At 41.3% G+C, this 139163-nt stretch overlaps 3 protein-coding genes across 3 annotated transcripts; 2 read left to right on the top strand and 1 right to left on the bottom strand.

Moving 5' to 3' along the window:
- Positions 1–38075: 38075 nt before the first annotated feature.
- Positions 38076–67123, bottom strand: SRP68 (signal recognition particle 68). The gene is made up of 16 exons (XM_020813226.3): positions 66895–67123; positions 65379–65445; positions 63816–63929; positions 61647–61842; positions 59633–59715; positions 59233–59342; positions 57986–58068; positions 56168–56308; positions 48257–48355; positions 48038–48102; positions 47674–47836; positions 46639–46733; positions 45837–45966; positions 44090–44165; positions 41122–41174; positions 38076–40126 (listed from the first exon to the last, which is right to left on the bottom strand). The coding sequence occupies exons 1-16, from the start codon at positions 67082–67084 to the stop codon at positions 39899–39901; spliced, it is 1893 nt and encodes a 630-aa protein (XP_020668885.3). The 5' UTR covers positions 67085–67123; the 3' UTR covers positions 38076–39898.
- A 3937-nt stretch (positions 67124–71060) lies between these two features.
- GALR2 (galanin receptor 2) lies at positions 71061–95558 on the top strand. The gene is made up of 2 exons (XM_020813235.3): positions 71061–87340; positions 91770–95558. Exons 1-2 carry the CDS (start codon positions 86961–86963, stop codon positions 92548–92550), a joined length of 1161 nt encoding a protein of 386 aa, XP_020668894.1. The 5' UTR covers positions 71061–86960; the 3' UTR covers positions 92551–95558.
- Positions 95559–125926: 30368 nt separating this feature from the next.
- ZACN (zinc activated ion channel) lies at positions 125927–132388 on the top strand. Its single transcript, XM_020813228.3, has 7 exons — positions 125927–125953; positions 126758–126864; positions 127870–128039; positions 128779–128903; positions 130126–130330; positions 130584–130769; positions 132065–132388. The coding sequence occupies exons 1-7, from the start codon at positions 125927–125929 to the stop codon at positions 132244–132246; spliced, it is 1002 nt and encodes a 333-aa protein (XP_020668887.3). The 3' UTR covers positions 132247–132388.
- Positions 132389–139163: the final 6775 nt, after the last annotated feature.

The raw sequence follows: 139163 nt of genomic DNA, 5'->3' as shown, positions 1-139163 counted from the left end.
TTTCTTGGCTGAAGACTCCCTTTGGATTGATGATTCTGTCAAAGAATATTACATCTTTCACCATTTCAGTTTCTTCATTGTCAAGCTTAAAGTTGTGCAGCTTTTCTGTAGTCATGATTTTTGTCTTCTTAATGTTCAACTGCAGCAGTCCTGCTTTGGCATTGTCTTCTTTCACTTTCACAATAAGTCATTTCAAATTATTGCTGTATTCTCCCAGTAAAATTGAGTCATCCGGTATGTTCAATAAATAAATAAATGAATGAATGAATGAATGAATGAATGAATAAACAAACAAACAAACAAACAAACAAACAAACAAACAAACAAATAAATAAATAATCTTGAACTATTGATTATTCTTCCCCCAATTTTTATTTCTTCATCTGAATCTAGCCTGGCTTTTCGTATATGTTCTGCATACATACTGAATAAATAAGGGGATAAAATGCACCCTCATCTGACACCTTTGCCTGTAGGAAACCATTCTGTCCCTCCATATTATGTCCTAACAGTATCTTCTTGCCCACAATACAGGTTACTCATTAGGACAATCAAGTGTTGAGGCAAACCCATTTATTTCAGAACAACCTATAGTTTCTAATGATCCACACAGTCAAAAGCATTGCTACAGTCTATAAAGCATTGATTAATCTTCTGAAATTATTTGGTGCACTCCAGTAGCCGGCAGATAATTGCGATATGATCTCGAGTGCCTCTTCCTTTTCAGAATCCAGCTTGAACATTAGCATATAGGATAAAAGCCTGTGCTGCAAACCTTGATTGTCACTTTACTTGCAAGGAAATTAAAGCAATGATCCTATAGTTACTACACTCCTTCTTTCTTAGGGATTGGGATGTGTATTGAACAGTGCCCATCTGTGGCCCTTTGTTTTGTTTTCCATATTTGTAGGCATATTCTTGTTAGGATTTTGACAGGTTCAGTCTCCATGGCTTGAAAGAGTTCTGTTGGCACTCCATTTATCTCTGGTGATTTACTTCTTCCTAGTACTTTCAGAGCAGCCTCACTTTCTAGAACTGCAGGTTCATCATAAGATTCCTCTTCAAAGGAGTCTGTCAATCATTTTTCTCTGTAGAGGTCTTCAGTATGCAGTTTCTACCTTCTCCTTAATTTTCTCCTGCTCAGACACTGTACTTCCCTGTTAGTCATTCGGCATTCCTAATCAAAGCTTAAATTTTCCTTTGATTTCTTGGATCTTCTAGAAGAGATCTCTTGCTGGGGATGATCTCTTGTTGGCCATGATGGGGATGTATACTCTCCGGGCTTAAAAGAATGGTATCTCCAAATGCCAGATGCAGTGGAGGGGTATCAGGAGACAGGGCTCTAGTTGTCTCATGTGCTCCCAGAGGCATCTGGTGGAGCCTCTGTGAGATACAGGAAGCTGGAATAGGTGGACACTTGGCCTGATCCAGCTGGGCTCTTCTTATGTTCTTTCCCCCCCTTTTTTGTTCTCCCCTATTCTTTGCACTGGCTGTTATAGTACTGTAGTTCTCTTTGTCTCTATGTAATTGACCCTGTTTTTGTCACCTTTTACGTTTGCTTCTCATCTGTCCTTGATAACTTTAAATGTTTCTTCCATCATCCATTTAGGATCTTCTTCTTTCTACAGGAATTGTATTTTTGCATTCTTCCCTATTAATATATCTGGTATCCACAGTTCTTGTTCCTGGTCAAGTGAGTTTAGTAATGCAAATCTGTTACTTATGTAGACTTTAAATTAATCAGGAATGTTGTTTAAATTGTGTTTTGGCACTACAATTATTTTAGTGTTCTTTTTCAGCTATACTCTTAATGATGGATATTAAGAGTTCATGATTACTACTAGAGATGGGGGTATTTGTATATGAATACTCCCGCATAGGTGGACATAACGGGGGTCCATCCCCCTGGGGTCCACTCACCTTCTGCTGTTGCTGCAAGCTCTGCACTCCCTTCCTATCACTACAGAGCGCTCGCAGTTTAGGATGAGCCTCGCTGCCAGGTTGAAGAGTGGCTTGCAGATTGCGAGCTCCGGAGCGATAGGAAAGGATTGCGGAGCTTGCGGCAGTAGAAGAAGGTGAGTGGACAGTCCAGCCCCAGGGATATGGACCCTCATTAAGTCCACCTGTGTGGGTATTCGTGTTCATATACGAATACCCCCATCTCTAATCAGTACCACAATCCGCTCCATCTGTGGCGTCCTCGGGGCTCATTTCTATCCCTCATGTTATTCAAATTTTATCGTAAATTTATATTACATTTTATATCATTTTGTTTTATTGTAAAACTGTATATTTTAAATTGTTTTTATCTTCTAAATTGTGAGCTGCCCAGAGTAGACTATGTCTAGATGGGCGGCATATAAATGCAATAAATAAATAAATAAATAAATAAATAAATAAATAAATAAATAAATAAATAAATAAATAAATAAATAAATAAATATTGGGAGAGGTTGTCTGGAATTTTGGAGTTCAGTGCCATTTGGTGCCAACTCTCTTTCCTTCCCATCTGATTCCAAGGAAGTTGTTCTGTCTTTACACCAGTATCTGTTGTCAGTGATGGCCTGGATGAGGTCTAATAAACCGAAACTTAATCTAGACAAGACAGAGGTGCTCCTGGTCAGTCACAAAGTAAATCAAGGCATAGGGATTAATCTTGTACTGGGTGAGGTTATATTCCCCCTGAAAAGTCAGGTCCACAGCTTGGATGTGCTCCTTGATGTATCTCTGAGCTTGAATGCACTGGTTTCAATGGTGGCCAGACGTGCATTTGCACAGTTAAAGCTGATGCGCCAGCTGCGTCCATTCCTGGGATGTCCAATCTGGCCACAGTGACACATGCCTTAGTTATAAGTGTTTAGAAACTTCAGCTGGCTCAAAATGCTGCAACCAGAGTGCTGAATGGTACTGGTTATAGGGAACATGTGACTCCCTTATTACAACAGCTTTACTGACTGCCAGTCTGTTCCTGGGCCCAGTTCAAAGTGCTGGCTATTACCTAGTAGGCATCCTGCAGTCTCAAGAGACTATGGTAACGTCCTCTGAACAGAGGTCTTGGAACAGCGTCTAGTGTGGCTGAGAAGGCCAATTCGAGAGTGACAATCCCTTCCACACTGAAGACAACTGCAATCTGTCCCCTGTCCAGCTCCCTGGTTTTGCTGGCTTAGGGACTGACTTTTTTCCTCAGCCTGCTGAACAAGTGTCTCTTCAAATAGGGAGAGGCTATGCTGCACCGCCTGCCTCCAGGCTGAACGATGAGATGTCAAGGTTTCCCATCTGTTGAGGTCCATTCCTAAGGCCTTCAGATCCCATTTGCAGATGTCCTTGTATCACAGCTGTGGTCTCCCTCTGGGGCGATTTCCCTGCACTAATTCTCCATACAGGAGCTCTTTTGGAATCCGACTGTCAGACATTCTCACATGCCCAAGCCAACGTAGACACCACTGTTTCAGTAATGTATACATGTTGACAATTCCAGCTAGTTCCAGGACTACACTATTTGGAACTTTGTCCTGCCAGGTGACGCCAAAAATGGATCAGAGACAACACATGTGGAACACATTCAACTTGGCTATTACCTATAAATCCCTATATGGCTTGGGTAAAGGCTTTATCACCCTGTATGATATTTCTTGGCTTTTTAGATCTTCTGGGGAGGCCCTTCTCTGGGTTCCACTACCTTCCCAAGAGGGTCTTCCCAGTGGCTGCTCCTAGGCTTTGAAATGCACTACCCTGAGAAGCCAGGTTGGGCCCCTTCCTCTCATCCTTCTGTCGTCAGAGACCTTCCACTTCAGGTAGGCTTTTAAGCAGTAATTTATCTCAGAAATGCTGCTTTTTAACTTAAAGATTTTTAAATGTTTTTGAATTGTTTCTAAATTTGTTTTTTAAATCTTACTATATTTTTAATTGTTTTTTTTAAAAATATATATATATATAATATTTATAGTGTTTTTAGATTTGTTGTTTTATCTGTTGTGGCCACTTTGGGTCCTCTATGGGGAGAAAGGCAGCAAACAAATAAACAAAAGCATGAGAGGGGAAAATTCCTCTTTCTATTATTCTTCAACTAGTACACATTGGTGCACTGGTCATACCATATGCCATTACAGTACTAAATTGCTCAGTGATTAATGTTTCATAGTTGAATGTGTGAACTTCTTTTCCGTTCATTGCACAAGCCATCCAGCAGTGCTGGATCAGCCGACAGTTTCTGTCAGCCGACAGTTTCTGTCTTTGCACAGGGGGTATCCAAATGTGTGTTCACAATCCTCACATTCTTTGGGAAGGCTTCTTCCATGTCCCCCACTGTGTGAACTGAACTATGGTGTCAGAGGAGAAGGTAGATAGAAGGAAAGGCCTTTCTATGGCACTAGATTTCTCATGGTTGTCCGTTCCAATCATCACTGGCTTCTCACATTGCAGAGTAATAAAGAAGCATTTGTAAAATGACCCTCAAATTATGAAGCATCCCATGCTGAGATGGAAGAAAAGGCATGTGTGTGACATCGTATTAGGTCAAACTACAAGTTACATTAGTATTTTCTTTTTTAAAAAAGTCAAGTGACGGCCAGTTTGGATTGGGATTGTCGTACTTTTCCTCCCATGCTGTGGCCCCAACCTCAGTTGCCCTCACAGAGGCTTCTGATCACATCTACCTTTACTCTATTAGACGGGAGAAGGGAACAGACATATGAGCAAAGAAATTGTGTATATAAGCTTCTTTTCCAAAATATGGTAAGTGCAGCTTTGGAGAGGCAATTTAAGTCTGGAAACTGCTATGAGGGTAAATAGCTAATTCTTGAATCTGAATCTACTTTTAAAAGAAAAAAATAGATGAGAACGTCCAGTGAGAGAACCTCAATGTAATCGGTCATTTGGCCTTAACAATTCTTTCAGTTCAAGAGGCTTTCTGTGCACGATCGGGGTTAAGAGCGGGTTCTGCCCATAGTGTACAAGCAGCATTACAGCTATGAATAGACCCCCCCCCCACCTCTTTCCTTTTCCGTGCATTGTGCGATTAGGAGGTATTTACCACAAAACACGCCTCAGAGATTATCACCAAAGGCAAGACAAGTAATCTAAAGATGGAGTTTGGGCAACTAGTTGAACTGGCTCAACTGCAATGTCAGGAGCTTTCTATGCACACTAGGCAGAAACACCATATATACTGGTTTAACAGGCCCTCAGCTAAAATGATTTAGGGTGTTGCAAAGAAACCTTAGAAGCACCCACTGAACACGTTAGGAAGAATGTTGCGCAGAAACAGAAGCCTGAAATAATTCCAAAGCTATGGTCCCTTGTTGCTTCTTTTCATTCCCCCCCCCAACAATGGCTCAGTGCTTGTCACTGAGATGCCTGGGGCAGTGGAGGACATAGAACTGGCTGTTGGTAAAACAGTTCAAGCAGGACTCCTAGTGAAGATTGAACTTGATGGCCAAGAGGATGAAAGTCAACAAGGATGCTATGGATATCACAAATAACTCAGTGGTAAGCTAGCAGCAAAGAATGCAAGTGAAGCCATCACACATATTTGGAAAACTGGCTCAAATATTCTTTCACACTGGTTGTAACACAGTGACTTAGCACCAGGAATTCTTGTGCCCATACCTGCTGTCTTCCAAGATGCGTTGTGCATTCTGACGGGACATCATAGAAAACTGTGGATTTATTTGAAGTCACTGAAAGGATCTGAAACAGAAGATTGAGATGTTCATGCCTCAACATCATAAATGACCTCTTGCTCTCACAGAGTAAAGGGAAATATGGTGTTTACATGTACTGTATAGCCTGCCTGCATATTATTCTTCCCTGAACTTAAAAAAAATATTTAGTGACAATCCTTGGAAGTAACAAAAACAATAATAGAGATTATAACACCAATTACCCATACAGCTACATACACCATAATAAATTTATCTCTATGAATGATACAATCCATTCCTATAGTCCATTAACACATGCATTCAATCAAGCCTAGAAGACAGCAGACGAGTATTCCAGCCAACTTCTCAAAATGTCGTCCTTTCCATTTGATTCCAGACCAAAATTCAAGAAAGGGTGCCAAATTTTAATGAATGGGAAGTTCATGGATGGGGAGTTCACATATGCAGAATCAAGTCCAATGAATCGATTCCACATTTGCCCCAAAAGAAATGGACCTCTGACAGAGGAGTAGAAAAACTTACTCCCCTGGCACATATCTTGTGTGGATGCTAAAATGTAAAACTTTTTCCCCCCTAAAAAGCAGAACCCAGTACAACAGCGGGCTTCATTTGTCAGTAAGATTGAGCCCTAACACAAGTAGTCAGCTTTTCCATCAGTGCTATTGCCCACATGCTGTGCAAATCTATTTGGAAGAAAAGTTCTTGAGCATTTTTCCAAGTTTGTGCACCTTCAGTTCTCGCAGCCCCAACAAGGATCGCCCACAACTCTTTATCAGACAAATTCTCATACTCTCCAGTAAATAATGAGAACAATAGTAAAGTTTCATTAGGGACTATTTCTTGCTGTGTTATCTTGCACAACCAATCTCTTAAATTATGCCAAGACGATTGGACCTTCAGACGGGAGATCCAAATGTGTTCCAATGGTCCTTTTAAACCATAATTTCTCCAACACATGTCTGGTATCTCCTTATTAATTTTGTGAAGGTTTATGGGACACAATACCATTTAATACCATTTCCCTAGTTGTGGGCAATACACTGTACCTATTTTAAGGTTCTGTAATCCCCATTTTTGCCCAAGATTATTTTAATATATTAATATCTAGATTTGTTTCCCAAACTGTCTTTAAAAGATAAAGGTTCCCCTTGACATTTTTAGTCCAGTCATGTCCGACTCTAGGGGGCGGTACTCATCCCGTTTTCAAGTCGTAGAGCCAGCGCTTGTCCGAAGATAGTTCCTGTTGCCACGTGGCCAGCGTGACTAGGGAACGCCGTTTTACCTTCCCACCGAGGTGGGACCTATTTATCTGCTCGCATTTACATGCTTTCGAACTGCTAGGTTGGCGAGGAGCTGGGACAAAGCGATGGGAGCTCACTCTGTCGCATGGATTCAATCTTACGACTGTTGGTTTTGTGGTTTAGCCCACAAAACCACCACGTCCCCTCACAGCACCACCACACATTTACTCCCATATAATTACCATTAACAAGATTTGTATAAATTATTTAGATTATTTTTTATTAAAATCATCTTCTATACAATTGCTTTCTGATATTGTAAGTGCTCTAGTAGGATTTGACAAATCATATGCTTGAGTTGCATTTTTTTTTTATTTGAATTAATTGGAGCCAGTTAGTTTTTGAGTTTTTTAATTGTCCCATTGAAATCGGTTTTCCTCTTAAAAATAAATCTCTAATCCTATAACTCCAATTCACTTCAAGTGTTTAAATTGTGCTTCTTTGTCCTGAAATTTAAAATTAGGATACTGCAAATGGGCATAATGAATATATGGAACAAGCAAAGATGTTCATATGAATAAATATATTTACACTGTATACTAGTTAACTCACTAGTTAAAGGGTTCTATATTTTAACCCTATCTCTAGGAATTTTTATATGTATACAATAAGTAGGAGTTAACAACACAGTATCCCCAGTTCCTTCCATTTGAGACCAGTCAGAGGCCTTATTCACTTGTACAAATTTAACAGCCTGAGCTATTTGAAAGGCTTCAAAATATTTATTAAATGTGTTGTACCTAATCCCCCTTTTGTGGCTACCTCATATTTTACACTGTTTATAAATCTTAAAATTCTTAAAAATATGAGATATGAGCTTTTATTTTGTAAGTCCACAAAATAAATTTAATTTAGCACCTTTCTCAATTTTCTCCTTTATGAAATAAATAGATTCTTATAATTTCTATATGGTAATTGATGTATACTTTTCATTAACTAGATTACTAAAACTAGAATAACAAAGATCTAGGCTAGACATTCTGTTCAAGAAAATTGGAGATATTAAAGGAATATTTTGTGCAAAGATGGACATGATAAAGGACAAAAATGGTAGGGACCTAACAAGCAGAAGACATCAAGAAGAGGTGGCAAGAATACACAGAGGAATTATACCAGAAAGATCTGGATGTCCCAGACAACCCAGATAATGTGGTTGTTGACCTTGAGCCAGATATCCTGGAGAGTGAAGTCAAGTGGGCCTTAGAAAGCTTGGCTAACAACAAGGTCAGTGGAGGTGATGGCATTCCGGTTGAACCATTTAAAATCTTAAAAGACGACGCTGTTAAGGTGCTGCACTCAATATGCCAGCAAGTTTGGAAAATTCAGCAGTGGCCAGAGGATTGGAAAAAATCAGTCTATGTCCCAAGCCCAAAGAAAGGCAGTGCCAAAGAATGTTCCAACTACCATACAATTGCACTCATTTCACACACTAGCAAGGTTATGCTCAAATCCTCCAAGGTAGCCTTCAGCAGTATGTGGACCGAGAACTCTCAGAAGTACAAGCTGGATTTCGAAGGGGCAGAGGAACTAGGGACCAAATTGCTAATATGCGCTGGATTATGGAGAAAGCCAGAGAGTTCCAGAAAAACATCTACTTCTGCTTCATTGACTATGCAAAAGCCTTTGACTTTGTGGACCACAACAAACTATGGCAAGTTCTTAAAGAAATGGGAGTGGCTGACTACCTTATCTATCTCCTGAGAAATCTGTATGCGGGACAGGAAGCAACAGTTAGAACTGGACATGGAACAAATGATTGGTTCAAAATTGGGAAAGGAGTACGACAAGGCTGTATATTGTCTCCCTGCTTATGTATATGCAGAATACATCATGCGGAAGGCTGGACTGGAGGAATCCCAAGCCGGAATTAAGATTCCCAGAAGAAATATCAACAACCTCCGATATGCAGATGATACCAGTCTGAGGGCAGAAAGTGAGGAGGAATTAAAGAACCTGGGAGGCAGTGGAAGACAGGAGGGCCTGGCGTGCTCTGGTCCATGGGGTCACGAAGAGTCAGACACGACTAAACGACGACGATTACTGTATTTGTTTTTATAAAAACAATTTTTTAGTAGCCTTGCTTTTTACTATATAGGACAGCAAACTAGTTATTTCCATATTTATAATAATTCTTTAAATAGGTTATTACTGCTGGGATTTTACTTATATATAAGGCCTCTAGTTTTGCTTTGGTTCTTGTCAATTCAGTGAATATTTTACTAGAGCCTAATATCTTATGTTTATTTTATTTATTTTATTTATACCCCGCCTATCTGTTCAAAAATGACCACTCTAGGCAGCTGTTCTTCTGATAGCCTTTTTATTTTAGCTTTTAATTGTTCCTGCAACCTGTTTCTCTCCTTTTTAAAATTATTGACCCTTCCATTATATGTTTTCTGCTTAAATATGCTTCAAGAGTATCTCATACAAGGGTTCACTTCACCTCACTTTTACCCTCTGTTTCATTAAAAAAAATCTTGATACTGTTTTAAATTTATTTTCAATAATTTGTGGGTTTGTGGGTATGGTAGAATGTAGCTTCCAAATCTTAGGCTTATTCATTGTAGTGTTATCAGCTCACTGGTCTTTTAACCCAGCATGGTCAGATGTTAAGATGGAAACAAAATCTATCTTAGTGCAATTGATTCTGAAATAAATATATGGTCTATCCTTGAAGAAGTTAAATATTCCTTTGAAAACTGAATTTATTACAGGATAGTGCTTTCTGGAAAAGAGAAGAGCTGTGATGATGAGATCATTTTGTGTAGAACAGTCCTAAGAAAGCAAAGTCAAAGTGACCAGTGAGTCATTTTGACCTTAAGCTTGGTATGTGATGAGATTAATGGAGTGATTGTAATTCATGTTCTTATCAATAAGAACATAAAAGAAAGCAACAAATATTGGCACAAGAGAGTGCTGAGCAAGATGTAGGTTCTTGTTTCTGAGACTCTGATAACCATTTTTTTTAAAAAAAAGAACCTGATGTTACTAATGCCTGCCAAACGATGGAACTTCAGAAGTACTTCTTCTAGATTTAGAAGAGGTAGCCGTGTTAGTCTGTGCAAGTCTGTTAGGCAGAAACAAAAGAAAAATAAAAGATTTTAAAATGTTTTGTTATCTTAAAGGCTAACTATTATAGCAGAAAAAGACTTCCCGGTCCACAACACTTTTGTCTCATTTTAAAATTTTTATTTTACTCCAGTGATGGAAGTAGATGCATCTTATTGCAGAATGAGTTGGAGGTGAGTCCAGCTGGATGGAGGGGGGATTCCTTCTAGGTAAGGTGCATGTGCCTGCACTATTCGGGCTTCAAAGAGATCTGCCACCTAAGGAAAAGATGTCTCTAGGTGCTTCAGGTGCAGAGCAACAAGTGCTACCAATGAAGACATCCTGCAATGTCTCATCTTTTCCTCTTTGAGAATTTTTTGGGGGAGAAAAAAGATGCAAGAAAGGACAAGAAAACATGAGTAAGTTAAAAGGAGAAGACATTATTTGTGCCCTCCAGTAAAATTCCCAGAAAGAGGGACGGCAATTGCACAATAAAAGCCTCCTCCGGAAGCGTTTTTGTGACACTCACTGATATGAATGCTGCTTTTTATTCTTCCTTTGGGATAGAATTTATTTATTCTCATCAGAAAGCTTTTTTGGTAGCCACCTGAAAAATAAATATGTTTGATCAGAGGCTCAGCTGTTCCACTGAAATGCTCAGTACCCACATGACTCTGGTTATACAAAGTTGTTTGCTAAAATCTTTCAAGATTGCACATAATGGGTTGTGTGGGAATGGAAAAGTGGCATCGGAAGTGAGTTTTTGTGCTTTGTGCTGTCTGACATAAAAGAAGAATAAAGCAGATTAAGACTGTCAATATTTATTGAAATATTCACATTAGTGAAAAGCAGGGGGCCGGGCAAAGATGGATAAACTTTTTACATGGTGATGTACTGCATATGGCAAGAATAACATTCCACTTCTGAGGCCTAACTCCTCTTTGGAAGAGGGTGTTCCTTACATCAAAGTTTTCTTTGTTTGGTGATCGTTTTTCAAAATAGTAGCTCAGCTTTTTGATTTCTCAGATAAGAAACACTGCCTGAATCACATTTCTTGAACAGGAAAGTAATTTTAGCTCTAATAATAGCAGGTTGGCTGGTCCTGCAGGGTGTTGGGATTCATTTCAGATGGACCACTCCCTGTGCTACCAGTCCATTTTGTAGCTGTTCCATCTTTTGCTTCTTATGTGGTGGTTGGTTTTTTTTTTTGAGAGGGAAGGAGACCAAAACCAAAAACACACATTTTCCTGCTCAGTTTTGGTCCTTCCTGTGTCTCTAATGTTTCCTTCTGCTTTGTTTCAGTTACCTGTGCCTCTTTATCCCTCTCTCAGTCTCAGTCGGACTAGGAAAACAGGTAGATTTAACAATTTGGTGATGGATGAATTCTGTGCCCACCAGATAAAACACACAGCACTTGATTGATTTCTTAGGGTGTGGAGGATATGTCACTGCTAGCAAGTGGCTTAGACTAGAACTATCAGCATTCACATTCCTAGGAAACTGTGGCTTTTGAATTAAAAAACAGCTGGCATTAATGTCTTGTACGGTCAGCAGTACTGCACTTCCTTTTTTTTTTTGCTATGGTTGAAAGAGACTGAAAGAGAAAGGGAGATCTACTCTCAAAATGTATGCCAACATTAAGCTAAGGAAGGAGTATGATTTCTAGTGCACACACAGTAAAGCAAATTCATGCAAAAGTAAATTCATCGCTTGTGAGAAACTATATTCATATCATAAGACTCTAGGCCAACCCAATACTGCACCTTCCCTACAAAATGTTGGGTGTGTGGCAAATTAAGATGACTAATGCTAAAACCATCAGTGTCTAGTATTCGGATGACCGTAAACCAAATAGAAAAAGAATAAAAAAGACTTTAATTTCCACTTTGGGTCAAGGTTGTCATAGTTACTGGAGCAGCTGCAGGAGACCATCAGACTACGAAAAGTGGTTTGGGCCAGTTTAGAAACTCTGAATCCAAAGCATGATAAAAGTTACAATGAGGAGGAATCTTCTCACCTTTCTCACCCTGAATTTACAGCTGTGAGTTAAAAGGTGAGTGATCAAGAAGCACACCAACAAAAATGGCATAGCTGTTGGGATAGCTGCTCACGAAATGTGTGCTGGCATTTAAATTACTCATTGAAGCTGCTTGGTCATAACGGTGCATCTACCCATTTCATTTACAATTGATATTTTCAAACTCTGAGCCTAGGAAATATGCTAGAGAATATATTATGAAGTGTTTAAAACATTCTCATCGGGCTATTTGTGGGTAAGGAAGTTTTGACAATGTATGACATTTTGGAAACAGGAACAGGCAGAGGGTTCGTCACCTCCTGACAGAGTGAAGATCACTGTGGTTCTCAGTGTGCCACACCAGGATAACTGAAATATTTGCTTTCCTGTCAAAACCATTATAATATGGAAAACTAAATCTTCCTTCCATTTGTGTAAATTGTTTTGAACACTCTTTGATTAGAGATGCCATGAAAGTACTAAGAGATTCCTACATTCTTGGTTTACCTCATTAGCACATGTAGGAAATATATCAAAAGGTTCTAATCAAAAGTATGCCAGTCTGTTCAGATATTAAAGCACAAGGTTCTTGTAATTTTGACAAGAATACCAATTTATCTACTAGGAGAAAGGCAAGATCGTTTACTGCCCGAGGCAGAGCAGCAAATGATCCCACCCCAGTGTCAATTTCCATACCACCCAAAGGCAACCAGGTTATTCTGGCATCTCAGGTGAAAATTCTCTGGCAGGAAATACACTTCAATAAGACATTAGCTGAAATTCTGTTACCATAAGTTATGCCATGTCAGGCTGCTGATGTCATTAGTCCTGGCATGTTTTTTTTAAAGAAATAAAACATTTATGACTTCTCCCCTGAAGGTCCCAAGGCTGCCATAGATTCCTTTTCATTGATACTTTTGGGGGGCCATGCAGCACTTGTCCCTAGCAGGAAATGTGGGTCTCAAAGATCCCATGGAATCCTTTTTATTGTTAGGAAGCTTTGGGGGGGGGGCATAAGATGGGAAGAAAAAATATTTAATTACCAAAACCACAATGACTTTACCCACAGTTGTGATTTTCAGTAATTAAATTCTCCTATTTCCATCAATCGTATGAGCTGTAACGTATTCAACAGGATTTCAGTCATTAGATGATTATCCATTTTATTTCCTTTCACAGTATCTAAAACCAGCTTCCTGAGGTGGACATCTCATTCTCCCTAATGGGGGAGCCAACTCTGCGCTCATTCAATGCACATACCTGTTTCCTTACTGCCACCTCAGCTAACAGTAGTGATTTTGTCAAGTCACAGTAAACCCTTGCCCTGTAAATCAGAGAACTATTATTAATTACCTATGTAATTGCTGTTTTTATATATAGTTATAGTTATTGGCATTTACTGCTTTTATTTAAGAGTTATACAATCCTTTTATTACTAAAAGTAACAAAGCTGAAAGAAACATGCAGCTGTCTTCTCTGCAGAGGCGGACAAAAAAAATACGAGAACCATTTTATACACACAATTTGTTAAGACAGATCTGCTGGCAAGAAGATATTCATTGTGAGTGTTACATCACGAGTATTTTATGAAATAATTCCTCCAGCCTTGTGGTCACAATATTAGCAGTGGCTGGCCAGCTAGATAACAAAGAACTACCTCAAGATCATATTTGACCTCCTTTGTATTTACCTGTCAACTGTGGATATTACATTATCTTATTTGTATATTTACAAATATCCCGGGACCAAAGAAAAACTCCAAAAAGCAACCACATCATTTTCAAAGCCACCTGCAGTGAGGTGGAGTGGAGCAGAAGAGTGATTTTGACTGTCACAAAATATGGTAGCATTATATCCCAGGACCAAAGAAAAACTCCAAAAAGCAACCACATCATTTTCAAAGCCACCTGCAGTGAGGTGGAGTGGAGCAGAAGAGTGATTTTGACTGTCACAAAATATGCTAGCATTTAAGCAGAATGTTGTTGTCAGTGAAAGTGATATAATTTGTGTAAGTGGTCGGCTTATGTGAAATTGGCAAGGATATGCTTGATGAATATTGATAAACAGGACTATATAGGAGGGGCAACATTCCCTGTGGTTTGGGGCAGAAGGCATTATGTTGTAGGAGAGTCATCTTTTAATCAAGGAAGACAGGATTACCGGTGTTTATAGAGACCCTTCTTTTAGTTCTCATATGCAGGAACTGCTCTGCTACTGTGCCTTTCAATCTCCTGCTGTTGCATAATGGAACTCTCTCTCCCCCCAACCCTTGGTGACCTTCCTCTCCTCCAGCCCAGTGTTCTGTCATTTTTTCCTCTATTTTTTCTTCTTCTTCGCTTTTCTCCTACCCTATGTCTTTCTGACCCTTTCTCTCTCTGCACCCCAATGCTCATCTATCATTTCATTTTACCGAGCTCCCGTTACAACTCAGCAGGCTCTCTCTTTCCATTTTAAAAATTTTGTTTGTTTGTTTGTATCTTCAATTTTTAAAATACCATCCAATTAGTGTGAAGCACTACTCTGGACCGTTAACAGAAGGGTAAGGCAAACATAATACATAAAAACAGATATAAAAGCAAAGCAAATTAAATAAACAACATGAAAAAACACTAAGAGCATCGAGCAATAATCAGACAAGCAGCACAAATTTTGGCAAATTATTGGAGAATGACATTGAAAGCCTCTTTTAAAAGCCTCTTTTAAAGCAACCTCTTAAAAGTTGGGGGAGGGGGCAAGCACAGCTCAACTGAAAGCCCAGTTGCAGGGCATCAGCATATTGATGGCAATGCACTCCGAATCCCCAGATGATCTCTCCCAGCAGCTGTACCCATGTTAAAAAGCATTGGGAATATTGATGACTCCCGGGGCACCCCACAATTGGGAGTGCAAGAGGCTGACAAATCCTCCCCTCCCACTTTCTCTGGACACAACCATCAAGGAAAGATCAGAGCCAGCTGAGCACCAGCCCCCTGACTCTCGCACCCAGCAGTCTATCCAAGAGGATACCATGGTTAGTGGTATCAAAAGCTGCTAAGAGATCCAAGAGTACCTACAGGGTTGTTCCTCCCGTCAGCCTCTCTTAAAAGGTGATTATGCAGTGTGACTAATGCTGTCTCGTTACCCAGACTGGAATGGATCAAGCAATTCTTCTCCTCCAGGTATGTCTGGAGCTGCTCCGTCCTCCCCCTTGCCCAATTATTTTGCCTGTAAAGGGGATATTGGCAACAGGTCTATTTCAGCTGTCCATTGCCAAACTCAACCACTTCTAGATGGGTCATATCATAGTTTCCTTCACACAGGGGGTGGAGAGAAAAATACTGTAACAGTAACCCCATTGGCTGCAAGCAGGTTACAGGCTGAAACTGAACCAGCTTGGGGGCACTAAAGAAGAAAATGGTACTTGGCACGTGCCATGCTTTTCTACTACCTAAAAGCCCTTTGGAAAACTAAATTAGGCAGACTTCATTGGAGCTAACTCTTTACTCATCAATAAAATCCTCCATCTAGTGACTAAAGATGGTACTGCAGGCTACTGTCATAATCGGGTTACTGAAATTAGTCAACTGATTGAGGAAAACAAGGAACCTGTAAGACACCCCTAGTGTCTCCTCAGCATTCATACTAAGTTTGAGAAGTTTTACGTTTCCCAGTACTGGAGATACAGCAGAAAAATACAAATATATAATCTTCTTTATTCATATAAATAAAACCCGGTAATGTAATTTAAAATTATTTTTATATGCATGTGACTATGTCTCTATCATACCCCATTTTGATAAAATTCAATTTGTTATGGTTATATACATTTTTAAATGAAACAACTATAAAATGAAATGTTTCATCTGCCCTCTAAAGCCCAGCAGGGAGGACGCTGGGCCAAATGATTTTGGAAAATGTCCACAGTATTCAAGGTGTGAAAGGTCAAGAACCTGCAGTGTCAAGCAGGTGAATTTTTTTTTAAATTACCCATCCATGCCTGTTAAGAGGACCTGGGAAATCTTTGAGATGGAATACTGTATCCAGTGTCCAAAGATGTGGGAGGAGGAGCAATAAAACTATGGTTATTTATTTGGCTTAAGACCATGAACTCCATCCTTTGTGCCTCTTTGGGTGTACGGGTTGCTTGACCTGCAGCTACAGTAAGGCTCCTGGCCCAAGGCTCCTGCATGACTTACTGTAGGCAAGTCTAGCAACAGCTTTTTCAGTCTAGGCTGAGGAGGGGTTAGAAGAACCGATCAGAAGCCAGGACTGATTGCACATGATCTTGCCTTCAGTAACAACCAACAACCACTGTCCTTGAACAATACCTCGCTTACTAGCACCCGAGATATCCTCCTGTGAGACGTGGCTAATTGACCTGAGTGTGGACTGCGTTTGTACCCGATTGTGGAGCTTATCTTGTTACAAATCTGCTTTTCACTCATAGCAACTGGTTCCAGCAAATTAATTTGCTTACATGTTTTAAATCTTGAAAGTTTTGTGGGAAGAGTAATATGTTGAAGCCCTAATGGTACCATAAAGAAAACAGGGCCTTCTCTGTGGCTGCTCCCAGGCTGTGGAATGTCTTCCCTGGGGAAACAAGGTCGGTCTGCTGTCCTTCCAGCAACAGGTGGTGATGATACTTTCTAGCGATGCTTTTAGCAACTATTTGGGCAACAATTTTTAATTTTGGGTGCTGCATATTATTTTATGTATGATTCTAAAGTGTTTTAACAGAATGTTTTAATACTAACATATGTATAACCTTTTTATGTTATAATTTTTCCTGTTTTAAACAGGTTTGTTGGTTGGTTGGTTTGTCACCTTTCTCCCATGGTTTGTCTCTTACTAATTTGTCAGCTGCCTTGGGTCCTGTAATTGGGAGAAAAGTGATATACTGTAGAAATAAAATAAAATAAATCAAATGCACCATTAATGAGACTGAAACCTACTCCATTTTTTTTACAAAGCGTGCAAATAAATGATCAGCACTGTCAAAGCACCTGCTAGGACCCATGACCTACCACAGCCCCTGCTGCTGCTTCTCCTCCTCCCTTGCCACCTGCTTACCTGCTAGGGTTTTCTTGTGAGCCCACCTGAGCAGGAAGCCCACTTAGACAAGGATCAGATATAGCTACTGTTGCTGTCTGCCAGATTGCTTTGTCATATTTCCCCTCCTTCTTAAAAAGGATAGGTAAGCAAACGATAAGTGGCTATGGACCTGGACATACTGAGGGCCTCAAGACCTGGCCCTTCAAACACTTGAGACCTGAATTATTTTTTCCATACACATACAGCACAGTGGTTCCAACCTTAGATAAGCCAGGTGTTCTTGGAAGGCAACTCCCAGAAGCCCCAGCCAACACAGCTGGCAGTGAAGGCTTCTGGGAATGGCAGTCCAAGAACACCCCTGGGCTACCCAAGGCTGGGAACCACTGGTCTAACACAAGCAAGCTCTCCCAGCCCTATTTTAGAAATGTTAGTCAGAAGCAAACCTTAATAGATCCAGTGTGCTTTACTCTCAAGGAAAGCTTTATAGCAACAAAGCTTAGGAGGCAGGTAAAAGGGAGGGAAAGTCTCTCTCTACTTCGGATAATAGCCTCCAGGGTTTTGTTGACCTTACTAGTTGCCTAGAGTGCTTTAATGCCTTTTACTGAGCCTAGGCAGACCCTCCGTTGTCACACTTTGCCTGAAACAATCAAGCACAGTTGTTTGTGGAAATAGGAAGCATGATGCTAAGGGATGTCTAATCTGAGGTTCACCTCAGTATCTGTGGCTCCGATCCCAAAGGCCCCTGGCCTCGGAGTGCAGACCCACCTGTACAATCTATGTATAGAATAGAACCAAACCGTACGGAACTTTCCTCTGGAAGCAAAGCATCAACCCATCATCCATACAGAAAGCCAGTCTGGAATTGGTTAGAAAAATGGATGGGGAACCAGGAATACGTCCAGTTACCGTGACACCAAGATGGAGGTTTCCATTTCTGACTCTTATTTATTGTTTATTTCTTGAATTTATATACCACCCCATTGGTGCAATGCACTATTCAAGGTGGTTTGCGATCACTCTACCCAAAAGTGATTTAAATATATATGTATAATGTCGAAGCAGCAGGACCTGCCTATACCTACTTATAGGCTCTTGGTCCTCACTTGAAGAATTCAGGCTTCACAGAGCCCTCTTGTAACTTAACCAGTTAATCAGCAGTGTTTTATATACAGGGGACTAACCAAGATCTTAGAATAAACCTGAGGCAGGTAAAGGGAGGAGAAAATCTCTTTGAGTTAACCTACCCTGTTTGAACATTATCAGTTAGAGTCTGACTTGTTAGAGGTTGACTAATGTATACGTTTTCCCCTCTCTTTCTTGTGACAGGCTTTCAGAAGCTCCAAATATACACTGCACTGTGATGGACATCTGTCAAAAGCCAATATACTTGTAAGGGGAAGAGAGTTCTTTAATAAGATTATATACTGTGTGATAGATATAATTCGTACTAACACATTATGGGCAAAATCACAAGTCCCATAACTCTGTAGTACACTGTACACTTAAAAATAGTGGGAGAGCTCATTACAGTATTTCTTCCCAGATTGGGAAGCATCTCTAGGCTGACTATCATGTGGAAAGAATGTACCATGCATAGCTAGCTGTTACGTCAAACAAAGTGTTAAGAGTGCATTTCATCAATTCTGTCTCATAGGCTTTTATCCTGAGTTGCCATAAGAAATATCAGGGAAGAATGAAGAACACAGTATGGCATTTTTATAGTCTAAAAAGCTACAATGGGTGGCTGAGTCTACTCTCCAATGCAGAAAAAGGATTACAGTTAGAATGTGCTCTGACTGATGCTGTATTAAAAATGTATTTATTCTGCAAGTACCTTTTAACATCTCCACTTGGTATATTAATGGTGCCTAAGGATTTATCTCTTTATGATATTTGTATATTATCTGTCATATAAATATGTCCTAGAGTTCTTAATAATATAAACATACAATACAGTTATGTAGTTTATATGCTATACTATTAAAGCACAAGTACCTGCACATTTGTATTGAGAAAGCACATTCCAGATTGGTTAGGATATGTTTTACCAACCGCAGATGTTCTGAATGCCAAAGAACTTGTAAAATAACCTCGATGTGTCATGGGGAGAAATATGGTGGTGGCAATGGATTTTTCCTCCCAACAGTCAAGGCTGCAAAAAGTAGGACTGCCAGGTCTCAGAGAACTGCTGTGCTGCTCTGATTCTTCACACAAATCTCAGCGAGAACAGCGCTGGAGGAAGAGAAATCTGTTCTATATCTGTGTGGGAGAGAAAGAAAGAGGGGGCTTTCAAGCAGGAGTGGCCAGTTTAGCAAGACCGAGGATCATTTTTCAGACTGGCAAACTGCTGAGGGTGTGTGAGCAGTTTCAAGGGGACGTGGCCGAATGGAAATGAGCATGGCCAAAATGACTAATGAGCTAATTGCTTTCAATTTTTTTAAAAGAAATAGATTATGTTATTTCAGTACTTCTGAGGAACCTAAAAACATGTAAAGGATGCTGTGTGTGCACAGTGTGACTTATGGCAACCCTATCAGTGTTTTCACAGTATTTGACATATAGTATTTAAGAGCGAGTTTCAACAGTGCCATCCTCCAGTGAGTTTCCTACGGCTAAGGAGGGATTTGAGCCCATGCTCCTGAATCCGAGCCCAATGCTCTGTCTGTTGCACTATAAACATTATATAATATGTAAAATTGCTAACAAACAATATATAATATGTAAAAGAAGTGGATTTCCAAATATATATAGTTCTATGTCTTTATATATAATTTGATATATAATTTGGTATATTTATGTCTTAAATATTATTTCTTAGATAAAATTATTTTTGTTTTTGTACAGTACTGGGAAAGTCTGAATTCAAAACATAACTACACCTACTAACTCGTATTTATCTTTATCCATTTGTTTCGTGTATAGTTTAGTGGCAACAAATTTTTATTCATGACAATGGCCCCAACAGCAACTCCAGAACTGCTCTGTGATAATAAAAATCTTTCAGATTTAAGCCTCTTAAATTGTAAAATAACAAAAAAACCAAGTCTCATGAATAAACAATAAAGATTTAAGAAAGAGAAATGCTGGGAAAACACTTATTAGGGTAGAATATACTTTTCTGCTTACTTTTTTAATTTTGCCCTCTAGCAAATAATGCAGCAAAGAAAAAAAATCAGTTCTCCAACCTAGATACATGTGCTGAGAAAATTCACATCATGGCTATCAGTTCTGCATCCATTGTTCTGAAATGTTTATTATTTTTGTACAGGTTAATGGGAGAAATCCTGTTGCACAACTTCATGTCATGTAAGGCTGATGACATCAGCAGTCATGGCTTTTTGGGGGGAATTAAACATTTCTGTTCCCCGCACCCCACCCCCAGGTTCCAAGGCTCCCTTGGGACCCTGTTTGTCTTGGGGAACCCTTTGGGGGCTGCAGAATGGGGAGGGAGAGAGTTTAATGTCTGAAAATTTTTGCCAGTGAGATGATTCTACTGGTGGCAGTGATTTTTGAAAATTAAAGACTCCATCCCCATCCTGACGCCCCCCCCCCCACGTCTTCCCCTGGACAAATGGGATCCCAAGGGATTATAATTCCAGAAAAACTGTTATGACTGATGGCATCACCCATTTTTCACAGAGTACAGCTGCACAGCAGGATTTCAGTCATTGTGATTTTGCTAACGACTGGGAATGGAAAAGAGCCAGATGGGAACCACTGAAGATGCAAAACTTACTGAGCCACTTCACAGCAGGCACTGTGAACTCCACTTCAAGCATATCCCACTAAAGACTGGAAGATTGCTTTTGTTTGTTTGTTTGTTTGTTTGTTTGTTTGTTTGTTAATTCATCCCATTTTTACCCTGCCCATCTAGATTCGGGAATCTACTCTGGGCTGCTTACAAAATATAAAGATAAAAACAGCATTAAAATAACTTTGATGATAAAAGCAATAAAGATCAATAAAGAAAACAGTATCCAAGATGGGATAAGGAAGCTATGTAATGGGAGGGGGGGGAAGGCCTGCCGGAAGAACCAAGTCTTCAACTTGTTCTTAAAAATTCCCAGCGAGGGTGCCAGTCGAATCTCCAGTGGTAAGGTATACCAAAGATGAGGGGCCACTGGCGAGAAGGCCTTTTTTCTTGTTCTCTCCTTCCGGGCCTCTCTCAGGGTTAAACCCCTCAACCTTCTGGTCTGGCTTGATTGATTGACACGAGTAGAGCCAGGTGGGGACAGGCGCTCTGCCAGGTATTAAGGCCCCAAACCATTTAGGGCTTTATATGTAAGCATTAGTACAGTCGTGCCCCGCTTTACAATTGCCCCGCATTACGACGAAACTGCATTACAATGACATTTTTGCGATCGTTTTTGTGATCGCAAAACAATGGTCTGAATAGGCTTTTTTTCGTTTTGCGATGATCAGTTCCCTGCTTCGGGAACCGATTCTTCGCAAAACGATGATTTTCCTCCAGCTGATTGGCAGTTTCAAAATGGCCACCAGGTAAATAAAATGGCTACCCGCTGTTTTCTGGGACGGATTCCTCACAAGACAGCCACCAAAAATGGCTGCCATATGGAGGATCTTCACTGGACGGTGAGTTTTTAGCCCATTGGAATGCATTAAACGGGTTTTAATGCATTTCAATGGGTTTTTTATTTTTGCATTACGACGTTTTCATTCTACAGCAATTTCGCTGGAACGAATTAACGTCGTAATGCGAGGCACCATGGTACCTTAAAATCAATGTGGAAGTGATTGGGTAACTAGTTTAAAGCCACCAGAGTGGGGAAAATATGTTTGTGTCTTTTCACCCCAGTTAATAAACTGGCAGCCATTTTCTGGACCAGTGGTTCTTAACCTTGGGTTACTCAGGTGGTTTTGAACTGCAACTCCCAGAAATCCCAGCCAGCACAGCTGGTGGTGAAGGCTTCTGGGACTTGCAGTCCAAAAACACCTGAGTAACCCAAGGTTAAGAACCACTGTTCTGGACCATTTGTAGCTTCCACATCAGTCTCAAAGGCAGCCCCACATAGAGAACATCGCAGTAGTCTAACCTCGAGACTATGAGCACATGGACCAGAGTGGTGAGCAACCCAACATCAAGATAGGAGCACAGCTGGGCAATCCGCCAAAGATGTAAGTGTTCAGGATGGATTCTTTGCAAGACAGGCACCGGGAAATGGCCGCCCTATGGAGGATCTTCGCTGGACGGTGAGGTATTTCACCCATTGGAACACATTAACTGGTTTTTAATGCATTTCAATGGGTTTTTTTACTTTCGCATAACGACAATTTCACTCTACGGTGATTTTGCTGGAATGGATTATTGTCGTCAAGCAGGGCACCACTGTATTAAACAGCATTGGAGAGATGATCAATCCCTGCGGCACCCCACAATTGAGGAGCCACAGGGCTGATACATTCTCTCCAAGCTGGACTCTCTGGGAATGGTCCTCCAAAAAATGGTTGGAGCCAAGCAAGCGGTAGGCCACTAATTCCCAATTTGGAGAGCCACTCCAGGAGCCTGAAGCCTGACTGGAACAGATACAGGGCATTGGTCTCATCCAAGAGAGCCTGAAGCTGATCAGCGACCACCCTCTCTACTGCCTTGCTAAGGAAAGAAACATTGGCGACGGGCCTATAATTGCCAATGTCATCCGCTGCCAAGCTCGGTTTCTTCCTAATGGGTCTAATGAGTGTCTCCTTGAGGGCAAGGGGAACCCTGCCCTCCTGGAGAGACCCATTTATTATAGCAGTGGCCCATTCAGTTGTTACGGGCCTGGCCGCTTTGATTAGCCAGGCCGGGCAAGGGTCAAGGGAGAAGGTGGTGGCACGACAGCAGTCAAGCACCTTGTCAACCTCAAGTGATGTCACCGGCTGAAAGTGAGTGGTCATCATCAGACAGGACAGAGCGCTGGATGTCTCTGCTCGATCTAGTGGCTTCAAATAGAGGGATAGGTCCTGGTGGATGGCCTCCACTTTAGATTTTTAAAAGGCTGCAAATTGGTCAGGTGAAATACTATACAGAATAAGTCTGCCTGCTGGTTGGAAGCTTCGCTTATCCAGACAGCTAAGTAAGCTCTCTCTGCAGGCTTTATCTTAGAAAGATAAAGGTTGGACGCAATTTTGACAGCTTTTAAATTATTTCCTGTCAGGTCCTGCCTCCAATTGCTCTCTGGTCTTCTCCTATTTTGCATTTTCTCAAAAGAAACAAACAAGAGTGACCTTCAGAAAACAACACCAAGGAAAGCTGAGTCTGCAATATATATCCCATTCATTGCTTTTTAAAATCCAGTGAATTAGATGTGGGGAACATTCCACCCTCTCTAAAATACGTAGCAGAGAAGGAAAACAAAAAGATATAACTCCCTCAAAAAAGTAGGAACATCCCTACTGCCACTATAACATGGTTCCTTCATAGGCTTGATTAGTGTCTGTGGGAGAAACCGCTGGCCCATAAAGAGTTAGGATATCTTTTAAAACAAGAGGCTAAGGTAATTCTCAGACTTTCCATCTGGTGCATTGTTTGGGAGAGCTTGAAAAGACAAGGGAGGGCCTGGGAAAAGGAGGCTCAAGCCAGTTCCACAGTACCTCACCCCTTCCTTTTGTTTAACCTTGCAAAGGACAGAACGATGTTGGTCTACAAACTTAGGCGGGAATAGGAACAAGGCTCTTTGGAAGTCCACGACACCTCCCGTGAATACTCAGACCAAAGCAAACTTACATGAGGAGAATGTGGACGGTCCCAGGTGCCTCACTCTGTAACGTGGCCAGCCTTCCTTTCAGTCTGGCAAGCAGCTGGACTTGTGCAGAAAGAACAAAAAGGCTTGCAAGGCAGGCATGCTAGTAAGAAAGAAAAACGGAAGGCGTTATCTTCATACTTACCAACACCTCAACCTTTGTACACATGAACCCACTGCTTTGATTACCAGCAGCACTTCCTCAAAGGACAGAAGTGGGAGGGACAGGGCCCTGGCCTTTCAAGTGGTGTGCAAATACTTTTATGGAACTTCTTTTCTCTAGCCTGAATGGCACATGAAGACAGCTGAGCACCTCAGAATACACAAAGAAGGATTGTGCCTCTGTAATATAGTACTGCTTTGCACATCTTCATTTATTTCTTTATTTATTCTTGCATTTAATCTCACTTATACTTACTAAGTATTGTCTACTTTCCTCCTGTTCTAGAAGTTTAGGTTCTTCTCATTTATTACTTTTCACAAGGTGCCTGAGCACACTCACCCTAGACCGGTGGTACCCCAACTGTGGGTAACCCAGGTGTTGTTGGTCTACAACTCCCAGAAAGCGCAGCTGGCGGTGAAGGCTTCTGGGAATTACAGTCCGACAACACCTGAGTTACCCAAGGTTGGGGTACCACTGGTCTAGACCATGGTCTCTTCTGCTGTTTTACTGTGAGATTGGTTGGGTACCCTTGCAATGTGCTTAGCTGAAGCATCTAAGTCCTTCTTCTGAATGCTTAACTCAATTCCCTTTGTTTTTACTCCATCCATTGGAGGAATTAATGGCTAGATGAGGCTCACTATGTCACTGGCAAGTGTTCAGCTATCTGATTTATGTATGTATGTATGTATGTATGTATGTATGTACGTATGTATGTATGTATGTATGTATGTATGTATGTATGTATGTATGTATGTATGTATTTATTTATTTATTTATTTATTTATTTATTTATTTATTTATTTATTTATTTAATATCCCGCCTATCTAGTTCATAGACCACTCTAGGCGGCTCACAACAGGGGTACAACAATAACTAAAAACGAATTTACAAAGAAGAAAACTTTCAACCATGAAATTATACACTAAGAAAAAGATGCTGAACTATAAAGGACACAGGTGCTAAACAGGACTCTGGATCCCTGAAAATGCATGATGTAGATTATTAGATTCAAGGTAGAAATGATCAAGGAAGTATCTGTATGGTAGTGCTTGGGATAAGCCCTCGTTGCAAACCTCTTGGGTTAAGTGATCCAGCAGGAATCTCCACACAGAAATCTCCATGTAAAAGGAGACAGTACAGTAGACAAACTGTCTGTGCAGTAGACAGATTGCAAATTTATAACGTTATAGTACCAAAGACGGCAAGGTTTGACTGCAGATGGCTTCTCTCCACCACCAATTTACTGTAATTTAATAATCACTCTCTGTCCCCAGACAACTGTAACATTGTGGGGGAGAGCAGTGCATACCAGAGCCAGGGCTTGCCTGGCTGAAGCCTTGACACTTTCTGAAAAGCAGGGACAATTACATAATTTCCCATCCCCTCAGGCCTCCTTGCTGCTTTTGAGCTTTGCTGCAGTCTTCCCAGAAACAGGATATTATCCCTATTGTTGCAAATTATCCCTATTGTAATAAGTGTCTGAGGGCCATATGGTCTTCAGCATAGCATAGGCATCCTTCAGTCTCGAGAGATTATGGTATCGTGCTCTGCATGGAGGACTTGGAACAGTGTCTAGTGTGGCTGAGAAGGCCAATTCGAGAGTGACAATCTCTTCCACACTGAGGACAAATACAATCTGTACCCCGTCTAGCTCCCTGATTTTGCTGCTTTCATGACTGCCTCTTTGCCTCGGCCTACTGGGCAAGGGTCTCTTCAAATTGGGAGAGGCCGTGCTGCACTGCCTGCCTCCAGGCTGAGCGCTCAGATGTCAGGGTTTCCAATCTGCTGAGATCCATTTCCAAGGCCTTCAGATCCCACTTGCAGATATCTTTGTGTCGCAGCTGTGGTCTCCCTCTGGGGCGATTTCCCTGCACTAATTCTCCATACAGGAGATCCTTTGGAATCTGACCATCAGCCATTCTTACAATATGCCCGAGCCAACGTAGACATTGCTGTTTCAGTAATGTATACATGCTAAAAATTCCAGCTTGATCTAGGACTACTCTATTTGGAACTTTGTCCTGCCAGGTGATACCAAAAATGCGTTGGAGGCAGCGCATATGGAACATGTTCAGCTTTCTCTCCTGCTGTGCATGAAAGGTCCAGGACTCACTGCAGTACAGGAGTGTGCTCAGGACACAGGCTCTATAGACCTGGATCTTGGTGTATGCCGTCAGCTTCTTATTGAGCCATACTCTTTTTGAGAACATGGTAGGGAGAGAGTGTCAGAGATCATTGAGCCAAGGTACATGAATTCATGGACAACCTACAGTTCTTGTGTGGAGATGGTAATAGAGGAAGGTAAGTCCACGTCCTGGCCCATGACTTGTGTTTTCTTCAGGCTGATTGTTAGTCCAAAGTCTTGGCAGGCCTTGCTGAAACGATTCATGAGTTGTTGGAGGTCTTCAGCAGAGTGGGCAACAATGGCTGCATTGTCGGTGAAGAGGAAATCCCCCATGCATTTCAGCTGAACTTTGGTCTTTGCTCTCAATCTAGAGAGATTAAAGAGCTTTCCGTCTGATCTAGTCCGGAGATAGACACCTTCAGTTGCAGTTCCAAAGGAATGCTTCAGCATGACAGCAAAAAAGATCCCAAAAAGGGTCGGTGTGAGGACACAGCCCTGTTTCACTCTGCTTCGGATGTCAAAGGGATCTGACATTGAGCCATCAAAAACTACAGTGCCTTTCATTCCCTCATGAAAGGACCTGATGATGCTAAGGAGTCGAGGAGGACATCCAATCTTAGGAAGTATTTTAAAAAGGCCATCCCTGCTAACCAAGTCAAAGGCCTTTGTGAGGTCTATGAAGGCCACTAAGAGTGGCTGTTGTTGTTCCCTGCATTTCTCCTGCAACTGTCTGAGGGAGAATACCATTTCAGTGGTGGATCTATTTGCTCGAAATCCGCACTGTGATTCTGGATAGACTCTGTCTGCAAGCACCTGGAGCCTCTTCAGCACAACACAGGCAAGCAGCTTCCCTACAACGCTAAGAGAGATACCATGGTAGTTATTGCAGTTGCCCGTCTCCTTTGTTCTTATACAATGTGATGATGTTTGCGTCCTTCATGTCCTGTGGTACTCCACCTTTGCTCCAGTAAAGATGAAGATTTCATACAGTTCGGTGGTGATGATCTCTTTACAGCACTTCAGCACGTCAACAGGGATGTTGTCCCTTCCAGGTGCCTTGCCAGAGGCAAGGGAATCCAAGGTCGCTTTTATTTCTGCTAAGGTTGGTTCACTGTCCAACTCTTCCAGGACAGGGAGGCACTCAATGTTATTTAATGCTTCTTCAGTTACTACATTCTCTCTGGAATACAGCTCAGAGTAGTGCTGCACCCAGCGGTCCATCTGCTGTGCTCGGTCCTGGATGATCACGCCTGTAGCAGACATTAAGTGAGCAGATTTCTTCTGTATTGGACCTAAAGCCTGCTTGATCCCATCATACATTCCCTTGATGTTACCTGTGTCTGCTGCTAACTGTATCTGAGAGCAGAGCTGAAGCCAATAATCGTTGGAACATCTCCTGGCAGTCTGTTGGGCTTGGCTTGAATGGGCAATTAAAAACCATTAATATTACAAAAGACCTGCTCCTCAATGGTTGATATGCACCAGTTGGCTGTCATATTTGGACCCAGCTCACAAGTCAGGGATGCTATGGGGAATGTCATGGCGAGTGCCGGCACTTCCAGATTTGCTACTACACCACTGGTGAAAAGCTATGGCTCTCTAATATGAGTTTTTATTGACCTGAAGCCAATACAAAAAGGCCTGTTTCCAGGATTCTATTTGGTCAGCCACAATAGCAGCTTTGAGTCAGTCCTTCCTCCTTAGGTGAGCGGTTCTCAAACTTGGAGCTCAAAATGGTCATGGACGATACCTGCAAAAAATTCCGACCACTGGCTAAGACTTCTGGATGCTGCTATCCAAGAACATCAGGAAATTAATTTTAGGAGCCACTGCATTAGCTACAGGTGTGGCAAAAGAAAGATCTCTGCTAGAGATCCTGGCCAATCACATCCAGCCAAAGTACTGGGCTGTAACAAATAGTCTGGTTCTTTGCATAAGGCTCCTGTTCTTGTGAGCTCAGAGTCCTAATGCCTGCTTTTACAAGTTAGTGTCAGAAAACAGGCAGATTGCAAGCAGATGAACCTCCCAAAATCAACACCTCAGGTTGAACAGGAAGGTAGGCTGGAAGCAGTTAATTCAATTAACCCTCCTGTTTGTTAAGTTGCATGGGGTGTTGACTGGATATGATTCTGCTCATTCTGTTCCAAAAAAGGACACAGAAGAAGCCCTGATGGGAAAGCAGAACGCAGCAGACTGGGTAACCGAAATACCATTGATCTAAAAGGTGAATATGAGTACAGCTCTTCTTTTTAGACATAGCTGAGGAAGAAATAATTGAAGTGAGCATTCTGATGAACTTCTATAGGCTACAAAAAAATAGGAAAGTGCCACAGATGCTGAAATGTCATCATTCCACTTATTATTAAAATAAGGAATATGACATTATTTTTATTCCCCATCCAAAGCTTGTTCTTACCAAAAATCTACCAGGGCTCTGTCTTCAGCCAAAAGGAAAACAATGCCTGACCCAGTTCAAGAAGAATAAAGGAAGCAAGCAAGGGAGCTGCTAACCAATATAGACGAAGAGGCGGTACAAAAATACCGAACTACTTCAAATGAATTCAAGTTTGTCGCTGCATCCAAGGCTACCAAAGGAACTTGCAACCATGTCTAAGGTCTCTTGAAAATTCTTGTAGAACAGGTGAGATCCCTGAAGATTAGAGCAAGTAAATTTTCTCCCTGTCTTAAGAAAAGGGGTGGGTGAGAAGAGCATCTGGACAGCTATTTTCAAATCAGTTTTTGTTATTGGATTCCAGTTATTCTGTGAGCATTTAAGAGAACACCATGACTGCTAAGACCTAGATTTCTGAAAAATACTTCATACTAGGCTAATCATATTTTTGACAGATGTTTGATAGATGAGAGGAATTCTGTAGTACCATGATTTCTGAAAGGCTTTTAATAAGGGCCTTCATGATAATCCTGTGGGTGAGCTGATTAAAAAGTGGGTGAAAAGATGGTACAGCTAAGTGAGTTTGCAGGTGGCTGATGGGCCATAACCAAAGAGGAAATAAGACAATTAAAGAAAATACAGTTACTCCTGCAGTTATCTAAAGAGTTGTTCTTATCATGTGCCATTGTCACCTCCGAGTTAAAGCAACCCTATGAATGAGGAATCTCCAAAAAGTTGTGCCCTCAACAGTCCTCAGCTCTTGCAAACTCAAGCGTGTGGATTCCTTTAGGGGGTCGATCCATCTTGTATTTGGCCTTCCTCTTTCCTGCCACCTTTTCCAGAGAATCTTGCCTTCTCATAGAGAATTACCTAATTAATCAAATGACAAGACAAAAAGAGTTTTTGCCTTGGCATCAGAGAGCAACAGGGGGATAGTAGCCCACAAAAAATCCAGAGTAAGAAGGGACAGATGAGATAGATGTGCAATTTTTTCTGAGCAGTCATCACCAGGAGCCCTCTGCCTGGAAGCACCCAATTCCACCCCTCCTGTCTTTCCCCCCATTCCAGTATGCTCAGGCAGTTCAGAAAGTGGATGAACATACTCTTGAGAAAGTATTGTCTGGTTGAATTATAGCACATCTCATTGATCTGTCCATTGAACACCTATAAAGAGATGCTTTGTTGTTTAAGAATTAAGTCCACTGTTTGCCTATAGCATGTGTCAATAAAGAGAAACACAAAATAATTCCAATACAGATTTTATTTTGTAAAAGAATTATTTCCACCCATTCCCAGTGTTCTCTCTAGTTCTTAGTGAAGCAGCAGCAGCCCACCTGGTTTAAGCAAGGAATGGGGAAGAGTAGTTTATAGGGCTCTTAGGGAATTGTCTGGTGTCAGACTTTCTGATCTGACACATCGCATCTCCCCTTTCCTTTCCTCTTGGCCTCGCTTTGTTTCTTAGCTGCCTCAAGTAAGACCAATCCAGATAATATACTGTACTTTCCAGAAGGAAGTTGGTTTGGTTCCCTGTAGCCACCTCAAGACCATGCAGTGTACTTATCCTGATGCTTGCTACTGTCAACACCATTATTTCTCTTTTAGGTGGCACCTCTTGCAAGGTAGGCATGTATGGATGTTGATATGCCTCTTGGTTAAAGGAGGCAAACGTCCCATTCCTGAAGAAATCACTGGGGGAATCTTTCTAAAGAAATCTATACCAGCCTCCAAAGCTTGTAACAAACCTTGCTGAGTATTCCTTCAGCAGGAAGATTCTTGTGGAAGAGTGTGCTTTGCAGCTTCAGATGCCATTAGAAAGGATTACTTCTCTAGAGCTATTTTGTCTGGTTTGAGGCTTTTAAAATCTTTTTTTAAACAAGTATTTGGCACCCGATCTAGCCTCGGAAGCAGGAGGAATGCCACTTTGACATTTCTCCTAGAACTTTCAACAGTTTTTTTAAAAAATACCTTTGGCTGCAATTGTGGGAATCTGTTTGCTATACTTGCTGCTAAACTTTGCATTTGCTGCTGTCTTTAGTAAAACTGTGTATCAGTTATGTAGCACACACACACATGCTTTTTGCTTCCTTATCTGGAAAGGTATATCACGCATGCGCCTCACAGATGGTATGTTAACGAGCATAGTTAATTGCTTTAGAACTGCTGTAGTATCTAAAAGAATAAAGTGAGGCACTGGAAGGGTTTGGCAGACTGTAGCAGACTCTGGAGAAGAGAAGAGTCCACTGAGCTGTTTTCCGTTACCTGCATTGCCTCTTAAAACACATGCATTAGTCCTGGTGTTCTTACTCTTTCATCGACCTATATGGCAGCTGGACTGCTATATGCAATATCCTTCTGGATATGTTGAGTGAGTTAGAGGCATTGAGATGGCTCCATTGCTAGCTAAAAGACTATGCCAAACAGATGCCCTGTTGACCTCTGTGGTCCTAGAAAATGTTGAACAGCCACATTTATTCTCTTTTGAATGGAACTTGAAGTGTCCCTAAAAAGATAAAGCTCACCACTTGGAGATGCTGATTGACCCCGCCTTGTCACTGAAGGCCATGTGACCTCCATGAGAAGCAGCACCTTCTAGAAGCTAAGTCTGGTGTGCCAGTTGCCACTGCTCCTGGACAGAAATAGTTTAACCAGATATCCTTCCATAGACTGTAAGTAGATCTGAGAATTCAAAGGCTTTATGTCAAGCTGCATTTGAGGATCACATCGAAATGGCTGTCAAGCTGTGGAAATCTGAATGTATAGAGTGGTAAAATAATTAAGGGAGGTGTAGAAATGCAGCCCTGGAAATGTACGCTGTATTTTTAAAATGACTTTACTAAAAGTCACTGCAAAACAATAAATCTCAACTAAGTCTGAAAGCAAGGCCACTGTACCATAACACTCCTGACAGCTGAAAGTCTTTACAAATGATAGCTGTAAGCAATGGAGAGAATGGAATGCGAACTGAAATAAGCAGAACTTTGCAACATGTTTATGCAACTAGCAAGTTGCATTTTCAGATGCATTTCAAAGTTGCTTTACTTTATCTTACTAGATTTGTCTTTTATCCCCATTGTAATCTGCAGCCTCTGTAACTGTTAGTCAGAATAATAATACTTATTGTCATGGTAGCATCTCGCCAGATTCTGATTGATAGGAATTGTGTTTACAGGAGTAGTAAAAGCAACGGAAATTTACATTATAATTTTTCTGACTGTGCATTCAGGACCCTATAATGTACAGGTCCTGCAAAAGATAGTTGTTTATAGATTGAAGGGAAATATAAACATCAGAAAGAAATATAAATATAGGGACTCAAGAGACACACACAAAAAAACAATGTAACACCAGGCCATACACACCCTGATACCAACAACACTGATACAGTCAGGCAATTAGCGGCAGCAACAGCAGATGAGTATAAGACAGATTTTCCTCCATAGAGTCAAACTTAAGAGTAATCTGTGTGTTTTATAATTTATTTAGATGCCACCTTTCTTCAAAAGGATCCAAGGCTAATATGCTTAGACTAAGAAATGAATTTTAGTTTACTATATTCTTACTTTCAAGAACATTGATATTTTAAGACACGTATCCTCTTTTTGATTGCATGTTTTAAGATTATTACATTTTTGGAATGTAATAAAAACATTATTTTTAGTATTTTATTGTATGTTTTATGCTCCTATATTTTGGATTAATTCTGACTTAAGTATTTGCCTGCAACTTAAGTTTAGTTCTCATACATATTTAAGCATTTGTGCCTGCAGTTTTAAATAGTTGTAAGACTTTTGGATGTTTTCAATATTTGGGAAGTTATTTTTGTGTATATGGAACATAAAAGTAAGGCAGGTGAATAAACCTTGTAGAAACAGAGAAGCCGACATTGTCTGGAATTATTGCAACCATGAAAAAAACCTTGATACGCAGATGAATTTTTATATGATTGGAAATGATTGTCTGATTTCATTCTGGAATTAACCCTTTCTTGGAATAAATACCTCTCTTTTGGAATAAATACAAACACACTCTTCTGTTTTCCCTCCTAGAGGTCTATAAATCTAAAAGGCTGTTAGGGAGATGTTGAAGCATCAGGCTAACCTGACCCTGATACCCATCATTCCCACCTGTCAGAGGTTAGATATAATCTTGAGTGTGCTGCTTTAGGTGCACAAGCTCTCAAAAGTTAGACTGAGGTTAGATGAGAAAGATTGATTGAAATCTTGTTGCTTATCATAGTAAGTCACAATAGAGGAGGCACATTTAAATCAATGGAATTGAATGGAGTTGACTCACCAAAGCACCACTGATTCAATGGGCCTACTCTAGCATATCTTGCTATGAACTAGGATTTCAGCCAAGCTTTCTTATTTAATTGCAGTCTTTGCTAAAGTTTTTTGATATCAGTAGAAATTGCCAATTATATGGCCATATCCTGAATCAAGAGCTTTTTTTACCAACAACTTCATTCACGTGTAAAGCTATGTAAGTCAGTAAGAGGTATGATAAAAAAAAGTTCATATGACTTATCTAGATTACAAGTGGACAATAGATTTTAGGGAGCAGATCTCAAACAACTACACAGTGATTGTTTGTCTGTCTGGAACAACATGGTTTCTTAATTTTGACAAGGCCGGGTCACCTCAAACGGCACTCTTCACATATGTACCCATCCATTCATATGATCATCATTAGAAGCTGTTCCCCAGAGATTCATGCCAGCAGACTTCAGATGGGCAAGAATCAAACAAAATACTTTTTGAGTTGAGGCACACCATTCATAGAATATCAGTCCCAAGACAGTCAACAGTAGATGTACACTGTAGACATTTTTCTTCAGCAAGATCATTTTCCTAACATGGCAAACTTTACCTGCTGTGAAGTTTTATTTTACTTTATCTGCTTCTGAGTTTTTACTTTACTCAGATATAGATATAGAATGAGGTGTAAATCTTTTAGGAATATGAAATGTTTTCAAACAAGATTTTTTTTGGGGGGGGGAATTTCAGCCTCCTTACATAAACTCAGAGTGAATGGACCTGTTTATCAGTGACTTTTTCATAAGTTTAAAAACAAATATTTCTGTTTGGAATGATAGAAAATTCTTTCTGTGTTGATTCTGTATCAATTAAAAACATTTTTGTCATAATAAGTAGGGAATTCTATTCATGACTGGACCTTTCTTTTGACTGACATATCATTCATTCAGACCTTTTTATTTTTTAAACTTTTGCTTGGCGTAAAACTAGATTGGTTTGTGTTCTGTTTGTGACTAAGCATACACATTGATTTTGGCTTCAATGACTCCCATGCTGAAATAAGTAAGGTAATCAAGTGTGTAGCTGAAAAATATTTTTTGTTCCCAGCACTGCAGGAAGTATTCACCAGCACATAATTTAACTGTTTATTTTATTTTGCTATTACTTTTAAAAAAAATTACAAAGCAAGATTTCAATATTTCGTGGGAAGGTCAAGAGTCCCAGTAGAACATGAACAGAACATAAAACACCAACCATTGTAAAACAAATGTTTCTATATCTGACAGTTTTAGCCATTTGCAACTTCTTATTCTACCTAACTGCAGATACAAAATTAGGACTACACCATATAGAATGCAAACTATTTATTCATTTCTTGATTGCAGTCTTCACTCAAAGATGTCAGTTCTTACGGAAGAGTAAATATTGGGCAAAATCTTTTTTGGGGAAAAACTATGTGGTGGAAGTTGATGATGGCATCAACTCCTAACAGCCAAACTCAATGCCGATGTTCCTGTTTCTTTTGCCCATGGAAACCTTTGAGAGCCTTGGGAATGGGAAGGGTTGACTTTAATAAGAAAAAACAATCACCGGATTGCCCGCTGCCATGTTCACGTCTGCTGGAGGTGATCTGGCAGGGATTTTTGGTGATTAAAGTCTCCCCCTCTTCCAATTCCAAGGCTTCCCCCTTGGCAAAAGGGAGCCCTAGGGAGCCTCAAAGGGAACAGGGAAATAGCAAGCATTTAATTAATTCAAACTTAGTTTTACTGGTCGAAGCTGATGGTGTAATCAGTTTCTGCTGTATAAAGTTGTGTGAACAGGGTATTGGCCATTGTGTTTTATTCTGTAAAATGCCTCAGCATGTTTGGATTCAGGGGTGGGTGGGATGGGGAAGTTAAAAAGAACAAACCATCACTTACAGGAATGACAACTTGGTTGGTAATTTATCTCATAAAGAAATCTATTTTCAAAAGTTGCAGTGCTCCACGTGTTAATGTAGTGCATCTCCATGTTTTGCATGTGTTGTTCTCAGCATGGCTAAGGACCCAAATAAGCACATCTGAGGCTCATCACCTGAGGTTCTGACCACAAGATCATCCAGCCCTTCAGAGCTCTCAGTCACCCACCTAGACACAGGGCTGACTCCAAAGAGCTGGCTGAAATAAAGCAAGAGGTCACCTTCTATCCTTGGGTTGTAGGATCCCCAGTCTTGCACCAGCTTGCCCAGACTTGACTATACAGCTCTGTCACCTCTGGCAAGTTAGTTTGCGCAACAGATTACCAGCTTTTAGAGTGTTTTCTGCAGAACAAGCTTCTCATTTAACTATCTGCCATTAAACTGTACTGTTTGGTCTCTATTCCTTTCACACCTTATTTTTGTTTTCGCAGGATATTCTTTAAATCCCTCATTCTTTCCACAATTAATCTGTTCTTCCTTTTTCTGTCACTCCTTTAACTTACGTGTTCATCTTGCAGAATGTTCGAACCTTACATATAGGGAACAGACATATATTAAGAGCCCAATATTTTTAGCCTTAATAATATATATATCTTGTTTACCCACTTGGCCACTATAAAACAGACAGGTGTCTTAACTTTATCCTGATACAATGAAAAAGAATTTTGCAGAAGACAGAATACATTTCTAGCCCCAATAACAGGTTTTAGGCAACAATAAATTACAGAAAGACTCATTTATGGATTCTGATTTAATTTCCAGCTCAAAGGAATGGCAAAACTAAGAAATACTTAGTGTATTGGGAGTTGCTGTTCAAGTATTTATACCAAATATTACACACCTTTATGTGCAGCTTGGGTTTAGGAGTAGTATATTTGAATAATAACAATAACTATATGCTATCTTAGTGCTTTAGGTATCTGCCTACGGAGTCCAAGATGGGGAGTTTGATTCTCCACTGTGACTCCTCAGAGAAGAGCCAGCCTGTGTGGCCTTGGGCGAGCTGCACAGTCCAAGGGTGCTTTCAGAAGTAGGGAAGGGTAAACCACTTCTGAGTATTGTTTACTTGGAAAACCCTGAAAAGTCAGAATCATAAGTCAGAATGGACCTGACAGCACATTATTATTATATTCCTGCTCAGCAATGGAAACTCATTGAAAGTGTGGAATAGATAAAATCACTCCTTAAATATTTTACTTACCTTGAAAACCGTACTATGGTCACTAGAAGTCAGTTCCAACTTGATGGCAGATAACAAGAACAAATATTTTAATAGTAACAATACAGTGGTGCCCCGTTCGACGACGATAATGCGTTCCAGCAAAATCGCTGTAGACCGAAATCGTCGTCAAACAAGAAAAAAGGGGAAAAAAGGAATGCATTGAAAACCGGTCAATGGGTTCCAATGGGGGAAATACCTGATCGTCCTGCGGAGATCCTCCATAGGGCAGCCATTTTCCGATGCATGTAAAACGAAAATAGGTCAGCAAAACAGCGGGGAGCCATTTTGCGAACCACCAATCAGCTGTTTTTAGATCGTCGTTAAGCGAAAAATCGGTTCCTGAAACAGGGAACTGACTGTCGTGAAGTCAAAAAACCCCATTGAATCATTGTTTTGCAATTGTTAAGCGATTTCCTCATCAAGCAGGGTAATCGTCAAGCGGGGCACCACTGTAATTACATGCCATCAAGTTGATTGTAACTTACAGTGGCCTCTTTTGGAGTTTCCTAGGTATACAGTACTCAGAAGTTGTTTACCGTATACATTTACCTTATCATGCAAACATTCTTTCAAACATTTTTTATCAGATATTGAAATTCAGATTTCTATTATCAGATATGAATATTATGCCTAAATGATCTAGTGAACTTGCTCATTTACCATATTCTACTAGCCCATTTTCAGGATCTATCACTTCACTGCCATCAAACTATTCATGACAGGATTTAAAAGCCACATCAGACAGTTCAACAAATTCCAGTAAATTCTAAACAAAAAACAATGCTACCTAACTTTATCATTTGGGGCAGCCATCAACGGAAAAGAATAAATATATTTACTTGCTTTATATGAGTCTGTTGCACTTTAGCATATTTTTAAAATTATGCATGAATTTGGAATAAAATACCTTACCACAGACCATTAAGGCACAGTCTCAAAGCACTTGTGAAATCAGCAGGCAAAACTGGATGAAAACTGAGGTGTAGTAGAACCACCCTAAAAATGATCCATCAAAAGTGTGCTAGACTGAGCACAGCAGTGATTATGAGTGCTATTGTAGTTGTGTCCTTCTTGAAGTAAGGGGGCGGATAGTAAGAAATAACATGGCTGCAGTCAGTTGTGTCCACTCTCTCCAGGGAATGAACACTACTGGAAACAATGGGAAGGGATTTACTTCTGGACAGACATTTTGCTTGGATAATTCTTCATAATCAAGCACTGCATTGACCATGTGTGTCTAAATATCGTATTCCCTCTAAATATATGTTCCTCAGTTTCATGCAGCTTTTGGCTGCAACTTTAAGTTTCTGCATTGCCATACAACGTGTTCACTGAAACATAACACATGGGTTTAACTTAACACAACCTCTCTTCCCCAACACTGTCAAATCCTAAGCCAAAGTTTCATACTAACCTTGTACTATTATGTGCATACTAATTTTGCACTATTACTTGCTAATGTTTAGCTCTCCAACCATGATTTAAAACTTGAGTTAACTCAAGGTAGCTTGAGCTAGAGGGGAAGGGGGCATTAGTGGATATAAAATACCGTCCATATCCAAATAAACAAAATTCATGACTTGCCTGCCAGTCTGAGACCCACCCTTGCAATGATAAAACAGTTCTGAAAGCCCTGTTTATTAACCATTAAAAATAATCTACCATTTCTGATGAATGATTTGTCCTGAAACAGTGCTGCAGGGCAGGTTCCCACTGCTCAACAGCAGACTCTTGACTGCATGCAGCTGTTTTTGGCCCCAATGCTGACGGCTTCATGGATAACAACTGCTTTGCTGACCACAACTGAAGTGGGCCCGGGGCCCAACAGGGTGTTGTGGAACCACTAGCAAGATGACATTCAGCACAAGTGTTGAGGAAGAGAAGAAGCAACCCAGATGTTCCACAAACACCTGGCCTATAACTGTCAAGTGCATAGCCTAGTCTTCCAAAGTATTTCTGATCCACTTAGTTTTACCATAAAATAAGGGGGTTGAGAACTCATTAATATTTTGTATGTGGCAGAACAGTTTCTGCTACAATATGTCCACGTTAATTTTACTCTCCCTGTAGAAGTCTACCTCCAGCCACTGCAAAGGTGACTTTCAACTTTCCATAAAAGCAGCATCAAAATGGAAGATCAAGAGTTTACGACCATAAACTCAGAAGGCAGGAGTAAGTCTTTATTGTTTTCATATTTCTTTTCTGTCTGACTAATACGATTTGTGCCACAGCATGTTCAACAAAGAAAGTTTTAACAATTTGTGATAGTAAGCAAAGACAAAAGCAATGGGAATGGAATGTGCCCAGCTGCTTACAGGCCTGGGGAGAAAGGAAGCTTGAGTTGCACCTTGAGGAGGAAAACAGTTTTCAGATTCAATGCAGGAAGAGGAGTGGAGAGACTGAAGGAAAGAATAATCAACAAAACACTAATGGGCATATGCCAGAAAGAAAACTGGGCCACAGTTATTGACACCGATCTCTTTTTTCCATTCAGCCTTCAATATTTGTTAACCATACTTCACATCCATTTGAAATGTTATCACGTGATAAATTTAAAAATATTCTGTTCCTCCATTTTTCTTTCACAATAATTTTCTTTTAAAAAAATTGCCTCCCAAAGAGATCAGAAAGGCCTTTTCATATATCTATCTATCTTTTAAAACATACCTGGCACCATTTATTTTACTCAAAGAAGATTGATATAATCAATTGATATAATTAAACCAGATTTTTCTGAATCCCAGAACAGCAATTATCTGCACCCTGCTACACCAATGTTATGAAATAATCCAGTTTTAACACTGTTTCCAACAATACCAAGAAGAAACAGAACAGAACTGGAGTATAGTGTGATAAAATATGAATAGTAAAATATAGCTAAGCACTGCCTGATCCAACTAATATTTCAATTAACTAGATTAAACCTTTATTAATATAGCTCAAGAAAAAGTCCCATGTACAATTTAGGTTCACAAATATTTAGAACAATTGTACCTATACATTTTTTTAAAAAATGATATTGACATGAAGATACTTGGATTTCCACAACATAGTTAAATGCCTTCTCACATAAAACGTGCTCTTGAATGCATGGCTAAGATCTTTATTGCTTAAGATTCCAGTGGCTCTGTCTGATTCTTTGCGGCTTCACCAAACTAACCTAATGTAATATGCTGGAAAGGATGAAAGACATAAATAAGCAACAGAACACCCCCTTAAATTTACCAGTTTCAGATGCGTCAAAGAGGGGAAATGTGAAACTTTTAAAGTGTAAACTGCAAGCAGCTTATTCTCTGTGAATCCAAAGGCTTTTTAGGTTCTCAGGGACACCCTCTGGGGACTATTCCTGTGTTAAGAAAAGTAGTGTCTCAAGGAGAAAAGAATATACTATAGACTGTAAAGCAGCCTTACACATTTCAATCACCATCTATCAACCTTGACCTTTAATCCAAGTATTTCTGAGCTCTAAAGTTTTTGAAAGTAAAACACAACAGAAAAAGAAAGACTTTACAAAATTGTTAAGAAGCCAAACATGGCAGGCAGTACAAAGATCTGATCAAATCTGGGTTTTCCCACAGTCTGCTTAGGCAATCAAAGCCTGGCTAAATAACTATTTGTGCCTTTGGTTTCCTTCTGCTCTGTACTGTCCAGAGGACTGAGCTAGCTTTTCAAAAATTAAGTTTACAATGTCAGCCATCAAATGAAATAAAGAATATATCTAGCCCATACAAAGTGGATAGTATTCCTGCCTGAGCCACTGAAGAGAAGTAGTCTGAGACTCCAGGTCTTTCCTTCAGTTTAAGATGTTGTTGGAGACTGACCACATTCTGCAGAGTGAAACATTTCAAATAAATGAGGTGTAGAGAGAGAGAAAGACAGAATACTGGGAAACTATTAAAACCTTCCATGTAGATTTTAAACAAAAGTAGTCGATGCCTGAACCTGCTGGAGCTTTCCTCGAGTACAGGAAGAGAAGGCCCTGTTAACTCCGAAATCCAAAGATGCCCTTGATGTATCCTGTGAGACCACTCTTGGTTTTCTGCTCCACTTTGTCTTCCAGTGGCGGCAGAGTGACATGGTTGAGAGCCAGATCAAAGAACAAAGGCTTGCACGGTATTGGCTGGAATTCTGGAGGGAAATGCACCAGACGGGCTTGCTTGCTCACAAGAGAAGGATCCAGACAGAAAATCTCAAAGTGTTCCGAAAGTGGCTGGATAGAAAAAGGAAACAAAATCCAAGATTCAACTAAATAACACAAAATTGGCTAGCTGGTAAAGTCTAGCATGATGTGAGACATCATTATGTATAGTAAGCAAACATCTTGTGTGCCTATACATCACCCTTCCACACCAGCTCTGCTTTCAGATGAACTGCTATGAAACCCTTAAAAAAACTCTACCAACAAGGTTCCCTCTAAGCTGTGTGGGTGCCCGAGCACGCATGACTCTGCCACCCTCCACGCAGCGTTCCTCTTCCGTGCACCCACAGCGAATGTTTCCAGCTGCTTTGGTTCCAAGAGTCACACACACATAGGGCAGAGCCCCGTCCAGCTGGGCTGAAAATCAGACAGAACATTGCCTACCAACCAACCAATGCTGGAGAGAACATTGTCTCCTTGTGCACAATAAAATAAACCAAACTATAAAAATCCTCTAGCATCTATGCATATTAAGAGAAAGTTGACACCTTCTCACAAATGAACAGTTGTCGATGAAATTTTACAAAACTGGTTTGAGTTCAGATTTCTTGGTAAGGAAGGTATTTTGTCTCCAAACAGCACCTGAGCAGCTAAGACGTCTTCCCTAAAATTACCTTTCATACCAAATGCCTAACAGAAAGTCTTCATGATCATACTCCTATGAACTGAGATCTCTAATTCCTAGAGAAAACTTGGAATCTTTTCCTAAACATCCTTCTATTCGTTGTTGTTGGGAAAGCCAATATGAAAAGTAAAGCAGTGCAACAGAAGTAGGAGGTTCTGGAGATATATGTGACAACATGCCCTCCTTCTGTATCTCCACTGCTCCAGAGTTCGATTTCTTTTGCTTTCCCACCCTGATTCATTCATGTCCTAATCTGCAAAGATCTTTCATACAATGAAACTAAGAAACTAAGCATTTGTCTGATCGCATAAAGTAAAAACATGCATTTTGCAGATCATCCTGAAATTGTTTTCCATTTCACAATGTATCAAAACTGACTCACTTTGCCATCTTTGACCTGGGATGGAGACTCAGTTTCATGGCTGTCACCTGCGTCTGGAAGAGTAAGAGCAAAATTTTAAGGATATGCAGTTGCTAACAATACAACTACCTCACTAGAACCAGAGGAATGTAAAAGCTGATGCTGCAGAATTCAGTGAGTTTATGAATGAATTCCAAAATATTAAAATATGTTATGAAGTGGTCTATGTTCCAGCCTTTCCCTTTAAAAGGAAGAATAATAAGACAGCAATGTTGATTTTTAATTCTCTCTCTCTCTCTCTCTCTCTCTCTCTCTCTCTTCTTCTGAGTTACACACATGGATGCCTTTTATTGCTGTTGTTATTGCTATATGGCATGGAAACTTACTGATGGGTAGTAATCATAAACCACTCCTTGAACATCTGACATACCTTAAAAACCTGACGAGATTTGCCGTAAGTTGAAAGCAACCGGATAGCACATAATAATAGGAGTGAATACAATTTACTGTCCATCACAGTTTAAGTTTCTGTTGCTGTTTTTTAAAACCATCAAAATACTGTAAGACACTAGGCCAGTAGTACCAAAATGCACTGTAACTAGTGAGGCCACATACATCCTATAACTAGAAAACCAATTAAAAACAGATGGTCACACCACAAAAGGCAGTTACCCCTTATTACTTTACAATTGTAATGTTGCTCACTTAAGCCTTACTTGCTGCACAAAAGTGATGATAACAAGGAACGCATTATTTGTAACCTGTTACTTCCAAGCTCTGATCATTGAGCATCATGTTACATTGAATTGGAAGATGAATACCTTCCCAGAGCTTACAATTTAAAATTTGATGCAAGGGAGGAAGCAGCAAGAATGTGCACTCACTTCTCTTACACCTACTCACTAAGAGATGAGGAATATAAGGTTCTGTCAAAGACTCCTATAACAGTACATATTGAACGAAGAGGATGGGAGCAGCAAGGGGAAAAGGAGAGTCATCTGAGCTAGTGGGAGACTGGAGTAACTGTGGAATGGTGACGCTGGAAGAGTAAAGACTGCAGGCAGTGATACATTGAAAGATGACAAATATGGCTTGGCAAAGCTCTGGATGCCTTTCCAAGTAAGGAGTGGACACAAAACCAGTGTGGATACTGAAGAAAAGGTATCTTATCAGAGATATAGATGATTTTGGTGGCAGACCTCTGGACAGGGTGAAGGGAACTGCACTGCAACAGCAAAAGAGTGAAGAAGGCTGTAGCCCTCAAGGCAACAACCAAGCCCTGCATCAGCATTCCGGCTGAGTGAACAGAAGGGAGAGGCTTTATTTTCACAAGACCTACGCTTCGTCTCACATTCGGTCTACTAGTCACGTTGCTTTGCCCTTTACTTTAAAGGGAAACACAACTTAAGTTGGTGAGGGGCAGCATATGGAGAACAAAGGAGTAAAAATGCAACGCAGAACTCAACAGATGTCAGACGTGCGCTGTCTCTTTCAAGAAAACAAAAGACTGCCTAGATTTGTCGTTACTATACTACAGTTTACTGGCTAAAGGCTTATCTACATTACTGATTAACCCCACGACATACACAGGGTTGTTTTTTTTGCTCTGTTTCAGTCATGCAACTTCATGTGTTATATGAATTGCTGTCTGTGTTTCTTTGCGTTCCAACCTGGTAGGCAGCTGACAAGAGCAGTCCCTGTGTGAGGTTGTGTCTCTTTCTGGGTCTCTTCCCCCCACAAAAGAGCATGAGAGAGACAGGTCAGTAAAAAAAAAATCCTTGCCTCTCATGTCAGCTTTTACAGTAGGAATGGGGTGAGTCCTCAGTTGTATTTTGGTTGGGATGTGCTTCTCCTCCCCCTATTTTCTCTCTCTCTAGTCCTTTCCCTTTATTACCCCTTCAGTCTCTCTCTCTCTCTCTCTCTCTCTCTCTCTCACACACACACACACACACATACAGACAAACACAAACTCCTCCTGCCTGGGGACCTTGGGGAAAGCACTTCACATCCCTTTCCCTCCCCCTCCTTTGCTTCCAGGGGTGGAGGATTCTTGGCAGCTGGAGTTGCAAAGGGGATGAGGTTCCACCCCTTCTCTCCGCCTCCCTAAGAGTAGCAAAAGCATTCTTAAAGGGACAGAAGCAACCAAGCTTTCTACAAACAGCTTTGCAAGCAGAAATTGCCCCATCCATCCTTCTTGCCACCTCTCTCACGGCCTCTGCTGGTTCCCAAAAGGCACAATTTGCAGCAACAAGAGGGGTATACATGTGCAGAAATGAATTAAATAAACCGAGTTCTACATGCATGCTATTTTAAGCAACCCTCTAGCAGAACAGTAGTTTAGGTAACTTTCCAATGATAAAACATGCTTCCCTAGCAAAGTGATCAGGGCTTGCGTTTATGTCATGTAGACAACTTTTAAAAAAAGGCTTTTTAAAAAGCAGAAGGCAAATAGCATTAACATTCAGTTGTTCCTGGAAAGCAAATAACAAGTTGCCACTGGCTTTCTTGGGGGTATGCCTGCCTGCTGGCTTGGCACATGCTTAAAAATCCCACCAGGGATTCGTTAATTGCCAGCTACCTGTGCCTGAATATCACACTATTTGCCTTCCCCATACATAAGAAAGCAACAGGATTTCAGCTACCATGAACTAGTCATCAATTAGAGATACTTATGCTGTGAAAATGGGACAGGGGCCAAAAGATGGCTGTTTTCACAGAAATCATAGAAAAGTTAAGTTGGAAGGGGCCTACAATTCCAACCCCCTGCTTCAAGTGATGGATGCTGGTGGTGAGGGACCCCACAAAGTCATTGTCTCCTTTCAGTTTCATTTGATGCAGATGTTGTCTCTAGCGTTTTTTGGCAACACCCTGGCTCCCTATTACTATGAACACCAAGAGCACTGTACAAAACCTCGAAAGTGTCACAGGATGTGTCATGTGCGGTGCCATCCTAGTCCTGAAACACAGACTAAATGAGGCCTTCACTCACCTAATATGGCAGCTGCTTGCAAGGAGTATTTCTCTGCATTGACCTGGGTGATCAGTTCTTGAACATCAGGCAGTTCCTATTATAATATGAAACCAATCCTATTAGAAATATCTTCCACATCTCAAAGCTCTTAGCAATTTTAATCAATGTTCTGATCTCTGGCAGGATCAATCAGAACACACTTGCCATAGCCAAAAACCAAGTTATGGATAACTGAGCATGTAACAAATACACTTTTTGGTTGTCACTGTAACTCGCCCCGCTGCATCTGACTCCAACTAAATTCAGTATTTTCATGAGGAAGCATGAGGAAATTCTCTCAAATCCACAACTTAAAACTTGTGTTCCATTGAATGGACTAATCTTTTGAAGTACTGGATAGATCTCCTCGTTAAAACAATTTGTATACAGAGTCAAATTCCTTTAAAAGCTAAAGGGGATATGGGGAAATCAGCACCTATTCCCACCTTTGGTCATCTTGTCCAGCTGTTACCAGATTTTGTTATGAGTGCATAGAGAAACTGGAACAATAACAAACCAGAACTCTAATGTTAGTTTCTCTTAGTACTAGTCAAGCTGTATTACATAAAGATCTAATTTGTCTTTTTGTTAACTGCAGCAAGATTGGGAATTGCTACAGGTGGATATATTGGAGATAATGAAAAGGTAGAGATATCACACCATTCATATGTCAATAGCTGTGTAGTATAAAAGTGTTTGGGATGTGACACTTGCAGAGAAACCAATTTACCAACTCAAGTTAACCGAGGATTAGTCAAACACAAATGCTTTTGGTATGGTTCATACAGAACAAACATCCTTCACTACTATTGCATAAGACTACAGTGGACCCTCTACTTAAGGAATTAATTCGTATTGGAATGGTGGCTGCAAGTCGAAAAGTCTGCAAGTCGAATCTCCATTGACCTACAATGCACTGAAAACCGATTAATCCCATAACCAGTGGTTTTTATTCTATTTTTATTCCATTTTGTTTTTTTTCTGGTCTATAAGTCGATTCTCTGGCTGCAAGTCGAATCTAAATTTTGCAGTCAGAGAAGTCTGTAACTCGAAAAGTCTGTAAGTCGAGCCGTCTGTAAGTCGAGGGTCCACTGTATGTGGAATATTCTACTCTGAACAGTGTGTTCTTAAGTTCTTGAATAGTTTTTGATTTATTGTGAATGGAACATCACTCATCTCTTTCTTTGCATCTACCAGATTTCTGAAATTTCCTATGCTTTTTCTGTTGCAACCTACTGGCCAGAACATCCTATTGGATTTGTGTAATATAAATCCAAAACTGCAAAACTTGTGTGCATGATCATTCTAGCTGTCTGTCATGCACCTGGACAGATATAGGTCACACACTTGATTATGTACCCAGGCCCACAACAGATTACTAGAAACCTGTAAAAAAACAGATGCACAATTCCCCTTATATATAGAATTGCACAGTAAGATTCTTGCAATTGGTTTTATTATTTTCATTTTCATGCTGCTGTTCTTTTACTAAGTTTGAGAAGACAAACAGAACAAAACAAAATGATGCCAGAAGTCTTTCCTGTTCTTGTTGCACTAGCAGGACCACCCCTCTGAAAAAGGTCTACAAAGCAACCCTCTGGATACAGAATTATCCCACTGTTAGACTAAAATGTATATACTTAAGCCTTAGCTTACATACCTTCTGCCTTCCCAGAGTTCTCCCTAAGACAAAGTTCCACCACATCAAATGTGAATTTTTTCATACCTTTAAGTTGTTTTTATAAGTTCCAATCTGGGCCTGGACCTCACTGGCATATTTCAGAACTCGATCATATAAAACAAGGGCTTCACTCCACTTTTTCACCAGAACATATGACTGTGCAATGAAAAAACACCTAGTGGAATGAGAAGACAACACAGAAGGGTAGGTTCACAGAGGAGTTCAATCAGCCAACAGCAGAATAAACAGCGCCTAACACAAATGCAAGTTCCTTGGAACCCCTCCTTTTCCTCTACTAAGGAATGAAGTGGTCACGTTGCCCTAAAATGACTGAGCGGATGGTAGAATTATAATAAGGGAAGCCACTGGAATCTTTCCTGCAACAGCGGGATCACTAACCAATTCCTTTTCTGATTCTTCTAAACTGTCCTGCAATTCACTGTCCCGCTGGCATAAATCCAGAGGTGCCCCTTTGCCACTCTTGGAAAAACTGCTTTTGTCTTAGCAGCACAACAGGGCATGAGAAAAGGGATTCCAAATCTAGAGTTCTTCCATCTGCATACATTTATAGACAGGAATTTTTATGGCCCTCTAGAGTCTTATACACTAGTGCTCGTCTCCTGTATTTAGCTTTCACATACAGTACTGCTAATGAAATCTCCAACATGCTGAAGTGCCACTGGAAGAAGCCTCTCCCTAGCACATATACAAAGGTTAGTGGAGCAGCACTAATACACTTTTTCTTTCCACCGACAGCTTCTTGGAGCCAAACAACTATTTTGAAATGTTGGCTATGAGAGGAAAATCCTTCAGCTTAATCCCCATCTAATTAAGTAAATTTAGTTACCTGTATGCTTTATATACCAGTGTCTTTATTCCTATCTCCTTCAGGTAGTTTTTATCTTCTTCTAGGCCAGGAAGTTGAGACAACTCTGCCAGATTCTTCAGTGATGAAACCAACAATTAACAGGAAAAAAAGAGGGGGGATTTGCATGTAAATTGACTTCTCAATTAGGAATAAACTAAAGTAGATTTGACTAGAATTAATTTCATGTACAGTATTATGACAGTTGAACGGACAGTTCAATGGATTTAAAAGGGGAAAACAAAAAATCACCAAAAATTAACAAAGACTCAGAACAAAACCAAATTAAGTTTGCACATGTTTCACAAGGTGCACTACCGAATCCAAGCATTTAAAACAGGTTTCAAACATTTTAAGACACTTAAAAATGAGCGAAAATAGACATTGGAAAGCCATTCAAAAGCATTGAAGCCGGCTTCAGTGTTTTTGAATGGCTTTCCCTTGGGGGAAACATTGTTTCACTTAGTGATGTTTGTTATGGGGATTTTCGCTTAAGGATGGCAATCCGTTCCCACTGGAACGGATTAACCGGTTTTCAATGCATTCCTATGGGAAATGGTGTTTCGCTTAACGATGTTTTCCCATAGCGATGGTTTTTTTGGAACCAATTAAAATCGTTAAGCGAGGCACCACTGTATATTACTAGAACTGGACACTAGAGGAAGCAGGAGACTATCCACTATCCTCTCTCTCGGGTTTACTATACCCACTTTTCAGCATCTGCTGGTGGGGTAGGGGGAGCATGAAACTGCTCCCCTGTGGGTACTGCAGTCCGACTGTATCGCTTATTCACAGGATGCCCTGCTGGGACAGATGGGAGATATCCTCCTCTACAGTCAGAACCATGAACATACCAAGACTGCACTTTATATCATGATGAAACAGACTGGAAGACGGTTCAATTTTAAACCAGACATCTGAACTCATCATGATTCCACATTGTTACACAGAAGATCTCAGCAGATTGTGAACTCAGAGAATTGGAGACATCTGTGTCTCCCCTGTCATGGCTATTACCTGTAGGATGATGTCATAAAGGCGTATCAAGTCCTGAGGCCGAGGTGTGCGCTTGCCATCATCCTCTGGTGGCTGCTGCTGCTGCAGCAGTGCCTTTTGCAAAGCCTTTGCCATGCTCTCATTGCGCTTGATTGCCGTAGACAGCTTGATGTAAGTCAGGTAACTGGGAAACATGATTGAAAGAGTTCAATTTGTCAACGTTCATTTCAAAAGCACCTGAATCCACCATAAACAGCTAGTGGACTAGGAAAGTGAGAGAATTAGGTGGTCAGGTTTTCCTGGAATATGTGTATAAGAACATGACTATTAAGTGCCTTGTGTCTAAATCACATCAAGACATTTCTGGTCTCTGAAGGACTCTTACCTGTGCAAATATTGAATATTAGTGACTTTCCCAGAATCCACTTCCAAAGAATGATCGCGCTGCTTCTGTAAGGAAAAGAACAAAGCTGCACTGTGTTCACTTAAGGAAGGAAAACACAAATAGATCAAAATTGCAAAGGAGCTGAGAAGAAACAACACAGCGTAAGGTATTTTCTTTATGCACTCAGTTACGTGGTGATCCACAATACTCTGGGCTCACCTGATCTGGTTTCAACTCCTCACGAACAGCTTGTATGGCATCTCGACACTCGCTCAGTAAGGACTCAAACAAACGTTCCTTTGTTTCTTCTTCTTCAGCCTAAATATAAAAGCAGCAGAGAAATATTTACAATCCCTTGAGCTACAGTTACTTTTTCCTAAAATCAAAAAGAGATTTTAAAAAAATACATTAACAACTGTCAACCAGGAAAAAGCAGGCTGACTGTACTTGCAAAGCACTACAAAGAGAAGAAGAATGCAACAATTCCTACTGATTCATTTGTAAACAACTATTACTATCACTTAAATGGATCACTGAAAAGCTGTCTACTTGCTAGTTGGGAAAATGGATAATTTTGAAAGTAAGATTGTTTTTTTAAAAAAAACATTTTATTAGCTTTTCACTCTATCTACATTTGATTTGTGCTTATCAAACATCGTGTTACATGATTTGCTTACAATTATTTGATTTTTACACTTCAGTGTCTTCCCAGTTGTCCCCCCAAATTCCAGACATCTTTCAAACATTCAAATCATTCATGTACGTATTTTAGTATATAATATGGCTACTATCATAATATTACTTTCATAGTGTACACTATTCTCAAGATCTTCTAATAACATTCTTAATAAAAGTAGTTCCAGATCCATTCCCCAACCTTACATCTAGTTTCATTTACCTAAAATGAAAACCCACAATATTACATCTTTACCCTGGTTAGAGCTCCCTTATTTCAATTTAATTCTCCTTTTTAATATAAAGGATATGCTCTTTTACAATTCCCGAAGTTAAATACATACATGTTTTTCAACATAAAGGGCCCTCTTCCTATTTTTCCTTTTTCATCTTTCTACGTAATTCCCTCTCTTATTTCTCTTTCTTCACTTTTTATTTCTGTCTCCCTAAGCATTCTGCCATCTTTCATGCCCTCTGAAACCATTTTGTGCATCTGATTCATCTCCACTAGATCTTTATGCATTTGGTCTATCTTCAATAGATCTTCCAGGCTTTTAAAAATTATTTTTGCTGATTTTCTCCCCTTGTCTTCCCTTGATACTCTTCTCAGATCCAAGATTGAAGTTGTTTCTCTTAGGTTTTCCCCATTAATTTCCTCCAGCTCCTCTTTTAATTGGCATACATCATCCGGCACACTCTCATTTCCTTCTTCGTTATTCCCTGTCTCTTGTTGACTATAATTCTTCAGATGTTCATTGAATACAGTGGTGCCTCACTTAACGATTGCTTCGTTTAACGAAAAATTCGCTTAGCGATGGCTTTTGTCGGAGCGATCTTGCGCTCCGTTTAACGATTTTCCCTATGGACCATTTTTGCTTAGTGATTTTGGGAACCATGTTTCGCTTAACGTTTTTGGTTTTATGTCCCCCGTTTTGCTTAACGTTTTTTCTGACAGCCCCGTTTTTTGCTATTTTTAAAATATTCTAAAATGTTTAAAAATGTTTAAAATGCTTGGAATCGTTAATGTACCTAATAAAACCTTCATTAAATTAATTTGGCTTTGTTGTGAGCCTTTTTAAATTTTTTGCGAATTTTTTTTTCACCACTGAAATGCATTGAATAGGTTTCAATGCATTTCAATTGGGGAACCGCGTTTCGCTTAAAGATGTTTCCTATGGCGATTTTCGCTTAAGGACGGCAATCCGTTTCTATTGGAACAGATTATCCGGTTTTCAATGCATTTCTATGGGAAAACGCGTTTCGCTTAACGATGTTTTCCCATAGCGATTTTTTTTGAACCAATTAAAATCGATAAGCGAGGCACCACTGTAATTTTGCCTCTTGGTAGTGGGATCTCACTATTTCTAGTATTGTTTGAAGGGTAGATTTTGTTTCATCCCAAAATGGTCCTTTTTGTGCCATTCTGTTCCAGCTGCCCAAGAGCTTAAACTAAGATTCAAAGCCCCCAAGTCTCACAGTCCAGTTCGATGATTGTATCTGTGTCCTAATTGACCCCTGGCAAATTGATGCCACCTAAACAGATATTCCAAGTTTCCAGAGTAAGTTACTGCATTTCTGCATTGGCCAAAACTGAAATTCCAAGTCCCTGGAGTTGATTCCAAAAAGTTCACTTTGGCCGAAAATACTAATTCCCAAAGTACAGTTTTAAAAGATCCACTTTAGGGTTAATTTGTCTGTGTTCCAGCCAGGCATGAAAAAATAAAAAATAAAGCTTTAAACAGCAGTAGAGTACTCAAGGTCACTGTTCTGGGCATTAGGCCAAAAGTCTTCAAGGAGTCAAAACATAAGATAAGTCCAGACTTAACTAGTACAGTGGTGCCTCGCTTAACGATTACCTCGTTGAACGATGAAACCGCCTGACAAAATTGCGATCGCAAAACGATGTTTAGATAGGGAAATTTCGCTTGATGATGATCGGTTCCCTGCTTCGGGAACCAATTTTTCACTAGATGACAATTTTTAAACAGCTGATCGGCGGCTCTAAAATGGCTCCCCGCTGTGTTTTAGGGTGGATTCCTCGCTTTATAAGCACCGAAAATGGCCACCCTACGGAGGATCTTCACCGGTCACTGAGGCATTTAGCCCATTGGAACGCACTGAACCGGTTTCAATGCATTTCAATGGGCTTTTTCGTTTCGCTTGACGAGGATTTCGCTTAACAGCGATTTCAACGGAACGAATTATCCTCGTCAAGCGAGGCACCACTGTAATAACTTACGAGAAAATTTCTTTATAATGCCAAATTATAATATTCTTAGAATATATTTTAAATGTATTTAAATGAGTAATTAATGTCCCATAAATCTTTAAATTATTTTCTTTGCATGAACTATCCCTCTCTCAAGATTTTCTGCCGCTCTATGATTGATGAGATTGATAGAAGGTTCTTTTTTTTTTGTACATAGGAATTGTCTTCTCTAGGGGTAATCATAAGCAATTAGTTGTAAAAATATATATCACCCGATAATAACACTGATGTTGAATAGCTGATTTTTGCTTCTCTTATTGCTGGCTGCCGACGACTTGCCAGCAAAAAACTGCTTGTTTCTGCCTGTTGGCTGATTAGGGAGTTTCCTGGATCAAACAGGGATTACCGCCGTCCCCCCGTGATCAACAGGCTTTCCCCCAGTTCCCCACCTCCTCGGGGTGGTTTTAACACCCTGGGTGTCCCAAACAGGTCAGAATTCAGCCCAGGGGACAGAGCTCTGTCCTCCTCCTGCTGTCTCGTCTTGGCGTCAAGCCGGTCTCTCTTGACAGTAAGATTCTTTTTCTTCAAAAAAAATTTTTTTTTCAAGACACAGGTGTGATTGGGTTCGGGTTTCACCTCTAGCGATTCCCTCTTTTCCCTTATTACAAAGGAGGATTCAGTTGGTGCTGTCAAAATATTTTTATTTAACTAGAACTAGGGTTCCTCAACAATAACTTCTGTGGGTTCATCTTCACCCAAATACCGGGGGGGGGGGGGGAGGACTTTAACCAACTCTCCTGTTACTTTTATTTCAGTAACTTCTAGAACCAGGCTATTCCATCAAATTTCTCCCAATCTGTAGCTTGGTGCAGGGGTGTAACAGCAGCTCACATGGAGGGTCTCTCCTCTGCTGGAATGGCCTCTCCCATTTCCTCCTTCTTCCAAGGACCTCTTTTCTTGGGGTAAACAGATACCATCCACTCTATCCCTTCAGGCTCAGCTAACTGAACAGTAACCCCCTTCCTTCCTCTCTTTTTTAGCTTCAACGGGGGGCATACTCCTTTGTCTTTTCTCTATCTCTTCTATAGGGAGTTTAATATGAAACATTTTGTGAGTCCATGGATCTTCTACTTCGATCCATACTCAACCTGGTGGTAATGTCTCTACCTCTGCCCTCTCCTCCTCCTCCTCTTTTTCCTCTTCGTTCACCATCCCCTGCTCACTCTCCTTTTATTTCCTCCTCCTATACTGTAGTTCTGCCCCTCCTTCCTTTTCTACTGCTATAAAATTGTCTTCTGCTACTGGTGGTTCTCTTCCTGGCTTCTCATTTCTGCCGGAATCGCCCCCCTCCATAGGTGTTCCCATCCCTGGGTCTTTTCTCTGTACAGGAGAGTCTTCAAATTTACTTCTCCATCCTTCACCACTTAATCTCCTCAGTAAAAGTTTTTGAGGGAAGTATTTTGAGATTACTAGCATCTAATATGCTATCAACCAGTGGTCCCCAACCTTTTCCAACCCACGGACAGTTTGGGGGTACAGGGTCCATGTAGACATGCACTCATGTGCATGTGTGGATGGAGCATGGTGCGCTTGTGGGACACACAGGCATGGTACGCTCACGGGGTGTGGCACCCGTGTATGCATGTGGGTAGGCCGTGCGTGTGTGTGCATGTGGGGGGCTGCATGCAGAGGTGGGTGGGAGATCTGTCTCTGCGGCCCAGTCTTGCCAAGATCATGGACCAGCACCAGGCCACAGACCGTGGGTTGGGGACCCCTGCTATAAATCATTTCATATCCATCTGCAAAGGACAAGGAAGAAGATGGCTTCCCTGTCCACCTCCTTACAGTGACATTGTGCACATATATGACTGGATAAGCATAAAGAACTCTATCATCTCCTTTCCACTTAATGGCCAGAATTCTACTAGCATAACCTGTCACAGTTGATTGACAAGGTGCCAGAGCACATGTTGGCTGTACAACTGGGTGCACGACAAAGCATGTGACCAAGAAATGGCTTGGGACATTTGGTGGTACACAAGACCTTGGCACAGATTCAGCAAAGGTTCTTCTGGCCATGCATGAGCAAGGATGTTGAAGACTATTGCCGCTCATGCCCAGAGTGCCAAGTGACCCAGCCAAAACCTCGGCCTGGGGGAGAGCTGATGCCTATGCCCCTGGTGGACCATCCCTTTGACTTGATTGCCCTGGACATTGTAGGACCGCTGGTTAAATTGGCGGGGGGCACTTATATGTACTAGTGATAATTGATTACACAACCAGGTACCTTTATGCACAACTACAGCTAAGGTATTGGCCAAATAATTAATTGGGGTGTTCTCCAGGGTGGGGTTTCCTTGGGAGGTACTGACCGACCAAGGATCGAACTTTATGAGTTTAACCTTTAAGCAGATGTGGGAACTGTTGGGGATCAGGCCTATGAAGACGTCAGTTTACCACCCACAGGCAAATGGCCTGGTGGAACAATTCAACCATACCTTGAAAGGGATGCTCAGGAAACTAGTCCAAGAGAAACCAAAGCAATGGCATACGTTCCTGGCCCCTTTGATGTTTGCGGTGAGAGAGGTTCCCCAGGCATCGGGACGAGGCAGTAAGATTTTGCATAGATTACCGTAAGGTCAATACTCTGTTCAAGTTTGATGCGTACCCAATGCCGAAAGTGGGGGATTTATTAGACCAGCTAGGGGGCGCCAGATACCTTTCAGCAATAGATCTAACAAAGGGGTACTGGCAGATACCCTTAAGGGAACATGATAAGGAAAAATTGCCTTTTCCACCCGATTGGCCTTTTCCAATTCTCAAAAATGCATGGGGCAGCTGCAATCTTCCAGTGGCTTATGGACCAGGTGTTAACCCCAGTGCACGATTGCACCACGGCGTATACTGATAACATTATCATATACAGTTCCTCATGAGAAGATCATGTAACTCACATGTAGAGTGTTAAGGGAATTGAGGAGAGCAGGATTAACTGCCAACCTCAAGAAATGTAAAATAGCTCTTCCTAAGGTGGAATATTTGGGGTTCACCGTGGGAGGGGTGAAATTCAACCTCAAGAAGGGAAGATCACCAAAATAAACCAATGGTATCGCCCCTGTACCAAAAAGGAGGTGCAGCAATTTCTTGGGCTGGTTGGGTACTGTGACGTGTGCCATGACGTCACCTGCCTGTCTTGGCTAAGGCTGGAGTTTCCTGGCCTATGGCAGGGCAGGAGGTGGGTCTTAAAGGGGTGGAGTTTGTGTATATAAGGGGGGTGTGCAAAGAGGGAAGAGGTTCTTGGGGGAATTAGAGAGTGGGAGAGTGAGAGAGGGCTTGAAGGAAGATCTGTAGACAGGGTTAGATATAGGTTAGGTAACTGAGTAATTGAGTGTTAAGTAACAAAGAACTGTGCAGGGTTAAGGTCTGAGAAATATAGTGTGACAAGTGATTCTTTTACTCAGTGATTTCCTTTTTATTGCTGTAATCAATAAATCATCTTTTTTTTATTTTGAAATCCATACTAAGTCTGAAGTGTCAGGTTTATGTGTGGTTGGTGGCAGCGAAGTTGTGTGTGTGTGTGTGTATGAAGGATCGTGACCTGTCATCTCTTGTGGTGACGTAGGAGGAGGTGGCAGTCGCGACAGGTACTATCGACAATTTATGTCGTAGTTCTCCACTTTGGCAGCCCCCTTGACAGACCTTACTCGGAAAAAGTTTGAGAGATGGGTATGATGGGGAGAATCACAAAAGAAAGCATTCCAAACCCTCACGTCTATGTTGTGTCAGCTCCCCACAAGGTTTGCACCGGATTTCAATCTACCCTTCACCCTTTTCATTGGTGCTTCAGATTTGGGTCTGGCGGCTGTACCTGCCAGGTGCATGAAGGTGTGGAATACTCTGTTTTATATCTGAGTCAAAAACTGACCCCAAGAGAAAGAAAATATGCAGTCACTGAAAAGGAGGCTCTAGCAATTTGGTGGGCAACCCATTCCCTGTTGGGGGCTCTGTTTACCTTGATCACAGACCATGCACCATTACAGTGGTTGATGCAGATGAGGGATACCAACCTGAGGTTAACTCGGTACCTGGCCCTTCAACCATTCTCCTTCACAGTGCAATATAGGAAGGGAAGGGACCATGCTAACGTGGATTATTTCTCTCGGCAGGGTCCCTGGCCGAAAAGCGAGGCAGAATGGACAGCCCTCTTGGATGGGGGGGTATGTAAGACTAACGGTGAGAGCAAGATTCCTCTCACAGGAGTGCTGTCCCTCCCACCCTCTGCCGACAAGGAAGTGCAAACGCCACCTATTCTCCCTCCCAGGAAGATAAGCCCACTCGGAACAGACCAGGGGACTGTAGAAAAAAAGTTGAAAGGAATGACTGTTAAAGAAAGTGGGAATGTTTGGCGGGAGTGGAATAACAGCCCCGGATAGAGGCAGGGCTTGTAGATATAAAAAGGGGGGATGGGAACCTGCCTCGTGGTTGGGAGTGGATCTGGTTGGAAGATCCATGGACAGGGAAGGTAGAAAAACTAAGAGTCCCAAAGGAGGAGGCGGAGGCAAGGAGGAGAAGCGAGAGTACCTCTAAACCCTCTTATTGGGGAGAGCAAGAGACAAAGGAGTGGAGGAGAAAGTTAAGGGAAGAGAAGGAGAGGGAAAGGAGAGAAAGATTAGAATGGCGGATGATGGAGCTACAGCGGAGGGGTCCCTCGGAAGACTATGGCCACAGTATTCCCCCTCATGAGTCCAGGTCTGGACAGATGACCGGGATGAAGACACAGTCCCCTTACTGGAAGGGGAGACAGGATAATTATTGAACTTGGAGTTTACACTGGACTGATTGGGACCCTGGAACACTCAGGAGTGCAACCCCTTTAAAGTTCCCATCTAACCAGTTGTTAGAGGGAGGAAATGATTGGAATACCTTTGTTGACACAGGCTATTTGTTAAACAATCCAATAAACGTTACACCAATTTCTAAACCGAAGTCTGTCAATTTATTTGAAGAAAAACTGGAGCCTGAACCCGAACCCTCACACTTGTTCATGATAATTTGCCAGAAAACCTGCACTTTTTATGTGGATATGAATTATTTTTGACCCAAGGTTGACCCTATGCTTAAACCTCTTTTGCATCATCAGTTCACTCCTTAAAAAGAATAAATAAATAAACACTACTTACCTATAGAAATAATTCAGGATCTTGATTACAGTAAAAGTGACAATGTGACAGATTTTCTTTACTTACTTGAGCAATAGCTGCTTCAGTGTCTGCCAGTCCAAGCAGGAAGATCCTCACTTTATCTATCTTCACTGGCACAGTCCTTCCTCTCCATTCCACTTCACTCATAGTAGCTGCCTGCTTTGCTCGAGTTTGAGTGATTAATGTCTGTGAAGTGCCAAAGGTAATTACATACTGGAACAGAAGTTTTTATTTTCCACAATGTTTCAGTTGTTCTAATAACCACAATACAGTGGTTATTAGTATTGGGGTAGTGAATAGTAATGGGGTAGTGAAAACTTTAATATTATCATGATAATGATTTTTAAGAAACATAACAGGTCCTATGTCTAAAGATGAGAAACAGGCTACAATACCATCTTCAGTCACCGGACTGAATGAGTCCCTAACCAACAGGGGCATCACTATGGGAAGACCTGACGTATTTAATTTCTCCAGAGGTCTCTACACAGCTTCAGGTTCTGTTCTTTTGCAGGGCCCCACTTGAAATACTTAAAATTAAAATAGTTAAAATCCTATGTGGCTGATAACTGGAGTAGGAGGGCACCTTGTAACTTTCTGTGGTGAGATGCTGCCCTGCTCAATCCATGAGCTGTATATTTGGAGAAAAGAGAGTTGGTTCTGCTATCCAATAATGTGGTAAAGAAGAATGAGAGGAAGAAAAGGCTGAATAAACACTGGCGTGAAGGAAGAAAACTACTAGTGAGAAAGATGGAGGTTAGAGATGGGGGTATTCATATACAAATACCCCCGCACAAGTGGAGATAATGAGGGTCCAGCCCCATAGGGCCGGATGATCCACTCACCGATGCGTTAATGCCGAGGGTTCTGTGCTATCGTCCTATTGCTCCGGAGATCGTAATCACCAAACCACTCCTGGAAGGAGGTGGGATGACAAGCCTCTCTGCCAGGCTCTGCGATCACAATCCCTGAAGCGATAGGGCAGCAGAGCGGACCCTGCAGCATTAGCGCATCGGTGAGTGGACCATCTGGCCCCATGGGGCCAGACCCTCATTATCTCCACCTGTGCTGGGGTAGGCACCCTTCAGTCGCAAGAGACTATGGTAATGTGCTCTTGAAACGTCTGGTGTGGCTGAGAAGGCCAATTTGAGAGTGACAATCCGTCCCACACTGAAGACAAATACAGTCTGTCCCTGTCCAGCTCCCTGATTATGCTGGTTTTGATACTGCCTCTTTGCCTCAGCCTGCTGACAAAGGGTCTCTTCAAATTTCTCCAGAAGTACGTATACGAATACCCCCATCTCTAGTCCTGTTCATGCAGGCATAACATAAAGTTATGCCTGTGCAAAGGGGCTGGGCAGTACTCCCAGTGACAGGTAACCAAGCAATTCAATTGTAGTATCAGTCACATGATTTCCATTCCCACTATTGTGCCCTGCGCTGGCAGTAACAGTGCTTCATGGATCTTTCTTCTGCCTTGGCATTTTTGCACCTATCCCAGTCATAACACTGAGTAATGCCCACATAGCTAAACAAGAGAGTTGTGGGAGAGAAGTAAGAGAAAAAGCAGACATTAAAGAGAGAAAATGGTGGGCAGTAAGGAGTTTCTAGCCCAGGGAAGCTGATTACATCTGGCAATAAATTAAACAAGTATTATTCATTTTAAAAAAATGTATTAATAAACCCACAACATAGGCGTTAATACTCTATTCCTATATTTGGATTTCTGAGATTTAAACACTGAATTCTCCCCACTCCCATATTCTGCTTTAGATTCTTCTAAAGAAATGTAGAATCAAAGTAAACAAATAGAATACAGCCAGCAATACTTCTTTCAATTAATAAAAGCAAACAATTAATCACCTCCAGTTTCTCTGCAAGAAGCCCTTCAGTGCCCCCAGATCTCAGCCTCATTTGCATTAGCTCATTAATAGCAGACTGGTCACCTAAGAAACAAATGGCAAAATTGAGCTAGCGTCTGATCTACTTTCAGAGCTCATCACATAATGATAATCCAATCTTAGCTTTGAAATAGCACCTCTTGATTCCGAAAGAAATGTAACACTATTAAGAGCACGATAATTTGTATTCTGAATATTTATGCACCTCAGGAAATACTTGCCTTAATGATGCCTAAAGAACACAAGCCAATTTGCAGGTGGAATAAAGGGCTAAGAAAAATGGGTCTGTGGTTCCAATTTGCAACCCACAACAAAATCAAAGGGGTGCACTGAGGGAACGGATAGCCAAACAATGTATTCAAAAGACATGTACAGTCTTGGAGTAAAGTTGCACATTGTACTTTCAGTTAAAAGATAATCAGTGCTATCTATGAAAGGACAGGTCCTCCTGCCCTTTCTCACTGAAAGCTGTTTCAGCTTCCCTCTGTATGGGAAAATATATTGCTATTTCTACAAAAAGATACCTAAAGGAAAAGGTTTAAGAATTTGCCCTATGTGAAAACATTAAGTCATTTTCTTTTTAAAAAATAATAATCTAGGAAAAACTACAGGTGACAATGTGCTACTGAACTTTACTGAAATGATTGGGTTTTGTCCAAATGTATTTTCCCCCACAATCATAAAAGTGAAGGAGAAAGGGCAGGGGTTTGCTGGTAATACTGTAGTATAACCAGGGAATAGTAGTGGACAGTAAACACTGACATAAAACATTGACTACTTCATGATTAAAGGCATACGTACACTCTCATTTTCTCAGGTTAAATTTAGAATTCTCTTCCGTATTTCTAAGTTATTTTTGGCAAGGACAGACTAAGCCCAACAATGAAAGGAAGAATTTCTTCCTTTTCTTATTGTCCTTTTCTAGCAAGGCTTCTAGTCCCTAAAACTTTATTTGGGGGCACTCTAGAGACAGATCATTTCTCTGTTCTGTTGGAGTCTGCTGTTCAATCACATGAAGTCTATTACTGGATCCTGTCCTCCAACAGCAAGAGCTGCTTTAAATCAAAATACCAAGTTGAGGAAGGTTCTAGATAATGAAACATGCAGAGCCACTATGTATATCCATTACTCTACTAGTTTTTTATATAGATCTAACTAGCATGTATTTCCAGAGTTCTTTAAAGATTATCCCCCTCTTGATTTACTTACCAATATTGTAAGCACAATAACGAATATTTGGAGAGATCTCTTCCACTCGTTGATTATACAATATTGCCTGCTCGTCTGTAAAAGCACTAGCTAGCTTTTCATATATGGTTCTGGAACAAAAAGATTAAGGCTTGATATTTAGTATTTTACAGCCCAGTCTGCTGTGCCGATTTCTTTGTTTCAGAATTACTGTTGCAGTGCAGAGCAACTTTTATAAAATCATTTTTAATTTTAATCATATTGCTTAACAGCAGAACAATTTGTTTGGACTTAAAATTTATCAGGAGCGTAAATCTGTACCCAAACACATACAAGAACTACGCATTATAGGTATAACTAGCACTGTACCACAGAAGATTTGATGGAATATTAAAAGAGATAAAATAAAAACCAAACTCACTTGCACTTGTTAAAAGCCTCCATTGCTGCTTTCCATTCTTGGTGCTCAAAGCGGAGCATACCTGTGAGGTAAGCTGTGTATGCCTACAAAAGGGGTGGCCTGTATATTAGTCAGTGCAACAGCACAGTTTCTACAACTATGAACATCAAAAACGTAACTAGGAGAAAACGGGAGACTCCTCAAACTTCATTCTTTTTCATCATCTGCCCATTCAACTACAAGTTCCTTAACATGCACAAATGCCATCAAATACAATAATACATATATACAACCGGATACACTGCACAGATTTTAAATTCATGTTTCAAGTGCTAAGAAAGCATTCAGAAGCCCATAGAAAAGACATTCAGAGTGCCCAGTGTGTGCATGTGTATGTATGAGTGAAGATACACCACCAGAGTTTGTGATGCTGGACAAGTGTTTTGTGCTAGACCACAATACCACCAAGAATAACATTCAAGAAAGTGGAGGAACTTGTGAAACAGAAATATTCTAACTGGCTAACAGAAAAATCAGCCGATCAGCTCTGCCTGATTCTTATGGTTCACAAATCAGTATAAAAAGATTCTAGTTTAGATGTTTTTCTAAACTGGACAAATGTATAAAGAATATTTTCATCAATTATAGTAAGCTGAGATTGATAAAAGCAAACTGAAAGTAGTCTGATGAACTGAGGCTAGGGAAAAAGTGGGATAATTATCCATACCATATCCTGCATGTAAACTCATTTGATTTTCTGGGAAGATAGACAATAAAAGTTGCCACCTAATGTTGTGGGCTTCCTAGAGACCTCACACTGGACTAGTGAGGTTTTAATCTAACCAAAATCCAGATAATAAACCCACAATCTTTTCCGATTCAGGAAAACTATTATTTTATTCTTCTTGTGTTTTTCTTCTGTACTCCACAAAACATACTTTGTCTCAAATGGGAGCTCAGAATTTCTAAAAACTGAAGATCCATCTTCCATAAAATATAAGCTGCCTATTCTCAATTACACTAGTTCATTTCTCTTAGTAGGATTCTTTGGTATACATGGATCCTTCAATAAAGGCCAGTATTCTGTTGCACAGCTCCACCTGCACAATGTGTCACCATTAACAGTAGATTACTGCTAATGAAAATACATCTTTTGGGGGTGGGTTGCAAATGATTCAGGTGCAATGAGACAATACTGCACATACCCCTAAACTAAAAAAGGAGATCTAGCCAGCAGCAATCTCTTGTTGATGATGACATCATTCCTGGTATATGCAAAACTGCACAACTATTCTCTTTAGGATACTAAGTGAAACCATGTTGGACAAGATGTTGAATTCACCATAAGCTTCCCATAGACTGAAAGATTCCCTCCATCAGGCGGCTTCTGATTCAGCACAGCTCTTCTGCTGAGTGAACATGGAAGGAAGCAACTTCTGTGCACCCCTAGTCCTCTACATGTCCTGAAAATTTGCTCCAGAAGGCTGAAGCACCTTCATAACACAGACACACTCTCATCATTAAAATAAAACCCTTGATCAAGCTTAGTATGTGCTAGTTGCCTGGTCTGCTATATGGTAAGGCCTGACATTTCTAAACCATCCTCCATCATTGTATAAATCAATGTACATAAAAATAAGAATAGGTGTATGCATTATATGCCTATATACATATTATCTTTACCTTCATGCCCAGAGGAGTACAAGAGACAACAGCGACTTAAGAACAAACATATAGGCTACCCTGAAATTTTCTCTAGGTCAAACTCAATCAGATCTTACTAAACCAGAGTCTACTGTTACCTATTCTGTGTTCTAATTTCTTTACCAGACCTTGATTAATTTTCTGGCTCAAACTGCACGCCTCTGATTTTTAAAAAGTCTGTTCTGTAACTACAGATCAACCACATATATATTGCACACCCCTGAACTAGTATCTACAAGAGGTTTAATATTATTTATAGTTCAGACTCAAACATTCAATAAGAAAAATGAAGTAAAGCTGCTGGCATATAAGAGTTCTGAAAGCTAATAACCTGAGCTTCTAGCTTGGTCTTGGCATCCACTCGATTGCTTTCACACAGGCGCTCCAACTCCTCTGCATGTTTTACTGCTTTGCGCAGTCGAGACAACAAGTGAAATCGTTTGCGAGGTTCAGTGTTTGCTTCCTGCTTAAGCTGCATAGCATAGCTCCAGGCTCTCTCAGCGTCCATGAGAATCAAGAGCAAGTATCTACAGTGCAAGATAGATAAGGAGCAAAACTATTAATATAAAGATGGTTTGCAAACTAACTTTCTTCTTTTACTTCACCACAGAACAATTCCCATGAAACTAGAGGAAATGTATTTGTTTCTAGACTTTTAAAGCCCTAATCAAGCATCTTGTCTATATACTTTGTTGGAACTATTCAAACTCTACATCAAAACCTGATTTTGTAAATAACAATTGTACCTGTATTTAACAAACTACCTTCTCTGCTGATATGACAGAATTCTGGTAATGTAATTGTGCATCAATAAAATTTTAGTCATCTATCCCACAGCTTCACTGTGGGTAAGACAGGTATAAACTGCTAAACCTGGAGGTGATTCGAGCCTCTTAACGAAGTGGCTACACTTGCTATTTTCAGCTTCCTACACTCTACATATTTCAAGGATCAGCACAAGTCCTTGCACAATTTCACTGCGGCTTCTGTATCACCTCAAGACACACAGAATCAATTCATTTGGTCCCTATATTCCCTGTAATGTGAAAGCCCACTGTTAACCCAGATTTTCTACATAGCAGGTGGCTGTTCTTTACTTTTACATACAAATTAAAATAAGTCACATACAAAGAGGCCCAACAGGGATATGTTATGGTGCTTTTACAGAGCAAAACCAAATGTATAGCAAGGTATTTTTATACTTTCGTGCTCAACTGACCAGAACCATTTTATTGACTAAGCAAAAAATTTTATTTGATCTCTTTCTCTTCATGATGCACACAATTCTCCTAAATGCATCACATTTTTTAAAAAAAATCAATTTATTGATATGCTATTTTCAAAGTGGTTGTACAGGCTTTCAAGAACGGTTTTTCTATGAAATGTGTCTTCCTTCATTACTGCCAGTTTTTCAGTGAAAAATTTAAACAAGGATTGATAAACTGGTGTTTTACTATTTTATTAATATATCACATATTTTAGCACTATTCAAGGCTTTTAACTCTTTTGTTTTCTTGTGTTCTGTCCCTACATCTAATGAATAGCCTGATTTCCTATCAGATACAGAGGAAAACTCATGCACTTCCACCTCCTTCTACAAGGTGGAACAAATAAGCAGAGCACATTGGTCTCCTCTACCTCTGCCTTCAATGTAGTCTGAGCTTAATGTTCCTGCCAAGTGCAGAAGCCAAACCCCATGCCTCCACTCACATCTTGCCTCTACCTTTCAAGATGGGAAACAAAGTGAATTCAGCTGAATTTGGGTTTTGAAGAGGGGCCAGATTCAGCCCTAATTCCTTTGTAGCTCCATGATTTGGTGGTGACTTCAGGCTCACTCATGTTTCTGTCCAACATGGCTAGATCGTTGAACTTTGCATTTAGCCAGGCATGTTTGATCTAATCTGCAGTGTGTCCCACATTCAACATAGCTACTGAACCTCCTGACAGCCACCATGGTATAGTGCAACCATTCTCAACTTTCTTTGGCCATGGCTATAAACACAACATGAAAGAAATACAGGCTGAATCAGGATTGTCTAAATCAGTGGTTCTTAACCTTGGGTTACTCAGGTGTTTTTGGACTGCAACTCCCAGAAGCCTTCACCACCAGCTGTGTTGGCTGGGGTTTCTGGGAGTTGCAGTACAAAAACACCTGAGTAACCCAAGGTTAAGAACCACTGGTCTAAATCACATAATGAACCTTACAAGGTGGTGTGTAAAAAAACTGTTTCCAGTCTGTGGCTCCCTTCAAATAAGCCAGGGCCCACCAGAGGACATATGGCCCCTGTTGAGAATGGCTGGTATAGTGGATACAATGATGGATTAAAACTCAGAAGAACTGGGCTCAAATCACAGCATGGCAATGGATACTAAGAGGCTGGCAGTGGTGGCAATGGTAAATCACTCCTTGAACACCTCACATAGCTTGAAAATCCTCTTAGGATCACCATATGTCAGAAATGACTTAACAGCATATGAAACAAATAGCACCTCCTAATACCTGTTGTCAGATAACAGCTCTTCTGTTACTTTCTTCCCAGTGAACTTATGCCTATTTCCCATCTTGAAGTTGAGGGTTTTTCTGAGCCTTCTTAAGCGGCGGGAGCAGTACCCCCTGGAGTGAAGGAGAATCATAAAAACTGTTAATTCTGATCCACAACAAAACTTTCCTTCTGTTTTACTTCTCTGTATTGTTAATGACATCAAACGGACCAACAGTATCATACCTGTGCTATATAAAAAAGATACAACAAAGAATATTTGAGAAATCTGAAAAAAGCACTAAATTTAAGACATGGCCAAAGAGAAAGACAAGAAAAAAATTGGCAATGTAATACTAATTATATGTTTGATCAAAAAGTTGATTTGTCATCTGTTCTTAAGAGTGGAAGATAGTAGTGAAATAAGAAACATTGAAAATCTGGAAAAATAAGCCACCAATGAAATTGAGATTGTACCACTGAATGAAACCATATTAGAATTATATGAATGAATACCCTGTTTCCCTGAAAATAAGACCTAACCTGAAAATAAGCCCTAGTATGATTTTTAGGATGCTCGTAATATAAGCCCTAACCCAAAAATAAGCCCCAGTTAAGTGAAACCCCACCCTCCACCATTGTGTAGCAATCAGAAGATGACATGACTGTATTTGAATAAATGTAGATTGGTATATATGAAAAAAACAAAACATCCCATGAAAACAAGCCCCAATGCGTTTTTAGAGTAAAAATTAATATAAGACCCTGTCTTATTTTTGGGGAAACACGGTAGGTGTATCTGCTGAATTCTGAGGGTCATATAAGCCAGTTCATACTATGGATTATGTAGGTTGCAGCCCTTTTCTGGCCAATGGAAATAATTCTGGGACCTGGGATGCCCAAGCCACAAGACTATCTTCTTATAAGGAGAAGAGTGTTCCTAGGTTTTGGACTGAGTGCTTTACAGTGCTGAACCTAGAGTATGCCAGTTGTCAAATCTCATGATACCTACAATAATACCTGCAATTATTCTCTTTTGTTACTTTCTTCCATGGTATCCCAATTAGCCAAACAAATAACGCCATTAGTACCAGATTTACATACTTGCCCTAATGCGCGTTCCTAAACAATTGGTTTTCATTAAATTATTCTGTGTAGCCCTCAACATCAAAATATATCGTGCATCAAAACTTGCATTTGTGTATAATTAACATATTATATTAGTGTTAGTATATTCTTAAAATACAGGAAACAAACCAAAAGACAGTTAAACAAAAGAAATAAATTTGATGCAAAGAGGTAAATCCAACTGGTAGCCTTATTTAGAGTAGACCCACTGAATATGACATACTGAAGTGCTAACATACCAAAATACCAATTATCAAATTGGTCTATCCGAACTGGAATTAACTGTATTAGGCAAAAAATCTAGTTAGGCAGAATGTCTTTGCAGATTTTCTCTAAAGCTGATCTTTTCTGACAGCTGAAACAAACAACATGTATACAGATTTAGTGACACTAGCAAAAGCCAAGGAAATTATGGTCTACCAATAACTTCCATGGATTGCTCTTTGCATACTAACCTGTATCTCTGAAAATCACCGTGCCGTAATCCATGCTGCTGCTGTGATTCCTTAACAATCTGAAGAACTAAAGAACTTGTTATGGAAATTTTGGAAAGTTTCTTAGAAATATGCTATTATAGTTATAATGCATTTGTTACTTCAACAGAAAACATGAAAGTGGTTATAGCAAAACTTGATTGAGTGGCAGACATTTTCACCCCACACATGTAAAAGTTCATATTCCTAAAACCAGACAAAATTGTGTCCAAGAACATTCACATTAAAATATAGCAACTAGTCTTTAAGGAGTCACAACATTTTGTCTTTATTTTTCAATTTTGTTTTGTTTCTGCCTGACATACAGCTGTAGATGTCCTTATTGTTTCCTTCACTCACTATATCAGGAAAAACTTCCTGTTAGAATAGTACAACAGTGGAACCAGTTACCTTGGGAGTTGGTGAGTGCTCCAACACTGGAGGCATTCAGGTAAAACTTAGATAAGCACCTGGCAGATATGCTTTGATTTTATTTCTGCATTGAGCAGGGAGTTGGACTTGATGGCCTTGTAGGCGCCTTCCAATTTCACTTTTCTATGATGAACTGCCACCAGCACAGGACATGGAGTTCCTAAGACATCTTTGTCTCTGTGTTGTTGTGGCTGGGATACACTTTCATGTCCAGATACAGTGCTATGTAAATTGATAACACCAAGTGTAATATTTTATTTTATCAAGAAACTCAGAAGTCATAGCCAAACACTACAAATACATGTCACTGCATCTTTTTATTGTAATGATGTAATTACTATCCAGCACATGCAATAGGATGACTGCTATGTCATGCCTGAAAGTGTAAATCAGTATTTCATTAGCTCTTTATCAGTTTCAATGATCTTATTATAATAGAAGTGTGTATACACTCAACATGGAAAAACTGCTATAAAAATACATCTGATAACATAAAAGACTCAGGGCCCCACTCCTTGCCATGCAATCTTTAAGCAGAAATCTTGTTTCCAGCTTAAAACGTGTGTCTATAAATTGCACAAAGGGTTTGCATTTTGACATTCTTTTTTCATGTACAGACATGACTACATTTTCTTGCCAGAGCAGTCTAATGCAAATCCAGGTGGAGTTAAGACAACTCATGTTATCTAAATCGCAAAACCCAGAATTAGGTTTCTATTCCATCTCACATCGACAAAAACGGTCCCACCCCGATGTTTGTTAACCTCCACTTCTAAGAGTAGGGCTTGATCCTTCACGCTCACCCAACCCTTCTTAAAACCACGAGCACCGCCTTTGTGATCTTGTTTCCTTCTGCCTGGATTTCAGCCAAAGGCCAGCAACCACAACCCAAGTCCCGGAGAGGGGGGGGGGGCAGTTTGGGAAAGGGATGGGAAGGCAGTCGGGAGAGGGGGGGTCGGCTTTCCTCAGGCGAGGAGGCCGGGGCAACATGGAGCACTCGCTCCTTAGCTGAAGTGACACGTCCCCATTACCAGTCCCAGCCCCCGTTACTTGGCCAGCAGGATACTCTCCAGGCCCAGGCTATCCCCAAGGTCGCCCGACTTCGGCTTTTCATTCTCCTTATTCTCCTCGAGGCCCGCTGCGGAACCGCCACTGCCGCCAGAGCCCCCACCTCCTCCGCGGCCGCCGCTTGTGCTACCCCCTCCTCCTCCTCCTCCTACGCCGCCGCCACCGGCCACCTGCCGCTCCGCCGCCATCTTGCTCCAGTTCCGCTTGCGGCGCGGAGCCTCACGGGATGGGAAAGGGGCGTGGCCCAAATGGCCATGCGCAGAAGCCATGGCCGCTGAGTCAGCCGGAAGGAAAGGCGGCGGCGAGCTCGGCTTTTGAAAGGGAGGCGCTCAAGGAAGGTGGGCGCCTTCGTCTCGTTGGTCTCTGCACTCGCCAGCTGGTTGACGGAGCGGTCCGCCCCTGCCTCTCAATACCCTTCCCTGCGTATTTGGGCAAAGGAAATGGTGATTGCCAGAGTTCTAGTTAGGTTTTTTTTTTCCGTGTGCATACCAATAGGGCATTTCTGAGGAAGCAGTCTTAATAATAAAGTGCTGGATCGCTCTCTCTGGCCGGGTAGCCAGAGGCTGTGCCTCCCTGCCAAGGGGCTGGACTCGATGATCCCGAGGGCCCCTCCCGGCTCTGCTCATAATATTCCTGTGCCCTCAAATCAATTCTGACTTTTGATGACCCTCTTCAGGTTTTCTAAACAGGTATGGGGTGCCTGTTCAGGTGCGGCATTACGGAGCTAAGAGAGAGCCTTCATCTTCCGTGGAAATGTGCTGCAGAAAGTATGCCAGGTTTGGCAAAGCCACCTCTGGTGTATTTATTTAACGGTATTGTTCTCTCTCAGTGCATTTCTGTGTTAGAAAACTCTGCTCCTGTTGGATTTCTGCCTGTTGCGTTCAGCTGAAGGCACGCGAACTGGAAACAGAAAATACGCCATTCGTTGTTCTGGGGGACTGTTGTGGAACATGGGATTTAGTAATTCTGCCCCTGGCACCATCCTCTGTAGCAAAATAAAAATGGATATATTTAACCACTTGTACCTCAGAGGATCCCTACGAATCCAGCGAGGATTCTACTTTATTAAATGGCTTGTGCTGTTTGGCGGATGTTTCTCCGTGGTGCAATGATAAATTTGCAAGGGTAAGTGCTATCAGTCCCCATTGACAGTTCCCCACATAAGGAGAGTTAAAAATGCAGGCAGCTGGACGAATGTGTGTCAGTAAATGGGAAGCCGTTCGTTACTTTTTCCTAGTGTGGGGTAATGGATTAAGTGATGGGCTAGGACTCGGGGGAATCTGGATTCAAATGTTTATTTGTATTTATTTAATATATTTTTACCCCACCTTTCTCCTTAAAAAGGATCCAACACAGCTTATATCATTGAAATACAATAAAGTTAAAAACAGTGAGTACTGTATACAAATACTGAAGGATGAAACAAATGCCACACTAAAATACAGTAAACAAAACACATTCAAAACAGTAACGCACAACCATCCATTTAATAACTCCACAAGAGTTATTCTCTTGCCTCAAGAGAAGGGACTTTGCCTGCTTGGGGAAGGACTGCAAAGATGGGGCCTGCCTGGCCTCCAGTGGGAGGGAGTTCTGAATACCCCTCTAGCCATGGAAACTCATGGTGGGCTGGTGGAACTGGGTAGTAGTAGCAGCAGTAGTATCTGTTGTTAGGTTTTCCAGGTATAAACTACTCAGAAGTGGTTTATCCTTCTCTTCTTTTGTGAGCTCCCTGGGACTGTGTAGTTTGCCCAAGGCCACACAGGCTGGCTGTTTTCCCAGAAGCCACAGCGGGGAATACAAGCTCCCAACCTCTGGCTCTGCAGCCAGATACTGTACCTAATTCTCTGAGCCATTCAGCCAGTATGTATAGATACCGAGGAAGTTGTGCACACCGAAATACAACAGTCTTTAAAGCACTACAGTGTGTTTGGTGTTGTGTCATACACTTCCATGAAGGAACACAACTGTTTCTTTGTACAAAGCAAGACACAAGATAACAAACTGTTACATTTCAGTGTGAGCTTTTATGGAAGAGCCAGCCTATGTGGCCTTGGGCAACCTGCACAATCCCAGGATGCTCTCAGAAGAAAGGAATGGTGAATCACTTCTGAGTACTTCCTACCTAGAAAATCCTGAAAAGGGTCACCTTAAGTCATAATTGATTTGATGACAAATATTTATTAATTATAATTTACACATAGCCTCATGACCAAGTGAGGATACAGAAAATAGACTATTAACTGCACTGTTAATTTGAATTGCTAATTCAGAATGAAAAGAATAAAGGATGTACAAAGGAAAAGGGAAGTGAGCAGGCAAGGGTGTAACTTCTGGATAGCTGAACAAACTGAGGATCAGGTAACCTGCCCCCATTTGTATTGAGCTAGTTGTGAGTCTGTCCATCAACGTCCTACTGCTGAACCTGAACCACTCATTTCTTCTCTTTTTTCCTTAAACGGTGAATCTGAGGAGATAGTTGTCTTCAAAAGCTATTACTGCATTGTTAGTCTTTCAGATACAAGGGCTGCATTCGGACATCATGATGAACTATATTTTAGTAAGACATCAAGACTAACCCACTCCTAAGCTGACTTGCTTTTCTGCAGTAGTTAATAACTGAATAAAGCAGTTTTCAAAGCCATGATGGTTTGAAGAGGGATTATTTCAAACTAGCTGCATTGATGTTTAATCATAGTTTGTTGGTCTGGACATCACTGCAGCTTACAAAAGGTGGAACCAAAACCTTCCAAAATTATGCTATGCAAAAGCTGGACAGTGGAAGGTGAAGCACGCTAATCTCAGAGGAAAATAGATTGGTTCTTATCTTGCTAAACTGTAGTTCAATGTGATAGCCAAACATAACTAATGACTTACTTCTAATATCATATGATCAGACTTCCTTGTCCTTTCCTTCTTACAGTTGTCTCTTGAACGAACCTCCCTCATGTCTAGCCTGGAGGGTTCCCCAATCCTCTGAAACAAATTTGGGGTAGCCGTGGGAGGCCTACAAGAAGCTGGGAAGATCTATATTTTTCCTGTTTTGCTGAGAGAATGGCTCGGTTGAATTCAAGCAATGATGCTTAACATTTGTTTTAAGTCAGTGATACAATCTCAGCTAGGAAAAATAAACCAGTAAGAATTCCTGCAAGGATAGATGAGGTCTCAATATAGTTTGTGGGATGTATATTGCTTATTACTTAATATACAGTTGCCATAAGTGATGTTTGTATATATTTTACCAGAAACTGTGTATTTTATTCTAAGGGTTAGAAAGAATAACCTACAGGCTAATTCAGCCCTCAAAGTAGGGTCCTGGGCCCTAACCTTCGGCCCATATGCAGATCTGGATGATATGTTTATTTAATTTTGCATTTCATGTTCCAGTTTTATGCAAAAAAGAGAGTCCTTTAAAAAAAGCCTGGAAGTGATTGGATGGTCACGTCTTGTACTGGAAAAAAAGGAGCATGTTCTGATCTCAAGGAGGCCAAGGTGCCCTGAAATAAATGAAATTTAATAATTGAAATAGATCTCTAAGAGGTTTCTGAGTGTATGTGAGGGTTCAGCTTGTGGGGCTGTCGGTACTTCAAATAAAGGACGAGTCGGTTGAAGTAAATCCAATGGTTCTGTATTTATTGCAACATCAACTCCAACAGGGTTCACCCCCAGAAAAGGGTTCAAAGTCTCTTGTAAAACATTGCTCGGTTTTAACGGGGTCCATAAACCATTTATAAAAGGGTTTGTCATCTCTGGGTTCCAAGGTCCTGTTAACGACAGCACAGGTCCCTGCCCAGGGTCCATTTCTTCTTCCAACAATATTAACAGTAAAGTCTCTTCATCCCCACTCCACTCACCCCAGGACGACCCGTCTCCTCCTTCAATTCCCCAGGGGCCGGGTAACCCCCCAACTTCCTCAATTCTGCTATATGCCATTGCTTTTTCCTTTCCAGCTCTCGGGCTACGGCCTCCCTTTCTTCCCGGAGCTTCCTTCTCCACTCCTTGGCCTCTGTCTCGCCCCATAAGAAGGACGAGGTTTCAGCCCAAGCTGATGGCGCTTCTCCGCCTCTTCGTGTGGGACACGGACCTGCTTCCACGTGGGTCCAAGGATCCTCCATCCAGATCCACTCCCAACCACCACCACCCCATATCTCCGCCTGCTTTCCTCTTATATCTCCCGCTGCCGCCTCAATCTCCTCCCTCCGTCTTCCCGCCAAAGATTCCCCGGGTTCCGGGGGTAAGGGTTAACCCTTTCAGAGTCGCCTCCAAATCTCCTGTATCTACCCCCTTGTTTAAGGTAAGGGGTTCGGCAATCTCTTGTTCCCAATCTGGGGTCTCCACGCCTTTCTCTTCCCGACGCGCTGGGGACGGAGGTGGGGATGTTTGGGTGTGAAGGGTTGTCTTCGTGAGCGATGGCACTCCCACTAAGGCCTCCATTTTGGGGGCCTCACAGTGTACAACTTGCTGTTTTTCTGGACAGTTTTTGGGAGAGACAGTCCTCCAGGTACTAAGAAAGGGTAAAAATGACCCCTAGGATTTTCATATATACCAAGATTTCTGTGAAGTAATTCTGTTAGTGTACATTTTAACACCAGTTTGTGTCTAAACACGTGCATCTGTTGCTCTCCACTCCCCAGCCTCATTGTTCCTGACAAACATATGTGATCTATTCACATACTGTAAAGTAGAGAGCTACCTTGTGAAACTCCTCAAGGCCACTGATTGGATTCCTCTCTCTGCTGTTGCAGAACAATCACCATACTGGTCAATCAGCCACCCAAGCTGCCCTGGCGGGATAGCACATCATAGGCATGCTTCCTTCATACCATGAGAGGTCACCCCTGGCAGCAGAGGATGGTGTGTCTCCTTGGGCAAAACAAGATGGTTCCCAACAAGATAATTGTCCTTGAAGGCCTTCACCACATTTTAGTCATCCTCGGGCTCCTACTGTGGCCTTCCCAGTGCCCCTCTCAAAAGGCAGTTTCTTGCAAAAGGATCCTTTTGAACATGAGGAGGCCTGCCTTCCTGTTTCCAGTTGCATTTCAAGGGTCCAGGGAGGGAGAACCGGCCCCTGAGGCCGTGTGCTCTGTGATGGGGGCCACTGCATCCCCATGCTGCGCTTAAAAGGATGTTTTGGCACTGCCATCCTCAGCCACGGACTAAAACATGTCTAAGGGAAGGGGACCTTGAGCTCCCCTATTGGCCATGATAGGACCCTGTTTGTTCGTTTTTTTCTTCAGCTGCTCTGCTTCTGAGTGTTCTAGCTATAAATTAAATTTCTTCCCCAGACATATTTGTCACTCCGAAATTCATTTTTAGTTCAGGGGAGGGATTTAGCCGTCTACTCAGTAAAACACATCTCATACGTAATTGCTATTTTGATTAATATATTTCTCATTTGGAGAACTGTGTGCATTTCTCTTTTTTTAATTTTATTTCTAAAGAAAAGACAATCCATCATGTTACAAGTAATAAATACAAAGCTTAATATAGTAAACTGTCATCTTGCTATATAATTTAACTGTTGACCAATTGCTATTCCCCACATTTCTCAAAATCACTTTATACCGTTACCTGTCTCATCTTAAAGAAACATTGACCAACAATCTAAATGCACCAAATTGTTTTCCAAACCACGTGTCTCGAGATTTATTTTATTGGCATATTTTAATAAAGGCTTCCAGTTTTCAGTGAATTGACTGTGCCTTATTTCTCCTCTATATAGTCTAACTTTATTAGTAATTTTTTCCATCAACATTGTATGCCATATCTTATTCGTAAATGCTTGTAATGAGAGATCTTGATCGTTTTTCCAATTTCTAGCGATCTCAGATCTTGCGGTGCCTATAAGATTTGCAACTAATTTCCAAGTTTCTCATTTCCCTCTGTAAATAATGAAAATAACAATAATATTTCATTCATATCTATTTTTTGATTGGTCAGTGTCTCTATCCATCTAATTACCTCATAGCAGAATGCTTCTATTTGGGGGCAAGAAATCCACATATGTTCCAAATTTCCTTTTTGTCCACAGTTCCTCCAACATTTATCTGATATATCTTTATTAATTCTGTGTAACTTAGTAGGATATAAATGCCACAGATGCACTACCTTCAGAACCATTTCTTTCACATTTGCTGATAAAGATTTATATGGGTATTTATTCCATATTTCTGCCCAGATTTCCTCAGGTATATTATTATTTAAATTTGTTTCCCACACTGTTTTAGGTCCTCTGCCTTTTCCATATTCTTTCTCAATAATACTTTTATATATTAGTGAGGTTAGGCCTTTCTTTTTCTTTTTATCTTTTTGGATACAATATTGTTCAAATTCAGTTAATGTTCTTAGAGCCAGGTTTTTGTTGTAAGTGAATAGCGAAACTTTTTATTTGTTTTATTTGTAGCCAATTGATTTTTATTTGCTTTGTTTTCTTTTCTATTTGTCCCCTGAACTGAATAAATCAGTAATTCTATATATTCCCATTTATTTCCACTCCTTAAATTCTGCATATTTCTCTTGAGGCTTAAAATCTGGGTGATCCAAAAGGGGGCATAAAGGGGATATTGGCAGGGCCAAAGTTCTACTATGTTTTCTCCATATCCTTAATGTTTTGGAAATGAATGGGTTCTGTATTTGTTCTCCTTTTGCAATTATTTTAGTGGTATAAATATGCTTATTTACTATGTCCATTTTCGTTTCACCTTCCATTTCCACCCAATCAGGATTCTTGCAAGTCTCGTCGATCTGTATAAATTTAATCATTTGGTTTATTTGTAGAGCTTCATAATATTTTTGGAGCTGTGGTATCCCTAATTCCCCTTTTTGACCCTGTCTATATTTAACACTATTTATGAATCTTATCTTCTTTTCCTTTCCTGCAATGAATTTTTCTAGCTCTCCTTGCCATAGTTTTACTTTTTTTGTATCTGGCTGTAGTAGAATATTTTGGAATAGAAATTGAAATTTTAGTAATATATATGATTTAATTAGAGCAATTCTCCCCAACATCGATAGGTTCAAATTGACCCACTTTGTCATTTTTTTCTTTTGCTAATTTAAATAGATGTTTATAGTTTTTGTAAATTAATTGATTAAGGTTTTTTGTTACCCATATTTCTAAATATTTAAAACTTGAATAGCATAACTCTAAATGAGATGCTTTTAAAATTTCATTTGTTCTATAATAGGGATATTTAGATATAATAACTTAGATTTTTGAAAATTAATTTTTAAACCTGTATACTGGCTATATTCTTGCAATATTTCTTTTAAGTGTTCTATTCTTTATAATTGGGTCCTCCAAAAGTGTGCATTTCATTTTAAAATGAAAGTGGCATACACATTCATTCCTTTATTTTGCCTGAGGAAAATGCATTTCAGTGTTAATAAAGAATTATTAATTTTCCGATTAAGTTCATTTCTCTTGTATCATCTCTATTATTTCCATGCATCAGTCTTCAGTCCACATTTTCTGGAAATAGTCTGTGTTTTATAAATTCTAAATTTTAAAACAATGGAGGCTAGTTTACTCACAACACTGTAATTTCTCCATATCTTCTTACCAGGTGATGGTAGTAAAAGGTGGGCTCATGTTTTGTATCTCATCTCATGCACCAGGATCTTGGTGCATGGAGGCTGAGATGTACTTCTGTACTAGAATAATGAATTGGAAAGAAATCTTAACCTTTATAATAAAAGTATAAAAAATTTTGTGAGTATGGAGTGTTGATTGGGGTGCGGGGAGAAGTGTGTAGAAAAAACAGACCTGAAAATGAAGCGCTTTTAAAATTGAGGCTTGAAAAATCGTTTACCATTGTTAATTCAAAACTGTTAACCAACACTAGAACCGAGCAAGGTCACTGAACAATAAGTCTGATGGCTGAACACATTCATGTTCTAATGAATGTGTTTATGTTGCAGACATGGAGGAGGTGTATGCAGGACTTATAATATGCACTTTGTAGTTTCAAGAATGTGGAGCTATAATTTTATGTTGTAGAAGTATTCCAGTCCAGGTTTCTGGGGGCCTAAATCTTTTGTGCGTCTGGTTTTTGTTCATATCTTTCAAAAGTTTAGTCAAAACAATGATGTACTGGCAGCTTGCCAGATACTGAATCCCAAACCTCTATGCGGAGAGGCTAATAAAAAGTCGTTTTCTTTAATATATTTTTATTAAGAACTTTGATTTTTTTTTTTTTTTAATCCAGGAAGGGAGAACTAGGCTTTTTAATCTCAGCCTTTCAATATGCCATTTTAGGCTATGAATTTGTGAGTGAGGAGTAGATGTTGAGAGTGGGCCGACTCCTCAAATAAAGGAATTTATAATAGAAATACCAAAAGAGGGAACAGAAGGAGTGATTGAAAAAGTGAAGGAGGAAAGAGAAATGAAGCCAGGTTTGTTTGGTTGAGGAAGGAAAGGGAAAGGGAGGAGTTAATATAGCCGGTATGGGAGGAGGATAAAAAAGAGGAAGGGGGGATGAGAGTCTTCAGAATTCCAGAAGGGAAGATGCAAGAAGGAGGAGAGAGAGAGAGTACAAAAAGGCACATATCTCCTAGAGCAGTGGTCCTCAACCTTGGGTCTCCAGATGTTCTTGGACTACAACTCCCAGAAGCCTTCACCATCACCTCTGCTGGCCAGGATTTCTGGGAGTTGAAGTCCAAGAACATCTGGAGGCCCAAGGTTGGGGACCACTGTCCCAGAGGATTTTCCTAATTTGAAAGTGGGAGGACTATTGCCAGACCTGACTTCAAAGAAAGAAGGAGTGACCATGACTGAGACCACAGAATGGACAGTGGTGGTGTTCCCGAGGGGCCAGGGTCACTTGAGGAGGATGATTCATCCAGACATGTTGTTCAACAAACCACCACTCGAGGGGGACTGGGCACGCCACCCGTGTTGTGGCACGATCTGTGCGGTGAGGAGCACTCCTTTAAGGAAACCCTCGGACAAGGGGCGTTTTGGTCTGGCTCCTCAGTAAAAAAAGGACAGTTCTTTTCTGAACACTTTTCCGGAATCTTATGGACATCTTCCAGAGTTAAGTTGTTTTGAGCCTGTTACCTAGGCGCAATGAAACTAAATTTTAACTTTGTTTGAATGTACAAGAATTATAGACTACCATAGCTTAAATGTAAAATGATTATACTGTAGAATAATTATGCCTTATTATTACTTGAATGTAAAAGGATTATGCTTTGAATGTAAAATGATAGTGCTTTGTACTAGTGAAGCTGAGTTGGCACTCCTAACACCTCTACCACTCCTGTTTGAGGATTCTAGGATTCTAACATAGCCTCCTTTGTTATACAGCCTGCTTTGTTACATAGCCTTTGTTACACAGCCTGCTTTGTTACACAGCATATCTCTTCTTCAATGTCAAAGCTCCGAATAATAACAAAGCGAATCCATCATTAAAAGATAGGCAGTTGTTTCCAAATACACAAATAGGTCAACACTAATACACACATTATTAACTCTTCTAACCCACGCCTCTGAAGGGGGATCTTTGAGATACAATTTATATATATTTTTACATCTAGTAGAATACATTTAGAGGAATGACCCAACACGAACAATTATTAGCCAATGACCTTTAAGATTAGAGTTTGAGGGACCAATAGGAGATGCTGTACTCATTTTACTGTATGTAAGAAACCTATGAAGTGCTTTACCACATGCATAATGGGGCCTGATCCGCCTTTAGTTCAGTTCTATGTTTAATAAATTGGCTAACATAGACTGATTGGTGCACTGTCTTTATCTGTTATTTCCCTGCCGGAGTTGAAACCGGGTGCTAACAAGCCTACTGAAGTTGTTATTGATTCACTTAGTACCAAGTTTAATAAAGCTGTTAATATTCAAAATGAAGCCTCCTGGTTAATTCCTGCCCAAAAACATGAGCTGTTCCAAACGTATTGCGAACCCAATCACAGAACTTTTTGTATTTTCAGACCATACGCTCCTTTATTTTTGGATTTAAATATGATTGAAGTTCTTCCTGCAATTTAAGTTTTGTTTTTGAATGAAGTTTTGTTTGCAACTTTTCATAACTGTAAGGCTTTTGCATGGCAATTTATTTGCATCTATTTGCGCCTACCGTTTTCCATATCTGTAGGACTTGTATTTTGACAGCTTTGAAATGTTGTTGTTCTTATGGAACATAGAAGCAATGTAGAGAAATAAAGCTTGTAGAATTAGACAAGCTGATGTTGCAACAGTGATAAGACTTGCACCTTGATACTAGGATGAAATTTGATATGATAGATGGGAGTCCAAATCTTAGAACTCTAGAGCTGGAAGCGATCGCAAGGATCACTGAGTCCAACCCTCTTCTAAAGCACAACATCCATAGGGAAAGCATCCCTCACAGATAACTAACCTATTTTTGCTTACAAATCTCAAATGAATGAGAATACTACCACTAAGGTAGTCTGTGTTCCAGGTTACCACCATATATAGGGAGTTTTGGTTTAACCACTGAGCCATGCTACCCTGTGGATCTTGCAAGGGGTGAGTCAGTTAAATATGGTGATGGCTAGGGCATCAACCTGTCCTGGTAACTGCCAGATGCTTTAGTCTGCCTCAACTAAGCAGTGTTCCCAGAGAGTTCAAAAAAAATGCATAGGTTAAGTACTTAGACTCTCACGCCAACCCTGCAAAGTAGAACTGCCAGCAGGCCCACAAAACATACATACTCCCAGCAGTTTTATTTATTATTTATTTATTTAAAATATTTTTCTCCTGCCTTTCTCCTTAGAAAAGGACCCAAGGCAGCTTATAACATTAAAATACAATATTTAAGCACAAAACAATGAGTATACAAAGGTGGCATATATCATTAAAAGGCAATGTTTAAAGCTAAAAATACTAAGTATAGAAATATTTTAAAAGGAACAAAAGGATACCAGTCTGAGAAATGCGAAACAAACAAAGTACTAAGGACACAATCAAAGCAGTGATATATAACAATCCATCTAAAAAAAAAAATCACACTTAGGCAGCTAGTCACTGAGAGAAAGCTTGCCAGAAGAGAAAGGTCTTTGCCTGCTTGTGGAAGGACAGCAAAGATGGGGCCAGTCTGGCCTCCTGTGGGAGGGAGTTCCAAAGTTTTGAAACAGTGACAGAAAAGACCCTTTCTTGTGTCCCCATCAAATGCACCTGTGAAGATGGTGCGACCAAGAGAAAGTTTGTCAAGTCCTGGTTTTAAATACCACAAAGACTTTATCCAAAAATGCAAGCAATGGAATGGAGAAAAATTTATATTTTATTAAGAACACTGAGAAAAGCAAAAAAGGAAAAGTTTCAAAAGGCTTCAGAAAGTTCCAACAAAGTATCAAAAGAATTTTGGAGCAAACACTAATTAAGAATTCAAGGCAGGATCAATACAAAGTAAACAGAGTTAAATTGGAAAGCTAACTAAACTGCCTATTGTTTGCACACTAGTGTCTCAGAACATGTACAGTGAGCAGTATGGCCTAACAGGACAGTGACTGAGCATAGCATCACCTGAGAGATAATTCAGTCAACTATAGTAACTTCTGAACTTTTAAAAGTAGCTTACAGTATTCATCACCTTCTAGAGCTTTTGAGATAGTAAACCAATCAGGCTTCATGTTACCTCAAATATGTTGGAGTTCTGTTTGCAACCTTACATACTGCCTGTGGTTTGGGTGACTGGGAGGGACTTTTCTGTGCTAGGATGATTGACTGTCCAGCACTAACCAATCATTCCTTCCAGGCTTTGATTTCAAAGAGAGACCCATTCATTTTTTTCCTGAGTGTTCTTTCTCTCTCTTTTGTCTGTTGGTGTCAGTGTTGTTTGTTCACTGTTGATCTGTTCAGTTGGCTGCTAAGTATGTGTACAGTAAAGAAAGCAGCTTAGGAAAGTTTGTAATTTTAAGCAACTGTGAGTAAAGAAACATTTTTTTATTCTTTCTTCTACAGGTGTCTGAGAATAAGTTATTGAGACTTTAACTGCCAATTAATGAGAAAGGGGTGGACTCTGGAGAATTTGTAGCTGCTCTTCTGTGGATCTCTGCACTTCTACTGTGTAGCAAAAAAGAATTTTACCAGAAATTCAAAAACTCTGCTACAGAATGTTCATGAAGATGAGAGCACTTTCTGCCTAATTCCCTTTATTACGGCTGAAGTTATTTCCTAATTAGCACAGTATCAGAGAACAACCTAACGTAGCCTTGAAATCTCGTAGCACAAAAGATAAATCACAGGTGTGGTTCTATTCCTCGTGGGCAAAAGCTACCTCCCTCTTTTCTCTCAGTCAACTGTTCCCAGGCAATGAGAAAAGCCTGGATTTTCCAGAAAGGTTCCCCATTCCATGTGACTCCAGTTTCTTCATGAACTGCTCCATTATTGAACAGCTCTTCCTATCAGAAAGTTCTTTTCAGTGTTTAGTTGAAATCTCCTTTATTGTAATGTGAATCCATAATTCAGATCCTACTCTCTGAAGGAGCAGAAAATAATGTTGGAAGATGGGTATCCTAACACTTCTTACTCTTCTCTTCTCTGGTAACACTGGCCACCTCTTTATGGAATGCTGTACCTCTGGAAGTGTGCCAAACCCCTTCCCTCCTAATATTCAGGGAATATATAAAAATGTTGCTTTTCAGGGAGGTGTTCCAGGATATCCCCCCCTCATAATTGTCGGTTACTTATTTTGACCATTATATTTTGTAATAATTTTTTGTCCACCGCCACCATCTTGATTTTTAGATTCCTTTTTAAAATTTTTTTGTTATATTTTGGGGATTGGGTAGAATATGATTTTCTTTGTTTATTTTACAGTATTGTTGGATACTGTTCACAGTAGTGGCAGGGCCACTAGATGGTGCAGTATATATAGTTCTATCTGTGTATCTTTATCTATAGATCTCTACCTACCTATCTATCTACCTATCTGTCTATAGGCTAAACATACCTTTCTCCCTCAGAAATTTCTCACAGGGCATGTTTTCCAGGTCCTTGAAGTTTAACATCTCTGAACATGTTCCAGTCAATTCATATCCTCCTTAAAGGGTTTTGCCCAGAACATAGCTTTCCTTCTTCTATTCTAGAACATAGGAGACTGCCATACGTTGAGTCACATCCCTGGTCCATCTAAACTGATATGGTCAACCAGCTGCCCACGATTTCAGGCAGTTATTTTTCACCAGCTCTACCTGGACATTCTGAGAATTGATTGTGGGACTTTCTGGGCAAAGGGTTTGTGCCCCACCACTGAACTGCATACCTTCCTAAGTATGAATGTTGGTAGAGGTGATTAACACAAATTAATACACAGATACAAACTAAGCACCATTAACATTGAATTACCTCCCTTCCCTCCACAGAGTAGACATCATACTGCACCCCTATTTAAAAAGACAAAAGATAATAAGGATACATTCTCCCTCACCACACCTCTTGCCTTGTAAGAAGGATGTGCCTTCGGTGGAATCAGAGTTCAGTGGCAGAGCACATGCTTTGTACAAGAACATCCTTAATTCAGATGTTGACATTTCCAATTAAAAGGAACAGATAACGGGATATGATGAAAACCAGGCGGCAGGTCATGGAGCGAGTGCAGATTGGGGTCTCAATCCAAAAGTTCTTCCTATGTCCCTTTGCTCTTGACACAAGCCACTAGTGATAGGCACCTTCCTCTACCTAAGACCCTAGAGAGCTACTGTCTGTAGTCAGTATAGCCAAAAAAAGCTGACCTAAGGCAGCTTCTTATGTACAGTAAATATTAATATGGAACAAGATGTGTGACGTGGCCCAGAGAGTTGTGGCAAAACATCGCCTTTCGTGGGTAGCATAGAGAAGTCTTGCAGGTGTCAAACGATCCTCAACCAATTCATTCTGTAATAGCAACACACAATGCAGTTGGAGCAATTCTCCTTTTTGTTTCTTTTTTGAGCACATTGTAGTCCTGGCAAAGGCAAGCATTTGTGTTTTAGGCACCAACATGTGTGTTGGAGGGCACTTGCAGTTGCTTCATCTCTCCACGCCATCAGTAGCTCAGAGACTTACTGTGAGGACCAGGCAAAAAGGTCCATCTGTGATGGTGCAGAGGAAGGAGCTCCATGGAGAAGACGGGGGTGCCCAGCCTCAACTTCAAGCCTGATCATTGGATATGCAATCCTGGTTTTATAAGCATGCTTAAGTTGCTTGAATTGGTCCCAGTGTTTACTTGGAGTCAGAGAGGTTCAAAAGTAATAACAAATGAGAAAAAAAGAAAAAGGCTCATACATGTAATTGAAACGGTGTGCCTCTAAAAATAGTTTTATGTGCATAATTATGTGTTTCCCTGACCTGTAAATAGCCCAGATGTTTATTGATATCTCCGGACCTGGGACACAGCTGCATAGAAAGTATGCCCTGACCTAGCAGGGCCTCAGATACATACCTCCACCCTCTCAATCATCCCTCCATCCTGGCCACATACGCCCCTGGCTGTACCTGAACTGAGGAATAGCCAGCTGCTTGCATTGCCTTCAAGGTTTTCCAAGTGTCTGTTCTTTCCAATCGTTTCATTTAGTCGTTTAGTCGTGTCCGACTCTTCGTGACCCCATGGACCAGAGCACGCCAGGCCCTCCTATCTTCTACTGCCTCCCGGAGTTGTGTCAAATTCATGTTGGTTGCTTCGCAGACACTGTCCAGCCATCTCATGCTCGGCCGTCCCCTTCTCCTTTTGCCATCACACTTTCCCAACATCAGGGTCTTTTCCAGGGAGTCTTTTCTTCTCATTAGATGGCCAAAGTACTGGAGCCTCAGCTTCAGGATCTGTCCTTCCAGTGAGCACTCAGGGTTGATTTCCTTTAGAATTGATAGGTTTGTTCTCCTTGCAGTCCAGAGGACTCTCAAGGGCCTCCTCCAGCACCACAATTCAAAGATACTGGAGTGGCAATGCCAACTCCTCCAGCACCACAATTCAAAGATACTGGAGTGGCAATGCCACTCCAGTATCTTTGCCAAGAATGCCCCATGATCAGAAACAAAAGGTTCTTTCCAATATGGTTATCTTTTCTCCACTGTCTTTCCCTAACTCCATGCACAAACTCTCTCAGCTCTTCTACAAACTTTGAGCTGTAGGTTCACTCCTCCAAGATTCATGCTTCTGGCATCCTGTGTTTCAAATTGCACGTGACATGTCCCACTGCCCATTACAATTAACAATAGTGCTTGAAAAACTGTATTTTATTATATTTGTTACTACCACTCCCAGAAACCAGCTAGTATAGCATTTGCTGGGGGAGTATGTGAGTTGTACTGCCTTATTAACTTTTCTGAGCATTCTTGAGCACAAGTATAATGTTGCATTCCCCCCCCCCCAGCCATCATACTTTGCAGTGGTTCCCAATGTTGACTAGGTTATCAGCAGGTTTCACTTGCTTGTTGTTGTATTAGCTGTGATAAGAAAATAACTTCTTGACCATGATCAGCTGCTAGCAGTGGAAAAGCAAAGTATGCCCCATAGTGCATACTATTAAGATTGCTGAAAGCAATTTCTGGGCAGTTTACAATTTAATTATGCAGTCTACACATTCCCACCCCCACCCCCAGCGAGCTGTGTACTCAATAGAAATAGGTACACGCGTATGAACCAACATGAATCTCCGAACCAAGGTTTGGGCTGATCTCTAGCACTCAGCTTACTGACTTGGAAGGATGAAAGGCAGAGTTCAACCTTGCGCCTGTCTGAATGAAATTCAGGTCATGAGCAGAGTCTTCACTGCAGCACAGCAGCTTAACCACTGTGTCACAAGGCTCCTAACTAGCCTATTTAGACCTCCTTTCCTGTGGGCCATCCATGTACCTCTTCAGCATGTTTGCATTAAATTGGACTTTCCATCTACAAAGGACAAATCTAACACCCACAATTAGCTAACTTGTACCATTTTGGAAGTGGCAATTCCTCATTGCCTGTTCTCCCCAAACCACTTTCCCATGTCGTAGTAGTTTCCCAAGTTTGGGTAACCCAGGTGTTCTTGGACTACAACTCCCAGAAACCCCAGGAAAACCTGTTAATGGTGAAGGCTTCTGGGAGTTGCAGTCCAAAAATCCTTTCATGGATTGCTGCCTTGTCGTGGTGAATGGGCTTGAGTAATTCAGAGAAGCCATGTGCTGTGCCGTGCAGGGACACCCAAGACGGACAGGTCATAGTGGAGAGTTCTGACTAAACACAATCCACCTGGAGCAGAAACTGGCAAACCACTCCAGTATCTTTGCGAAGAGAGCTTCATGGACGGAAACAAAAGCCAAAATATATGATCCTGGAAGATAAGCCCCTCAGGTTGGACGGCACCCAACATGCTACTGAGGAAGAGCGGAGGAGAAGTACAAGTAGCTCCAGAGCTAATGAAGTGGTTGGGCCAAAGCCAAAAGGACGCTCAGCTGCGGACGTGCCTGGAAGTGAAAGGAAAGTCCGATGCTGCAAAGAAAAATACTGCATAGGAACCTGGAATGTAAGATCTATGCACCTTGGGAAGCTGGATGTGGTCAAACAGGAGATGGCAAGAATAAACATTGAACTAAAATGGATGGGAATGGACAAATTCAATTCAGATGATTATCATATCTACTATTGAGGGCAAGAATCCCGTAGAAGAAATGGAGTAGCCCTCATAGTCAACAAAAGAGTGGGAAAAGCTGTAATGGGATACAATCCCAAAAATGATAGAATGATTTCAATATGAATCGAAGGCAGGCCTTTCAGCATCACAGTAATCCATGTTTATGCACCAATCACCAATGCTGAAGAGGCTGAAACTGACCAATTCTATAAAGACTTACAACACCTCCTAGAACTGAAACCAAAGAAAGATGTTCTTCCCATTATAGGGGATTGGAATGCTAAAGTAGGGTGTCAAGAGATAAAAGGAACAACAGGTAAGTTTGGCCTTGGAGTTCAGAACGAAGCAGGGCAAAGACTAATAGAGTTTTGCCAAAAGAACAAGCTGGTCATCACAAACACTCTTTTCCAACAACACAAGAGGTGACTCTATACATGGAAATCACCAGATGGGCAATATCGAAATCAGATTGATTATATTCTCTGCAGCCAAAGATGGAGAAGCTCTATACAGTCAGCAAAAACAAGACCTGGTGATGATTGTGCCTCTGATCATCAGCTTCTTAGATCAAAACTCAAGCTTAAACTGAAGGAAGTAGGAAAAACCACTGGGATAGTCAGGCATAATCTAAACCAAATCCCTTATGAATACACAGTGGAAGTGAAGAACAGATTTAAGGAACTAGATTTGGTGGACAGAGTGGCTGAAGAACTATGGATGGAGGCCTGTAACATTGTACAGGAGGCAGCAACAAAAACCATCCCAAAGAAAAGGAAAGGCAAAAAGGCAAAGTGGCTGTTCAACAAGGCCTTACAAATAGCAGAGAAGAGAAGGGAAACAAAATGCAAAGGAGATAGGGAAAGTTACAGAAAATTGAATGCAGATTTCCAAAGAACAGCAAGGAGAGACAAGAGGGCTGCCTTAAATGAATAGTGCAAAGAAATAGAGGAAAATAATGGAAAAACCAGAGATCTGTTCAAGAAAATTGGAGATATTAAAGGAACATTCTTGGCAAAGAATGCACATGATAAAGGACAAAAATGGGAGGGACCTTACAGAAGCAGAAGACATCAAGAAGAGGTGGCAAGAATACGCAGAGGAATTATACCAGAAAGATCTGGATGTCCCAGACAACCCAGACAGTGTGGTTGGTGACCTTGAGCCAGACATCCTGGAGTGTGAAGTCAAGTGGGCCTTAGAAAGCCTGGCTAACAACAAGGCCAGTGGAGGTGATGGCACTCCGGTTGAACTATTTAAAATCTTAAAAGACGACGCTGTTAAGGTGCTGCATTCAATATGCCAGCAAGTATGGAAAGCTCAGCAGTGGCCAGAGGATTGGAAAATATCAGTCTATATCCCAATCCTAAACAAGGGCAGTGCCAAAGAATCCTCCAACTACCATACAATTGCACTCATTTCACATGCTAGCAAGGTTATGCTCAAAATCCTCCAAGGTAGGCTTCAGTAGTACGTGGACGGAGAACTCCCAGAAGTACAAACTGTATTTTGAAGGGGCAGAGGAACTAGAGACCAAATTGCTAACATATGCTGGATTATGGAGAAAGCTAGAGAGTTCCAGAAAAACATCTACTTCTGTTTCATTGACTATGCAAAAGGCTTTGATTGTGTCGACCACAACAAACTATGGCAAGTCCTTAAAGAAATGGGAGTGCCTGACCACCTTATCTACCTCCTGAGAAATCTATATGTGGGGCAGGAAGCAACAGTTAGAACTGGATATGGAACAACTGATTGGTTCAAAATTGGAAAAGGAGTACAACAAGGCTGTATATTGTCCCCCGGCTTATTTAACTTATATGCAGAATACATGATGCGAAAGGCAGGACTGGAGGAATCCCAAGATTCCTGGTAGAAATATCAACAACCTCCGATATGCAGATGATACCACTCTGATGGCAGAAAGTGAGGAGGAATTAAAGAAGCTCTTAATGAGGGTGAAAGAGGAGAGTGCCAAAAATGGTCTGAAACTCAACATCAGAACACTAACATCATGGCCACTGATCCCATCACCTCCTGGGAAATAGAAGGGGAAGATATGGAGGCAGTGACAGATTTTACTTTCCTGGGCTCCATGATCACTGCAGATGATGACAGCAGCCATGCTTCTTGGGAGGAAAGCGATGACAAACCTCGACAGCATCTTAAAAAGCAGAGACATCACCTTGCCAACAAAGGTCCGCATAGTCAAGGCTATTGTTTTTCCAGTAGCGATGTATGGAAGTGAGAGCTGGACCATAAAGAAGGCTAACCGCCAAAGAATTGATGCCTTTGAATTGTGTTGCTGGAGGAGACTCTTGAGAGTCCCTGGACTGTAAAGAGAACAACCTTATCCATTCTGAAGGAAATCAACCCTGAGTGCTCACTGGAAGTTCCTGAAGCAGAGGCTCCAATACTTTGGCCCTCTCATGAGAAGAGAAGACTCCCTGGAAAAGACCCTGATGTTGGGAACATGTGAAGGCAAGAGGAGAAGGGGACGAGATGGATGGACAGTGTCACCGAAGGTACCAACATTAATTTGACCAAACTCTGGGAGGCGGTGGAAGACAGGAGGGCCTAGCGTGCTGTGCTCCATGGGGTCACGAAGAGTCAGACACGACTTAACGATTAAACAGCAAAATACATGGGTTAGCCAAAGTTGGGAACCACTGCTTTATGGGAATCACCAGAGTAGCATAATGGGCAAAATATTTTAGCTGCTCCATATAATATCTATTAAAATTGTGCACCAACCCAACAGTTTATGCAGTCTCTTGGAAGTATCCAGTACTTTGTCCAGTACCCTTTGCTTTCTGCAACCCACCAAATGAGGGCAGGATACTGACACCATTTCACTGCTATGTGAAGTTAGGAGTGAAGGACAGCGAACTATTATCTGAAAAATTGTTAAAGCACCCGTTCCATTTTCACTAAATCATAGAGGCAAAGTGGTCAGTGTGTGTGAGAGAGTTGTGTATATATGGGGAGGGGACTGTGTTTCCATAGACACCATGGCTTTTATTTGGGCTCTGTGTCTCCCTGGAAACCAGAGGAAGGCTTCGAATATATTAGTTGTTCCCCACGAATGCCATGAACTAGGATTCAGAGCTCACTGAACATTATGGGCTCAGCACCAGGAGGCGCAACTAGTGAGAAGTTTAGTTTTTCCGTGCACCTGCAAGAGTGACTGCCAGTGTTTTCTGTCAGAGTACGGATCTCTTTGGTGGAACAAGACAAGAAACTTGGAGCTTTAAGAGCACCTTTGTAACTGGATGACAGACAACAATCCAGCGTCTGTGAATGGAAACTATGCTGGCTTGAAGGACTACGAACAGAAAGGGAAGTGCCCTGCAAAAGATCCACGATGAAGGAAACTCCTTCTCAGGAGTCAGATTCTATCCTGGAAGTGATTTGTGGAGGGAATTGATTTGTGTGCTCTCGGCAAACTAATCAGGACTGAGAACGAACTTTCTGCATCATCTCTTCCTCAGTCAGAGCATGTCCCTTGCATCCAAGATGAACAGATTGTTGCCCCAGCTAAACTCCTCGGGGAGCAGCGAAAGCAACAGTTGGCAACTGGTGTCCATCATCATCCCGCTGGCATATGCTTTGATTTTCCTGGTTGGCACTGTGGGCAACTCTCTGGTACTGGCGGTACTGCTTAGGAATGGGCAAGTCAACAATACCACCAACCTCTTCATTCTCAACCTGGGCGTGGCTGACCTGTGCTTTATCGTCTTCTGTGTGCCCTTCCAGGCTACCATCTACACCTTGGACGACTGGATTTTTGGGCCCCTCCTGTGCAAAGCAGTGCACTTCTTCATCTACTTGACTATGTATGCAAGCAGCTTCACCCTCACGACTGTATCCCTTGACAGGTGAGCCAATGGGAAGGAAGGGCAGGGAATCTGGGCTTTATGCATCATCTCTGAGTTTTTCAAACTCACAAATTATGCTGCAGCACAAAATTGCTTTCTCTCTCCCCCCCCACTACTCTGCATACGTGCGAAAACTCTGACCCCTAATACCAAAGGAACAATATAAAGCTGGTGAATAGCTCTATTAAACTGAATGTATTTTTATTGTCATTCCACCCATAAACCTGCCATTTTACACATTTAAGATGACAGATTGTAGGAGAAAACATTGCCCAGACCAAAGGCGTCCAAAATTGTACTGTTAGGCAAATAATTTCATCTCAGAGCCTGGAATAAGGCAGACCAGTGTGTGCTCCAAACCAGAGAAAGTTAACGCTGTAGAAAGATATGTTTGAAAGAAATACTACCCACAGCAGAGTGTCTGTAGCTAGGCTGATTCTATGCATGAATGCCAGTGAACAGCTGAAACAACATAGAAGTGGTATGGTGTAGTTGGTTAAGGATGTGGTCAGTGTACCCAGTAGTTCTGGGTTCAAGTCTTGCCTCCGGACATGTACTCACGAGGTGACTTGACGGCAACCCAGTTTTCCTAGCTGCAGCTCTCTATTGTCAATACTGAGATGGTGGTAATAATTTTGATTTCCTTCACACTTTTATTGCAAGGACCACAGTACAGCATTATTGTGAACTGCCTTGAACAGCTTTTTCAAATTGGAACACACACACACATACGTATATACTGTTATGGAAGATTTTGGGGGAAGATGGGAATCAGTTCTAGATGTACTATTATGCCATTTTAAGTTAAATACAAATTGATCATATTTGGTGTATTCTATTCTTTCTCTGTGTGTATTTTTAAGATTGCCTCAGACTGCTTTGATATGTTTCGTACCACTGACTAGTGGCTTGAAGCATTTTTTGGTAAAAATTAAACTATTTAATTTACTGTAACTAAAAACAACTAATTTTCTTGCTTTTGAGAAATGGGAATTAAAAAATACTTTAATAACAGTAGGGAAAGTACCAACTACTGTATTTCTTCTCTCTTTTAACTATAACTGTAGCAACTTTAAAAGCAGCTTTCCAAGATCTGGGAATAAAAAGCAGAAGAGCAATTCAAAAGTGTATTTTGTCCAGTTTAGGTTTTATATTCACATTATATAGAATGTGAATTTTATATAATGTGAATTATACAAATTGTATATAAATTGAATTATATATAAATGCTGAAAGCAAGGAATACTGCACGTATCATGGAGTGCCATGGTGTAAGTTGCAGCCAAAGAGCAGAAGGAGCTACAGAACAAATATCAGGAGAAAAATAAATATGTTCAGATATTTTGTTGTTTCACTAAGGTGGCCATGACCAAGCGAATCAAAGAGTTATATAAGAGGAATAATAACAAAATAAAGGATTAGAGATATTTGTCTGTCAAAGAAACAATTAAGAAATTTAATTTCAATAGAATTAATGTAACAGGGATCATTTTCAGTTGATAGGGGGGAAAAAAGAAAGATTTCAGGCCAGGTGATTAAGGGAGTGACTACATGGGCATTTGTACCACTGTTTGGTCCACTGTAGGGCCAGACTGGTGTTCCTACCTATGCTGTTCTGGATCCCTATCAGGGCTACTCTTTTTAAGGTGCACATAGGATTGCTCTGGTCCCATCACCTGCTGGCAAATAGAAGGGGAAGATATGGAGGCAGTGACAGAGTTTACTTTCTTGGGCTCCATGATCACTGCAGATGGAGACAGCAGCCCCGAAATTAAAAGACGCCTGCTTCTTGGGAGGAAAGCGATGAAAAACCTCGACAGCATCTTAAAAAGCAGAGACATCACCTTGCCAACAAAGGCCTGCATAGTCAAAGCTATGGTTTTCCCTGTAGTGATGTATGGAAGTGAGAGCTGGGCCATAAAAAAGGCTTACCGCAGAAGAATTGATGCTTTTGAATTGTGGTGCTGGAGGAGGCTCCTGAGAGTCCCCTGGACTGCAAGGAGAACAAACCTATCCATTTTGAAGGAAATCAACCCTGAGTGCTCACTGGAAGGACAGATCCTGAAGCTGAGGCTCCAATACTTTGGCCATCTCATGAGAAAAGAAGACTCCCTGGAAAAGACCCTGATGTTGGGAAAGTGGGAAAGCTGGGAAGGCAAGAGGAAAAGGGGACGACAGAGGACGAGATGGATGGACAGTGTCACCGAAGGTACCAACATGAATTTGACCAAACCCCAGGAGGCAGTGGAAGACAGGAGGGCCTGACATGCTCTGGTCCATGGGGTCATGAAGAGTCGGACACAACTTAATGACTAAACAACAACAAAAAGTACTGTGCTGCTTTGATTCCTTTCCAGTGCACACTGTCACTGGGATCAAACCAAAGCAGAGCTCCTTGCTTTAATATCTCAAATAGTTTTAATTTCCCGATATCACCTGTGACTTAAACAGACAGCCACTTAATGATATTGGGAAACTGGGGAATTAAAAACCTCGTTCTTCTCTTCCTCTGTGGAGAGGCAGAGGGAGCAAGCAAGCCTTTTCATTTCTTTTAAAGTCCATTAGGGCAGTAATGATGTGCTGTAGTTTTTAGAGGAAAAACAATAAAAACAATTGAAAGCTTCCTCTCAGAAGCAGGATGGGGCAAGAATTCTTTTCTTTTCTTTAGAGAGGTGGGCCAAGTAGGGCCGCTTGAGATGTGTATGCCGTGTGAATGCACCAAATGACATACCAGACTTCTACCTGACCTTAAGTAACCCGACTTGACAAGTGAGCTATGTATCTATGTAAGCATTAAAGTCAGAGGGAACATAAATTCTTGCTCTTCGGATTCTTTTACCTTGCTCCCTAATATCAATGGGCATCTGTACTAAGATTTTTAGATGGTTTTCTAGAGCTTTTATCCTATAACCCACAGACTGCCAGAGCTTATAGAGCAATACAATGGCTCAGCTAGGTCAAAGGGCTTTAAGAATGCAATACATGCATAATGCACTTGAGATGCTGTGTGTTCCCATTAGCAGCAACCACTGCAAAATATTATTGCTTTAAACAGTCAAGAATGTAAAGACTTGAGAGGCAGGTGCTCCCCCAAAGGCGACAGAAATGCCCACTCCAATGCTGGCAGTTTGTGCTGCCTATGCTCACAGAGGAACTGAGTATCAAAGGACTGAGGATTAGACAGCACTTGACAGATGTGATATTCCTTCTGTATTATATAGGGAAGCCAGAAACATTCATTGAACTACAAAGATTCATTTAAAAGTTATATTTACCCTTCCGCAGGAGTTGTGTTATACCACACATCACAGTTACACTACAAAACTTCATTACATTATGGTAGACAGAATCCTGTTGCTAATTTACACTTGTGTAAAGTATCAAGTGATCAGGCGCATCCCCATGAATGTTACTTGCACTTCACTTATGAGTGGAGTTTGCCACCAATTAATGTGGTTTCTCTAATGCAGCCGTAAATTATCAAGAGAAAAATGGCCAGTCAAAATATAACTTGATGATAGAAGTAACTGCTGTTTGTAACTAGTTACATCCTAGCTCTGCTAATGATAGAAGGAGCTGATAGAATCTACCCAATAATAAATGCATGTTCAGACAAACATCTACAACATCACACTATCTGTGTGTATAAACAATACTCTCTGTAACTGAGAACTTTACATTTTTAGTGTTCCTAAAGCACTGCTCAAAAAGATTTGCTTGTGTACATAGGCATATTGCAGACACATGTCTGAATGGCAGAGGACAAACACTGGCTTTTTGCCATATACATGTGCTCCTTCATCGTAAAATCACTGAACAGAATTCAAGGCATTGTGCTATCCTACTGCCATAATGAAAAGCAGAACCCAGCAGACCTATTAAAACAGATATGATCTTACTGGTATGAGCCTGTAGGAATTCTAAGGCAACAGATATTAAAAACAAACCATTCCACAATTTTTTCACTATGCCAGACTGCTATTTGCATGTTTGTTTGTTGTGGGTTTTTCGGGCTCTTTGGCAGTGTTCTGAAGGTTGTTCTTCCTAACGTTTCGCCAGTCTCTGTGGCCGGCATCTTGCATGTTTGTTTATATGTTTGTGCCAGGCTGCCTTTCATCATACATCCCCACCAAAATTTCCATCTTTCCCCTTTCTTCTATCCATATGATATTCCAAATTCCTTCTGTAGTTCCTTCATATGTTGAAGAGCCTGCTTGTATGGTAATGGGCACCATAATCATCATGAACATCACATTTTTAGGCAAAGTTTCCTCCTTCCAAATATCTTGCTTACTGTACTTCTTGTAGTTATACCCAACTCACTCTGGATTATTATCTAGCCTTTTCCAGGTTTGGGGTGTGGGGTTTGGTGGTGTGGGGGTACACTGCTGCCGCCTCAGTATCATTACCTTTCTCTTTGCTTTCCCAGGTATTTGGCCATAAGGTACCCTTTGCATTCAAGAGAACTAAGAACTCCCAGGAATGCTCTTGCGGCCATTTGTCTTATCTGGGGCTTGTCGTTCGTCTTCTCTGGACCGTACATCAGCTACTATCAAGAGTTTCAGATAGCCAATGTCACGGTCTGCCACCCCATCTGGAAAATCCAACAGCGCAAAATTATGGATCTCTGCACTTTTGTTTTCAGCTATGTCATTCCCGTGTTGATCCTGAGCCTGACCTACATGAGAACCATCCGTTACCTCTGGACATCGGTGGACCCCATGAAAGATATGTCTGATTCCAAGAAGGGCAAGCGTAAGGTCACCCGGATGATTATTATTGTGGCTGTGCTCTTCTGTCTTTGCTGGCTCCCTCATCACCTGGTCATCCTCTGTTTCTGGTTTGGCTATTTTCCACTGAACAATGCCACCTATGTGCTTAGGATCCTCTCTCACCTGATCTCCTACGCCAACTCCTGCGTCAACCCCATTGTCTACGCTCTGGTATCCAAGCATTTCCGTAAAGGGTTCAAGAAGATCTTCAGTTGCCTCTTGCACAAAAGAGTGGTCAACAAGGTCCATGTGGCCCAAGTGACCCACACGGTTAGTACCGTAGAAGCAGACCTGACAGAAGTGGTCCATGTCAGTGAGCCCATGCAAGCCAGGGCCTCCAGCTGCTGTCAGACCCCAATCCAGACATGGACAGAGGCCGAGCAGCTGAATTGCCAAGAGAAGACTGCCAACTCTTTCATTGCTTTCAACATCACTTAGAACACTTCCTTTCCCCTCTGGGCAGGAGACCCTAATCAAAGGATGGATTCCTTGTGTGCAACAGTTGAACCAAAAGATACGTGGGTTGTTGTTGTTGTTGTTGTTGTTGTTGTTGTTGTTTTAAAGGATTAAAAATGGGATTTAAGAGCTTAAGGACAGGCAAATAGTTCAAGCCAGGGATCCACAGTTTATATTATGAATTCCTCTTAAAAAAGCCCATGTGCCAGAAATTAATGTACTGTATCAAGCTGTATGTGACATAGCTTGCAACAAACTTAGCAGCATGAAGTGCCGTTACCATAGGTATCAGCTCTGAAAGGTTGGTTGTTCTTGGCACTGGGTTTGCATGATCATCCAGCCAAACAATCATGATGTCTATATTTACTAACTAGATGGATAACATGGAGCATCTGAACTGTGGAATGAACTCTTTAGGTCTAGACTGAGGACTTATCCACACTGGCATTTAACCTACTGCGAGGACTGAGTCCTGCACAGATGATATTACTGTTTTCTCTGAAGTCTTGTGATGTTCTCGCTTACACCAATGACAGGTGACTTTTCTGCATGTTCTCGTTGTTCAGCCTGGCATGTGCAATTTCTTTCTTTCTTTTTTGATTTATTTTCCGCTTTTTGGGGGTGTGACAAGTTTCAGGCTGTTTTCTATAGATATTATATGGTGTGCTCACAGGTATTCCATACCTTTGATGGATGTGTCATGAACATTCATGAAGTCTCCTGTGAGTCATGGTGCAACAGTATCTCACCCTCTTGCTGCCAGCACCACCACTGACAGCTTTGGATCTCAGCAAATGATAAAAGAGGGGGGCTTCAATCTTAATCTTATTTGGAAACCAGCTATGTTGGCACCTCCTTTTGGGCAGAAAATCTCCTTACTAGATTTTGTTTTGATTTTTTTGGGGGGGGGCAAAGAATATTAGTACTATCTTTGACAGCTTGCAGTCTCAGCCTTTGATAGAGCTCCTCTCTCTTAGGGAAATTAATTCTTTGAAACCAATTCTCTGAAAAACAGGAGAGTTATCCTTTTGGAAAATGGTCCTCTACGATTCTCTGTGCTGAATTTCAGTTGTCTGTTTATTTGTGGTTTTGTGTTTATTTATTGCTAAGAGTGAAACCTTCCTATCCTTCATGTTCTCTGAAACTGGCTGTTTGAGGTGAACTGGTTAAGGTTCTTTATGGAAAGTAAAAAAGTGCATTGCTTGATCACCCAATTCAAGGGTTCTGCCTGTGCTTTGGGAGAAGGAGATGGGTTACCGAGAGGAAGGTGGGGAGAAAGGGTAGAGAAGAGGGGATGGGAGCTTGGTAGTGTCATGAAGCAATGTTGCTCTTGGTTCCTGCTCCTGTGGATGGGAACATCAGAAGACACCTTGGGTGCAGATTTGGGAAGAGGTAATTTTCACAATTTATCATTAACAGCAGATATAAAAAGAGTGAAAACTTGCTTCATTTCACCCGTCTAGTTGAGCCCTGAAGTTCAGTCATCCATGGAGTCAGTCTGGCCGGTTTGGAATGTTCTGAATGAAGTCTATGGGTAGTGTTAGGAATTCTGGGTCTTCTACTTGGTTTCCCCATTCAAAACTCTAATACTTGCTTGACTGTCTTTGTTGCCTTAGGTAAAAACTTGTGCACACTCATTTGGGAATAAACCCAGCTAAACTCCGTGGGTCTTATTTCATGGTAAACATGGTCAAGACTGTGCTGTTAATCATACCACTTTAGGTTTCAAAGGGCAGATTGGTGATGTGCTCCTCACCTACTGCAGCAGCCATCAATGAATACACTTGCCAATTTGTGAAATCTGCTTTCCTGGAGTTTAAAGCTTTTTTCTCTGCAGGATCTACTTTTATTACAGTGTCTGCTGAAATCCAATCATGTTGTGATGACAGAGACTGAAAGAATGCACAGAGCAAATGGTTTTTCTCTCTTTGTATAATAAAATGTTGCCAATGTGTGCTATATGTGCACTTCAGTTCATCCATCCAAGTAGCTTAAGGCAGAAACATATATTACACATATGTCTAATAAGAGCTGAAAGCACTTTAGTTTTAGAGAAGAAGGAGCGAGACTTTCCTGACTGAGAGATCAAGTTCAAAGGAATTCCATACTTAAATCCTGAAAACCAACCACAAAACAAAGCAATCTAATTGGCCAACTCAGGGAGACAAGAAAAGTTTTTGGTGTAACACTCTCATACAATCCCTCTTTGATACCTCCCTCTCCTAACAATGTCTGTTTCTACCTTCAGAAAACATGCAAAGCAATGTTTTGGTCATCCAAAGATTGTAAAAACTGAGGCACACATAGGACTTTGTGTTTATGGCACAAAGCATCGGATTAACAAGGCTTTTGTTATAAACAGACTTTTTTTTTTCTTATGACTAATTCTTCTATGGTATAAACCACAATGTAATCCCAATGCATCTGTCTTGAAGATTGGGCATTTATTGGGGACAAAGTCTATCTCTGTAGATATGATTACTTAAAACGTGTAACCCTGAGGACCACTAGGTCTGGTTGGGCTTGCAGTGTTGAAAACAAAGAAAAGGATCGTAGGACAGTGTTAAGGCTCCAGTTACTCGTACCAAAGGAGTCATTTTCTGATACAGCTGGTGAGGATATTGCTGAGCAGGTATTCCAGCCCTCGGAGTCCTGAAACACACATGAAGTAGCCACAGGCTACAGTGAACTGTTTTAATTATACAGATAATATAACTTCCTTCACTCTTTTTGATGAATGAGGAATCCATGAAGCGATGCTAAGTGGACATGTTTTTCATCGTGATCTTCATAATATTTTTCGGTGTACTTTGAACTTGGTGGTCAATGAACTGTAATCTCCATCTCCTTGTATGGCTTTGAAGTATATCCAGTTGTCCCCTTTGAGACTCTGGAGCAGTTAATAGTTCTCTGTTTATGTCTACATTTGTGTTTCACAGTCACAGGATCTGTTTGCAGAATTTTACCAATAAAAACAAAACTGACATCAACATTCTTGCTACTGAATTTTCTTTTCTAGGTGGAAAGGAATATTCAAGACTTGGTCTGTATCTTATTTGAACTGGTCATGCCTTCAGTATCTGACTAAGGACAATATGTACAGATAATGTGTGCTCAAAGCACACAGTGGCCGCAATGCTGTTAGCAATCATGAAAGTGTAAGTATTTTACGGGCAAAGGGTGCCACGATTGTTCCAGCCATCTCCAGCTTGCAGTTACACACAAGTTACCTGTTGAAGACAACAAGGTTTAGACCGGCATCAAAAGACAACTAGGTACACAACCAACTGTTGGATGTGAGGAAAAGTATGTACAGGCTTAGAGCCAATGTGCCCTCAAAGTACCTTCCCCCCCCCCATCATTATTTTTGCAGTGCAGCTTCTGTAGATCCTTTTTAGCTAATGGGAAGAACACAAAAGTTTCAACAAACAATCACAACATGCAATGCATCTGAAGGAAAGTATCAAAAAGAACTTCGACCTGCACCTCATAAATCAAAGCTGCCTTAGCAGTCTTCATCTGTTTGATCCTGCCTGTTCTTCTGAGACTCTGAGGACCTTTGTCTACAGCAGCTGATTTTCCCCATTAAACCTTCTTGTAACCAGAACTGGTTGTTCCTGCGTCAAGGTCTGTAACATCTCCTATCAATAACCTCTATATTTAGTCTAACAATTCTCCTGGAATGAATCATGCACAAGGACTGTATAAACACTTCCATTATATATACCTCCTTATTTATCTCATTGGTCTACAGGAGAAGAGGATGTTTAACAGGCATCTTATCCTTTTCCAATTATGCCTCGTTCCTTGTCTTCTCTTCATCCGTTTTAATATCACTCCCTGGTAGACGGCATCCTATTAAGCTACTTAGCCTAGAGTTTACCTTGGCCCTCTCCATGCTGGCAAGAGCTGCATCTCTTGAGTTTGGCTGATGCAAATGCCATCTGGATGGGGCACAGTTTTCTTTCAGTTCAAACTGAAAGAATCTACTAAATTTGTTTTACATAAATTGGGAAATCATCTTTTGGGACTTTTGTTTCATGTCCCCCATTCTTGTTTTCTGGCACTCCTGAAGCCCTAAATAAATAAATAACACTGAAATCACTCTCACACACAAAGGGGAAAGCATCAAAGTTTTTAAAGAAACTCTCCCAAAAATCAATGAAAACAAACAAACAAATAAAGGCAAAAAATATAATCAAAGTTCCTTCAACCAAACTACAACAACATGGAGAAATTTTTCTCTCAAGGATCACTTGATGCCGTTTCTTTCTTTTTTTCTTTGAGTCTGGCAGCACCAAAAATAATCCAAGGGGTGGGAGAAGGGGAGAGGGAGAAAGTGCCCCCCCCCAAAAAAATTCCAAGGAGGCATGTTGGCACAGGGAGGCTGCCTAGCAGCAGCAAAAATAATCCAAAGAAATGGGAAAAATCGGGGCAGGGAGGAAAGGATCCAAGATGGAGGGTACCAGAAGCATAGCACACAATAATCCTACCCACAAGGAATGACTGAAGCAAAGAGCACTCCTCACTGGTTTCCAAACCCTGTTAGAGATTCGAAATTTCCGCTCTCCACTGACAATGCTGCTGGTTGAAAAAAATACTGAGGCAACTTGACAAACCATGTAACTGAAAAATGCCCTGGTACCTCATCAATTAGTTGAAATCAGCCATGACTAGTTATCCAAACCGTAAGTAAACACCCACTGGATTCTAACCACTGATTTCAAAGGGTATGGAAGAACGTCCTTCTCATGGCCCAGATTGTGTGTGGGTTGCAGCACTCAGAAAACCCAACAGCAGAAAGTACAGTTTGAGATGACTAGCTTCACCCCCCCCCATGTCCTTGTTTCCTTGGGGACTGAATGGAGAGGTGTTGAGAAAGAAAATATTTTTGGACTACAAGTTTCCAGAACCCCAAGCCATGCTGGTTGACATTCTGGCAGCTTATGGTAAGTCTCAAGAAACAACTTTCTCAGCCTTGGGCTGATATCGTAAAAGACCTAGTAAATGGGCTTCATTGCATCAGGCTAATGCAGACTATTTGTGTTACACAATCAGCTTTACATGTTGCATGAAACCTAAATGAAAAAAGAAGGTGCAGTACACATCTGGAAGATGATTCCAATCATCTTCAACCAGCTCAATCTGGAGATCATCTGGAGACCATGAGCTTTGGAAAGTGTGCTAGATTCTATGGCCTTAGTCTGGTCTAGCAAAGGATATTTTGTGTTCTTATTAGTTTTTGACATATTTATTTATTTATTTATTTATTTATTTATTTATTTATTTATTTATTTATTGGACTTATATACCGCCCCATAGCGCTACAAGCACTCTCCAGGCGGTTTATAATTTAATTATACAGGCTACACATTGCCCCCCTCAGCAAGCTGGGTACTCATTTTACCAACCTCGGAAGGATGGAAGGCTGAGTCAACCTTGAGCCGGCTACCTGGGATTTGAACCCCAGGTCGTGAGCACAGTTTTAGCTGCAGTACAGTGTTTTAACCACTGCGCCACGAGGCTACATAGGCACTTAATATTTTGCTTCACGTTCTTCTAAGAGGACTATAGAATTTGACATGGTGCAAGGACAGAGACAGAGAAGGACTTTCCCCACCCCACCCCCTTTCCTATCCTACAATCCCCGGAATCCTCTAAACAGCCTGGCCCAATGAACATGCTTTGTGGATGATCCTAGGAGCACAAAGCGTAGCTTTTCCAAGTGCAGCAGGAAACCTATATGAAGAGAGAAGCTGCAGTACACATCTCCAAGGAGATGTCTGCTTGATTACAATTTTGCTGGATTACAATTCCTATCATCCTCAGCCAGCACAATCAGTGTCGATGGTGGAGGCCATGAATTTTGGAAAGGCTTCAAAGCCCAGCTTCAACAAGTAGCTTTTCCAAGTGCAGTGGAACAATTCACAGGGAGATGCAGTTGGGGAATTTGTGCACATATAAGCAAAAGGTACTGCATGTCACTCTGACCCAGCTGTGTAGTTCTGGCTCTGAGAAGCCACTTGAACCAACTTTGGTATCATCATTCCATCTAGTAATTAGGCTGCAAAGAGCTACTTCAAGTGAATTCATTTTCCTCAAGCAGGAAGCAGTAAAAAGGCTCAAATCTTTCTCCTCCTTTCTCTCAAACAAAATCTTCCTTACCAGCAATCTCCCATCCCCCTCGATCTCTGCTACTTCATTTATAACAAAGGGAAAAAGGGAAAAAAGGAAAAAAAATTCTCCTGCAGAGCAGCTTCCTCTTCAAGCAAGCGGAGTGAAGAAGGTACAATTTATTTGCACAATGAAGCCTAATTTGCTACTTCATTTCTACATTATTATTTCCATGTTGCATCCTATCTTCACATCCTTAATTGACTATAATCAGCTGGAAAACAATTGCCAAACAAGGGGAGACAATCAGGAAAAACCAAAGAAAAGTAAAAAATAAAGAGGACAAAAGCATTGTGGTGCCTTAAAGATTAACTGCTTATTTAATGTGAGCTTTCATGGGCAGGTCTGAGGAAGAGGACTTGTGCACGAAAGTTCACCTTAGAATATAGCATTTAGTCATTTAAGGTGCCACAATATTTTTGTCTTCTTTATTTTTTTTCTTTTTCTTTGGCTGTCGACTGATACGCCGGCACAGACTAACCACTATCAGTCTGTGATAGCCACTGCCATTGCATCTGCACAGAGTCATCCAACAGAGCTCTTCCAAGTGGACAACAGCCTGATACATCATGGCCCCCAGGGAGACAGTGCGGACCACTCAGCAGCTTGCTGTGAAAAAATTTGCATAGCACTTTGCAGGCAAATACACTCAGATCTTCTCTGACTTGGATGCTGCAGTTAATTCAGAGCCTATAGATGTAACTATGGCTCCTGCTTGTCCTGTGTTGGTGGATACGTTTGAGTTTTTGCAGCCTGATGATGTGGACAGGACCTTTGGAGAGGTGAAGGCTAACCCTTGTCTGCTAGATCCTTGCCTGTTCTGGCTTATAAAAGCTGCCAGAGAGGGACTGGCCAAGTGGGTCCAAGGGGTAGCGAATGCCTCCTTGCAGCAGGGTAGGATCCCAGCTTGCTTAAAGGAGGCACTAGTTAAGACCATTATTGAACCAACCCTCCTTAGTCTCCACAGTACTGGATCATCATTGATCAGTCTCTAAATGTCCCATTCTTGGGCAAGGTGCTAGAGCAGGTTGTACCTTCTTAGTTCCAGGGATTCCTGGATGAGGTGGCTTATCTAGATCCATTTCAATCTGACTTCATGCCTGGTTATGGGATGGAGACTGCTTTGGCCACCTTGGTGGACGATCTACATGGGGAGCTGGAGAGGGGGAGTACGTCCCTGTTGGTTCTGCTAAACCTCTCAGCAGGTTTCGATGCCATCGACCATGGTGTCCTTCTGGGCCACCTCTCTGAGATGGGACTTGGAGGGCAGAACTCAGAAGGTGGCACTGATACAGGATTGGAGGCAAGAGGTGGGTGAGAGGAGTGGCCTGAGTGAGGAGCTATCTCTGAAGTGGGGAAAAAGAAATTGATCTGAAGCACAGATCCTTGTGGATCCACGTGATTGTTACATCAGATCATCCCCAAACTATTCTCCAATAATAGGCAGCATCTCTGCCCACAGGTTGGATCGTGGCTTGGGATGATCCTACATAAAAATAATATGGATCCATGAGGATCCATGCCTTGGATCAGTGTTTTTGCACCATTGCAAAGCCAGGCACCCATGATTTCTGTAGTGTTGTCTGTGGGTACAAACGGGACTTAGGATCTCTGTTTCCTCTGCTTTGATCTCTGGAACATTCTTAAAGGATAGAAGCAGCCAAATTTTCTAAAGTGAGAAGCAGCTCCCTCTCCCTCACTATATCAGCAGAGACAAGTGGCCAGTATGGGCTCAGAACAAAGCTTCAATTGCAACGATTTAAAAAGCCCATATAGATCCTTCAACCAATATACAACATAGCCTAAAAAATGGATTTAAAGTTTTCCCAAAAGAATGCAAACACTAATCCAAATATCATGTGACTTTAACCTGATTTGGAAGCCTCCGATCCCGCTACTTTTCATAATGTAACCCTGCTCTAGTAGAGAAAGAGAGCCAGATTAATTAAAACTGGTCAGAAGGCAAATCCTGCCCATCTGTCATTCATTCATATTCATTCTTATCTGGATTTGGAAGAATACCACACCTTTCCTCTCTCTGCTTTTTCCCCTCTCTTTGCTGCCATGGGGATGAAACGTCTAGATTTCTAGTGTCATGAAATTTCAGCCAGTACAAAATGCAGCAGCAAGATTGCTAACTGGTACTAGACACAGGTATGAGCCTTTCCGAGTGTTATCATCAGGAGACACCTTCCTTTCAGCCCTGCCACCTTCACAGGTTTGTTTGGTGGAGACACGGGAGAGGGCCTTCTCTGTGGTTGCTCCCAGACTCTGGAACTCCCTCCCACAAGAGGCCAGACTAGCTCCATCTTTGCTGTCCTTCCACTAGCAGGCAAAGACCTTTCTCTTCAAGCAAGCTTTCCCTGAGTAGAAGGCTGCTGAGTGGGTTTTTTAAAACAATAGACTGGTGTATCTCATTGCATTGAATGCGTTTTGGTGTTGCTTATTTTTTGTACTGTATTGTATTCATTGATTCTTTTATTGTTACCAATCTTTCTCTTTTTTTAAGGAGAAAGGTGGGTTAAAAATATTTAAAACAAGCAAGACACAGACAGTAACTTTGCTATTGCAGGCAGCTAGCAACATTTCAAACTGATAAATCCCATAATAATTACAAGAGACTGAGAATATGATCTATTCGTAATCATTTCTTAATTATCCTAGAACTGCAGAGCTGGAAGGGACCCAACGGAGCATTGAGCCGCGTCCCTGTCAGGAGAATCAAACTACCAGCGTCTGACAGGACCTGAACCCCTGAGTTATCCAGCATACATTTATTGGACCATTAAAAGGTTACCCTAATAAAACCAGCTTCCAAGTTCTCCAGAACCTTGAACTAAGCAAATATGGTATACGCTTTGGGGTTCAGGTGAAGAGTTCAAAAGGGCAGGCAGTCAAGAAAAATTAGACTGCCAGTAAGAGCAAAATGGAGTTTTAGACTCCCCGAGAGATAGAGGTAACAGAGATATATCAGGTGACAGCTCTTTGTGGACAAAAGTCTGGCTCCCCCCAACCCCACCCCATAGCAATTCTGCTAGTTGCTTTACATAAAGCAACATAAGACTTTTTGCAGAGTTTTTGTGACAGAAAAATTATTTTGTGAGCCTGAAAGGACACCATCTCTTCTAATCCAAAAGAGTGATTACTAAATTGGCTGTAATTGATGGCTAAGCCTGGTATGATATTAGAATGTGTCCTCCTACTTTGCTGTTTACCATAGTCTCTCGAGACTGAAGGATGCCTACTGATCTTTGCTGAGCAGAAATGTCTGCCAAAATTCAAGGAAGCACACTGCTAAAATTTAGAAATATTACAGAGCGTAAAGTACGTAGTGAGAGGCAGTTTCATGGTTGCAGAGATACATCCTTGCTAAGGGATTCTGGGAGTAGTAGTAAAAAAAAAGAAAGAAAAGGGGAAAAAAAGATCTTGATGAGATACTTAGGAAAGCCTATATGAAAGATATGGAAGAAAGTCAGAGATCCTAGTCCCAAGCCAAATAGGGATTTAAATGTTATGAGCAACACTCTTGGGCCTAGGACCAAATCAGAAGCCAATGAAGCTGTGCCAGGAAGTCATTTGCTCCTGTTCCTGCAAACTTTGGGACCAGCTGAAGTTTCTAACCTAAGCAGCATGAGGCAACTGGCATTGTGGTAACTAGCTTCAAAACCAGTTAATTTACTTCTGCCCTTGCATATGAAATTTGACGTCAGGATGGAGTCTGAGAAGCACAAATAATTCAGCCCCTGGTACGTGGCAAGAACAAGGGAGTTGTGACTGGGTTGTGACTTTACAGAAAGCACATCACTTTAGAGATTAGGTTTGGCTATCAATGGAACACGTCTGAGAGGACCAAACGCTCAGGTCCTGTTAAGTTGGTTTCTTCTGTATCATAGAAACCAAGAGCCTTGATTAAGTTTCCTCAAGCTGTAAAAGGAAGGAATCAAGGAGGCCAATAGAAAATGCATATAACAAATTGTTGCCAAGTGGATTGGGCACTAACTCTCAGTACCCAAGGGGACAGCTGCCTTCAAGAGGTTGCAGGCTGTAACGCCAAATCTATAACAATCTTTTAAAATGGATTTCTAATTTGAGTTCACGGTCCTCATCTGCTCCCCAGCTCTTTTCACACGCCACACCTCGAGTAGAGGCACGATCTTGTCGCTCTCTTCATGCTGCCCTTTCCCCTCCATAGGTGGCATTTCAGATCTTTGTGCCTCACTTTCACTGTGCAGTGACACAGTCCAGCTTGTTTAAACAACCACGAACTTTTTCATAAAACAGTACTGTATCTATGAACTTATACGTGGTGACCGTTTTCAATTATGGGAGGATATCTTAGGGATAAATGTGTGCATGTGTAGGAGAGAGAGGATTCCCAGGTTTGGAGTGCTTTCGCCTCACAGTAGAGCACCAGGACAGAATGGGACCGGTGTTGTTGTACTGCTTTCCCCACGACTCAACAATCTCCCTGCTAGACTTGACAGAATATCTCTCTACTGCTGTGTTGAGGTCCCCCAAACTTTTACTTCTGGGAGATTTTAACAGACACGTAGAGACGCTAATGACTGGAGCAGGTCTGGAGTTCATGGAGACCAACAGAGCAATCTAATGCCAGCACAGGGTTGACTAAATCACAAGTACAGGGACTACAAGATTAATTTCCATGGGAAAGGAAGGAGCGATCTAATCAAGCTCCACCATTCCAAACCACTCCAAAGCCAGAAGAGGCAGGCAGCGTGATCATAAAACCATGCCATTTCAATCAATTAAAAGTCCAATAGTAGTTCCTAACTGCAGTTACAAGAACAATACTGCCATCGTTTCAAAAACAAAAGAAATGGAAAGCATAAGACAGATTTTTGTGCAGCAAGAATAAAAAATTGAAACATTAAAACAAGGACTTGGAGTTTGGACAAGTGGTTGTGGTAGCTGGGAGGATTGTGGGAGTTATAGTCAATTTTCCTACCTTGCCTGGCAACTGCAAAATTAGGTGTTAAAACCCCATCAAAATAAGGGTATCTTCTGTTTCTGGCACAGGAAACATAAGGAGAAATGCTTTAAAATTTCACTTCAGCGTGCATTCCCAAATAATGGAAACACTGCAGAGAAAGGACTCATGGTGTAGTGGTGAAACTGTTGTACTGCAATCCAGCTCTGTTCATGACCCAGGGTTGTATCCCAGGTAGCCGTCTCAAGGTTCACTCTGCCTTCCAGCTTTCTGAGGTCAGTCAAATGAATACACAGCTCACTGTGTGTGGGGGTGTGTGTGTTGGGGGGGGGTCAATGTGTAACCTGCATAATTAACTTGTAAACCATTCTGAGAGTGCTTTAAGCTCTATTGGGGGGATTGTACCTGTGCATACAACTCAGGTCTAGCAAAAGGAAATATGAGCATTGTAATCAGAGGCAGCCTGAAACATTCTGTTACCTGAGACTTCGCATCAAATGGTGCCCCTCATACATCTAAGTTAAGAAGCATATAGTAGCTATAACTGGACAAGCTGTTTTGGAACATGAAGTTGTCCCCAGCCCTGGAATGTAAATTAACGCATTAAATAACTAATAATGTGACGTCTTTTCAGAATATTCCAAATATTCAGGCACTGAGCCCATTAAAAGGTCTCTAAATGGAGAGGGTCCTAAAGCCATCCTGTATGGATAGGCTAGGGTAAATGAGTTCCACCCCTTTAAACTTCTGTGAAAAGTGCCTGTGTTACACTTTTCACAAGTCTGAGCAACTGGATTTGCTCTTGCTTCTTATAGGTTGCCTTTATCAACAAGGCATGAGTTATAGGACTTCCATATTTTGACTGTTTTACCTCATAACAGTGCTTTCCGGTTATATTCTATGGCCGAAATCCAACTGGTAGACTTCTCTGAATTAACTGCTGAAAGACAATTCAATTTTTTTTCCTGAATCTCATTCATTTAAGGGGTTTGCTCTAGCTGGGACTAGCAATTGAATTCAGGCCAAGTTCTGAAACCAAATTAAGGAAGATGTCTTGTGCTATGTTAGACTGCTGATCCAGGCAGCTCAGTGTAACCTACATTAACTGGCAAAATTCTCCAGGATTTTGAGTCTTTTCCAGAAATGTCTGGAGATGGTAGACATTGAATCTGGGAATTCTGGTACAAAAGTCATGCTTTGACAGGGTTTGTGATTTTTTAAAAAGGACTTGTTTATTACTCATTACTTGCAACGATGATTATTATCACTTCACTTGCACCACTTACAAAAGCCTGGTAGAAATATGTTTTATTGACACCCCGCACAGTTCTTACTGTCAGGACAGGAAAGACAATGAAATACTCCCTGTTTCCCTCTTGTGGACGGTTCTGATATTGCACATTGAACATACTGAAAATAGGAAGATGAAAACAAACTGCTTAGAACTACAATAAGTAGCTGCTTCAACAGGGAGTTGGACTCAAGGATATTATAGCATCCCTTCATCTCTGGAATCATAAGACTCTACAACCAGGAAGTGGCATAAGATTTAATGGGTTAAAACAAACCCAGAGTAAAATGTTCTGATACACAAAGCCAGTTGCGGCCACTCAAGAAGAAATGAATAACCGGGCCTACAACTGGAAGGTTGTAAGAATTTTATTTGGAAGACTTGTTCTTTTAGACTCCTTTAATGAACATTATCGCTTATTTTAGCTCGTTCTTCATGCTGGGGCCTGGTTTCTGCTAGACAATCCATACTGCCCTCCAGATCTTTCTTCTGTGAAGGTTTGGTTCCATGGCCAACACAGAAATCTTCAATAACGCTGCTCTGCCAGCATCTACCCCCACCCCAAATGCAGGGATCATAATCTTGATTAAATCTTGTCATATTGGGTGACGCTAAAAGTTCTATATTCAGGAGGAATAGGGATCTCTCCATATCTCTCTTTTCAACCTGCATCCTCCCCACTACAGAGTACACATTTTATGTCTGAAACTTCTTGTCACATAGGCAAGATTTCACACACTGTTGTCTTAGTGTTGCAACACTGGTCTTCATTTATGGTGGTCCAAGATATTTTTGGACTTCCCGTGCAAAGCTGTTAGCCCTGAAAGGAATTTTGAGGACAGGCAGCTCTCTAACTCCGTGTATAGCCTACTAACTGGAACATTTTATACCCACTGACCACCAATTTTCCTACTAGTTTGGATTACCAATTCAAATTCCTCCTGGTATTTGTTCCCTAACACCTTGCAATCTGCCTTTTAATTGTCAGGCGGTGTGCAGACTTGTTATTCAGGAATCTATTTTTCCAATTTGTTTTCTATTATGCACTCTTAATTTGTAGCAGAAAAGGCAACCAGCCATCCATACTAGGTAGTTCTCTCACACTACTTTTATTACCTTCACCTCTGTATGCATTAGTATCAATATACCGCTGGATAAAATAATACTGTGGTCAACATACATCTTTTATATTCAGTTGCCAGTCATGGAGCCAATCTGTTTCCCATTGCCAGACCCTGCTTCTGTGGGAAATGTTCATCACTGAAGCAGACAAAAGTGCATTACAATCTTGTAGCATATGCTCATCAGTGTCCTCTGAGGGCCATAAAAATAAATACAATGGTAATTCTTCTTTGCTTTTCAAATTGGACCCAGTGTCCTCATTGATGTACAGTGATTCCACATCAAAATTTGGACTCTGTTACATTGAGTAGCTGCCTTATATTTCCTGGATAGCTACAAGAAATAATGGAGAAATAACTGAAATAAGTAATGCAGGGCCAGGAGTACTGATAAATTTAAATAGTAATTTCTGAGTTATTTAATTTTTCACGTATCTGTAGCTATTTCATACTTTACACCAGCTTTTTTAAAAAAATCTTATCACTGCCATTATGTAACTGAGTACTGTATTTTTCTACCATTCTTTGCCTGTTTGGAGAGGGGAGAGGACAAAAAAAAAAGGTTGAACCAGAAGCACATGGATAGTGCTGAGAAGCTTTGTAATTTTCGTGAGATAGGTACTGTTGAAAAGCATTGTTATACTAAAACCCCCATTTCCCCCATTTTGTTTCTAAGAAAGAAAAGGACTTGCTACTCCTTCCTCAACCCCAAAAGGCACTCACGTCTCTGAAATGCTTTTATCCACGAATACCCTTCCATTAATCTCATTACCGCCATAGGAAACTGCCATATCGTGCCTTACCTTGGTTGTCAGATGCGAGGGGATTGATGTGCTTGTTATGCATTAAGAGTAACACCTATGATGACAATCCAAGCAGAAAGAGGTTAATGCTCTAGGTTTCTGTTATGTCAGATTTCAGACTTTTGTTTTGTGATGATTATCCTAATTGTGACTGGCTGGCCTGGCAAGCATATGTGTGAAGCTATTTAGGTGCTCGTGAAAAGGGCTTGGTGTGATATCGAGTGTCTAATCTTATAGAAACAACATTTTCCAAAGTCACACCAGAGATCCAAGACCTGAAATGCCACTGTGAACTCACCTGCCATCCATTTTGTGTTCCGCCATGGGATTCAAATGTTTCCTTTTGGTGGCAAAGGGGAGGTCTAATCTGACAGACTTATTACAGCACCTTATAGGGGAAATGGAGCAGGAGAAAGGGTCCTCCTCCCCTCCCCCCACTTCTGTATACCAAAATGAAAGTAAAAGCTCATCTGGACGAAAGAGTAAAGTACCTAAATCATAACAAAAGGTTACTGTAAATTACACAGCTAAAATCAAGACAGTCTGGGATAAACAATAGTGAGAAACAACTGTTCACTGCTTTCAATTCTGGCGTGTAAGACAGAACTGATCTGTACAGGGAATCTTGGGACTCTAGCAAAAAACAAACGACCTGAGGTCCGCCCACCATGGAGACTTGTCACACGATGGTCCAATACAATGAACAGCAAAGCACAGAGAAACAAGGTATTAGAATGGAAGAATATAACTGGATCAGGCCCAAAGACGTTCTTTTTCTGTGGCCAGTTGGATGCCTTCCCACAAGCAAGCATGAGAGCTTTAGAACTATAGTACTTCACAACATTTTGCATTGGGAGACATGCCACCTCTGATAGCAGGCATAACCTATTGGTGAATTTAGATTATTCTTTTTAGTTAGCAGAGTATGAGGTGGAAAAAACAACAGCAGCATCACAGGGGAAAAACATGAAGAGATCAGCCCTTGCCTGTCCCTTTAGTTTCTTTTCCACCACAAACTAGCACTTTGCTATGATCAAAGTAGTCTGGAAGCATTTTAAGTAGAAAGTAGCATTTATGATGATTTTGTTGTTGTTGTTTCGTTATTAAGTCGTGTCCAACTCTTCGTGACCCCATGGACCAGAGCGTGCCAGGCCCTCCTGTCCTCCACTGCCTCCCAGAGTTTGGTCAAATTCATGTTGGTTGCTTCAATGACACTGTCCAACCATCTCATCCTCTGTTGTCTCCTTCTACTCTTGCCTTCACGCTTTCCCAACATCAGGGTCTTTTCCAAGGAGTCTTCTCTTCTCATAAGATGGTTATAGTCAGTACAATAAAAGGGGTGGAAATGGAGTCTCAGCCACATGGAAGATCCTCCCATACTGGGTTGCTTGGTCTGAGGACAGAGGAAGAAGACAATGGAAGCAAGCAAGCAAGCAAACAAACAAACAAACAAACAAACAAACAAACAGGAAGAAAGGAATTCCAAGTCAAGTTGTGACAAAGTTATGGCAAAGGACATCCACTGTAAAAGCCCCTTCCCACCAATACCCAATGTGAATGCAAGATTGCTATAATCCCAAATTAAAGCAGAAACGTCACGAGTGCTAGCTTGTAATAATCTTATCCACCACAATTGTTTCTGATTCCTACTTAAATCTGTCCAAACTAATGATCAATATCACCCTAGCAAATTCCATAATTTTGATAGGTGCTCTATAAATGAGTACTTTTGATTTTCTGTTCTCAATCTCCCATTGTTCAATTTTTTGGATGCTCCTGAGTTTTCGTGGGGTGAAAAGGGGAGAAAAAGTTCTCACAGCCCATTTTTCTACCTCACTCATTGTTTCTGATACTTCCACTGTGACTCTGCTGTTTACTTCCCCATGCCACCTCCATATCTCACAGGAAAACTTTTACTCAGGTCCCTTGAGCCCTTTGGATGCCCCTTTCTTGCATTGTTCCAGCTCTATCATAGTTTGTTGGCAGACGAGAGGATGCTAGGATACCTCTGCTAAGGAGTCTTCCACAAGGAGTCAATTGAGCTCTATGTGGTCAGAATGTTGCACTAAATATACTCTTTTTTCTGATCCAGCAGGACCCCCCCCCCAATATGGTGAACAGAACTGATGACAGTTTTGGGTTAAGTTTAACTGATGAGCTAGTAACTTAAGGTGAGGACTTCCTCTGAGCAGGACCCAAAGTCAGAAGACACAGAGATGCTTCATGGAGAACAAATGAGTATGCCTGCTAGCAGGTGGATTTAGCTCTTTTAAGGAGGCATAAAGGTAAAGCTGGAAAGCCATTTCTTGAATACATAGGTGACAATTACATGTAATGCTCTTCTCTCCTCCTCCTCCTCCTCCTCCTCATCATCATCATCATCTCTCTCTCGCTCTGTAAATCTAGGCGTGGAATTAATACACAGTTGTGAAGGGGTTCCTTGACAAATTTAGCAAGTGATGTATGAGATATGCATGAGCTTAGAATGAGAAAAAAAAGGAAGAAAAATATATGAACTAATAAAATATATAGTTTCAATATAGGTTAGACCCTTCCCTGCTGTTCTTCCCTTCCCTTTCCTTCCCTTCCCTTCCCTTTCTTCATGCATGTTTTTGGCAGTAAACAGGCTTTTTAAAAAAAGAGCTTTTAGAGTAGGAAGCTTCACACTTTTTTCTGATGTGTTTTTAAAATGTTTTAAATGGCTTTATGCTAATGTTTTTCCAAGCTTGTTCTATGTTTAATTGCATTTCAATGTTATAACTTGTTGCATTTTTCACTGTAATTATTATTTTTCAATTATAGTTAAGTTACGTTGGGTCCCTGTATGTATCGGAAGAAAGGTCAGAAAGAAACAGAAGAGACAGAACAAATATAACCTGTGGCATGGCTATTCATTGGGGGGAGGTTTAAAATTCTTGAAACAGTAATTTCCTCCTCTTATCAACAATCTACGGTCACTGACAGCATTACAGACATAAAAACCTGCATTTTCCTGAATGGGTGGGACAATGCAATAGTTCTGCTATGTCAGTGGTCACTAGTATCAGTATAATGTTGGTATAACATCACTATAATGTGGTCATGCACCCAAGCATTCACTGTTACTGGTCCTGACAGCATAATGGTCTGCAATCTTATACTCTGTTAAACTCTCATTGAATTTAATGGGTTTTAGCTGTTAATACATATGGATTGTTGTTGTTGTTTAGTTGTTTAATCGTGTCCCACTCTTTGTGACCCCATGGACCAGAGCACGCCAGGCCCTCCTTGTCTTCCACTGCCTCCCAGAGTTGGGTTAAACTCATGTTGGTCGCTTCGATGACACTGTCCAACCATCCCGTCCTCTGTCGTCCCCTTCTCCTCTTGCCTTCACACTTTCCCAACATCAGGGTCCTTTCCAAGGAATCTTCTCTTCTCATGAGATGGCCAAAGTACTGGAGCCTCAGCTTCAGGATCTGTCCTTCCAGTGAGCAGTCAGGGTTGATTTCCTTTAGAATGGATAAGTTTATATTATTATTCCATTGTTGTTGTTTTCAGCCCAGAACTGTTCTTTCAGTGTCCTGTCCAGTCAGCATATTTTAAGACAAGAAACTGTAAATATAAATCCCCCAACGGTGCCTCTTGCAAGTAGAGCCAGCCTATATAGCCATGGGTAAGCTGTACGGTCCCAGGATGCCCCCAGAAGAAGGGAACGATAAATTACTTCAGAGTATTCTCTCTAGTAAGAAAACCCTGAGAAGTGTTGCCATAAGTTAGTATTAACTTGACAGCATGTAAATGTTATTATAACAGAGGATTTGGTACACTTTATCAGATGACCATGATCCATCCAAATATTATTTCAGACAAACCTTCCAGATATTAATCTCCACATCATCTATAACTAAGGAGATATCAATCCAAGGCGCCTTGACTTAATTGGCATGATTGTCAGTTCAGGCATGGGATGCAGAAGGAGCCATGCAAATATTAACATTTCTGTGAGCTCCTGACATTTCTTTGTATTAAAATTTTTATGAGCTCTTGCTGTTGACAAGCACTTGACAATCTGACGCACTCCAGGAAGCCACTTTGCAGTGCTGTTTCCTTGAAGTGTTTTTCTTCCTCTGTTTTAACTAAAGGCTGCTGCTCATTTTTTATCCCTGTGGCGCAGAACAACCAAAACCTTCTGGTGCAATGAGGAGAAGTTTGGGCAAACCTCAAAAGCCACCGCAGCCACAGTGAGACAAACCAGGCAAATGTGCAGCATTCAGTGTTCAGACTGCGATGGAGATTGAGGAACAAGTGCAGACTTGAGGTATGCAACTTACACGCTGCTGACTCCATACTTTGCTCCACCCCACAAAGAATACACAGATAAGACCAAACAACAACAAGTCCATATATTCATGGGCCACATTATAATGGCCAATGTGTATAATCCCCAGAAAATTTGCTTAATTTGAGCTGAAATTTCCTGCAAGCAGCATAACTGGTACCCATCATAGCTAGGGAATTCTAGGAGGTGTAGCCCACAGAAGTAACTTTTGCAAGATCTAGGGGCATTGCACAAAATCTACTCATTAGAGATAAAGGCAGAGTCTGCAAAATATGGGTGGGTTTTGGGGTTTTCTTCTTCTTCTGGCTAGGTTCTGTAAGTGTCCTTCGATTTTTGTTCTTTTTTGCAGCTTCAGCAGACCCAGACTGTAGTTTGTAGATTTTTTTTCTGAATTTGTCTTCCCATAGGATCAACCTGTGTGAAACTGCCTTCCCATTATCCATCAAAGTAATGAGTAGCTAATGATTGGGTGTGTGGAGTACTGAATACAGATTTTGTTCAGCACCATGGAGAGCAGATAAAGGGCACATTGGGGTTTGGAAACAGCTTGATGGGGAAGACATGGAGGAAAGCAAGGGTATGGGGAGTCCAGGATGAATGGACAGGTGGCTTTCACTCCTGGCTCTGCCTGATGGATTTACAACAAATATTAATTGTGTGTGGTTCATAATTATATGGTCTACTTAACTTTGATGCATCTAAATTTAAAAGCTTCCCCCATACTCTGTTCTGGAGCCAGGAATGTTAATCTCTGTTACATATTCCTCCTTCATCAGAAACAGCCAAAGAACAGGTTCACATATTTTGACCAGATTCCAATCCAGTTTACCTGGAAATCCCCCATTTGGAATGTTAAATCAGTCGGCTGCAGAAATAAGTCAGTGAGTTCGCATGTATGATACAATTCCCTGCAAGGGCAACTCAAAGATGATAAATCCATCTTCCTGAGACCTTCATTGCCATGGGGAATAGGCAGAAGTCTCTCAGATATGATGTTTAAACAAGGTTAGCCTCTGAGGTAGGTTGACTAATCCACACTGGAGGGACTGCATAATCTTGTTTTCTCGCATTTGGAATCTTCAGAATTTGAAAGAGAAGTGGCTGAGGCACAAACTTCTGATGCTTTTCTCAATGGGTCCTCCCAGGGGTGGTGTTCATTAACATGCCATGTTTTCCAAAAGTGAAATTAGCTCAACTCATCTGCTGCTTAGAGTGAAGGCAAGCTTCCTTGGTTCTCCGTACTCCATGCATTCATTCCCAATGTAAATAGCTTTATGAAAATGATGTGTGCTGGAACTGCAGTGGAGTTTGGGTAAAGCTTTTTTCAAAGCTGCTCCTTCATGGCTGCTATTTATTTCTTTTCTTACGATGTGCATTTTAGTTAATAATAATAATAATAATTTATTGTCATTGTAAGTATATACACAGTATACCCATACAACGAAATTCACAGTTAATTTTATTACACAGTTAATTTTATTTCTTCCTTTCACCCCAAACATCAGAAAGCATTTGTCTAAGCAATTCTATATTCTTTTCTATTTCCAGCTATTTTCATTCACTATTTCTGTTTTAAATAAGGTCTTTCTCTAGAACAGCAGCTAGAAAACCTTTTGGCATTGCAGTCATCTTTTGTACATTGAGAAACCCCCAGGCCTCCCCACTCTTCCCTTATCAGCATGCTAAACTGCCATTAAAAAAAATCAATTTGAAATCTGAAATTCAACATGAGCACAAAACTGTAGTAATATTATTTAAAATTAAAACTGAACAATTTTTAATTAAAATTTCATCTTTTTAAAAAAGATTTTTTAATAACAAGAAACTAATAAAAAATGGAATTTACCTGAAGCAATAGGAGAAACAAAGCATGTTTCAAGTGAGGGATAATGCTGCACCTCAGGTTTGCTCCTCCCTTTCAAATTTCTTCATATTCTCTGAGGGGGCATCTTCACCATTTGGGAGGACCTGATCTAAAAAGTCCTCTCTTTTTACTTAAGTCCTCACAAAAAGAGCCTGCCCGGTACTTTTGCTTAAATACTTTCCTGTAAAGGTCTTTATGCCCAGATGACAAAACAGAAATTACAAATCTGCCTGGGACATAGAATTTCCCCACAGGCCTCGGAGCAGTCTATCCTCTCAGTTTCTTGGGTGGTGCTCATGGGATACCAGTCCTCACCTGTTAGGAAACATTGTTGAGTGTAGCAGCTGACTGCCATGAAAAGACCAGATGGTTAAAAGTACACAGAAGATAGGGAATCCTTTCAAACCTGTGTCTCTATTCATATCAGAAGCACCACAATACAATTCATAGAACTCAATCTATTATAAAGCTTAGATAAGCTATGCTTCAAAAGCAGTGTAAGGGTTTAAGTTACAGAAGCCAGTGACTACCCATCCTGACTGACAGAGCACTATCATTCAACACATTTAGAAGGTTGAGGGGAAACTGAGCCAAGTCCAAAACAAAACAGAATCTGGATTATTTAACATACACTTTGTTTCTAACCTCAACCCTTCCATTGTACGTCTGCTAGTACACTGTTTGTAATATTCCTCTTTTCACATTGAAACATATAGGCCTGAGCTTGACATATCTGAAAACTCCCTCTTTCCTTTTTAGAGTTCTTGCGAAGGACAACCCTTGATAGTTAGTGAACATTTGAGTAGCTGAATTTACGTAATTGGCTTTTTCATCTCACATTTCTCACTCAGCTGAAGCCCTGTTCCACTGAGAGGTATTATCATACACATAATGACTCAAGGCCATGCAGTGTCACACTATCTTGGGCAGAATGTGTGTATATGTATTTATATTTGGGGGGCTGCAGCTCCACAGTTCAATTTCAGCTTATGAACCAAATATGACTCCAGAGAATGACAGGGTTCGGTACTTAGAAACTGGTTATGACTGACACAGGAAAGGCTTGGACTGTTCTCAGTCTCATCCAGCTTTCTATTTATTGTCCAAGAGAAAGGGTGTGCTGCATAAGGTTAAGCATCTTCTTGGTGTAAACAGCCTCAGCTAAGAAACAGGAAGAATAGAGAGCAGGTGTTACAAAGCAAAACATTGTAATGCAGCTCACTGCCCCACCATCCCTGTGCTTTCCACTGTTTAATATCCAATTAAAAGGAGTGGTGGATCAAGCTGCTGAAGCTCATCAGTTGTCGATTCACAGAGCCATCCCCAATGGCTTGGAGCATGATCAGGCATCTTCTCTGAAAACAGAACAGGGGATTAAATGCAGATTAGTGGCCCATCTGTTTCTCTGAGCTGCAGGTAAGTCATAGGATCATAGAATAATTGAGTTGGAAGGAGCCTATAAGGCCATCGAGTCCAACCCCCTGCTCAACACAGGAATACAAATCAAAGGATACCTGACAGATGGTTGTCCAATTTACTCTTGAATGCCTCCGGCATTGGAGCGCTCACTACTTCCCGAGGTAATTGGTTCCATTGTCGTACTGCTCTAACAGTTCGGAGGTTTTCCTTGATATTCAGCCTAAGTCTGGTTTCCTGTAGCTTGAACCCATTATTACATGCCCTGCACTCCAGGATGATCGAGAACAGATCCTGCCCTTCGTTTGTATTACTACCTTTCAAGTATTTGAAAAGTGCTCTCCTCAGTCTCCTTTTCTCAAGGCTAAACATGCCCAGTTCTTTCAGTCTTTCCTGATAAGGTTTGGTTTCCTGATCATCCTTGTTACCCTCCTCTGAACTTGCTCCAGTTTGTTGGCATCCTTCATAAAGTGTGGCATCCAGAACTGGACAAAGTACTCTGGATCATGTTCCCAGGGGCCTTTCACAACAAGCAGGGGGCTTCACTCAGTAGCCTCATCTGGTCCACGATTGGCTTTTCTCAGCAAATGTCTAGAGTAGTCTTCCTTGTACAAATGAGCTGGACTTGCAACTGCCATCACAAGGCCACTATAGGTCATCCTTGTCTGGGATGTCACCTGACATGCCTAGAGGGACAGCAGGCAAGGAGAAACAGATCCACAGCAAGGGAAACATACACACAGTGGGGCTTCCACAAGATCTGCATTGGGAAGGTCAATGCTTTTTAGTTTGAGTGTAAGTGATAGAGAGTTAGAGGTGAAAATGGGAAAATAGGCTTATGAGGAACACTATGCTCAGAAAGATTGTGTTTGTAAGCTGCATCTCCAAGATTGATTGATTTAAAATACTTTTATTCTACCTTTCTCCTTAAAAACAACCCAAGAGAGGACATGTAATCATTAATCTTCCAAATAGGCAATCAACTGTTTTTAATATTAGTTCCCTGTCATTTTTCTAATATCTGCTGAAGTTTCCAGCACTCACCTGATTAGCTTTCATTCAAAATGGCCACAGAGGAAATGGGAATCTTATAGTGAATCTGCAACAAAGTGCTACTTGAAATGTAGCTGAGGGGACGACATCCATAAACATGAAACAGAAATACTTGTAAAATTAAGACACATACTTTCTAATCTTAAAATTTAATAGTAACAGTAATAATGCTTTAATTTGTATGTTGATTTCCCATAGAGATATGTCCACAGAAGATCTAAATGTAGGAAAAACAACCCAAATTCTGGAAAAAGCATTTAAGTTTCACTAAAGAGTCTAATATTGATTCAACTAATTAACAATACAGCTATATTATACAATTCTAATTCTAATATAGAATTAAGAATACAGCAATATTATAGCAATTCAGCAATCCAAATAAACACTTTATTTCTAAGAAGACAACATGACCAACAAAGGCAGTAGTAGCCATTAACATACAGTTAATGGTTGGTCAGCCGTATTTATTGGATACAGTATTTCTATAGTTCTCACAATTTTACCATGGTCAGATATTGAACATACTGATCGGATCACTTATGCACAATGTACAGCAAGAGCCTTAGGGATCTTCTTTACCCTGAACATTTTGCTGGCAGTAGGCTGCAGAAGGATCCACATGCCCAAGTAACATAGCTTGTTAAAATTCATTGCTAAAATAAATGACCCAGAAATATCTACTTTGGAGAAGAAGGATTCTTGTGGCCATACTGACATGCCCTTCTGCTTCTTATAGATAATTTCAGAAAAGAGAGCATGGCATCATGACACAACTGCTAAGCATGAAGGTATAAAATGCAGGTTCTAAGAAAGAAATGTGATGATACTGTAGCCCGTTCAGGAGGGCTCTTTGTTCTCTGTTGTTTTGAGCTAAATAATGGCAGAGCTCCACAAGTACTGAAACCAATTTTCTTCAAGAGCTCTTTTTCTATTTATTTTGCAAAACACCGCCCGTCTTTTAGGCAGCACAAAAAGCAGCATAATTGTCCCACCAATTATTCCCATTGGTGTCGTGCCTCCTTCTTGTGACACAGCCCTGGCCTGCACCTTTGGCATTTTGTTCTGCCTCATCAATTTCAGGGTCCTCCTCATTTATTTGGTGGTGTCTGGTTCAAACCAGGATTTTCTGATTAAAAAATGCTCTCTCTTCCTCCACGTTTGAGTTGGGCTGTATTTTACTTGTAGAAGATGCCCCGTGTATAAGAGGCTCCCCCACTTTTCTAAACCAGAATTTCTTTCTTTGCAATAAAGTGGAAAAGGAAAGCAGGAATGGCTTTTCCCCCTCCACTTTCTTGTGAGGAAAGTGCTTTCTCCCACCACTTTCTTTGCAAAAAGCTGCTTTTCCCCTCCACTTTTTGCAAAGAAAATGGAAGGGGCGCTTTCCCCCTCCACTTTCTTTTTAAAAAGTGGAGGGAGAAAGCAGCCCTCCCTCCTTACTATCGTGTATAAAACGACCCTCAATTTTTCCTCTAATTATTTTACGAAACAGCCATTTTATACAGATGTGGTTTGCCATTCCCTTCTTTTGGGGGGGGGGTGCCCTGGGACTGTGCAGCTTGCCCCTAAGGCCGCACAGGCCGCCTCTCCTTACAGGAGGCACGGGGGTGGGGGAGGAACCGAACTCCCAGCCTCTGGTTCTGTAGGCAGATACCACTGAGCTATCTTGCATGCCCTCTTTGGCATTTGCAGGGTTAAGATGATGATCAGTTATTTGAACTGAAGAAAGGGGAAATCAAAGTAACAATAGACTGAGCTGCTGGTGCCAAATGAGAAGACAAAAATGACTCAATGCCCAGTGATGCCCCCCTTCGAATCGTGAGGTACAAAGGAGGCCTCAGATGGAGCTCATTGTCTCGCCAGCCATTTTGTCACATGGCACAACAAATGGAAAGGCTTGCCATGCTGTTTAGATAACTTTTTTGTTTTCTTCATTATTCTTTCACTCAGTTTAGTTTGCTACTACTGCTGCTGCTGCTGCTACTGCTACTGTTACTACTACTACTACTACTTCCATGCTGTTGAATTGATTTTGAGGATAAAAAAGAAGGGGAGAAGGAGGGGGAGAGCAGTCTGAAAGAGGAAAAGGGAAAGGTGTGTTGGGCTGAGGAGGAAATTACAGAGAAAAGAGAAGACTTAGTAGATTTGATACAAGAAGATCCTGGACAGGAGAATGGGTAGAGTTTCGAGTGCTCAGAGAATATGCAGAGAAAGAACGGTGAAGACAAACCTATAGAAAACCACCCATATTGGGGCGAGGCAGAGCAAAGGAAAACGAAGAAAGAATATAAAGCTTGGGTAAGGAGGGAAGGACAAACCAAAGAACAGAGGAGATGTATGGTGCCAACTGGGAGATCCTGTGGGCTCAGTCCTTTCAGACCCCCCCCCCGAGACAGAACCAGAGGAAGAAAGTCTGGGAGCCGCAGGTGGGCTGGGTGTACCATCCACAACCGTAGCCCTGGCAGAGAATAGGCCGGACACCTTGGGCTCTAGGCAGAGATGGACACCTAGAGTTAAGAGTTCATCCCCTCTTTTGTTGCAAGGAGAGTTAACTGGTTTGTTGGAAGTTAAGAAATATGACTTCTTGTTAAAAGCGGACCAAATAATACGAACATGTTTGAGACTGATAACTTGTTAGATAATAAACCTGTTTTGTTGGAAGATTTTGGGCTACCGATGCCTCCTTTACAGACAAAAGCACCGAAAGGAGTAAAGGACTTTAACCCTGATCACAGATGGCCTGGCCTGATCCTTATGCCCTTTTTTGGGGGGGGGGGGGTATAGAGCAGAGTCGGGCTTTGCCACACCCATAATATAAAGATTAAGCTTATTGATGGCGTGATAAAAGAGAGAAGGGATGTAAATTAAATGCTGTCTGAAAGATAACAGTCCATGTCAAATTTTTGTCTCACCCTAATTTGCTCTCATAGACCTACCTTTTGAAACCCGGCCTTCCAAGTTAGAGAAAGGTGAATTTCTCCCTAGGTGGAAATTACCTACATAGTTGCATCAAGTAATGTCTATCCACATTGGAAGGCTGAGGCTTGCCTTCAGAAGTTCCTCACCTGCAGAGAAACAGAGTCAGTGGCCTGTAGCCGATCAAATGCTGCGGGTGGCAGGTACCTGTCTGGGCCACAGTCTCACCTTCTCATTCCTGACCCTTCTCCTCAGGTTCTTCTCCTGCCTCACTTTTATCGTTGGAGCGCAAGCCAGTTGCCACACCAGAGTCAGAATGTGAGAAAGAAAGGCAGATAGACACAGGGTGACCTCCCCCCCCCCATGCTTTTTGTCTTGGATTTCCTGAGAGGGGGGAAAGTGCAAGCGATGGCAATCTTGAGAAAAAGAAAATGTGTGGAATATATCTGGCAATCTGCCTATGCAGCTGCCAAAATGCTGCATAACATTGCACCCACCACTGGCTTACACCCCATGACTGTTTCAAGTCCCAGAAAAAAAATCTTTATGTGCGTAGCTGTGAAACATTTGCTCCATTGATCTCGGCAACAACAATCCATACACACTTGTGAATCTTATTTCCAGGAGGAAAATGAAAAAGGACCTTTTGTTCAAGTCCATGACACCATAGACACTAATGACATCTGTGGTACCCAGAGACTGGAAGTACAGTAGTGAGTACATTTTATTTGCTTGCTTGCTTGCCTAAAAAGGACCCGAGGTGGCTTAACATCATTGAAGAGACAATATTTAGAAGCTAAAAGCAGTACGTATATAGATATTTCAAAAGGACTAAACAAATATATTAAAAACAGTAAATAAAACTAATGCTACAAACACATTTAAAAACAACAAGGCAGAACAATCCATTAGAAAAAAAAAACCCTCTCAGACAGGCTGTCACTAAGGGAAAGGCTGCTTGAAGAGAAAGGTTTTTTCTTGCTTGTGGAAGGACAGCAAAGATGGGGCCAGTCTGGCCACTTGCAGAGAGCAGCAACAGAGAAGGCCATCCCTCTTGTCCCCACCAAACACCCCTGTGAAGGCGGAGGGACTGAGCGAAAGGCCTTCCCTGATGTGAGGTGATGCAAAAAGTAATGTAGTTACCGTTTTGGGTTATGATCATAGAGTGAACTTACCTGTGAACAGTACGGTAATTCTATTACTATGATGAAAATAGTTCTAATGCAGTTGTTTAGGAGCACTTTGAGAGAGACTTTCTTTCTTTCTTTCTTTCTTTCTTTCTTTCTTTCTTTCTTTCTTTCTTTCTTTTTTGCTATCTTATAAGTGCTCCTCGCCCAAAGTAACAGAACATAAAGAAAAAATAACAAGCAGCACAAGTAAGGTAGTGAGTTACTTTTTCAACAATGTACAGTGGTGCCTCGCTAGACACTTACCCCCCATGACAGTTTTTTTCGCTAGACATTGACTTTTTGCGATCGCTATAGTGATTCCCAAAACAGTGATTCCTATGGGGGAATTTCGCTGGACAGTGTTTGGTCCCTGCTTCGCAAACCGATTTTCACTAGACGATGATTTTGACAGCTCCCGCCACACTCTCAAAACAGGTGTTTTCGGGACCTAAACTTCACAAGACAGCGATTTAAACAGTTGATTGCTGGTTCGCAAAGCGGCTTTCCTATGGCCAATCTTCGCTAGACAACAAAATTTCTTCCCCATTGGAACGCATTAAACAGGTTTCAATACATTCCAATGGGGAAATGCTTTTCGCTAGACAATGATTTCGCTAAATAGCTATTTCAGTGGAACGGATTATCATCGTCTAGCGAGGCACCACTGTACAGAGTAAAAGCAGCATATTACTTCTCAAACACTGTAATAATAGGAACAAATTACTTTTTAGGAATAACTTTCCAAACTCCAGCTGTACCTCATCCCCATTGGTAAGGTGACAGACCGGCCAATAGCTAAGGATACCTTTTGCTATACTTTTGCACCAAATCAGACCCCAGGAAGCTGGAGAAGTGGTAAAAAGTGCCCTTAGCTTTAAAGGAAACAGGGCAGAAGTCACACTCACTAAATCAAATGCCATGCACAGTGTGTTGAACCTTCACTTGGTTGCCTCAGGCGACAGCAGAGTGTTTTTCAAATGTACCCTTTATGATTTGTTTCCCCCCCCCCCCGCAAATACTGAGAACCACCTCAGCAAGGGAATGAGGGCTGATAATACTGGCATTGCCCAGCATTACTTTTAAGGCTGGACTCTGGGACATTGACCTGAACTCAGGAGCCCAGAAGGCCCCAAATAGTATGGTAGGCTGATCATCACCTCCATTTCTGTGAACACATGTCAGGCTGAGTCATACTGTAGAGTGTAACAAATTTGTACCTGCCATTTTCATTCCCTGGAGGGCCTTTAGAGCCACCTGAGGAGATAATTGGCCTCTGTTTAAAGTGTTCTTCCTCCCTTCGTCCCTCCCTCCCTCCCTCCCTCCCTTACACACACACACACACACACACACACGTGTGTGTGTGTGTGTAGTGACTGCCATTGCTTCTTTCATTTGGGCCCCTCCAGACTACACAATGGGAACTCATAATTCAGGCAGAGACACAGTTGCGTTATTCCAGTAATCATCAGCTCTCCTCTACCTGCTGATTTTGTTATTTGCATTTCCATCTAAGTATTAAGAGAAGGAACCATAAGTAATAAAACACAGCAAAATAATGGGCAAACAAATTTTGTCTATGGATTACACATTCATTTGCTTCACTCTGACTAGAATTGTTCCTTTGTTGCTAAGCATTTTAAAGCCCTTCTGAATTGGATGAGGTGCTCGTAACCAGCGGGATAAAAACGGGCACCAAGAGGTATAGTATATTCTTTGGAGCGGGAGAATGAACAAGAGGCTCTAAACAAATTATGAACAAAGTGCTATTTTGTTTGGTTAATGATGCAAAGAATTCAAACCATATTCCTCTTTATTCACAATTACACCCACCCACACCCCAGAGTTTAAACACAGACACGATCCTCTATTGTTTATTTCATAATGAGGGTGTGTGTGTTTTTGGTTTTTGGTTTTGTTTTAACTTGGAAGGCAACAAAAGCCGAGGGAATTGTTGTCCAAGGGGCAGCTGTTGGTAAAAAGAGAACCAGCAAGTTGGCCTGTTTTGTACGTATTATTGTAAAGCCATGAGGTGAATATCATTGTCCATTCCTGATGCCTCACCATGAACAGGCTGGATCAGAAATCTGCTCTCCAATTCTCAGTTGGCTTTTGACACTCTGTTTGACACAGAAGCAACGAATCTTTTGCAGGTATGGTGGGTTTGAGATAGCAGGGCATCCTGAGTGGTCCTATTGCCGTGTTGCTTGTGCCTCTAGTAGCTGGAAGAGAAGAAGGGAGAGGAAGGAAGGAACTCACTACAAGGCAACACAACTGTGGAATAAAGGAAGGCACAGCGTCTTTGGTTATAGCTACGGCAGTGTGCATTTCCACCCCAGCCTGTATGTTGGGCAACCACAGGGCGGCAGAGCATGGATGCTGCTTCTTGTTTGGATCTCTTCCGTCAGTGGGAGGTAAGGTTGGCATGGCAGACCCAAAGCTAGGGGTACGCTTGTAAGGCTCACCCCAAGATTCTTCTCTGTGCACAGGATGTTTGCAGACTAGCTCTCCTTGCTCTGAATTAGCCGCTTGCCGCCCTGTGGTTGGCAAGAATGCAGGCTGGGCAGATGCCCTCAACCCAAGACCATGAGGCAGAAGCTAGAAACAGGACACGGCTTCCAGCAACACACGTCCAAGGTAGCAGCAGTAGTCCTTACTCGATAGATAATAGAAACAGATCTCCGTTTGTGTGAGAGGGGAGACTTCGTCAGGTGAGAAAGGCCATGAAACTCTCTTTATTCAGCTCAGCATACCCAGAAACCCTTTCAAACCCACAAGAGAAGCAAGGCTAGGTTTCACTCCAAGTCACCAGCTGGGTTTTTGACAGGAGGATGTTTGGCCTCACAGTTACATTAGACATTTTGGTTTTTGGTTTGCTATCCTATATACACTAATAACCTCTGTGTTTTGGAGCGTTTTTGGTTTTTTTTTTGTTGTCCAGTCACCCTGCCTCTTTCATGTAATGTTATAGGGGCTCCAAAGAGTAGTCTTCCATTGGCACCTCCTCCATGCTTTCCCATAGCTTCTTCCATTGCCTCTTACCACAGGAAATTGGTTATAGCAAAGACCAGATCGCTGGCAGTGCTAGGAGCCTTCAGCCGAGGAGCACCCTGCGTTAGGAGCTGCAAAGTGTGGAGGAAGCTGTCCTCGGGCAAGAAGGTAGACCACGTGTCATCCGGGAACCTTCCAGGCCCAAGAGTTCAATCACTCGGGCCCTTGTTCACAAAAAAGGGAAGGTGGGAATCGATGCAGCCATTTAAACGTTTGTCCAGAACAGATTCCAGCAGGAAGGAAGGAGGAAGTCGGAAGTAGGAATGGATGGAAATGTCCTGCATAAAATTTTTAATTAAAACAATATCTGGTACATTTGTGCAGAGGAGGCAAAATATGAAATTCAGATTTCTGTTCGTTCTGGATCTGAGCTTCAGTAAGACCGTTTCAAAATCCCATTTGCCTATTTCGTATTTTGTACATCACTTCAAATATAGTTTTCTCACAGAGGATGACTTCGGGTACAATACTTACTCTTCCAGCCCAAGCAGGAAGCAGATGAGATCCTGTTTCCTCATATCTATCATGTGTGTTGCTACTGTGCCCATAGCGATACATACAGCATGCATTTGCGTGGTGGGAATACCATGAGGGGAAGGGAGTGATCCATCTCCCCTTAAGATCACGTGTGGAAGTCACCCTAGGTACTACATGGGCCTCTCCAAAACTGTTGTTCTCCAAAGGCATTTGATTACAACTCACATCTTCCTACTCTCTTGAATGGGGTGTGCTACGACATCTGGAGGATGCCTGCTTGGGGAAGGTTACCTGATGCTGTGGAACCAGTACTGAATTTACAATAAGCCCTATTCTCTTACCTTCGTATTCCAGGGCCTCCTAAGCAAGTAAAGATGACAAGGATCTATCTGAATCACCTACTCCTGGTGCTCGGTAGGATGATGTTCCTTTTAATTTTGAAGATTTGTACTATCTATCTGATGGACAACTGTTTTGAGGACAAGCTATGAGGTCATTTTTGCTTGATTTAAAGTCATATTATGGCCAAACTAGACATGAATAAGAAAAATCTGCAAAAGAATAAGGCAACAAAAATTATCTGGGCTGATGGGGCTGTGAAATAGCTTTTTTTGGTACATAGGTGAAAGGATACACGGAGGAGAGAACACATATCAGCATAAAAGTCACATATGCTCTGGACAAGTGGGGAGCAGAAATTTGGATTTACCTTTTAAGTTGAAGGGACAGGGTGACTACTACAATGACTAAAACAGCACATCTTTAGACTAGGAAAACTGTTTTGCTTCTCATATCCTTTTTAAACACAAGATGCCAGACAGAGAGATATGAATAGGAGGTGAAGAGAGGGAGAATACGCTGCTGGCAGGGCCTGAGGCAAAAAGGGACAAGATGGTGCCCTCTCCTCAGCATCCACCTGTAGAAGTAGATTGAGGTGCCTGGCGTTCGTTGTGTTTAACTGCAACTCACATGTTTCCACTGAACGAGAGCCCTCGAGGAGAGCATGCTTCATCAGCTGAAGCAGGACAAGGTGTGTGATATGGCATCTGTGTCTTCTGACACATTGTGGGTGGTGCGGCTGCTCCTAACCTCCCAACATTTGTAGCCTGAGATTTGTAGCCTTGAGCACCTCATTCTGCCTCATGGTAGGGTTACCCCTGGACTGAGCAACACATGAGCCTGCAACAGGAAGGGGGCTGCAGCAGGGGGCTTCTAGCAATAATGGGCCTGCAAAAAAAAAGTACCTACCAATGCCAGCCTTGTATATCGTCATGGGAATGTTAAGTTGTTGAAAATGAGATTCTCTGTTTGGCCCAGAGGGCAGAAAAGTCTCATCAGAGGAGACCCAAACCTAGACATATGTATAATAAAATGGCAGCTTTTTATTTAAACCACAGTAGATAAATGAGGAATCATGCCTCTGAAGTGAAGGTAAAATACACAGGCAATCAGAGGAAAATATATGAATTCCAGAGAAAATAAGATACAGTACTATGATTAAATGAAAAGTGCAGTGCAGGGCTGCTGAAATTAACGCATCAGAGGAAGCTAGCTCTTGTGTACACAGCTTATACTATGCAAACTCAGTGACAGTCCTGTATCTGTAATGAGAAAACATGGAGAAAAGGTGAGTTCTCCTACCAAGGCGTCAATCACTTTTTCATTCACTGACATCCTTAAATTTTCCTGTCTTCTTGATGGCCACTTCCCTTCCTAATGACAATTCAGTCTACGCGGGTAGGTGGTAAGTGGGGGAAGAGAAGGCATTATACCACTTTTCTTTCCTTCTTGGAAACAGTGTTCATTTGTGTTGAGGAAAATTATGTGATCTTAGAGTCTTGTCAAGGTTCTTCTGTGCTTAGAGCCGTTGAAAATACCGCAGTCAGCAGCGGTTCCATGTTCATCTTTTGTCTCAGAGACCATGGACTTGTCCACAAAAGCTCACAATACAAAATATAAAAGTTAGTACAGTATTTAAGGTGCCGCCATGTTGTTGTTGTTTTTTACTTTTTAATTTTACTTTGTTTTCACCTATAAAGAGACCAAATACTATCCCAGAAACCAGCTTAAAATGTTATAAATAAAGCTCCACATTTCCAATACGAAACATTATCACCTGGTTTAAGCTGAGGAACATTGTGAAAGGCATTTTTCCTGAAGCAGGGTATATTGTGTTTTTGCTTTAAGTGGCCTTGCCTCAGACAACAGGACAAAATTCCTCTGTCCTTTTGAGAAATAAACTCTTGGAAGTGCTGCTAGATACATACACCCTGTACCAGATGCCAAAAAATGGAACCAATCCTCTCCTGGTGAACGTTGTTGCGACTGTTTCCAATGTGCTAAACGTGGTATGTATGATTGCTTTTAAACACTCAAAAACTGCCCACAGTCATGGATTCTGCCAAAAAACAGTAAAAGGTCAAAATTAAGAATGTTAAATTTTATTTTATTTATTCATTTCATTTTTCCTCCTCTCTTTCTCCCCTAGTGGGGACCCAAAGCAGTTTACAAGACATAGTTAAAATAGTTTAGGTTCCCAGAATCTCTTGCAAGATGAATCAGAAGACTGGAGATACAATACAGATAAATAACAGTGATCCATGGGAAATATAAAAGCCCAGCTTTTGGAAGAACGACATTCCTTGATGATTCTTGTGACCCAGTATTTAAGTATGTGTTTGCACACTCACACACTGGATGAAGCTGAGAGAAAAAGAAAGTGACATTGAACTATCTCTCCACTAGGATATCTTGTCGTACACTATGTCGGTTGTCCTGCTCTTGAATCAGGTAATACTTGGTCTTTCTTACCAAATATCTAAAAGGTACTGGCAGCTGGAGGATATCTGAGGAGCCAGGAAAAGCCATTGTCCCAAAACTACTTAAGCTTCTTTTTCAGATGTACAAACATGTTGGCTGCAGGCTCTTCCCTTCTTGTCTCTGATGATACCACACATTTCTAACTTCTCCAATTTCCATCCTCCAGTTATCAGTGTGGGCCCAGTTTTAGATTAACATGCCCCCTTTCTCCTTCCGTAGTGGTTACAGTCAGGTGGAGAAATAGCTTGAATTTTAGACCGCTTGTGGTCAAGTACAAGCTATTTCCTGGTGATCACACAACATACTTGAGATAGCAAACCAGCCTGACTCTGAGTTGTGCCCAAGGTAAAGCTTTTTGGCCCAGCAGCAGAGTTACTCTTTTTTTGGGGGGGGGCAAGTGGGAGCGATTCCTCCATAAAATTAAGGAGGGCTGTGAGAGAACTCACTCCCAGCAAAGTGACCCTTTCCGCTGCGACCAGATGCGATCTTTCATTCTCATCAGATTGCACCTTGTCTTTCTCAAGGTGGACTAGTACAGCACACTTCCATCATCACACTTCCATTTGCCATCATTCCTTCTCCCAGGGAACCCCAGGCACTGTTTCGGGATGGCAAAGTGGAAGAGGAGATCTCTGACAGAGAAAGATGAGTACAGTGGATTAATATTCCTGAGGTACTGGAGGATTTGCCACAGCAGTTGAATCGATATAAAGTGTGTATAGAATTCATAGCATAACAACCACTCTAACTTTTTTTTCCCACGGACTTTCTCAGTCATGGTACAATAAAGAGTTGGCTTGGGATGAAGAGGACTTCCCCTTCACCACCATGATTATCCCTTGGGGTTCAGTGTGGACGCCAACCCTCACTGTCGAAGAAGCGTAAGTAGTATGGAGAAGCACACACACAAAAGCCTGTTGCTCCAAGCCTTAGGACTTAGAAAGGGGTTTCCCCGCCTTCTCTTGCATTCTAACCATTTCTCCAGTGACTGCCCTTGAAACACCTTGTCCAGTTCAGCGTTCTCCATATAGACCAGCTCAGAGCCCTCTACATTTTAATAAGCATGTCCTAACTCCTAGTGAAGGTCCCAACTATAATTGACCTAGTGAATGAACTGTTGGCCTCACACTTACGTAAATACCATTGATTTAATGTATCAACTCCAGTTGCAACTGCCAATAGGATTTCGGTTCATGTGTTGCTACAGGCAGCATAACTGTAACTTGAAACAAGGGCCCAGCCCAATCACATTTAAGGTGAAGGTGCAAATTAAAGTGGTGCAAAGCCACATGGGTTCCGAACCAACTATCCTTGTTGCTCACAGTTCTTTCTCTCTTGCAGTCCCAGTTCAATACTGAAGTGAGCGTAGCTTGAAAAACATTGTCTGGGGGAGATGGTAAATCTCCCCCACCATGGGTCTCTTGGCGTTCCATTGCACCACTCACTTTAAATGTGATTGGCTTCGTCTGAGGACACAACTCTGCCATCGCCACGTTTGTTGAGGCCCAATGTTCCAGATTAGATGTATAGACCTAAACAATGCACAGTTCCTCTTTTATATATGTATGGCCATCACTGGATAGAACATACGGTTAGCCACAGTTACAAGCAGTTCCACTGCTCCCTCTTTCCTTGCCAATAAAGACAAATGCAAACCGTGTTCAGCTGCCCCATCACAGATCAAAGAAGCATCAATAAGCAGGAGAGGTCCAAGGCAGCTCCTCTGGCAAAAAGCTCCTGAAGGCCTAAATAAGAAAGCAAGAGGATCTTGTTTGGTTTGATAACTTCATGGTGAGGTTTTGAAATTCCAGAGCAAACTAGAAGATTGTGGCAACCAATAACTTTCTCTTCTCCCTTGTTTCATTGCTTATTACTCTTACTTGAAGGTATGAAGTAACATGGAGCAATGAATCACCTGATGTGATCCTACACAAGGACGGGAAAGTGGAGCTTCAGCTCACTTTGCGCATTGACAGCAACTGCAATTTTGATCTCATTCACTATCCAATTGATAGCTCTGATTGCACTTTGAGCTTCTTTTCTCTGGCCAGTAAAGGTGAGTGGGATGTCTGCACTTATTATGTAAGGCGAGGAGGGTGGTTTTCATGCACTCTGTTCAAGAATCATGCAAGTACCACTTCTTGCATATATTTTGGACATGGGTGCACATCCAAGGTTCAATGGAAGACCTCTGCCTTATTCACGCTACCAGTGAATTCCGTACCAGTTCAGACTTTAGAAGATTATGCTTATTTGCCCAGCTGAATGGTAGCTGTCAGGGGGGTGAAGGCATAAAGACTGTGCACAAGGTAAGAGCAATGGCAATGTTTTGCACACATTGCTTATTCCCAAATGAATTGGGATGATTGCTTATCAAGTGTATATTGATGGGGTTTTTTTTTGTACATGCTGTCCTTAAAGGCATATTCTCTAAGTAAACTCCAGTAACTGTTTTGCATCTATTATGCCTGGTAAAAAAAACAGCTAAAGTTTGTTTCTGAAATTGCTAGTAACCAAGTTTTTTTTTCAAAAAATCTAGTGTGATAACTTCACAGCCTGATAGATAAGCATATGATAGTCCTAAGAGGAGCATAGGTTAGGAATACTGTACCTTTAAGGACATTTGTAATTAAAGAAAGCTGGTTTCTCTCTTCCCACTTCAGCAGCCTTTACTTTCACTTCAACTATTGAAGAGTGGTAGTGAATTAAGCGCTATCTTTTAAAAAAACCTCTCTTTTGCTTAAACACACAAAGTTGCCTCTCTCCATAATATGCATGATCATTTCTCTTTCAAGAAAGTGAGCTGGAATTCAAGGTCTCTGTTAAAAATAAAATTCTGAACGTGAAGCGTGAATACCTCATCACAGGAGTGAACATCAGAAGCCCGAAGAATATGGAACAGCCTTACTTTGTCGTGAAGGTAAGGAGGTGACTTTACAGCTCAGGTATGTGCAAACATGGCTGCCTGGCCCTAATGTTTTTCAGACATTAAAGTCTCCCCCAGGATGAAAGTCATCCCTAAAGAGCCTTGGAACCTGGGAAAGGGGAGGGAATAGAAAGCTGTTCAGTAAAGGTAAAAGCCTGCAACTGGTGACATCATTGGCCATACACATGCAGAGCTGCACCTACAGGATTCTGGCCCTTGTATACTTTTTGATAGTCTTAGGAAATGGTGAACAGAAAGAAATTTGGCCCACTTTATCTGCCTAGCAGCAGCCACCATAGAGGTCACACTGCCTTCAGCCACCTACTTGCCTGTCACCAATTAGAAGATTCTGCCGGCAGCGTATTAAACCTGAGACCCCTGTGATACTGGAAGAGGAAACACCTTGCTCTCACTCTGAATTAGCAACACTGGCTGGCAATAATATTGCCAGAATGCCAAACTTGGTCTTTTATTCTCCCCCCCCCCTCATGGGGAACTACAGGAGCCTCCTCCACAAAGCCTGTGAGGACTGTGAGCACATTTGGGGGGGTCCCCTGGTGGAATCACAGCACCTTCTGGGATGATCTGTCCACTCTGGAAGCACCACTGGATGGCTTCTGACATGAATGACAAATAAGATCCACCTCATGCTCCCATTGGTCCTCTGATGGGCTAGAAGGAAGCTGTGAGGATCTACAGCATGGAAACCACTGTACAGAGGGGTAGCAGCAAAATAGCACTGAACAGCTGCCAAATAATATGTTATTGGGGTTTTCCAAGGCCCACACACTACCATCTTCAGAACAAAAATTAATCTTAAGAATGTTTAATGCATTGTGGGGCCTATTTATATGGCAATTAAATGGCCATTTAAATGGCTTTATTTCTTTCTATGTTGCTTGCTATAAGGATAGCAGGATCGTTTTGTGTGCCTGAGCTGTTAAAACTACATTTTCATTGTGCTTATGTTAATATTATTTTAGCCTTCTTTTTCCTGATAAAGAGGGTACATTTCATGCCGGGTGGCCAAGTACAACCGCTTGTGTGTTTCACTTGATATTTATTATAGGGGGCTTAATTCCAAAAATACAATGCGTACTACCAGTGCTTAACATAAAGAACTTGACAAAGGAAATAAATGTCCTATGTTTCTCAAACTTTGGTGAAAGGCTCAGATATTCTTTCCTTTTATGGCAATTTCTGGCTTCTTCTCCAGATAACTATACAAAACACAGGGGTGCGAATAATCCTTTCCCTGATTGTACCAAGCACTGCTCTTATTGTATCTGATCTCTGTGGCTTCCTCATCCCCCTTAAAGAGAGACTATCCTACATGGTCACCTTGTTGCTGGCATACCTGGTGTTCTACTCCTCACTGGTTGGCTCCTTGCCAGGATCATCTTCCTGCAGCCCTCTGCTCAGTAAGTTGAACAAACCAAAATGAATAATTCAATGGCAAAACTGAGGCAAGTTCATGTTACTCAACCCCAGAAACCATGGGCTGAGCTCTCACCTCATTCTACTACTGGCAGTTAATTATGTGTGGGATGGAGAAAAAATATATATTCTAATACCATTGAGAGAGAAAATGCATTGAACCATATAATATGAAAAGAGAAACTGCTCAACAACAGTGGCGCTCACGTCTTCCTTTTTTCCCCCCTCACCCTCTAGGTTACTATTACACATGTCTCCTGATGCTACTATTCTTTCGCACAATTCAGACTATCGTGGTGGCAAAGTTAGTTTCGGACAACTTTAATTTGTGGCAGAATTGTGGGTTCCGAGGGGAAAATGCCACCATGACCACCAGGTTGCCTAAAGATCAAAGCTGTCATCCAGAAGACTCTGATGGGAGTGGTGAGTGGATATGAAAGAAAGAAAGAAAACACCGATGTTTTGAAAGAAAATGTAGATTTCAGGCAGGTAACAAAAATCTTGGTGCTGGCAAGCCTTTGGTTCCTTAAAGCTGTTTGGCAGAAAAGCAGTCAATTATCAAAGAGATCTTATGCATCTGAAACATTCATTCTCTCTCTCCCTCCCTCTCTCTCTCTCTCATGTGTTAATGTGTTATGTGTTGACTGTTTTAATTTTTAATTTGTGTTTTTGTTTACTGCCCATCTAGTGCACATTTTGCAACAAATAGAAATATTACAAATCCTGTCATCTATGTGTTCAGTTGTAAACCATGTTTTTGGCCTGAAGAATGAGGAAGCAATTTGTAATTAATTAGCTAATTGGTGTTGAGTCACCCCATCACTCCAAACACTATCATGATCGTTGCCCACAAAATAAAGTCATTTGGAATGTCAGCAACAGAACACACACAAAAAATAAATGGAACTGGTATATCCCCTGGAGAGAAAGCAGAGAGAAACCAGGATGTAGATGAAGAAACCTTCTATTATGTGGATGGACTTTGTATAAAAAGACCATTGGGCTGAAATGCCTTGGCCTTGTTTTCCTAAAAAGACTATCTACAGGGAAAAAAAGTTTTCTTGATCACATCCTGAGGCCTATGGTTTCTCCTTTACAACCATCAATAGGATACAGACGGATGTAGAAGAGTAAACCCGTCTTTATTTGATCACAGTACTGTGTTTCTTTTGTTTTGGGTGGATATAGAAGAGTGGCAATCCAAAATATAGTATGTGCCCTGCTTTGATTTTGAAGCCGTAAGGGATAAGGACTCTGTCCCAATCCCAATCCTCAAAATGTATTTATGCTACAAAGGAAAAAAAATCCCTTAAGAGTAAGAGGATGTTTCACACCGAAGATCCAGTGATTTTTCTGGACTTGATTAGAAGCACAGTTTCTTTGCTGTGGAATCCGAGCCCAAACATCTAAGCTTTAAAAAAGTTTAGGATCTACACTGGACACAAGAATTAAAGACATATTAACAGATAAACTGGTTTTAGTCCAGCTGTTCCAATACCTTTGTATCCTCCTCAAGATCCTTCAGGAATACCTCAGATATGCACTGTGCTCAGACTTCAGAGTCTGCTTGTTTGACTTTCTGCAGCTGTCACCCAAAGGAGTTTGTGTGTAGAATGACTTGCATTTCCCCCTCAGATCCTTTTTACCTTTTGGAATGTATAAACCAAGAACACATTTTACAAAATAAATAAATAAAATCTTTCTCCTTTGCTCAACAGACACGAATGAAGGATCTTCACATCTCAAACCGGCTTCTGCTGCTTTGGACAAGCTCTTCTTCTTCATCTATTTAGGGCTGGTTGTTACGTTTCATGTCCTATTCCTGGCCGTCTGGGCTCTCTGGCAATGTAAATCTGAGAAGCCTCCTGGAGGAGACCATTTAGATGGAATTCAGTGGTGACATGGGAGATAACGGCACTGTCCCTACCAGCAGTCATCGCACACTGTACCTTGATGACATTGCGCACACTTAGCTGTTGTTCACTTGCATAATTTGCGTTGATTTAAATATTTATGTAGAAGAGTCTTTCCCCTCTAGTTGCTCAGGCTGTCCACATTATTGCTGCATCTACATAGGGAACACGTTTGGTTCCCAGGCACTCCTTCTTTGCATGCAGTCTGCAAGCTATGGTTCTACTTAGCTACAGCCCACAGCTTCCTATCATTGTCATCATCTAATGGAAAGTGCTAAAGAAAAGAAGAAAGGTTTGTGATGCTTCAGATGGACACAAAAATGTGGAGACATCGTGCAGTTCATAGCTCTCAGATAGCAAATGCAACCTGGCAGGCATTTTTCTCCACACTTACGGGATTGATAGTGGAAAACATTTATTCTGCTGGCAATTGGGTTGGTTAATGGATTTCATTCAGTTTTGCAATACAGTTTGATGTTTTTCTTTTGTGCATGCATTCTACTTTTAAATTTGCAGTCATACATTATCTGCAAACACTTTTCTGTACACACAATGGCCAAAATCCTATTGTGTGACTACATGTTTGCAACTTGAAGTTGCTCTGACAGCAGTTGTGTGAGTGCCAAGGCATGAGTGCTATACCCAATGCACTTCTGCTGGTGCATTGCACAATCAGTTGTGCCAGGGGAATGCAACCCATTGCATAGCACAATTCCCTATTGCCAGGTGTATCACCTGGCACATTTATGCCAGTGTAACTTTACACTAGCATGAACAGGATCCTGGCCGTCTACAAGAGACAGCCCAGGTCATACTTTATGATTGAGCAATGGGTAGGACTCAGATACAAAAGCCTCTGTTCCTTCATTGTTACACACTGCAGCAGAAATTTTTTAATTAGAAACATGCATATTTCAGAATCAGTGAAATGTTAGCCCCAAGGAACAGTAAAAAAAGGTAAAGGTAAAGGTTACCCTTGACATTTAGTCCAGTTGTGTCCGACTCTAGGGGTGGTGCTCATCCCAGTTCCCAAGCCACAGAGCCAGCGTTTTGTCCGTAGACAATTTCCGTGGTCATGTGGCCAGCGCAACTAGACACGGAAGGCTGTTACCTTCCCACTGAGGTGGTCCCTATTTATCTATTTGCATTTTTATATGCTTTCAAACTGCTAGGTTGGCAGGAGCTGGGACAAGCGACAGGCACTCACTCCATCACGTGGATTCAATCTTACAACTGCTGGTCTTCTGACCTTGCAGCACAGAGGCTTCTGTGGTTTAACCCACAGCGCCACCACATCCCCAATGAACAGTGGTTTGGGGCTATTCTCTTGAAAGTGATCTGATGCTGCACTGTCACCAAGCAGCTCCGGCAGTTTACACTAATATTTGGCAGTGAAACTAAAGGCTTTGTCAGATGTAGTCATTTTTGCAAACTGTTTTATGGTTTGTGTCTGCTTGCAAATGTTCCTGGATTTTTTGAATGGTTGATTTTTTTTTCCACTTTATGAAGAGCAGAAATTCACATTGTTTCCATAGGCCAAAATCCTGTTAGGAAGTTATGCACCTTTTTGGAAGTTAATTGCCATAAATTAAGCAATCGCTGTAGAACAGACCATATCTATTACACATTGAGTATGGAAATTTCTTAAATCATGACAAGTATAGCTTTTCTGTAACTGCAGAACTGAATTTTGGCCAATGTCTTGCAATGTCCTCATCCCTTCCAGGCTCTGTTCTCCTCCAATTCACCTGTATACAACATATTTCACCTTTTCCTCCAGTCTGAGGTAATGTGAACTCTCTTGTGCTTAAGGAAGGAAGCAAAGCACCATCTCCTCCACTGCCTAATGGGAGGATTTGGTGGCAAAGAACGAGGTACAGTGGTGCCTCAACCTACGAACTTCCCGACTTACAACCGTTTTGAGTTACTACCAGCTCCGGCTGCAAATTTTTGCTTCAACTTATGGCCGGAGCTTCAAGTTACGATCAAAAAAAAAAGGCAGGAGGAAAAAGGCGGGGAATGCAAATTGCTAACCATTGCTGGCGAAGATGTTGCTTTTTTGTAGCTCTTTCGCCCCAGCAGTTAGAGAATGTGCGATCGGAGGAGGCTTTGGTATGCTTGGTAAGGTAAGGTGCTGCTTTCTGCATTTAAAAAAATGTTTCTGATCAGTCTTGCAATGTTTTTTGGTGTGGGGTTTTTTTTTTGGTGATTTTTTTCTTCAGCCGGAACGGATTAATTGCATTTTAATGCATTTCAATGGGAAATTGTGCTACAATTTTGAGTTATGACCATCTTCCGGAACAGATTAAGTTCGTAAGTCGAGGCACCACTGTAAGGGTAGTGTCTGTGCCCTCTGTCTATCTTCTTGCCTGAAAAGGAGGACACTTCGATGGTGTTGTGCCCCCTTCAGCAGACATCACAACCTGCACCAAAAAGCGGAGAGGGAGCTCCCATCCACAAGCAAAGGAATCATCTATACCTCATTCCTTTCACTGGCTGAAAGACGGGACATGACAGAATTCCCAACCTCCTCTGGAAGAAGGGGAGCAGCCACAACCCCCATGGCCTGCAGCTGCTGTTTGAATGCCTAATTCCTCAGAGCCAGGCATCCAAGGGAACTGTTCAAGCAAGGGGTCCTACTGGGGGCGGAAGGGAGCAGCAGATTGGTGCTGTGTGGAATTTCATCAATAGACCTTTTCTTCCAGCCAACACTTAAGACCACCTGCTGTCGTTACTGGGGTGATGGAGGTCTGAGTAATACAATGACTACATCCCTGACCTCACAGACAGCTAGAAGACTGGAACAGAAAGAAAGAAAGAAAGAAAGAAAGAAAGAAAGAAAGAAAGAAAGAAAGAAAGAAAGAAAGAAAGAAAGAAAGAAAGAAAGGAAGGAAGGAAGGAAGGAAGGAAGGAAGGAAGGAAGGAAGGAAGGAAGGAAGGAAGGAAAGCACTGCATAGGATTGGGCAGGTGGTGGCTGGAGGGGATAACAATAAAAGGGCAAATTTCCCCCTTACAGTATATCAATGGAAATGTAATGCATGAAGATCAGTTCCCCCCCCCCCCCCAATTTCAAATAATATCCCTACTATTACATATTTTGGAATGAGCCAGGAATCCCTATCAGAAAATGAAAGGGCTCCTCTAGATAGGAGAAAAGTTCCTGTAAAAGTACCGGATTCTGCACTGTTGGTTCCAGTATTATTTTTTTCTGACACGCAGACAACCTGAGGCTTGGTCCAGTATGTTCAGTCCTTTCCCCCACCTTTCTGTGCTTATTTCTCTCTCCATGAACAAAGGCATTAATTGGCTCATAAATATGAGAATAAAATAAATAAACAAAATACGTCTAGAGGAAGGCTTGAAAAGTGAAATAGATTTTTAAGACATTTTTACTAGGATTTCAGAAATTTCCTGAGGAGATGTGGTTTTCACATACATTGCTTTTTGTAGATCCCAGGAACCCTGGGTGGAAATTCCAGTAAGCTCCATTCTCCCTAACTGGGAGGAGGTAACTAGTGGGGTACCCCAAGGCTCCTTGATATTTCTATTAATGACGGATGAGGGAGTGCAGGGAATGCTTGTCAAATTTGCAGATGATACAAAGTTGGGCAAAATTAGCTAATACCCTAGAAGACGGAAACAAAATTCAAAATGACCTTGACAGGATGGAGCACTGGGCCGAAAGCAACAGAATGAAATTCAACATGGGCAATAAGTGCAAAGTACTGCACCTCAGGAAAAGAAACCAATTGCACAGTTACAAGATGGGGGATACCTGGCTCAGCAAAACAAGTGAGAAGGATCTTGGAATTGTTGTAGATCACAAGCTAAATATAAGCCAACAGTGTGATGTGGCTACAAAAAAGGCTAATGCTCTTTTAGGCTGCATTAATAGAAACATAGCTTCCAAATCCCGCAAATTGCTGTTTAGTCGTTGTTGTTTAGTCATGTCCAACTCTTCGTGACCCCATGGACCAGAGCATGCCAGGCCCTCCTGTCTTCCACGCCTCCTGGAGTTTGGACAAATTCATGTTGGTAGCTTCGATGACACTGTCCAACCATCTCATCCTCTGTCGTCCCCTTCTCCTCTTGTCTTCGCACTTTCCCAACATCAAGGTCTTTTCCAGGGAGTCTTCTCTACTCATGAGATGGCCAAAGTATTGGAGCCTTAGCTTCAGGATCTGTCCTTCCAGTGAGCACTCAGGGTTGATTTCCTTCACAATGGATAGGTTTGTTCTCCTTGCAGTCCAGGGGACTCTCAAGAGTCTACTCCAGCACCATAATTCAAAAGCATCAATTCTTCGGCGGTCAGCCTTCTTTATTGTTTTTTGACGCTGCTGTCACCATCTGCAGTGATCATGGTGCCCAAGAAAGTAAAATCTGTCACTGCCTCCATATCTTCCCCTTCTATTTGCCAGGAGTTGATGGGGCCAGTGACCATGATCTTAGTTTTTTTTTTATGTTGAGCTTCAGACCATTTTTGGTGCTCTCCTCTTTCACCCTCATTAAGAGGATTTTTAATTCCTCCTCTCTTTCTGCCATCAGAGTGGTATCATCTGCATATCGGAGTATGCTGATATTTTTTCTGGCAATCTTAATTCCAGTTTGGGATTCCTCCAGTCCAGCTTTTCACATGATGTATTCTGCATATAAGTTAAATAAGTAGGGAGACAATATACAGTCTTGTTGTACTCCTATCCCAATTATAAACCAATCAGTTGTTCCATAGCCAGTTCTATCTGTTGCTTCCTGTCACACATATAGATTTCTCAGGAGATAGATAAAGTGGTCAGGCACTCCCATTTCTTTAAGGGCTTGCCATAGTTTGCTGTGGTCCACACAGTCAAAGGCTTTTGCATAGTCAATGAAGCAGAAGTAGATGTTTTTCTGGAACTCTCTGGCTTTCTCCATAATCCAGCGCATGTTGGCAATTTGGTCTTGAGTTCCTCTGCCCCTTCGAAATCCAGCGTGTACTTCTGGGAGTTCTCGGTCCACATACTGCTGAAGCCTACCTTGTAGGATTTTGAACGTAACCTTGCTAGCATGTGAAATGAATGCAGGTACTCTAATAGCTATGCAGGTACTCTAATAGGTGGGACTCATCAGCCCCGGAAGGCAGCCCATCTAGAAGGAAAACTCTTGACTTCAAACCTCCACTGCCATGTGGCTATATCCACTGATGGAAACCTCGAGGCAAAATCTGGAGCCGGAGTCCCGGAGGCAGTTCGTGTCATTCTGTCAACTCCTGCGACGTCGCTGAAACCAGTTGTATTGGCTCTTGCCTTTCCATTTGACGATTTCAGTAACGTGGAGAGGAGGGATTTGCTGGTTGGGTAACAGCCTATCCTCCATATATTATTTTACCCAGGCTTCATGCCCTGGAGAGGACATTCCAGCTTCGTGTACAGCATCAAAACACTAGACGCTGTCCCAAGTCCTCCATACAGAGCATGTTACCATAGTCTCTCGAGACTGAAGGATGCCTATGAACTCTAATAGCTTCTCATTTCCTGTCACAACTTTCCTGTGAAGCTGATTATTCATGAAAAGGCTGTTTGTGTTGTCTGAATTGTGGGAGTGCACCTAAGAAGAGATCTACAAGAATATAAGCCAGTAAAACTTTCTTATTCATACTACGGGGGATTGGGCTCCCTTCCTGATTCCCTCTCACAGCTTTGATTTTCACTTGAAAGGGCTTCACAGCATGTCCTTGAACAACTTTCCTAAACTCCTAGGAAAATCAAACTATTACTGAACACTCATCAGGTGGCACTTGTATTCTAGATGCCTTTCAGAGAGAGCAATAGCGCAGCTTTATATAACCCGTCTGTTTGAAAAGGCCAATCCAATACAGTCCCCATGCCTGCACTGGAGAATGGTATTTGAAGACACATCACTCTTTCCACGCAAACCACTCAAGAGCAGCAGAAAATGCCCATGGACCTTTCCACCCCTGCAAAGAGTCTAACACTTAACAAGTATTCTCAGTCTCCAGGCAGTCAGGAGTGAATGCACTGCACAGGCTGCTCTAGAAGAAATACTCTAAGAGAACGGAAATACAAATGAAGTGAAAATCCATATAAAGATCCTGGAACAGACTACCATGCCAGTCACCACCTTCCATGTACTGATGATCACATCTTCTTTAGTGTCTGCATGGTGCGTTTTTGAGAGAATCAGACACCCTACATGGGCACCCACTCCATATGTGCTAAAGGTGTTCTGAATCAAATACACAGAGAACCCCAGCATGCCTACAGATCAGGTGAGAATGAACCTGGGCTATTCTATTACTATGATATGATACTGGCGCACAGTTTCCTGACACTGTCTTCAACTACGTCAGAAGAGCATCTGTATGTTTCTGGCTCCATACTAAACCAGACATGGAATAAGTGGGGTTTTATTTTGTTTGTTTGTTTGTTTGGAGGGTGAACCGCTAAGAGTATTGTAGTAGATTCTGAAGACAGTCCAAAATAAAAGCATGAAAACAGAAGCACTCTTCTGCTAGTGTTCAGTAGCAATTATTCAAGGACATACTAACTCTGGCCATCACAAATCATAATTATGGACAATCTAATTATTAACTTGTCTAGACTTGTTTTATTACGGCTTCCTCCCTTTCCTAGGCTGCAGAAGCCAGTGTGAGGAAGATAAAAAATTGTTAATCACTGTTCTCTTGGCACAGCCCTCTTGAAGATAAACAGCTTCTCATTCATTTCCTTGTGGCATAAAAAAAAAGGCAAGATGGTAGATAAAAATGAGAAACAGGGCTAGCACGTTTTTAAAAACCAGAAGCTTCATCTTTTATGTTCACATAGTGATTGATTACCATGCCAGAAACAGTCAGCTAAATCCCATACTAGTCTCAACTAAAATGGATTCATTGAAATGAATGAGACT

The sequence above is a fragment of the Pogona vitticeps genome, chromosome 2, assembly GCF_051106095.1.
Source record: "Pogona vitticeps strain Pit_001003342236 chromosome 2, PviZW2.1, whole genome shotgun sequence".
In the NCBI taxonomy this organism is placed as follows: Eukaryota; Metazoa; Chordata; class Lepidosauria; order Squamata; family Agamidae; genus Pogona; species Pogona vitticeps.
Note: the sequence above shows the minus strand (reverse complement) of the source record. Positions and strands in the feature narration are given on the sequence as shown.

What these genes read in the sequence shown, in the direction of transcription:
- SRP68 (XM_020813226.3), bottom strand. Translation starts at nt 67,084, where the DNA reads ATGGCGGCGGAGCGGCAGGTGGCCGGTGGCGGCGGCGTAGGAGGAGGA. An exon ending in GGTGATTTTCAGAGATACAG is followed by an intron (nt 63,930 to 65,378) that starts GTTAGTATGCAA and finishes CCTTCACTCCAG; the next exon opens with GGGGTACTGCTCCCGCCGCT. An exon ending in AGACCAAGCTAGAAGCTCAG is followed by an intron (nt 59,716 to 61,646) that starts GTTATTAGCTTT and finishes CCCCTTTTGTAG; the next exon opens with GCATACACAGCTTACCTCAC.
- GALR2 (XM_020813235.3), top strand. Translation starts at nt 86,961, where the DNA reads ATGTCCCTTGCATCCAAGATGAACAGATTGTTGCCCCAGCTAAACTCC. An exon ending in ACGACTGTATCCCTTGACAG is followed by an intron (nt 87,341 to 91,769) that starts GTGAGCCAATGG and finishes TTGCTTTCCCAG; the next exon opens with GTATTTGGCCATAAGGTACC.
- ZACN (XM_020813228.3), top strand. Translation starts at nt 125,927, where the DNA reads ATGTCGGTTGTCCTGCTCTTGAATCAG. An exon ending in AGCCTTACTTTGTCGTGAAG is followed by an intron (nt 128,904 to 130,125) that starts GTAAGGAGGTGA and finishes CTTCTTCTCCAG; the next exon opens with ATAACTATACAAAACACAGG. An exon ending in AGAAGACTCTGATGGGAGTG is followed by an intron (nt 130,770 to 132,064) that starts GTGAGTGGATAT and finishes TTTGCTCAACAG; the next exon opens with ACACGAATGAAGGATCTTCA.